Here is a 136,006-nt window from a genome sequence, read left to right on the forward strand (position 1 = left end):
TGAGCACAATACTTTGCACACACCTTCAACTAGGTGGAATTGACTTACATGCAAAGTGGCATGCCCAGCCCATAAGTGCTTGATCGGATAACATACCTAGCAACGTGTTTTTTTATAGATGTGCATGACACTAGAGCAAAAATAGTATTTAATGCTCGATTGACCATGCAAAGGATATCCGATGGGCTTAGGCTCGCCATGGACGGTGTGAATCCTTTCGAGTTACGTTCAACATCTTGGTCGACATTGCCCATAGTCTTGGTGAATTACAATATCCCACCATGGCTAACAATAAAGAAGGGACACCTCATGCTTGCACTACTTGTGCCAGGGAAGTACAAGGCCCAAAATATGGACGTGTACATGGCACCTTTGATAAAGGAGTTATAGATCTTATGGAGAGGAGTGCGGTCTTTGATATTTCCAGAGCTCCTAGACATACCAATGATATTTTGGTCAAGGGTATCTTGATGTGGACCATGCATGACTATCTAGGATATGGAGAGTGCGTAGGTACGTGGTTGTGTCTTTACATGTATAATATAGGATTATGCTTTTATGACTCTCTTTCGCACGCATGTCTTATACTAACACATTCATGCACGTGTGTAGGACTTGTTACAAGTGGGTACCATGCTTGTCCTATTTGTGGACCGAGTTTGAAATCGCTTGCATGATACTTCAAACATATGAGGAAAAAGGTTTATGAAGGTTATGCTTGATACCTTCCGCTAGACCATCTCGTGCGTGGAGGTCAGCTTGATCCACCACCACCATATTTGAAGGCAAGTGACTGGATTTATGCTTGGAGGGCGAATGGAGAGGAATCTCTTCGTGGTATGAAGAGGCTATCGATCTTTCACGAGCTATTGGGGTCAGTTACAAATCAATCATCTCTTGGATCCCATGCATATCTTCAAGAAGGTGGGGGCTACTATTTGGGCACACTTGGTTGATTCCAAAGACTCGAGAGGAGTGCGAGAAGACTTGCGTCCTATGAATAGGATGTCTCATTTGTGGCCCCAAGTGCATGCTTTGGGAAAAGTTATCCTCCCGAAAGCAACATGGATCCTCTCCACGAGAGAGGAGGCAAAGCTCAAGGTGGATATTGCCTCTTTTCAAACATCAACAGGGTACATGCATTGCTTGAAAGGAGCATTTTCAAAAGACAATAAGCTTAGTGGGCTCAAGTACCATGATTGGCATAAGGTCTTACAGGTATTCTAAGTTGTAGGATTAGTGTACCGATAATCGTGATGTGTTAGTGTAATTATAATTATGTTATATTATTGATATGACTTCTTTATTGCTTTGATAGTTCATCCTCCCAATTACAATAAAAGGATGCTTACAAGAAGATGTTAGAAATGCTATATTTAAGATCAGTGGTATTGTGAGATATGCTTACTATCAAATCGCATTGATTGCATTTTCTTCAATTTAATCTGAATAATCTGTAGACTAATTATGAATATATCTTATATGGGCATGTGAAATAGGTGGATATCTCAAAAAGAGATCTCCATACCGAGCATCAAGAAGGCTAGGGTGGAATCCATCAAAGCTGTATGCTTACTTGAGAAGCACTTTCCCTCGAGCATTATGACAACTCAAGTGCACTTGCTTATGCACATAGTTGATGAGGTGGCCATTGCAGGTACCATTCATAGTCGGTGGATGTTTTTTCTCGAGCGGTTTATGAAAACTTTGAAGGGATTTGTAAGACAAAGAGTAAGACCAGAAGCAAGCATGGCAGAGGGATGGCTTGTGCAACAGTTATTAGTATATATCACGGAGTTTCTTGTATCCACGGATCCCAATATTGCGAAAGCTTGGCATAACAAGAATGATGATCGCATCGTTGGCGAGGTTCCCCAAGGAAGAGGGATTGAAAGAAAGATGAGCAAAGAGCAAATGGAGAAATTCAATAAGTTTTGTATCCTCAATTGTAAGAAGATGCAGAAGTGGATTGAGAGATATGAAGTGGCCAAAGCAGAGAATAAATGCAAGGACGAGATTCAGAGTAATGTACAGGTGATCGCAACCATATCCATGGGATCTCGCCCTTCTCCTTAATCACATGTCACTTGATTGGCTGCAATTGGCTCTACGTAAAGCCGAACGTGATGGAGAGACAATAAACGAGCGTGAGCGAGAGTTATCATCTGGATGTGTGATGCATATAAGTTTCTTACCTCTTGACATAATTAAGTGATTATTTGTCGGCAATATACGGTATAAAATAGATGCATCTTCATTGTTTTAATGATGCTCTTTTGCATTACAAAAAGCAAAGTGCATTATGGTCATACGGATGACATTTTCATGTGGAATGCATCGATTCAAAGAGAGTCACATATGATTGTGGAGTCATGGCTAACTTCACACAAGATAGCCGAGCAAGTGCTTCGGATACCAATCTTCTCTCCTCACAGTTGGATTATTGTGGAACCATACACGAAATCTATGAAATTGATTTCAGACAATTTAGTAAGTTGTGTGGCTCCCTCGCAAAGTTTGGCCACTGATTGTCTATATGCTTCCAAGCTACACAATTTGCAGAAATCCTCAATGTGTCATCAGTGGACCGATGAGGTGCATGCCGTCATCAACTCCGCTATGGATTTGCATCGAAACATGTGCTGTATTCTTGCAATGATGGAAAAGTGTCTCAAGACCTTTACTGGTATCTGCTTACCTTGCAAGTCATCTCTATATTGTTGTATCCCACACTTCGGACAACTAGCCAAATCTCCATGCTCACGACGAAAGAGAATACAGTCATTACAGCAAGCATGGATGGTATCATAATCCATATCCACCGTTGTTAGCATCTTCTTCGCTTCATCTCTTGATGTGGGCATGGTATTTGGTATAGGCAACATCTTCTGGAGCAACCTATCACAATTCAAACATACATAGGCTTCGAATAATGATGAGTCTCAAAGCAATAAAGAAGTCATGTCACTAATCCTATAGCTTAGAATACCTGTAAGACATTGAGCATTAAGCTTAGAATCCTACAGCGTGACATTGAGCAAACATTTACAGACTCCTGCATTCTTTGAATTAGAGTGATAGAAGTCTGTATTTGTTTGCTCAATGGTAGGCTATTGAAGCTTCACGTGGAAAAAAAGAGAAGGAAAGAGAGAGGAAAAGAGAGAAATTAGAGGAGAAAAAGGAGAAAAGAGAGGAGAAAAAGGAGAAAAGAGAGGAGAAAAAAGGCCACTTACGGATGTATGGGGAGGAGCCCGAACCAGTATCCACTATTGGTGTTGCACGTGGTGATGGATCATCAGTAAGTCAATGCTATTTGAGTTCGTGATTAATATTGGATACCATTATGACATGAAACCTTGAGAGAAGATCTTATATTTACATGAAATCTTGAGACAGGATGAGGAGGGTGGCAAGGGTAATATTATTTGTTTTGAGAATCATCATTATTCGAAGCCTATGTATGTTTGATTTGTGACTCTCTTTTATCATTCTCTCTTTTATCCTCTCTTTTTGTCTCGTTTCTCCTCTCTTTTTCTCTCTTATCTCCTCTTTTCGTCTCTTTTCCTCTCTTTTCTCCTCTCTTTCCTTCTCTTTTTTCCTCTTTTAACCCCACTTTTTCTCTTTTCACTTTCTCTCTTTTACTCTCTTATCTCCTCTCTCCATGTGCTCCCAGGCGTTGGTGCATCATATGATGAGCTTCCACTCGTCCCTTCCATCTACACTTTCAAAATCACAACATGAGCTATAAGGAAATCTATTAAGATCCAAAAAATAGCCACCCATGAGCTCCTTTTCTCTCTTCTGACAAAGTGCCCTGAACCATTGGTATATAGCGACGCTTTGCCCTGTTTCATTGCTATATAGCGATGCTTTTTAGATATAACCATCGATATATAGTGACTGACCAGCATCGCTATATAGCGACACTGGGGGCTTAAACCCAAAACCCCGCGCGATGCTTTCTTTGACATCTCTATTGCGGGAAAAGAAAAAATCTCTCCTCCCACCTCATATTCGACGACCTTGCTTTCCTCCTCTCTATTCTCCACTCCTCACCCCTACCCAGCCCCTCTCCTAACACTTGTGCTCCCTCTCCACCCTTCTTCCTCTCTACTTGTATGAAAGGAAGTTTTTCAAGAAGGTGAGTCTCTTTAAGCAATGTAGGTTCATTTTTTGTGAGATTTCATTTTGTGTGTTGAAGCATGTTTCCCCTTGTATTGCTAAGGCTATGTGCTGGTTTTCATGCTTGATTTTTAGAGGTTAAGGACAAAAAACGAGATTTGGTGAAAGAAAGAAGACTCGCCTCTTCTTTTTTTGGTATTTCTCTTCCTTCTCTTTCTCCTTGTTTGTAGGCTTATGCTTTCTCCTTGTTTGTAGGCTTATGCTTGTCTCCTTAATTCAATCCCTTTGAGAAGTTGCTTCTTCAAACTCCTCCTTCCTCTAACTAATTATTTGAAAAATGGTATGTTTCCTCTCTTTTGTAGGGCCAGTCCACCCTCAGTCCACAAAACATCAAGCGAGACTATTCCAGGTAAGAAAGTGCTTCCTCTTTTTTCTCTTTGTTTTTTTTTTAATTTGCATTGTCATGCAGCTAGCACCTTAAGCGCTAGCTACAATGATGGGCGTAGGAACTCTCTCTTCCCCTCTCTTCTCTTATTCCCTCTTCTTCCCCTCTTTTCCTCTCTCTTTTCCCCCCTCTTTCCCGCATATGCTCATGCATAAGCATAAGCATAATCTTGCATAAGCTCAAGCTTATGCTTTCTCTCTTTTTCTTTTATGCTCATATGCTCATGCATAAGCATAAGCATATACTTTCTTTCTTTTTCTCTTATGCTTATGCTCTTTTTTCCTATTCCTTCTCTTATGCTTATGCTCTTTTCCTCTCTTCTTTTTCCCCTCTTCCTTCTCTTCTTTTCCCCTCTTTCAATCTCTTTTCCCCTCTTCCTTCTCTTATGCTTATGCTCTTTTTCCCCTCTTTCAATCTCTTTTTCCCTCTTCTTTTTGCCCCTCTTTCAATCTCTTAAGGGCTATGAGGAGACGGCTGGACTCCGTAGGTACTTCACACTTTGGTGCAAGCAGACGGTTGGCGTTTGAGGCAACCATGGTAAGTTTACTTCTTCTCATTTAATGTATTGTTCTATTTGTTTTACTACATATTGCATGCACTTTATCTAACTAGACTCGTAAATTGGGCCCACAGCAAGCTGCGATGGATCGCCTTCCTACAAACATAGAGACAAGAAGCGCATTTTGTGTAGGAACAAAGCCATGGTTTATTGAGCATGAGGCATTGGGAGTGACGGTCGATTGGGCTGAGGTGGCTGCTCGCATGGTATAAGTCTACTCCTACTTGTAATCTCACTTTTTAAACTGTTTTATTCTTTAAGTTCCAATCCAATTTCTAATTAATATGGTTTCACTCTTAGAATCAAAGCTCGAACGTCCCATTAGCGGAGGTGAGCGGTGATGATGAGGGATTAACACAGCTTCGACGAGGGCCAGGGATCAAGCGTAGCTCACGAGGGCCAGGTAGCAGACGCAGCTCACGAGGGCCAAGGATCAGGCCAGTAGGACGAGGACAAGGAGGACTATGATTCGGATGAGCAATAGTAGTAGTAGTAGTAGTTTGCATATACTTCACTATATATATGCTTTTGTATATTGGCTCGTTTGAGCGATTTTGTATCACCCTTTTTGAAAGGGTAATTTTGTAACAAACAATGTTGTATATCTTCGACATGTATATGCTTTTGTCGCTCGGTTCATTTGAGCAATTTTATATCACCCTTTCCACAAGGGAAATTTTGTAATAAAAAACATTCTTTTGTAATTACTAAATAAAAAACATTAGTAAGGCAAAATAGGGCTTGCTATGGCCCTATTGAGCCCCACTAATGTTTTTTTTAAGCTTCTATTAATCGTCGCTATATAGTGACGTTTACCAGTGTTGCTATATAGCAACATTTATTAGTGTCGCTATATAGCGATGGTTATATAGCGACCGTTCTTTTCTGACACTTATTGTAACATAAATAACGAACTTTAGGCCCGTCCAAAAAAAAAATAGTGTAAAAAAGGTCAGTATTTTCATTGGAAAAGAACCTATGCCTTGTAGTGATTCTCATGTAATACATAGCGTGCTAGTGGGCCATGCTACTATCAAGACCATCACACACCATAACCCCTTGCACAACACAAAACCAAAGTTTGCACATCCTATATTTTTTTTCTATTAATACCACAGATGATCCCAAGGACATTTGATTGGACACATTCTATGAATGACATGAGATGGACTGTAGAGGATGATAGAGAATTCCATGCCATTTCATAGATGCACTGGATCATGCAAGTTGTCTTTGATGAGGATATCTTGAAAGATTGGTGTCACCATCAATTAACAAGGAAGACTATCATAGGCACACAACATAGAGATTTCCCCATGCTAGAGCACATGGAGTTTGAAAGGAGGTGGAGAGGACTAAGAGCAGTGAGAGTAGCAACAAGAGGGAGGAGAGATTTGATAACAGAAATGGTCACTTCACAACCTACAAGTATCTTACTACCTAGTATCTCGTCTGTTAATGCATTTGGTTTAATGTTTTTTGTCATTAACATGCCATTGTTTTTTCCCACGAATAACTTTTGTTGATGTAGAATCGTGTGGGTGGTCATTCGCCAACCAAGGTTGAGTATGAGTATGCTACTCTTTAACAAGATTGCTTTAGAGGGAGTGATATACAATGCTCAATAAGTTTATATTCAATTGTTCATTCAAAAGATAATAATTGAGAAGACAAACTCTTTCCTTGCTTCACATTTTTCTCTTCATACAAAATGAGGGAAATTTTGCTATGATACAACAATACTATGAAATGTTCCATAGATCTAGAATAAGAAGATCAATTCTTTCCTATAACCAAGCTTTTCGAGGTTTGGCAAACAAGCCTCTTCAATCATGGTGTTGGGACCACAAAGAAAAACAGTTGTCTTAGGAGATGTAGGTGGAAAGTGCACTTTGATTATCTCCTTGTTGATGTGACCTTTGCTATACTTCCATCCAACCTCAGGGGGAGAGCTCAAGACATACCACACCTTGAATCGTGTATCCTCTTTTGCCCATCGGTCCAACTGTTCATAAAGAACTATATCCTCCTCCCTCTTGTTTGCAAATATCAAGTATACTTCTGTCATGTCCTCTGGATTTTGCAAGATTTCTCTTATCATTGGATACATAGGTGTGATGCCTGTACCACCTGCTAGCATTGCACACTTTGTCATGAAGTGGTTATTACCATCTACCACATAAAATCCTTTCCCTAAGTATTGTATGTGGCCTAGAGGACCCTTCACATCCACGGTCTCTCCAATATGAAGAGATTCCAGATGTTGAGACATCAACCCTCCTCTTGGGAAGTTTATGTTCACCCCTTTGAAGTAGATTTTCACAAGCAAGTCAAAATAGCCCTTTTCACTATCAGAACTAATAGGTGTATATGCCCGCATGCAAAGTTTCCCATCAATCTTGGCTAAGAGAAATATGTGCTTCCCAACAAGAAGCCCTAAAACTTGATCATCACATGGTAAGGCAAATCGAAACAATCGAACATCATGGCTTAGTGATTGCTTCAAAATCAATCGACACTTAATCTTTTTCCGTGGATCTAAGGCAACCGGCTTGGAAGGCAGCAATTCGCTCATGGTACACAAGGAAGAGAGAGTAGACCTTGCTTCGTTTCCTCCATGCAAAGTAATTTCCTGCTTTGACATGTTCCCATTGGTGAGTAACTCACCAATTTTGTAGTCTTCAAGCATTGCCTTAGCCTTGGAAGAGTGAATGGCATCAAATTCTTCAGTACAATCACAACCTGCATTGATCAAAATACTATCCTTCCCACCTGGGTGATCATCAAGGAACTTTGTACAATCATATATGCAATTATGCACCGCAATCCAAGGAGACTCCAAAGTATTGTGTTGCTTTAGCTTTGCCACAGTAATGAGGCAAAGACCAGGAGCGAGGGAGGGAGTTGATGGGCTTTTGGCAATAGGTAGTTTCTCAAGAGAAACATGCTCAGTCATTGAGGAAGGCAACATCCAACCACCATCTACGTTACCAGCACGGATGGGGTGATCAAATGCAAGTGCAATGGAAGCATCCTTGAGCTTACATGGTGTTATTTTGAGGCGATACCAACAATTATTCATCATGCCCTGAGAAAGGAAACGAAAAGGAAGTTAGCTTGGGTAAAGAATGCAAGAAAAATCTCTCTCTCTCTCTCTCTCTCTCTCTCTCTCTCTCTCTCTCTCTCTCTCTCTGGTTTAGCCTTAAGACATAGCCATAAACTAGTCGCGTGTATGCAAAGCTTTTCCTCTGAGATGAAATAACCTAGATGTTTATCTTGTGTGTGTGTGTGTGTGAGAGAGAGAGAGAGAGTTTTACAAAAAAAAAGTGTGTGTGTGAGATCGTTCGGCTTCAAAAGATAGCCAATAAGTCGTAGTCGTGTGTGTAGAAATAACCTGTGTGTGTGTGAGAGAGAGAGAGAGACCATCTCTATCTGTGTGTGCATGAGTGTGTGGGGTGTGTGTGTGTGTGTGTGTGAGAGAGAGAGAGAGAGAGAGAGAGAGCGCACTAATAACGATTGCGACGAATAAGAATTAGAAGAGAGAGAGAGAGAGAGAGGTGTCTGACCATAACATTCCAAGTGAGGTGGTGAGGTTGAGTGTTCATGGAAGCGTCCCAAGCACGGACCGCCAGCTCCTTGGTTTGAAGAAGTTCCATCATCTCTACTTCCACCTCCCAAAAACACCAACACCAATACTTGCCATACTTGGTCGGCTTCTCAGGGTGCCTGATCTTGCCCCACTTCCACCTCTGCCCGCCGTCTAAGCTCAACTCCACCCTAATTACTTTCCTGCCCCCCCCTGCACACCATCGCCACGTCCACCTCAGCGAATGCTAGCTAATTGGCGCCATATCCATCCATATATGATTAAGCTTACCTGAGTAGGCGTAGCCCCGCACTGTGTAAGAGGGGGAAGCAGCGTTGATGGGCACCACTTCACCGTGGGCCGGCGATGTGATGACGGAATTTATGTTGAGCTCGTTGATGATGTAGTCGGGCTTGTACCACCAGCCTGCAGCAAGCAAGAAAGTCTCACAATAAGTTAGAGCAATTGTGATGAATTCAATATAATCCCGCGAATAGTGCTAGAGATTCAATCTAATCCTGCAATGAATCGATGGTAAACATGGTCGAATTTCACGTGCAAATACTAGACATACAGCATTCTATTATACACGCAGTGGACGACAGAAACACCACTCGCCTTCCAAATTCGCCTTGTCCGCATCCACATGAGACGGAAGCACCCGATTGTCTTTGAAATGGTAGTGATTCTGCGACTCATCCTCCGTCACTTCGATGCGCGTCAGCCATTTAACCATCCGCCCTCCGATGTAGCCAGGGATGATCATTCTCACTGGAAATCCATGATCCGGCTCTAGTTGCTTGCCGTTCTGCATATACGCCACCAAAACGTCTCGACCCTCGTCCATGGCAACATCCACCGTCAGGCTTGTCCCATAGCGCGATCCTCCTGATCCTCCTCCTCCCGGAAGCTTCTCCCCCCCCTCAAAACACACGTACCTGCCCCCTTTCTTCTTGCTGTAGATGCCGCACCTCCTCAGAACATCGCATAGCCTCGTCCCTCTCCACACTGAGGTTCCCACGGCTCCCGGTCCCCAGTTGAATCCTATTGTTTGCTTCACCATGTTTTGCTCCTTCCGTCGGTTGCCTGCGCACACCAACGTAATGGGCAGCTCCCGCGGTCGGAAGTCCTCCACCAACTGCTGCATTTTGAAGATTTGAGGCCTCTTTACCAGGCCGCAGACCTCCACCTCCCAATCGTCGTACACTGCATGCGGCACGTAGCCGTGATTGCGCACATAGTGAATGGCAGTGGGGGTGAGGAAGCCGTGCTGCATCAGCCGAGATAAGGGAGGCTCGCTGTTGAAGGGATGCCTTCCGGTAAGTCTGATCAACTCGGGATGCCGCTTCACCCAGCTATCAGACGTACCTGCGTCTCTCTGATCCACACCATAGTCCTCGAGGGTATTGTGAGGAAATTGCCAATCTTCTTGTTCTATTTCCTCTTCGTCCTCTTCCTCGCTTTGCTCTAATTCCTTGATCGCTGGCTTCCTTTCCGATCCGTCTGACTTCGCACATTCAAGTTTGCCTGCGGTGTCACCGACCAAGGCGTCCTGCTCCAGAGAATCCTGACCAGTTGGGTTCTGAAGGACTTCTCGCGAGCTTTCGTCCACAGGAACATGCAGCAACCTGCATGGCTTTCCTCCTAGCCTCTTCGGCTGAGTGGAACTTATGCACTTCCAGGGACTCGGTGCCATCCTTTCTTGCCCTCTGCAGGGGACGGAATCGCATACGTGCGACTTTCATCGAGCGCCCCTTTGGACACGACAGGTCGCCAAACTAGCGGGCGCGGATTCTATGTAGAGACTCCCATATAGGAAGCTCTCACACAACCGCCCAGGACGTGGCTAAAGCGCACATAGAAATCGGAAGGCAGGTATGGATTTGGAAAGGAGCGAGTGGTTGAAGAGAGAGGTTGCTGCGTGTGTGAAGGAGGAATGAACAGGTGCTTGCGTCAAATGATAGAAAAGCGTATGGCGATGAAAACGATTGGTGGAAGGGAGCTGGGGAAGGGAATGGCGATGAGACTATTGGTGGAAAGACAGCGGGAAGAAACGATTGAGTCGGAGAAGAATTAGGGCGGGAGAGCGGGTTTGGAAGACTAATAAGTGGAAACCGCTCGTGAGAATCCTAGAAGTACTTTTGTAAGATCGAAATATCCGTCAAGATTCAGATTCCGCCTCTCTCGCAAGGAGCCAAAAGACACTTTTCATGAGCTTATTCCATTTGTCGTAGTGGCAGGCGCCGCCTCGCAAGCGGTCCCTTCTCGCTTGCCTCCCCTGAGGAGCCCCTGGGTCCCGTGCGCCGCGAGCAATACCTTCCGCCTACGTGGAGATTCGTCCCAGACACGCCACGTGCCCTTATTCGTATCCCCTTGCATGTACATCATCTCTGACGTCACTCAAAAGAACTTAGCGCAATTGACGGCTAATCGCTGACTCTCTATTGTCCTAATTCATTCATTTGTAGTTTTTAATTCGCGCTATAAGCCTATAAATATCAACGGGGTGCCGAAAGCACTCCCCCTAGAGGAAGAGTAGACCTCAAGTTGAACTTTTTAAGACTACCTCCTTTTTTTGCAAGAATCTTTTTGTGTTGGAAATTTAAATTAATTAAAGGGAAAAGGGAAATTTACAAGTCTCAAAGAGGATCATACTTCATGAAGTGTTTGATTGTGCTAGTATAGGGAGAAGAATGTTGTAGATTACATCATGCGATCATTTAATGTAGCTAAGAACTTTGATGTTTCCAAAGAAGCAAATCATGCTTTGCTTCTAAGGTTTGTGAATAGATTCAAGATTCAGACTTGCGGTTTTGTTCCTACACTAATATCATCGATCTCATTGTCGACATCACCTATCAAAATAAGTCAGAAGAAAATAGGTTGTTAGACTATAGCAACGATTCAATTTCGCATACTTGTTGCTAATCTTGTCATAGAAAGTTATTATCTGCGATGTTTTGTGAAGCGATGATTTTCTAATTACTTTGATGGCAGATATAACTTTGTATGCAATTTACATTGTCTTTCAATTAGTGACTTTATCGCTTAGGTCTTTGGCTTTTTTGTTGGAAGAGGTCGACTTCTTTCTTGTAAAACATACCAAGACTTTTTTAGTGTCATAGGAACTTTGCTAATAAAGAGAACTGCTAGCTATAGTTTAAGAAAAGTCAAGATGTAAAAGAAAAGGAAATAATCTAAGTAAGTACTGATGTGAATTAATTATGAGCATACCTGAAGGAGACCTGCAGGGATCGATTGTTTATCGAATTACTTATGAACATACCTGAAGGGATCGATTGTCCGTGTATTTAGTATTAATAGCAAGATCCTTGTGAACGATGTATTGTATGAGCTATAACTCTTTGTATTTTCTAATTACTATATTTGTGTTGTGGTGTTCTATTTATATTTGTTTCGAGAGAGGGAAGATGCATGTCCAATTATGTTGTATGCTGTCTGTATATAAGTTTGCATATCGAGCTCGTGTTTCTGCACGTATGTGTGGTTGAAGAAATTGTATCCAAATAATCGGATTATTCATATCTATTATTGTCGATGTGTAAAAATAACCATCTACTTCGTTAAGTAGTCCATCTATTGTGTCATAATTTCCTACACATAGTTCTACTAACATTGATGGCTTTGATTCTAGTGTTGTATGTAAACCAACTGTTTTGTTTAGATTATTTGGTAACATTATTTTGTTTTAAAATGATTGTTGAAAAAGTCTTTTGCTTTGAAAATGTGAATTTGGCCTTGGGTTTTTTGGAAAACGATGTTATTATGTTGGTTTGTAGTCTTCTGAGATTAGAATAAGTGTGGTATTGTCAAGTCATCTGGAGGTTCACGGAAACATGCTTCGTTTATCATATAAATTTCTTCCTATGTTTGTTTGTTTTTTTGAAATTTGTTTAGAACATTTATGAACTCAATATCAATTTACCGTGTAACCTGTGAGAGTTCATAGTATTTGAAATTTTATGTCCAGATGTTTACAGGCAGTATACCTTGTTGTGCAAATATCCACTTATCACACACAAGGAGGATTTGATATAAGTCACCAAAAAAGAAAACATGCACTCCACCAAATGGTAGATATCCAATGTGCTTAATTGCTCGTAAACACTTGTCTAGTGTTGTAAGCATTCGTGCTCCTATTAAGGATATTTCATCTACAACTATTGCTTATAGTTCTGAGTACACTTTTGTGAGTGCATCTAGTCGTTCATCTAGTATTTGTGAAATTTCTCTTTGGTTGATAGGAGTATGTAAAGATGAATGTAGTGTCATTCCATCTATATTGTATGCGGCTTTACTAGTGTATGCTAGTTTTAGGACTTTTAGTTTCAGTGGATTAGTGTATTTATTTGAATTGAATTTTCTTGTTAAGCATGCAACGAGTACCTTTAAGAGAGTTGGATCTCCTATGCTGAATGCGTATATTTGCTGTTATTCTTGGTAAGTTAACTTGAATGCAATGTCATAAAAATTTTGATGTTGATGTGGATTTAGTTGTCGTATTTGTTTGTAGTATTCATTCTGGGATTTTTTTAATACGTTTTTTTGGAGAAAAGAATGTTTTTTTTCAATTTTAAAATGCTCATGGACGTTCAAAACACATTTTTAATAATCGGTCAATGTACATTGGTTGACCGGCTAAATTATTTGTTTGTAGTATTCATTTTGGGATTTTTTTCAATTTTAAAATACTCATGGACGTTCAAAACACAAAAAAAAACATTTTTAATAATTGGTCAACGTACATTCTGGCTAAATATCACTCGGTATATCACAACACCATGTGGTATTTGGGTAAATATATAGCACAGTGTAATAAAACACGGCATGGTGAAACAAACATTGATCAGTGAACCCCATTGGAGAATGCAATTTGTAAAGCATTCTAGTAAAACAATTGTGCTTGTAACTTGGTGATTGGAGAATGCCATAAGAAGCGAGATTCTTCTAGAGGATTTTGTTTCTTTATATCCAATTGATGTATGATCCAAAAGACTGAGGGAGAGACATGAACATATCATGGATAGTGCTACCATTGAAAAATATAACCAAAGCTCCTTGTCATGTATGTAGCCTATTGCTCAACACACAGCTCTATGTATCACACTCATTACTAACTCTGTCTTTAGTGATGAATGCACTCTTGCATTATCCTTAATGAGTCTTTTGCCAACATAGCATAATGTTGGCCTAAAAGTTGGAACACCTTGAACTTGCACTGGGTATACTCTTCCTTCTACTCCACCACCCAAATATTCATGAGTTGCTTGTGGAAAGTGCATAGTAGAAGAACACAACTCAGCAAACTAAGTACATAATTCAATCTATGCCCTCCCTTCTAGCTCTGCAGCATTAGTGTTTTCCTTGGATCCACTAGCCATCTTAGTGTAATGAACAAGAGCACTAGTAGTTGCTTTCCCTATCGATCCTCTCTCTCTAATATTTTTCCCATGGATAGCAGCATGTGATTCTCTCTAGTGAAGTGTCCATAGATTCAACTATCCTCTCCATCAATAGACAAGATCAAGTGTTTTGCTTTAGTCAATATTTGTAATTGATTTGTTATATCTCTAAGTGCTCTAGGAAGAACTCAGTTCAATATCTCACAGATCTCAAGTTTTAATACTTGTCCATGCTCTTGCCAAGCAATGTAAAACTTTTCAAATATTTGCTCTTGCATTTTGTTAAGCAAATATTTAGTAGCTGTAATAGCTCTAATTTCCTCATTGCTCAATGCTACGACATATTGGATTGAAAACTCGCAAATGTGCATTTAAATCTCTAACTTCAGCTCTGTTCTTTCTCTCTCTATTAAGTTTTCATGATTGTTTATCATGAGCTATAATGCTGCCAAACAACTATGTGTAATACAACTGTCAAAATACAAAATAATATATGGGTTTAGCATTAGGACCATCAATATTAATATCATTAAACATTGAAGGAGTAGAAGCTTATAGTATTGTAATATAATATACAAGATTTACTGTTATACAAAAAAATAGAGTAGCTGAAGTTCTAAGAGATCAAGTTTGAGATCTTCTCCCCAGGCTAGGTTCTGCGCAAAGGTTAGCCGATAGATAGAACATGAGCATTCCAAATTCTTTTGGGTATGCCATAGATTTATAGTAGGTGGATTGGTTTACAAAAATTCAGGGCTAGATTTCAAAATGTGTTCTTAGTTGTATCTACATTGCACTTAAATAGGGAGAGAGTTCATTGAGCCCGGTCTTCTCATTCTTCTTTCATACGCCCTAACATGCGGGCCACAGTCCTCTCATATTTTGGCTAAGGTGGGTAGACTTCTCTGTCAGTGTGTTGGAACTCTAGCAAAGATATGAAAAGATAATGGCGAGCAATGACTTCCATACATGGAAGTTACAGAAAGAATCAAGTGATGTCACAAGAATCTATGTGAACTCCTAAATGAATGAATTTTAAACGAATCCTAAATCTTAAACGAATGAATTGTATGAAATTCATATCATATTAATAGAAGAAAACCATTGCACTGGTGGCAATTAATATCCTAGTGTGTAACTAACCACTGCATTGGCGACCACTTATCTTGTATTAGAGGGGTGGTCGACCATTTAAAAAGACCTGAGTAATATATATCCAAGATTTACTCTTATACATTTTGAATTGGTTTGACTTTGGGAAGGCCGCCTACAATTGATCCATCTTTCGAATGACAATCTCTGGTCGATGTTGTGGAAAGGCTAAGCTCCTTCTCCAATCAATCAATCTCATGTACGATAGTCTTGGGTTGTCGAGGGACCCATTGCAAAATGACTTCATCTTCTACAGGACAATAGGCTGAAGGAGCATCATTGCTACTATGGCTTTCCATCTCTGTTTCTTCATTGTTTCACCAAATAATATGTGAGCTCAGCATTAATACCATCAACATTGACATCATTAAACATCAAACGAGCTCTCTTTCGATGTTTTGGAATAGTTTTCTAGCATCTTGGGGTTTTGCATTTGGACCTTTCGGGCTAGAAAATTTACAGTTTTAGTAGGTTTCTCTCTCATCAGGATCTGAGTATAGTATTTCTATTGTAGAGAGTTTCCAAAGTTATATTTCTCTCTCTTTAGGATTATCTTTGTCTCTCTTCTGGAACATGGTATAGTTATCTCTCAATTATCTAATCTCTAATAATTGAATTAATAACTAAGCTTTCTCTCTATGCTGCTTCTTTTGCATGTCATGGGTGTAGTTAAGTGAGGGGCTTTTGAGCTTTACAGAGCTCATGGCAATCTCTTCCCTTTCTGTCAGCCACAGGGTTCAAGTAGTTATGTAATCGCTGGCCTTTTTTACGTTAATAACATGTGTTAATAACAACTTCACATCATCACATTATTAAGAGCTTGGTAACAAGTCGGTATGCAATGACCTGATATCTTGCAAAAACCTTGATGAGATTTGGCAAAATCCCACCGGGGCTCGTTGGGAAATATGTTTTTCCCGTCGGGCCCGACGGGAAAACTCAAAAGCCCACCAGGACCCACCGAGATAATCAAAAAGCCCGACAGGCTATATATTTTATATATGGTGGGCCCACGGCAGGCTCCATCACATTCATCTCCCTTCACTTTTCAGCTCAACTTTCAAGTAAATTTTAAACCTTTAGGCTTTATCATTATGTTATTTTGAATATTAATTTCGTAGTTTTGATTTGGCTCTGTGTCATTAATTCGACATAATGAGTCATCTTACTAGTTTAGGTAAATAATGTAAAAATGTTCGGCTTGATGTCATACTTTCAACATATTAGGTTGTTCAAAAATACTATAACTAGTAAAATAGTAGGCCATATATATGGTACCTAGCTGTCGGCCCTTTGCCGTTCATTTGGCAAGATGGGTCGTTCACATAGGTATGTTACTCTCCTTGGCACTTGTTTGTCTTTTCGGCCGTGTGTGTCATTGAGACGTAACACCTTCCTTTCCAACCAATATCTAGGTATAGTTCAGCACTTTGTCATTTATTCAACTGTGTGTGTCATTCTTAGAAGTGTGCACTACTGGGTAGAAGTGGACTTGGCACTTGGTCATTTAGTCGACTGTGTGTATCATTTTTGGGTAGTGGGGAGTTACGTAGGGTTTGTTTAAGTTATGTAGGATTTCGACACTTGGTCGTTTATTCAGCCATCTGCATCGATATACTTGGTTTGTCTCTACGCAAGAGCTTGGTACTTTGTCATTCATTTGGCATTTTTGTCATCTCTTCTTGCATTCTCATTCTCGTGCGTGCACTGTAGTGATGTCAGACAATGCACATTCCATCTACAATCTACATCTACACGAGCAATTTGTACTTGATGCTCACGTGCATGATGTGAAATGAACTCACTTATGTTTTCTTCTTTAAATAATGATGTGACTAACTAAATTTCTCTCTCCGCATGCTTTGTATTGTGTACATGTTTTAATTTTTATATAGTGTATGTGTACATGTTTACTATCTTATGTTTTGACATCCTTATTTTCTTGCCTACAACAATCTTGTTATCAAGAAGCATGCTCTTTGTCTCATTGTGAATTGGTCTTGTATGCAGAATGGGTGATGTCAGTTACAGGAGAGATGAGAGCTCTTAGGTTGGAGCTAGTCAATGAGATTAGTCACATGTTGCCGACTAACACCTATTTCATTAATTTTGGACTCGTGCACTGTCCAAATTCATTTTGTGAGATAATTTTGGATAAAACATTAAAAAAAAAGAGGCTCTTATAAAACAAAACATTGAGTCAAAAAGGAAGATTTTAAAAAATCAAATTAGAAAAAATGACGTGAGATGTTATTAAAACTAGAGTACATCAAAAATAGAGGACATCACATTGTTAAAAGAGACAAAAAGTAAGATTTTAAAAAATCAAATTAGAAAAAATGGAGTGACATGTTATTAAAACTAGAGTACATTTCAAAAAGAGCACATCACATTTGTACAAGAAGTAGATCATATAACTCAAAGCCATATGGTGTCAAAAAACACCTTAATACAGTCTCTCTTATCTTCTTAATCACCCAAAGTCTAGAATATCTCATCATTGGTCTCTCTTATCTTCTCAACAACCCAATCTTTCACTACCTCCACAGCTGTATCCTCAACATAATTACATGAGAAGAAGAAATTTAAGCAATCACAAATTGTTTCTTTATAATTTCTCTGAGAGGCTCTTATTGTTCTCTCAGCATCCACATCAAATCGTCCATGACGAGAGCTGCGATAACGCAAGTTACTTAAGAAGTCTAAGAGATCTTGTCGTGCTTTTATCATACGTCTTAAAAGTCTTTCACTCTCTACTATCTTGAGAGTCTCCTCCCTCTCTGCGTGCCTTTGTGCATCAAATTCCTCTCTCTCCATGTGTGTCAAAGGAGAACCTTGTCGAATTCTGGCCTCTCTCTGTGCTCCTTGGTCAGCAATCCATTCTTTGAGATTGTTAATTCTGAACTCCACATCTTCGACAATGCCAAGGACATCCATGGGTGGGGAGATGATAAAGAAAGGGAGATGGACTATGATGCAAGAAAGAAGAGAGTGTCTGTGGAAGGACTAGGATGGAAGAATACAAGTTAATGAGAAGCACTAGGATGGATGAAAGAAGAGAGTGTTTGTGGAAGAACTAGGATAGAAGAATACAAGTTATCAAGATGGATGAAAGAAGAGAGTGTTTGTGGAAGGACTAGGATAGAAGAATACAAGTTACTCAGAAGGACTAGGATGTAAGAAATAAGAGAGTGTTTGTGGAAGGACTAGGATGGAAGAATACAAGTGCACTAAGGCACGATGTGTTCACTATGATAAGGATAAGGGTTGGAATAAAGTGAGTGGAGATTGTCCAACTGAATACAATTTTGCGGAGCATTGGGAATGCTATACTTTAAGTGAGTGGAGCATTGGGAATTGATACTTGCGAGTGAAATATATTACAAGTGAGAGAGAGAGAGAGTGATATGATAAGGATAAGGGTTGGAATAAAGTGAGAGAAGCATTGGGAATGCTCTACTTTAAGTGAGTGGAGACCGTCCAACTGAATAAAATTCTCATCACACAAGGATCTATTTCCAAATAATCACATCATCACACATTCATATCATAAAATTGTGTGCATGAAGAAATATATTACAAATATTACATCATCACATATTCATATCAAAATTCTCATCACACAAGGATTTATTTCCAAATAATCACATCATCACACATTCATATCATAAAATTGTGTGCATGAAGAAATATATTACAAATATTACATCATCACATATTCATATCAAAATTCTCATCACACAACGATTTATTTCCAAATAATCACATCATCACACATTCATATCATAAAATTGTGTGCATGAAGAAATATATTACAAATATTACATCATCACATATTCATATCAAAATTCTCATCACACAACGATTTATTTCCAAATAATCACATCATCACACATTCATATCATAAAATTGTGTGCATGAAGAAATATATTACAAATATTACATCATCACATATTCATATCAAAATTCTCATCTCACAAGGATTTATTTCCAAATAATCACATCATCACACATTCATATCATAAAATTGTGTGCATGAAGAAATATATTACAAATATTACATCATCACATATTCATATCAAAATTCTCATCACACAAGGATTTATTTCCAAATAATCACATCATCACACATTCATATCATAAAATTTTGTGCATGAAATAATTATATAAATATCATCAGTAAATGCCACTTAAGTAATAAGTCACAAATTGGTGTATAATCACAAAAACTACAAACACAACATCATACATGCATCACAACTCTTCTGATGCTTCTAATGGAGACTGTGGCAACTCTTCTGATGCTTCCAATGGAGGCTGTGGTGCTCTAGATGTACACTCAGTCTCTACTTCTTCTGTAGTATGTAGTGCTTTTGGAGTAGACTTAGTATCCTCTTCCTTAAATGCAAGCGGAGGCTGTGGCAACTCTTCTGATGCTTCCAGTGGAGGCTGTGGTGCTGTAGGTGTACACTGGGTCTCTACTTCTTCTGTAGTGTGCAGTGCTTTCATAGTAGACTCAGTCTCCTCTTCCTTAAATGCAAGCTTTGATATTGCTTCAGTTGCACGTTGTATTCTAATGGCAGCAATTAGGTCTCGAATAATTTCAGCCCTAAACAATTGTATATCCTCCTCTGAATATTTGAGCTCCAGAGAGTCTTTCGATGAGATCTGTGGCTTAAGTGAGAAAATTTCATTGAAAATCAACATGCAGTTGTAAGCAACTCTCCACCACAACTATGCCCATCTTCCTGCTCTACTACTAAATGCTTTTGGAAGTCTACCGAGTCTTTGTACTATCCTATTTCTCTGATAGCAGATACCAACTTCTCAATCGACCTGCTCATCATGACATATTAAAAAAACTTAGTGTGTCTATTACATAAGGTACATAATATAGAAGTAACAACAGATTAATAGAATACTTATGTTTGCACTGAGCCATGAAAGCCTGCAATCGAGTTAACAAGCCAACAATAGTTGTCTTCAAGGTCCCAAACCACCAGACTCCAATGTTCCTTCCCTACACGAATAGTTAAGAACCATTATTATTTAACATAATGTTGCCAGTATAAGATGAAAATAAAGGTTGCCATGATACTTACATCTCATGATATGCCATAAATAGGACTCGCACGCCATGTAAATGTAAAGGCTATAACAATTTACAAACATCGGCTATTGTCTTTTTGCTATCGCTAAGTATAGGAGAAAGGAGGGAATCCAACATATACACATGGTTTTGTATGGCTCTACCAAATCGTGAGATAACTATACTGCACCAACAAATAAATGAATATTAGCTTATTAGATTCAATCAAAATATTGAATTATCAAGCAGAGAAAAAGTTTGTATCAAACCTGAGAATGGCCATCATAACGTTGTTATTGACCTCATTTGAAGCTCTAGAGAGAATTGAAATCTCCTCTCCCCCAAATTCAAGATACTGAGGTCTATGTTGAATCATAACCCTAACATTAAAAGAGCTTCCCAATTCTTCCAATGAAGCCATGTTTGTAGAGTTGAGGTCTTCTATCCTCTTTGACTCTTTGACGGCATTCATTTCGCAATCAATGATTGCTTGAATGGTACATGTTATAAATGCATAGAGATGCAAATCCGTATATGTTGACAGTGTGGTGTCATTTTGTATCTCAAAAATTTGACCAAGTACCAAAAAGCAATTGTAGCCCACCCTCCATCCACAATTATAGATGTGGCTATTCTCTTGATGTGATACCTGACATGTTATATACTCTATTTGTTGTGCCAAGTCACATTGCCGCATTACTATGTCGATAGCACCTACTAACTTTCGAGCTGATCTGCACATCAAAACATATAACAACAGTGAATATGTGCATTGCATATCAATCTACATGTCAAGAAGTGACAACAAGTGTAGTCTATACTTACTCTAACACATTCCCATGGACAGATGTCATTGAGTTGGTAAAGAAGCACTTCTTCGCAAGGATGTCCATGACTACCAGACTCCAATGTGAGCTGCATTATCAATAAAGAATAATTACTGTGTTTGAGACAATTCTAGCAATGCAATAGAAAAAACAAGTAGGGTTTGATGCTTACTTCTCATAATATGCTGTAAAAATAACTCGTGCATCATTCATAGGAACATGCTTCAACCACTTGCAAACATCCTCTATGGTTTCTTCTTTGTTGCTAAGCACTTCCGAAATACGAGGATCAAGCATATATGAAACGCTTTGTACATTTTGTGGAAATTTGCTATAACATTACTATATTAAAAAAAAAAGTATTAGCTTCTTGGGTTTAATCAAAATAAGCAAAGTATAAAGCCAAGGAAAAGGCTACATCAAACCTGAGAATGGTTGTAATGACTTTGACATTAACCTCTTTCTTAGGATTTAAGAGGATTGAAATCTCTTCTTCACCAAATTCAAAAAAATGAGGTTGTTGTCGAATTAACAACATAGCGGTGAATGAACTTCCAATCTGCTCCAATAGATTCATATTTTCATGACTCATCCTATTGAGAGAGTAGTCTACATCGTATTCTTCTTCACTTGCTATGTCCTCCACATCCTCCTTCTGCCATAAAAATATAAAAAAGTTATGCGATGTACAGATCCCAAATAAAGGCTTAAATAAGTAGATAAGGTTTTATACATGCTTTCATTAGAGTGAGTCTCTACTCCGCTTGGAGCAAAAATTTAAAAAGGTTTCATTTATGCTTTCATTAGAGTGAGTCTCTCCTCCTCTTGGAGGAAAATTTTAAAAAGTTATGAGATTTACACATCCCAAATAAAAATAATGGTTTAAATAATCATAGAAGTATAAAGATAGCATGCTTTCATTAGACTCAGTCTCTTCTCCTCTTGGAGGAAAATATAAAAAAGTTATGAGATTGACACATCCCAATTAAAGGCTTGAACAAGCATACAAGTATAAAGATAAGGTTTTATACATGCTCCAATGTAGTCATATTTTTAGGTTGTTTCCCAATGGTACTAATTAGATGCTGAATACTCTCAGCCTGAAATGCTAGTAGATCGGCTTCTGTATATGATTCCATTATGACTGGTAACTCCAAATCAAAAATCTCTCTAAGAAACAACATGCAGTTGTAGGCAACTCTCCACCCACAGCTGTGTCCATTTTTTGCTCCAGTGGCAAACGTCTTTTGAATTCTACTTGATCTTGTTGCTCCGTGGTTGTTCTGACAGCAGATACTAGCCGATATGTAGCACTGTCCATCATGACATATTAAATATATTAATATGTCATGATCATAAGATACAAAATAAGAAAGTATCAAAAATATTAAGAGAATAATTACCTTGGGGAGTTGGCATGATAGCCTTCTATTGAATTCACAAGCCATAAATAGTTGAGTTCAAGGTCCCAGAAGATCAGACTCCAATGTGAGCTACACGACCAGAATAAAAATGATTATTGTTTTACACAAACTTGCCAAAGAAATAGTAAAAATAAGGTTAGAGTTGATACTTACGCCTCATGATAAGGCATTAAGATGACTCGCACCCCATCTAAATTCAAAGGGCTTAACCAGATACAAACATCTTCTATAGTCTTTTGAGGAGAGCTAAGAATAGAAGAAAGGAGAGCATCGAGCATGTAGACACGATGCTGCACTGCACTAAGAAGCTAAGAAATAACTACACTGCACCAAGAAATAAACAAACATTAGCTCATAGAATTGATTTGCATTCTGCACTAGGAAACTGATATATAACTACACTATGAATAAATAAACAAATGTTAGCTCATTGAAGTAGCAACAAATAAACAAATGTTACCTGAGAATGGCCAAGATAACATTGTCATTAACCTCTTTTAAAGGATTCGAGAGGATTGAAACCTCCTCTCTACCAAAGCTCAAATACTGAGGTTCTCGTTTCAAAACGATCCTAACTTCAAATGAGCTCTCCATTTTATCCAATGCTGCTAAATTTGATTCTTCAATCAAATTTAGAGGTGGTTGCATTGTTGAAGTAGAAGGGAGTGCCTCCATATTGACTTCATCCATTTCTTCTCCCTCTATTGCCTGTGAACAAATATGAGAGATTAGATTCATTATCTTTAAATTTAAATCTTATTTAAAAAATTGTATTTAGTTAAGAAATAGAGAGTTCATACCGCTAAGTATTGTCGTAGTGGCCTTTTTTCATAACCCTGCGAGCCATAATTATCAAAGAAGGCATCATCATGTTTGTCTTCATCCACCAACCTCTCTGTGAACGGGTCATGTAAGTCCATCTTTTCATCATCATCAACTGGGACATTATGATCTTCAAGTGGAAGGTTTTGATGTAAGTGAAACTTTTGCACCCACAGCTAGAATGATCACTATCCGTACGGTGCTTACTATAGTTGCTCATAACAAATGCGTAGTTTTTCAAATGGATGTTAAGTCTACATTCTCGAATGGGCATCTCAAGCAGGAGGTGTATGTAGCTCATCCACCAGGTTTTGAGTTGCCCCATTCACAGAATAAAGTATGTAGGTTAAAGAAGGCATTATACGCACTGAAACAGGCCCCATGAGCATGGTACCAAAGGATAGATAATTTTTTCCTAAACTATGGTTTTCTGAGAAGTGCTTCTGATGCTAACCTCTATGTAATGAATCAAGATGGAAAACAAGTTGTTATAGTCTTATATGTGGATGATCTTGTCATCATAGGTGACCATGAGAAGATGACCTTGAGAAGATGATCTTGTCATCACACAGGTAACCATGAGAAGATGATCTAGCAAACATGCCAGATATAGAGCTTTGAATTTGAAATGACTAATTTGGGGCTCCTGCACTATTGTTTGGGGATTGAGATCTAGCAAGAGCCGAGTAAAATCTTCATCACCAACAAAAGTATGCTTAAGAGATTTTGAAGGCATTTGGCATGGCTGAGTGCAAGCATGTGGTCACACCCATGGAGGTCATTGCAAGGTTTTCCAGTGAAGATGCCTCACCATTGGTCGACATCAAGAAGTATAGAAGGCTGGTGGGAAGTCTAATTTTCCTTTGCAATACTAGGCCTGACATCAGTTTTGCAGTTGGTGTCTTAAGTAGGTTCTCAAATCATCCTCGAGAGAACCATTAGAATGCACGCATGCGAATTCTTAAGTACCTCAAAGGAACCCTTGACTATGGCATCACTTATAGATCGGGAGATTCCTTGATTGGCTAACTGCGACTTGGGTTGGGCAAGTGACGTTGACTCCAGAAAGTCAATTTCTAGATATTGCTTCTTGCTTGGATTTGGGATTGGGTAAGCAAGAAGCAACATACTGTGGCCCTCTCTTCTATAGAGGTAGAGTACAAGGCATCTTGTTTTTCTTCATGCGAGGCAATTTGGCTTCGAAAGATCTTGGCAGACATAGGAGTTCCAGTGAGAGAGCCTACAACACTAAGGTGCGACCACCAAAGTTGCATGGCCATCTCTAAGAACCCCCTGTTTCAAGCTCAGACAAAGCACATCAAGATTCAATACCACTATGTACAAGAGCTGATCCAGGATGAGATCGTTGATTTGGAGTACTATTGCACTGAGAAGTATTGTGCTGACATCTTCACCAAAGCTTTGGGGAAGGAACATTTTATTCAGCATCTTCATGAGCTTGGCATTGGCCCAAGAACCTAGTTCACCTTCAGGTGGACACTGAGAGGGGGTGTTGCTATATGTGCAATGGCCACTATTCATATGTAAACACCAATGCTCCATAGTGCCCTTTTGTAAGGCCCCCATTATGAGGAGAAGCCATGGTGTGAGCACTGGACATTGGTAGGATCCTAGTTGACACTAGATGAGGTCTCATGGTGACCAATTGATGGTTAGGAGATGGTAGAAGGATCAACGTACTCCTCGGAGGTTCGGGGACAATGCCCCCGATCTTCAGGCAACGCCCCCAATGAGGGTTCAAGGGCAGCGCCCCCATTGGGGGTGTGGGGGAAACACCCCCAACGGTAGGGTCTAAGGCCTAGCCCCGACCTGTGACGGTATGGCCTCCATTGCATGCACGTGATCATTTGCATGTGAATTTGCCCTCACGCGCATGATCGATGGTCAATGGTCAATGATCTTTGGCCGATGACGAAAGTCAAGCAAACATGTGCCACCATCCTCACACTTAGTCACACAATGTGCTAAGTCAATATGCATGTGCCACCGCCAGCCCACATATGTGGTGGAATTGGTCTACTATGAAGGACTATATAAGGAGGCCACTTCTCAAGCCTTAACATCAAATGCCAACACTCCTACCTGCAATCCTTCTCCATCCAGAGTCTGTCTAAATCGCCCCATCAAAGCTCTACTGGAGTGCGCATGGGTGGACAGCACCATCAGTTGTATCTTATATGAAATTTTTATTGTGCTGTATTGTGTCTATTCTTTGGTTATTGTACTATCATTGTTGTCAAACGATCTCTCCATTGCATTGTATTTCTACAAGAGGATGCAGTCCATTAACATTGGAAGGAGGATGGACCCTAGGAGGTTCGCATACATGCGGGGAGGTTACCATTTGGAGGAAGGATATTATTAGCAAGGAGCAATAGGAAGAGATGGGTCAAGCCTCCAGCTAGGTACAAGGACATAAACATAACACATGCCCCCCAAAAATCCAACTAGAAATTGGAACCTAGAGAAAATATGAAAATAGCAAGGGAAATACCTTAGACATGGAAGTATCCCCTTGAGAAAAAACCATATATCGGGATATATGATTACATGAAAATGTAACTATATGTCAAGATATACAACATTACACTCACGGATAAATATGGACAAATAGATTTATGAACTTATATACACACATACAAGTGTAAGTTTGGGGATATACACACACGAACATGAACATACGCAGATATACCCAATTAAAATTCACCGAAAAAATGGACACTTGTCTTGCATAGAGCAAGGTAGTAATATATACCCCCATGGGGATACATACCATGAATTACCTTGGATAGGAGCTAACATATCAAGCACACAAGGGTTTGAGAAAGGAATCCAAGGAGACACGAATTGACTCCCTAACTTAGGATGAAATGCAGCAAGTGGCAAACAAAATAAAAGGGAGATGGTATACCACATACCCTAAACTGTTGAACTGGATGAAGCATAGAGGATGTGGGCATTTAAGAGCCATTATAGGCCCATGGGTACTGAAAGCTGTGGGGCCACCTCTACCACCTACTATCTCTCTTCATTTGGCAGCGATGCTGGACTCTACTCAAGTGACTATTTTGAGCTTTCTAGTTTTTTCCTTGGTTCCTTTGAGCCTTTTGGTTTTTGGTTTCTGGTTTATGCTTTGGTTCCTTCAAGCCACCCTTCTCTTCTTTGTTGATATTTGAGTTTACATCTTGTTCTCACATCTATTGACTTCATCATTCACTACAATTGCTACTCTCCATTGGCTTCTCCAGTGCACTTGCAAACTCGCTAGAAGATCACCAAATGTTGAGGCTGAATGTGCTAACTTCAAACTCCTAAAACCGAATGTGAGATTTCAAATTGGTTGGTTTTGGCTCTTTCCCCCATAATTTTAAAATCTTGATGTAGCTAAGAAATTCGAATATATCTGATAAAGAATCAGAATGGAAAACATCGCTTATGGAGGAGATGATCACACCAATTATTTAGTCACCTACAGAAAAGGTTGATGAAGAAGAGCAAGCGAGGGGGGGGTGCGAGAGGGGTGCGAGAGGGGGGGGCTAGCGCCCGTGACCGCTAGCCCGGGGGCCGCGAAGGGGGGCGGGGAAGAGGGGGGAGGGCTGAGAGGGGGGGGCTAGGACTGGCAGCCGTGGCCGCCAAACCGAGGGCCGCGAAGGGAGGGTGGGGAAGAGGGGGGGGGGGCTGGCAGCCGCAGGGAGGGTGGGGGAGAGGGGGGGGAGGGCTGAGAGGGGGGGGGGAAGGGGGGCGGGGGGGGGAGAGGGGGCAGGGAAGGGGGGTGGGCGTGGAGGGGGGTGCGAGAGGGGGGGGGCTGGGGGACCACAAAGGGGGGGTGGGGAAGAGGGGTGCGAGAGGGGGGGGACTGGCGGCCACGGCTGCCAGCCCTCCCCCCCCTACCCCCTTCCTCCCCTACCCCTTTTTCCCCCCTACCCCCTTTCAATCCTCCCCCCCTCTTCCCCACCCCCCCTTCGCGGCCCCAGGAAGGGAAGGGGGTGTGGAGGGTTAAGGGGTTGGGACGGGGCCGGGGGAAAGGGGGTGGGACGAGGACGGGAGAGGGGGAAGGGGAGGGGGGGAGCAGGAGGGGAGGGGTCGACGGGGGGAGGGGTTTTGGCAGTGGAGGGAGGGGAGGGGAGGGGAGGGGAGGGCGGGGGGTCGAGGAAGGGAGGAGTTTTGGCAGCGGAGGGAGGGGAGGGAAGGGGAAGGGAGGGGAGGGGAAGGGGGGAGGGCAAGGGAGGGGAGGGAAAGGGGGGAGGGCGGGGGTCGAGGGATGGAGGGAGGGAGGGAGGGGAGAGGAAGGAGAGAGAGGAGAGAGAGAGGGAGAGGAGAGGAGGGAGCAGAAGGAGAGAGAGGGGAGAGGAGGATTTGACTTACTATCACGAGCAAGAGCGACAAATAAGATTTGACTTACGAGAAGAATGAAAAGGACTTACAAGAAGAATGAAAAGGACTTACAAGAAGAAAGTATCGAGAAGAATGTTGAAGAAAGTATCAAGAAGAATGTTGAACACAAATTTGAATTCAAAAAGAACGTACGAGAAGAAAGTATGAGAAGAATGTTGAACACAAATTTGAATTCAAATTTATAATGAATTCAAATTTCCCTCTCTTTTTTGAAAATTCAAATTTATGCGTAGGAGGAGTGGGCTAGTTTTTCTTATATATACTTTTCTTTCCATTCATTCATTTTAACTCTCTCCTCATTTCATTGAAGCAACCAAGAGCAGAAGAGAAAGGATAAGTGGAGCCTTACTTTTTTCACTTTTTCCAGGTACTTGCATTCTTTTTCATTCGTCTTGTAATTCTTTTTCTTTACTTACAATTCTTTTTCAATTAGTTTCTTGTTAAAGTTTTTCAGTTCTATTTCTTAAAATTCGTCTTGTGATTCTTTTTCTTTACTTATAATTCTTTTTCAATTAGTTTATTGTTAAAGTTTTTGAGGAGGGTGGTCTTTTAGAAGGCATTACAATTCTTTTTAAATTAGTTTCTTATTTGAGTTTTTGAGTTCTATTTTAATTAGTTTTTTATTTATATTTGAGTTTGTAAATTTGAGAAATGAGAGAATAGGGAGGGAGAGAAAAAGAGAGGAGAGAGGAGAGAGGGAAAGAGAGAAATTAAGAGAGAGAAGAGGCGCTCCTTAAATGAGAGAGGAGAGGGAGAGAGGGAGAGAGAGAGAGAGATTCACAGAGAGAAGAGGGGCTCCTTAAATGAGAGAGAAGAGTAGGGAGGGAAAGAAAGAGAGAGGAGAGAGGGGGAGAGAGATTAAGAGAGAGAAGAGAGTCTCTTGGGGGCCGTGGCTACTTTGAGGGAGGGAGAGAGTAGGGAGAGAGAGAGAAAGAGAGAGAGAGGGAGAGAGAGAAAGAGAGAGAGAGGGAAAGAGAGAGAGGGAGAGAGAGAAAGAGAGAGACGGAGAGAGAGGGATTAAATTAGTTTCTTATTTGAGTTTTTGAGTTCTATTTTAATTAGTTTTTTATTTATATTTGAGTTTATAAATTTGAGAAATGAGAGAATAGGGAGGGAGAGAAAGATAGAGGAGAGAGGAGAGAGGGAAAGAGAGAAATTAAGAGAGAGAAGAGGGGCTCTTGGCAGCTATGGCCGCCAAGAGAGAGGGATGTTTCTAAGTTAGCAATTGTGTGCTCTATGCTTTACAAAAAAATTAAATATTACATTTGATTAATAAATGAGTGTAATGATATGAAAATCAATAAATAAGTAATGCATCATATGCAATTTTATTAAGAGATGTAGGTAAGAGTCACAATGCAGTTGCATTCATGTGGCCCTCCATCAAGGTCTGCAATAAAAAACTATAGGGTTCCTATATGTGCTAGTTGCATGAACAATGCTAGAGAGAGAGAGATGATATGATTGTATTAAAGTCCACTGTGAGACCCTTCAGGATCTATGGGATTGGTGATCACTATCAACTAATAGTGATCCTTGTTTTGATGCTCCAATACCTCTCTCAAGTAGTTCCGTGAATTAGTTACCTCGAGGTCATGTGACTTAGTTTTGATTTTGTAGATTAAATGAGAGAGAGAGAGAGAGAGAGAGAGAGAGAGATGATATGATTTATTAAAGTCTACAAGAGACTCTATGGGATTGGCGATCACTATTAACTAATAGTGATCCCTTACATCCAATGAAAATATATCTTACAAAACTTGCCATGGAGTGAGTACTTATTGAGCTACCTTATGTGCTAGCCCTAGTACTCTATATGTGTTAGTGCTATGCACATGTACAGTATGGTCTCTCAACACCTTCCATCAAGATCAACATCATGAAGTAGACCTTCCCTCAAGATGATAATTTAGGGGAATCAAAGAAGGACTGAGCAGTACATTCCATCACACCCCTTTAATGGGAATGTCCTTCCTCTGCGTCAAACCAAGAGCTTGTCGGTGTTTCTTAAAAAGCTCTTTATCAAGTGGTTTGGTAAAGACGTCTGCAATATTCTCTTTGCTATCACAATGCTACAGTGTGATGTCACCAAGTAACACTCTTTCTTTGATGAAGTGCTCTTTGACATCAATGTGCTTTGTCTTGGAGTGATATATTGGATTCTTGGTCAATGCTTAAGCCAATTGATTATCATGGTATATTGTTGTTGGCTTTGACTCATCAAAGTAGTCTGTTTCTGACAATAGTCTTCTGAGTCACATAGCCTCACATGCACCTATAGTAAGTGCTCTATATTCTGCTTCAGTCAAAGACAAAGAAATAGTTGGTTGATTGTTTGACAACCATGATATAGCATGCTTACCAAGAAAAAATGCATATCTTAGTGTCGATGTCCTGGTCTCATGATCTCCGGCATAGTCACTATCACAGTATCCATGCAACCTTGGATGACTTCCTCTGTATTCTATCCCAAACTATCTTGTACCTCTGATGTATCTCAAGACTCTTTTGGTTGCATTTCAGTGAGACTATTTGGATTTGCCATAAACTGTACAAGTAAACTTACTGCATAACAAATATCTAGCTGTGTGATAGTCAAATATAAGAGATCCAATGAGCTACCTATAGCACTTGTCATTGACTCTAGGCTTTTCCAAATCTTTTTTAAGTTTCAAACTTTGTTCCATGGGAGTGGTTGCAATCTTGCAATCTGCCATATGAAACTTTTTCAGGAGACTATCAACATATTCCAACTGACTTATAAAGGTGTTGTCTGAATCTCTCCAAGACTCAATTCTAAGACAATAGTGTATAAGTCCAAGATCTTTCATGTCAAACTCTACAGATAAGTCTTGTTTTAATTTCTTGATGAAGCTATCCTTGCTTCCGATCACAATTAGATCATCTACATACAAAAGTGCAATAGTAATGTCTTCCCCTTGAACTTTGTAGTAGAGAGTATGGTCTACATTGGATTCCATGTATCCCAGATCAGCAAAATATTTGTCGATTCTATTGTATTAACTTTTGGGTGCTTGCTTTAAGTCGTAGACACTTTTCTTGAGATGGGAAACCTGATTCTCATTTCCTAGTTCAACATAACCTATTGGTTGTTGCATGTAGACTTCGTCATCTATGTAACCACTGAGAAATGCATTTTGACATCGAGATGATACACATTCCATCTGCTGAGTGTTGCTAGTGATATCAAGAACTATATGGAATCCATCTTTGCTATTGGAGCATAAGTCTCATCATAATCCTGACCATGTTGATGTGCAAATCCTTTTGCAACTAGTCTAGCTTTGTATCTTTTAATGCTTCCATTTGATTGTACTTCACTTTGTATACCCATTTGTTTGCTATGGCCTTCTTTCCTAATGGAAGGTCACATGATTCCCAAGTATTATTCTTATACAAACCAGCCATTTCTTCATTCATAGCACTTTGCCATTCTAGCTTTTTAACTACACGTTCGAAGTACATTGACTCTTCTATAGCCATGATAGTAGTCATGAGATCATAGTTGGTGGTTTCAACCCCTAATTTGCTTTGCCTTTCTGAGCATATGTCAATCTGGTTGGTGGTTTGTGTTGAGATATGGTGCCATGAGCACATATTAGAGGCTAAGGTATGGTATAGGAATGTATTAATGTAGCCACCCTAGGATGTGGACTACATGATGTGGAGATGTGGATCAAGGATATCCACAAGGAGAAATGTGGATCAGAGGATCCCACAAATGTTGACTATTCTAAGGGAACTCTCTATATAAGATGCCTATCATGTATTGTTGAATAGAGAAATGCACATACACTCAGGATTCTGTTTATGAGTCCAAGCTAATCTATCTTGGAACCTAATTGACTTAAGGTACATGTCATGAGCACTCTCTTCATTATGTTTCCACATAGGTTCCATCCACCTTAGAGCACTCCATAGATCCTAAGGCACTGTAGTTTTAACATGGTATTTATAGTCTCCTAGATTAGTTGTAGACTCTTCTTATTAGGATTCTTGACTTGAAAGAGAAAAAGAGAGAGAGAGAGATGTCTCTTATGAGACGATTCCATGTTGTGAGAAAGAGAGAGATACCTGGACCTATCCTTTGAGAGAGAAGAAAGATTAATGTGTACCTAGACTATCTACAAGTAGCTGGTGTTGGATGCAGCAATTTCGACACGATTTTTTACAGGATGCTGCCAATGGCTAAGGCCATGGATGGTGACACAATGACGAGATCAACCAAGCAATGATGCAAACAACATGAAACAATGAAGATTACAATAGGAGTGGGGTCAATCAATTCACAGGTCTATGCGAGCTACACAAGATGCAAAACTCTCATGTGTCACATTCTTACTGTAATCCTACTCTCAAGAGCAATAAGCACGATTGGCTATCTGTATCAAGCTCTTACATCACCAACAGAGAGCTGCAAGCTGGAGCCAGCATATCCAAATTCTGTGTGTTTCTTCCATGTTAATCCATGCTCATGAATCACTAGCCTTAAAACTTAGAATTCGTTCTCCATGATCCTCATCTTTGCCGCAAACCATAGAAGCGCACAACATTCATGTGCACTTCTTATTCTGTTGTCTTCCCTCAAACAGCAACGACCTTTGCTGCATTCCACCATACAATACAAAGGCTACATTGAGGGAGGGTCTGAAACAAATGCTTCTAAGCTCTATGTTCAGCATAACCAAATCTTGCATCGGTGGAGGAAGTAGATTCTGAAGCAACAATTGACGATGGCGTTTGGACAGCAGCAATGCTGTGGTAATTTGCGTCTCCTAAAATCTGGCTGTAATAGGGGGACGAAAGTGAGGAGAAGCCTGGCAAGAAGGATGAGAGGAAGCTGGAGATAAACGGGGGGATGAAAGAAATAAATTGTGAAGGATGAACATGAAAGTGAAGATAAGAGCTCCACATACAAACACTACATTCAAGTAAAGAGAAGCAAAAGGAGTGTGTACTATATATTATATGACTAGAAGGGATGAAGCTAGATGCCATCGCAACTCAAACAATGTTAAAGTCCAACCTCCATCGCCAACGACGCCCTACAAAGTCTTTTTTTTTTTTTCTAATGTTTAACCTTAGGACACGTGGGAGCCCCTAAGAGGTAAGATACGTGGCAGATAAGCAAGGCTAGTTAATATGACCTTGGTTAAGTCTATGGCCTTGAGTTAAGTTTCTAGTTAGATTAAGTTTACCATGGTTAGGTTTGTTTTACCTTGGGTTAACTCATTTGGGCCAAAAGATTACCACATGGCATAGGGCCACCTCAACATAGTAACCCCTTGCCAAGCACAATTTGTAACCTGCATGAGAATAGCATGTGCCACATCATCAAAGACCACCTCTTCTTCATAAAAACTTCGACAAGCCATAACCTATTGAAACATGTTTGATTTCACTGAATAAATAATCCACCGAAATTGAATTCAATATTGCATATTATAGCCAGTATAATTGCGACACAATTTTGGGTTGGATTGTAGAGTGGTGGTCAAACGACAAAACTTCTGTAAGCAAAGCAAGATAGAGAGCCACCTTCAGCAGGGTTGGGTCCCATATATCACCTGTTAAGTTAGAATCATTGTTAGCAATTAGACACTGCCATTGAAGGAAAACGAAGCTCATGGGATAAGACCTTTGCAACATATGGAAAAGCGATGCATGAATGCAAAAAGCATGCCAAAAGCACAAGTGTATGAGATGACCATAGCACAAAGCATGGCATCCGAACATAAAGCATTAAGGCACAAAGCATCATGCATCAAGCTACATCAGGCAAAGAATCGAACACCATCAACATCAAGCATTAAGAAGCAAAAACCTTGCCACCTTTAGCCCACATGTTTGTAAATCAAACCTAACCACCTGAGAGTAGCCATGTAAGCATCTAGGGGAGGATTTGATCTTGTAACTCACATCTAACCACCTTGCAGTAGCCAATGGATCATGGCACCAAGGGGAGGTGTTGAGATATGGTGAGGCTAAGGTATGGTATAGGAATGTATTAAAGTAGCCACCCTAGGATGTGGACTACATGATGTGGAGATATGGATCAAGGATATCCACAAGGAGAAATGTGGATAAGAGGATCCCATAAGTTGACTATTCTAAGGGCACTCTCTATATAAGAGGCCTATCATGTATTGTTGAATAGAGAAATGCACATACACTCAAGATTCTATATATAAGTCCAAGCTAATCTATCTTGGAACCTAATTGACTTGAGGTACATGTCATGAGTACTCTCCTCATCATTATGTATCCACATAGGTTCCATCCACCTTATAACGCTCCATAGATCCTAAGCCACTCTAGTTTTAATAGTTTGCTTTCCCTAGTAGACCGTCTTAGTTGTTGTGGTTCTTCTCAGGGTGCTTCTAGCAATTCTTGCTCTTCTTCATCAACCTTTTTTGTAGATGACTGTGAAATCGGTGTGTCTATCTCCTATGTATTAAAGGTTTTCCATTTTGATTCCTCATCAAAGATTACATCTCTGGAGATAATGACCTTGTGGTTGATGGGATCAAACAACTTATATGTTTTTCTTTCTTCACTGTAGCAACCATGATGCATTTAAGTGACTTCACATCCAATTTTTCGCGATGATCATCATGTATGTGGGCATATGCTATGCAACCAAATATGCAGAGATGCCCAATGCATGGCTTGTGTCCAGTGAATGTGTGGCTTGTGTCCAGTGAATGCTTCATAAGGTGTCATACCCTGAATCGGTTCGATAGGAAGCTAATTAAGCAAGTAGTTTGAAGTGGCTATTGCTTCTTCCCAATACTGATTTGGAAGATGCTTCTCACTAAGCATTGCTCTAGCACTATCTACTAAAGTACCATTCTTCCTTTCAGCTCTCGCATTCTGCTGAGGAGTATCTGCACAAGTGAATTGTCTCTAAATGCCGTGACTTCTACACAAGTTCATGAATGCTAAAGACATGTATTCACCTCCTCTATTTGATCTCATGACTTTGGTCTTTCTACCTGTATGGTTTACTACCATGGCTTTGAATTCTTGAAATCTGAAAAATACTTCATATTTCTCTTTCAAAAAGTAGACCCAACAATATTTGCTGTAGGCATCGATGAAAGTCAAGTAGTAAAGTGAACCATTGATGGTGTGGGCATAACCCCATACATCTGTATGTATCAAATCAAGAATACCTTGTGCTCGAGAGGTGCTTCTATTGAAGTTGGTTCGCTTTTGTTTGCCGAAGTAGCATGCTTTGCAAACTTTTCCGAGAAACTATAGCTTTGGAATCCCAATTGCCATATTTTGATTCTTGAGATTTATCAAGCTCTTGAAATTGACATGTCCATATCTCTTGTGCCATTTTGTTGATAGTGGCATCTATTGTAGTTGAGCTAACATGGCATGCAGATCTGGTACTATAGCTAGCATTCTGAATAAGTGTCCTTCCTTGACTCCTTTTCCTACTACCTAAAATCCTTTGGATTTGTCTTTGATAGTGTATTTATCTCCATCAAAGATGACTCAGTAGTTGTGTTCCATCGTTTGAGCTATTGGGCAAGAGGTTCTTATTGAGCATCATTTGAGCTACTGGCAAGAGGTTCTTGTTGAGCTTCAGAACATAGAGTACATATTTCACCATTTCTTTCGTACCAGTGAAATTATTCATAGGGACAATGCATGTCTCTTGAACTGGATTCAGTGTATTGTCTGCCGTGTAGATGACATTCTTCTGACCTTCTAATGGTATCATCTCTGCGAACCATTCCTGATGCTTTGTCATATTAGATGGCACCTCTATCGATGTATCAAGGATCTTGATTTGCTTGGTTGACTTGATAGAGCTGAAATCTTCTTTTGAATTGCAATCAATGTCTAGATACACTGTATCAGTCTTTTGCATTTCCTTGTTTGCAAGGACCATATTCCCATGTTCATTTGCATAATGACTATGACTAGAATGTCCACCACGATGATATGCTCTTTCGCGAAAATTTCCTCAATTGCTACTGGATTGACTGCCTTGGTCATACTGCTTCTTGCGGCAATCTCTTACATAGTATCCAAACTTATGACAGTAGTTACACTGGATGTTTGACACGGTGGATGCATTCCCTCGTCCTTGGAATCTTCGTCGTTTGGAATGATTTCCTCTTTGATGATTTTGATGTTGCTGAGGATGATGCTAATGTTGATTCTCACTTTGATGATAATTTTATTGCTGATGATGACCACTTTGATGGAATGACGTACCTCTGCCTCTGCCTCTGCCTTAGCTTCTATCTGAAGCTGTGAACGCTTGATCATTGGAATGACCTTTGCATGCATGTATGGCATGAGTCTTGAGTTCTTCACCAAGTAAAACCGACTGAAGTTCTTCCAGTGTCAGAATTTGCTGTTGGATGACAATATTGGACTAGATTCTCGTATCCCTCTCCTAGTCCATTCAGGATGACTTGAACCATTTCTACTGGATTCATTGTCTCTCCTACTACTGCGAGTTGATTGTTGTAGTCTTTGATCCTGAGTACGTAAGCATGATCGGTTTCACTATTGTTGTAGAAACTCTGGTTGATCTGGTTTCTCAGTGTGAGAATCTTGGATGTGTTCTTGGACTCGTAGAGAGCTGCGAACATATCCCATGCTTCTTTTGATGTCTTGACGATATTGAGCTGTCCTAACATGACATATTCCACATTCTGCTTGATCAAATGATATGCATACTTATCTTTCTTATCCCGTTCTCCCTGTGCTCAGGCAGTGGTGGTAGGATTTGCTACTACATGTGTAGAAATTGTTTGTGTAGCTGGATATCCTGTTGTAGATCCCACTGCTAGTGATGTAACAACAAGTGGAGTAGAGCTATTGCTGGCTGGATTGTCTAATGGTCTAGGTGTAGATCCATCGACATACTTCCATTTGTCTTGAAGTACAAGAATGGTCTCCATTTGGTATTTCAATGTGCCGTAATTGGAGTTGTCTAACTTAGCAGATGCCTCCACATTAAGGTTGCTAGTCGTAGAGACATGGTGCAAGAAATGTACTCTAAGTGTTTGTGAAATCACTGTATGAATCAACTGCAAACACTGACTATGGTAAGTGAAATCTGAACTATCGGTGAAAGTAGAACTACAATATATAATCCAATTTGAATTACAAGGCTTGTGGCAAATGATGCCAAAAATAGCCAAGAGGCTTTACAAGGCTACAATAAAGTGCACAATGCCGTGAAATAACCAAATAGGCTTTACAATGATGGCATGTGTGTGTCAAATCAAATCATGTGCTATCTACCCACTAATCAATCAGTCAATGCCTCTAAACATTCTGAAGTCTGCTCATCACATTGAGCTAATGAATGACAGGTTTCAGGTAATGTGATGATGTGAAACCGTATATGAGCATAGGGACAGACTCCGAGTAGAAACTAGTCTGGAATTTTAGGCATGGCTTAGATTGGCAACTTGGAGAAATTCAAATCGTCTCCTCTATGGCAATCTAGTCTACTCTGATCTAGATCTAGACCAATCATCGATCAAGGAAAAGAACAACAAATAATTTCTTTTCTTTGGTTCTTTTTATGTGCTGGGTCAGATACACCGATGTAGAGGCTGATGTGTGTGTAGGAAGTGGATTTGTCGATGAGACTCAAAAGTGAGTGATACTTGCAACGAAATGTGCATGTGATGTGATGAGCACTTAGAGTACAAAAAATTGAGCGATTTTTCTTTTTGGAGCGCGCTTAAATTCTTTGTGGATCAAGAGATACAACTTTGATCTAGGTGGAGGGGCAAAAGGAGGGCAATTGTGCTCAATGACTTGATCAGTGTGCACAGTGTGCTTGTAGAGGGGTCAGAGTGCTTGACAGGTGACTGCCACGTCACAATGATGAGGTGGTGGGTGACTTATCTAACTCCATGTGGCAAGTTGACCTAACCAAGGTTTGACTAATCAACGTTGACGTGGTAGATGATGTGGATGCTGATGTGGCATGCTAATAGTTAGCAGATGAGTCATTGATGACATGGCAGGATAAGGGTGATGTGATAGTACAGTCAACTGTGCTGATGTGGCAATCATGCCACATGTCAACTTTTGAACTTGTCTTCCTAGGGTGACGTATCAACTGGCTGAGGCAGCTGAGGTCGTGTCTATTTCTTGACTAGCCCCCTTGTGGTGACCTTGGTGATAAGGTCGTTGATATGGCCACGTGTCAAGCTGTGTGAACTGTCAGAATCTATCTGTGAGATTCCATTGATTGCTGGAGCTTTGGAGTGGTTTGACATGCGAGGCTGAGGCACCGGGTCGATGAAGGCCGACTAGAGTTGCCTTGAGTCGAGCGTAGATGCAGTGATGCTTAACGTAGTAGACTAGTCGATGAAGGTCCCTGAGCACTACTACATGGACTACGCCCAAGTTAGGGTAAGAGCAGCTACCTGCACATGAGGCTCAGGACTTGCAGTCATTAGAGATGTCACTGGCAATCACTGGCAGGAGCCCGTGGAGGTCGTCGATGGAGTTTGATTGCTGCAGAGATCTACACAAGGTAGAGGCAGTTAATGGTGTTAGTGCTGCAACCCGTTGGCTGTGTTTGTGTTTTGTCCATCGACTGGGTGTTGTGAAGGAGCATCGCTCGAGTCCGCTAGCCACAACGTTGTTGTGTGACTTGCTTTTGTGGTAGCTGGTTGATGGCACTGCAGGTAGAGCTTTTTGCAGAGCTTGTTGGAGCCATGGCTGTAGAGCTGGTTGCTACCTCGTGGAAGCTTGAGCCGCTTGTTGGGCTAAGAGCATCGGAGAGCAGTCGTGGGCTAGAGGCTGGCGATGTTCGGAGGCTAGGAGCTCACTATTTGTTGAAGGTGCTACAGAGCTCATGAAGTCACCCGGGTCGTTGATGGTTGAGGCACTGCTGTGAGCTGCCTTAGTGGAGCTTCATTGAAGTCAGCATAGAATCTAGTTGTTGATAAGAGCTGGAAGTCATTTGCTAGTCAAGCTTTGGGGTTGCGGCCTGCTACTCAGTTAGTGAAGCCTCTTCCACCTAGTGTGATGTTGGCTAAATGTTTGTGGCTTGTCGGCGGGATGCGATGCTTGAATCTTGTATTCTCTCGATTCCTTGTAGATGCAGCTCTACTCCTTTGAGGAAACCTTCTCTCAATCAACCAGAAATGTCTCTTTCGAGACTCTAACTCAAAAGCTCTCTCAAAGTCTTATCTTTCTCCTACAAATTGAAAATAAGCTATCTTCACCAAAAGACTCACAAATCTAATGAATAGAAATCTCTCTTAAATCTCTCCATAATGAAGGAGCGTGGATGGAAAACTCTAATGAAATGAATGGAATTTTCGCAAAGCAGAAAGAAAGGATATATTTCATCAATGGAATGAAAGAATGGAAACACTCAAACTCTTGATCATTCTCACCAATCACAATGCCTCAACGGAAGGCAAGGGAGCTCTCATACCATGACAAAATATGAAGAGTGGAGAGGGCACAACTAGAGAGCACACCACAAATGAATAACTCATTTAGGGTTAGGGTTAGGGCATCTAACCCTTTCCTTATAGCACTCTATATGCGTTAGTGCTATGCACGTGTAATCATATGATGTTGAGCGTGGTCTCTCAACAGGTAGACCCTTTCTTCTTTGGGGATTATGGGCCTCACCCTCCTAACCCTCTCCATCTCTAGGCATGTGAACTAGTTCTAATGTTGCATAGTAGATGCCTTTTAAATATTGATATGTCTTCCTTGAGGTATTTTTGCATGCTCTAAACGTCCATTGAGTTAATTTCCTATTTGTAGAACACATTTTTGTCCTTGGGTTTTGCCATAGTTTTTGTAGCATTTTCTTCGTGACTATCTCCCTAATTTCTCATGCATCTTTTGGTAAATCAAAGTAGCTAGTATTCCCTATAATTCGATCCATTTAATCCTCGTACTTTGTGTATCTTCCATCACCCTGTGTATTCTACTGGCATCCATCTTTTGAACTTTGTTGAGGTAAGCCATGAACTGACATAGTACTTTCCCTTCTAGAGGTAATGTACTTTAGTAGGATGGGGTAGGGTGTCCTTGCCTTAATGCCTAACTCCCCTATTAGGAAACGTTTATGAAACATTTCTATTCTTTATGAGGAGATCCTAGAGTGTTCGTGTGCCCAAACTAGGAATTTGTCAAGTATTATTCTCTACACAAGCATAGTGTATAGAAATTTTCTCATTTCTTCCATAGATGTGACTTCCATTAGTTCTCTTTTGTAGGTGACATCCACTTGTTTATTATGAGTCCCAATAACCATTATTTTTGTCTTACTATACATTCCTAAGTGCTTATAGAATTCTAACAATGCATCTAAATGTGCCTGCAAGTTCTCCTTACTCTTGGCAAAGGAAACCACATCACCTACGTAGATAAACATTAGCAAAGTGTATACTACAATTTGCATTCCTTGATATGTATCTTCATCCACTCTTCCAAGTCATCAACCAGAATTATGGCAGGCAGCCTAAAAATACATTGTGATTTGAAGCTCAAAAATATTCCAATGATCTGATTTCAATATCACAAGGCTACTAAAAAAAGAAACAATCAGATGATTTGTGTTGAGAGTTCACGCTCAACATCATGCGATCACGTGTGCATAGCACCATCATGTGATCATATGTGCATAGCACTAACCTTATAGAGTACTATAAAGGAGAGAGTTAGATCTCCTAACCCTAACCCTAAATGGGTTTGTATATATTCTATTTTTTAACTAAATCTAGTGTACAGTTCGTCATTTGTGGTGTGCTCTCTAGCTGCGCACTCTCTCCTCATCTCCACTCTTCTCCTCTCCCCTCTTCATATTTTGTCATGGTATCAGAGCTCCCCTTGCCTTCCACTAAGGCATTGCAATTTCTGAGAGTGAGATAGTGATTGAGAGATTGAGATCGAGTTTTCTCTTCCATGAGAGAAATTTCCGTCCATTTGAAAAGTTTTCGTTCATTGCTTGAGTGCTAATGATAGTTTCTCATGAGGGAGAGAGACACTTATGTTCATGAGATTTCCATGAATCTCATCCATTTCCATTCATTGTGATTTGAGACATTTCTATTGAGAGACCAATTGAGAGAGATTCACTATGTGAGATTGTGTGAAAGAGAGAGAGAGATTCATGTTCATGCCTCTCATTGAGAGATTTGTTTGCTAAACAGAGAGAACTCTCTGTGAGAGAGAATAGAGAGATTCATTTCCTCTAAACAAGCCTTAGACCCAATAGAACTCTGCACCTAAGGAGAGACCTAAGGAGATCTGGGCTCCTCCAAGCTCACCTCCTTCATGCTTCCTTCGAATGCCGACTGATTTGGATTGCAACGAACTCCTCGGCTCTTGAGCGATGACTGATCACTAGCAACAACCCTCTACTGATGATATCTCAAACTATGCTACCCAACTACTACAACTCTAAAGGCTTCCGTTGCTAGCGCAGCAGCATCCATACTTCAACGGCCTTCTAAAGCGCTGCTCCCGCTGCGCCCGAGTCTCTACAACACTTCTCTTGTAAGGCATCGACCGGTTGCATAGTCTCAACAAACGGCCTCAATTCCTCTGCATCGACTACTTTCTGCCGCTCCAAGCTTAGCAAGAACCTTTTGTTAGTAGGTCAAATGACGAAACACAATTATCGAGTCATCTTCGATGGTGATGAATGCACTATCAGAGATAAATCCATTAGATGTCGTAGCAAAAGGTGTCAAGGAAGGACACTTATATAGAATGCTAGCTACAGTACCAGATAAGCATGCCATGTCAGCTCAATTGCAACAAATGCCACTATCTACAAAATGGCACAAGAGATATGGTCATGTTAACTTCAAGTACTTGCTAGATCTCAGGAATCAAAATATGGCAATTGGGATTCCGAAGCTATAGTTTCTTGGAAAAGTTTGCGAAGCATGCTGCTTCGGCAAACAAAAGCGAACCAACTTTGGCAAAAGTACCTCTCATGCACGAGGCATTCTTGATTTGATTCATATAGATGTATGGGGTTATGCCCAAACCTGTAGCATCAATGGTTCACTTTATTACTCGACTTTCATTGATGACTACAGCAGATATTTTTGGGTCTACTTTCTAAAAGAGAAATATGAAGTGTTTCCAAGATTTCAAGAATTCAAAGCCATGGTAGAAAACCAAACAGGCAAAAAGATCAAAGTTATGAGATCAGACAGAGGAGGTGAATATGTGTTTTCAGCATTCATGAACTTTTATAGAAATCACGGCATTTGAAGACAATTCACATGTGCAGATACTCCTTAGCAGAATGCAAGAGCTGAAAGGAAGAATGGGACTTTAGCAGACACTGCTAGAGCAATGTTTAGTGAAAAGCATCTTCTGAATCAGTATTGGGCATAAGCAATAGCCACTGCAAACTATTTGCTTAATCAGCCTCCTAGCGAACTGATACAGAGTATGACTCCTTATGAAGCATTCACTGGACACAAGCCACACATTGGGCATCTCTGCATATTTGGTTGCATAGCATATGCCCACATACATGATGATCATCGCAAGAAATTGGATGCAAAGTCACACAAATGCATCATGGTTGGCTACAGTGAAGAAAGCAAAGCATACAAATTGTATGATCCCATCAACCATAAGGTCATTATCTCCAGAGATGTAATCTTTGATGAGGAATCAGAATGGAAAACCTCACCTACACAGGAGATAGAAGCATCGACTTCACAGTCGTCTACAGAATAGGTTGATGAAGAAGAGCAAGAATTGCCAGCAACACCCCAAGTAGAGCCACAACAGCTCAGACGGTCTACTAGGGAAAGCAGACCACTAGCCAGATTGACATATGCTCAGAAAGGCAAAGCAATTCAGGTGGAAACCACCAACTATGCTCTTATGACTACCATCATGAATACAGAAGAGCCAGTGTACTTCGAAGATGCAGTAGACAAGCCAGAATGGCAAACTGCTATGAATGAAGAAATTGATGCTTTGTATAAGAATAATACTTGGGAATTATGCGACCTTCCACCAAGAAAGAAGGCCATAGCAAACAAATGGGTATACAAAGTGAAGTACAATCCAGATGGCAATATTCAGAGATACAAAGCCAGACTAGTTGCAAAAGGATTTGCACAACAATATGGTCAGGACTATGATAAGACTTATGCTCTAATTGCAAAGATGGATTCCATATGGTTCTTGATATCACTAGCAACACTCAGCAGATGGAATGTGTATCAACTCGATGTCAAGGATGCATTTCTCAATGGTTATCTAGACGAGGAAGTCTACATGCAACAACCAGTAGGTTATGTTGAACCACGAAAGGAGAATAAGGTTTGCCATCTCAAGAAGAGTCTCTACGGCTTAAAGCAAGCACCCAGAAGTTGGTACAACAGAATTGACAAGTATTTTGCTAATCTGGGATACATGAAGTCCAATGCAGATCATACTCTCTACTACAAAGTTCAAGGGGAAGACATTACTATTACACTTTTATATGTAGATGATCTGATTGTGATAGGAAGCAAGGATAGCTTCATCAAAAAATTGAAACAAGACTTATCTGCAGAGTTCGACATGAAAGATCTTGGACTTATGCACTATTGTCTTGGAATTGAGTTCTGGAGAGATTCAGATAGCACATTCATGAGTCAGCTCAAGTATGTTGACAGTCTCCTGAAGAAGTTTCATATGGCAGACTACAAGATTGCAACCACTCCCATGGAACAGAGTTTGAAACTTACTAAAGATTCAGAAAAGCCTACAATCAATGACAGATACTACAGGCAGCTCATCGGATCTCTTATATATTTGACAATCACACGGCTAGATATTTGTTATGCAGTAAGCTCACTAGCACAGTTTATGACAAATCCAAAACAGTCTCACTGGAATGCAGCCAAAAGAGTCTTGAGATACATCAGAGGTACAAGACAGTTTGGGATAGAATACAGAGGAAGTCATCCATGGTTGCATGGGATACTATGACAGTGACTATGTCGGAGATCATGAGACCAGGAGATCGACATAGGGATATGCATTTTTCCTTGGTCAAGGTGCTATATCATGGTTGTCAAACAAACAGCCAACTATTTCTTTGTCTTTGACTGAAGCAAAATATAGAGCACTCACTACAGGTGCATGTGAGGCTATGTGGCTCAGAAGACTATCATCAAAAACAGATTACTTTGATGAGTCAAAGCCAACAACAATATACTATGATAATCAATCGACTCAAGCATTGGCCAAAAATCCAATATATCACTCCAGGACAAAGCGCATTGATGTCAGAGAGCACTTTATCAGAGAAAGAGTGTTACTTGGTGACATCACACTGTAGCATTGTGATAGCAAAGAGAATGTTGCAGGCATCTTTACCAAACCACTCGGTAAAGAGCTATTTGAGAAACACCGACTAGCCCTTGGTTTGACATAGAGGAAGGACATTACCATTAAAGGGGGGTGATGGAATGTAATGCTCAGTCCTTCTTCGATTCCCCAGAATCATCATCTTGAGAGAAGGCCTACTTCATGATGTTGATCTTGAGGGAGGGTGTTGAGAGTTCACGCTCAACATCATGTGATCACGTGTGCATAGCACCATCATGTGATCATATGTGCATAGCACTAACCTTATAGAGTGCTATAAAGGAAAGGGTTAGATCCCCTAACCTAACCCTATATGGATTTGTATATATTCTATTTTTCAACTAAATCTAGTGTACAGTTAGTCATTTGTGGTGTGCTCTCTAGCTGTGCCCTCTCTCCTCATCTCCACTCTTCTCCTCTCCCCTCTTCATATTTTGTCAATTTGATGATAAGCAACTTTAGGGAACTTTTGGGTACACTCCTCCACGTGGTTTTGTTGTGTGATCGACTTCTAGTGTAAAGTTCATGCGGGATGTTTGCTATTGCATGTTTGCTAGTTATACACAATGAGCCATGAGTTTTTGTTTATGTTTTTACATGGCAACAAGTGTATGTATTGATTTGTTATTCTTGCATGATCCTTATTGACTTGTTGCAATGGCTAGAGTGTTTCGCCTCTAACTTTCTAATTGATCAATCTTATTTTAAATGGCAAAGAAAGCCGATCATGTAGAGTCCTCTTATATGCAAAGTAATCAAGTTATGTTGTTACCTTCCTCTCATCTTCCCACCCTAGATCCGCTTTTAGACTAGAGTAGAAGATAATTATGCCACCAACAAAGCACAAACACTAATTTTTTTTATTAAAAAAAGATTATGCCTCTTTAAATGGCTTTTTTAGTTGCATGATGCATGGAGAAACTACCACAAATTAAATCTGTATATCATAACATCCCTTTTTATCCTTGGCATCATTCATTTATTAATCGCTACCTATATCTCATAGTCCTTGTCATGGAGCATGTAACTAGTGACTTGAAATTGCACTTGAATGCTGCCATTTAATGACATTTTTTAAAGCCAAAAAAGAATAAGTAAAAACATGGACATGAGAGACAACATAGTGTCCACTAAGACCTGATCCTCCTTGCAAATGTCAGGGGTGGTGTTTTATTTACTGACTTGGTATTGTGCAAAGATTTGTGTCTTTTGGGAATTGAAACCCAACAAATACATGAATAAGGCTATGCTCACAAGAGCTCATAATTCATCCTTGGTTGCAACCTATGTGATATTGTGACATGGGCTATAACCATATGAATTATCCTCGTTTGATCTCACATCCAACTTTGATAGCATCGATAATATGAGCGTTGCATAGCATCACAAGTAAGTGTCTTGAATGGATAAGATATTGACATATTACCTGAATGTCAATCATTGTATTCATACTACAAGTTGAGAAATCATCGTCATGCATGTACTTGCCACGTAGATTTCTTTCTCTGTTTGCAAACATGGAAAAATACATTCAAAAGAGTAAGCACATAAAATACCCTATTTATTATTTATGAACTGCGCTAAAATTTACTATTAAATTATATTTATCGATTTTAGTATTAGATCGATGTGTCATGTACAATATTATGTAGGCAAAGTATAGGGTGTGTGAGTTTACTCTCAAGCTTATTGATGTATCAATTGCGTACCTTAGCTATGATGCATTTACTGCAAGCTCATGTGATCTCTTTGCTGCATTTTTAGCAACATATTGTTCACTACCATCCACTCCCCCATAGTCATCCCTGTGAAGGTAGCACTGTAGTGCTTTTCTTCCCAAAAAGTCCTCCCCTTGCCCTATACATCTCACCACAGTGCTAACGCCTTGCATTTTCTCCTTCTTATCTTGATTATTCCATAGCTTAACCAAATCAAACATGGCTTCTGTCACTTTGAACCTAGCTGCCTCCAGCATCAATGGTATCTTTTCTCCCAATTCCTTTATGTAGAAAAATTATCCTCTACAATTGCAATAGCCTATAGCATTCTAGGTTGTATTATGGCACTTTATTCTAAGAAAATGGTAATTTAAAATGGGTAACGCTTCCAACCATCACATTAAAAAATTGCTAGAATGTTTATCCAATGTTGGTATAATGGTTGTAGAATACGTCGAACATGCTACGAAATAAAATGTATTGAGTGTGTGATCAGGCAATTTCTCTTTATCTTGAACTCGGATCTCTCAAAGACACCAAAGGTATGGTAACTTCCAGCACATACTACCTCCTCGGCACACAAAAAATATGTCTCTAGATTCATTAAAAGTAGCCATAATATTTAGCTCACTACCTTGAGAAGGCCAGGCTTCATTTTGCTATGCATAATCCTAACAACTTGTAATCTCAAAATGAAAATTTAGTTCGCAAACAGAGGATGGAAAAGGGATCTAGATGCATGATGACACCTCATATTTATAGATTGAATAGGAAAAGGGTGTGTTTTTTAAACCAAAATTTCATAGATAAGGGGTTTTACAAATAGGCCCTGAACACACGTGATGTATAATGTTTATATATAGTGACTCTCCCAAGGACTTGAGATATTGTCACTTTTTTTGGTATGGACCTGGTAGCACAATGCCTTCACAAATTGTCACTAATTAAATCCGCTTCTCATCACATCTTTCTCATCCTTGGCATTCATTCATTCATTAATCACCAACTATATTTCACAGTCTTTGGTATGTATTCATTAATTCTTCCATTGCTTACTCTATACCTCACAATCCCTTTTTTGTCATGGAGCATGTAACTACTACTAACTTGACATTAAAGATGAATCCTATCATTTATGTTTTTTTTTTAAAGGAAAAAAAGGAATAAGTAAAACTATGGACATGAAACACGATACAGATGCATTAGGACCCGATCCTCCTTACAAATGTCAAAGGTGTCGTGTCATTACTCACTTGGTGATGTGCAAAGATTTGTCCCTTTTGGGAATTAAAGCTCAACAAATACAAGAATAAGGCTATGTTGAAAAGAGCTCATAAGTCATCCTTGGTTGCGACCTATATAATATTGTGACATATTGCAACCATATTAATCATCATCCTTTGACCTTACATCCAACTTGGCTATCTCTACTGACTCCGAATGTCCCCTCGCATCATCAACATGCATCAAAAGAGAGGAATGTTGTAAGAATTTAGATTGAAATAAATAAATTTAGGGTAAAGAAAGCAATTTAATTTGATTTTATAAATAGTATCTTCCCCAAAAAATTATAATATGAGGGAACAGGCCCTTCCCTGCACATCGAAATTGAGAACATAGAGAATATTAGCATTGAGTCGCATCGTGCACAAGTCTTGTGAATGGATAAGGTAATGACATATTACCTAAATTTCAATAATTGTATTCATATTGCAACTCGAGAAATTAATATATTGGATGCACTAGGCACGTTTCTACAAAAATGCATTCAGTGATATTCAAACATGCCACCCATTATTATTGTGCAATGCTAGAATCTAAATTCGACAAAGCAGTCATAAACCCTAGCTTTTATAAATACTTTTGACATCAGTTACTAGTGGTCTTGTAACAACACCTTCTTATTTCCAGATTCCAATTCCGAGATAGGCCTTGCTAAGTATCTTGCCGGCAACTGTAAAGCTTGTGCATGTGTTTCCTATGCCTTCAAAAGCCTTTCCATTTTCTCATCAATAGTATCAATTTTTAAATATATCAAATCCAAGAGGGCCTCAATGCACTCATGATCCTCCTTGTGCTCTTATGTCATCCAATGCACCATGGATTTTGCCACCCTTTTTTGCACAACTCCCTGCATTCTTTCTCTACTTTCGACAAAGCAAGTCGATTTGTATTAGATTGTTGCACACTAGACTCAACTTTTGATTCTAGCTCTTCACATTCCCTTTTTGTGTGAAGTTGCACCTCAAATCTTGCAACTTTCCTCAATTCATGTGATCTTGCAAGATGTGTTTCCTCAGCTAGTCTTGCTTTAATTTCTCTTACTAGCCTCCTTGCAAAAGAGCCCTTTCTAATCAACTATCTACTTTATTGACCTCCTCTTTGACACCATCGCTACTCAATTGACTCTCATCACCCTCTCCCTCCTTAATATATATCAACACTTTCCTTCAACATCCCACCCCGCTACTTGATTTTGAACGATTCCTCTCTTTTTTGCCTTTGAAGCCCTTTGCCTACTAGGTCTCTCAATTTTATTGAGTCTCCTCAACTTGTAATTGGTGCCATATGCTCTCGCATCATGCCACCCTCATCCAAAGGCTCACTCGGGTTGTCGCAATTACTTTTGTGAAATTCGCTCTAGCTGCGTACTCAGAAGGCAAAGCCAATGACAAATGTCACAAATGAAGGACATGGGATAGCAAAGCACTCTTTTGAGGCTGTCGTAGAGCTGTGGCTTTTGGATATCCTAACATTCGATGACATATCCATTCTTGACACCACTGTGCTTGGAACTAAGGATATCAATCCACCTAATGCTTCGTGGAATTTATAATGAAAGGAGCCCGAATTAAGATTCTAGCTAGGAAGGGAGGGTTGTTTCTAGACTACAAAGACATAAAATCCCATTAAGCTATGCAACAAAGCAACCGAAAAAGCAAATTAATAGATCGAGAAGTGCAAGCCTCAGCCCCATGGTCACCTCTTAATCAATATTCTCTTGTACTCTAAATTTGTTTTGGTTCAACATGCATATAGTTGCTTATGTTTAATTGCCATTATGAAAATGGGGGAAAGCTTAAATCAGTCTCCTCTCTCTCTCTCTCTCTCTCTCTCTCTCTCTCTCTCTCTCTCTCTCTCTCTCTCTCTCTCTCTCTCTCTCTCTCCCCCTCCCCCCCTCCCGCTCTCTCCCCCTCCCTCTCTCTCCCTCTCCCTCTGCCCCCCCCCTCTCTCTCTCTCTCTTTCTGCCCCTCCATCTGTTTGTCCGTCCCTCCGTCTATCCGTCCGTCTGTTTGTCCCTCCCTCCCCCCCCCCCCCCTCTCTCTCTCTCTCTCTCTCTCTCTCTCTCTCTCTCTCTCTCTCTCTCTGTGCTCTCTCTCTCTCTCTCTCTCTCTCTCTCTCTCTCTCTCTCTCTCTCTCTCATTTCTCACGATCAAGAAACCACAACACTATAATCTTTGCCTGCTCAGGTCTTTGCCCCTAATTCCTAACTCCCTATCTGAATTGCCTCCCCCGCACTTGTTTTTTCCCCTACGCAATGAAGAGTTAAAGCATGAATGTTCAATACAAAATTTGGGTCTCAAATGGGACTAAAAAAATATGACAATTCTGCCTTGTGCGACCCCCGAGCTAGATCTATGCACCACAGGAATAGCAATAGTGTGTTTTCTGTTCCTATGCACCACAGGAATAGCAATAGTGTGTGTTTTCTCTTCCTGTCAAGATGACACTACCTTGCTTCTGTCCAAATTTAAGGAACTTATAAAGGCAGACCACGTTTCCAAAAATGAATAGTAGGATATGTGAAATTGGAAGTTTATCTTTATCTATTGATGATGAGAAAGGCTCACAAATGCAATCAAAGAAATATTAATTCAACATTGTACCTAGATTGGATGCTCCGTGACTTCTGGTGTTCTTGTAGCAGGAAACAAAACACCAATATCAAATCTTATTAAGGTAATTCTAACCATCTCTCAAATAATTATTGTAATCGGTGATTAATAAGTGCCTATATCCCATGTGTAATCGCCATTCTCTTCCAAAGCAAGCTCGTCCCGAGGAGTTTTTCCAAACGTCTACTAGTTCCAAAAGCTTGTATGTGTCCAATATGGAGGAATAGTGATATTGCCAATGTTGAGCTCATCGTTGGAATTTCCAATGATGACATAAAGTAATATTCCATGAATGTTGGACTAATTAAGTAGGAGCTGCATAATAATTCCTACATTCAACATTCCGAGTCCTATCATGAATACAATTAGTTTATGATTTTGAATTTCTCCAACATAATATCAGTGCCCTATCATGTCAATGGTTGGAAACTCAATTTGGGATACAAGAATTTTAGATTCAAGCAGAGGGTTTAGCTCGAAAGTGTTTGTCGCCACTAAATTGAGGTAATGTCCCTTGGCATTAAGTGCGATAACATTGGGTTGATGGTAGAGCAAGCAATGGTTTGTGTTTTCTTCCTCACTACCTTGCTTATGTCTCTAATAGCTTATATCCAAATTTAAGGCAAAGTGCTTTTTCAAAAGCCAAACGCAAATAGCATCTACACCATTGGATCTTTATGAAGATTAATGGTTTATAATAGTGACACATGGCTTAAGGAGAGATCATAAAAGTAAAACTTGCTTCTAGGCTGCCTACCATAAAAACATACCTCACTTCATGTGGGATGCTGTGGTCTTGCATGTTGCGGCCCCCAATTTGTCTTCTTTCATATGTTTCTTTGTCTCCTCCTAAAGTCTCATTCTCTAATGGGTTCTGCTAGTTTTGAAAGGCTTAATTTTTTAGCAGGGCTCCCTACATTGCATTGTGCATATTCTCAAGATCAAAAGCTTCAAAATTTATCATTTTCAATAAACAAGACAATGCATGGCAAAGAAGTATCTCTTTATCTGATTCAAGACCAGGATTTAGGGAAGTGACAAAAATACGTGCACTCAAATCAAACAACAAAGAAAACAATCCCCATCTTGACTCTTCTTTCACAAACATCACACACATAACTATCTCCAACAGCACACCTAGCTGTTGATTCATGTGTCAAATTGGCGCAAAGAATTTCCTTATTATCATAGCTGCCATCGGTCGTTGACAATTGTTGTTGACCAAAAAGCCGTCAGCAATTGCGTCGGCCTGGGGACAAGGAAGACTTGTTTGCCATGTATGAGATTCTAAGCAACGGTTTTGAAAACCTGACGTTCTTTTGTAGTATGGTGCCCAGTCATCTTGAGCAAAAAGACGAGAAATCTATCGATGCTATTTTGGACTTCACGTCTAGTTTAAAAGCTATTCGTCCACGTCTTTCTTTTGTTTCTAAACACAAAATGACCATCCAAGACAAAGACATGATAAGAACCGTCGATTGGAAAGACAGACAAGATGAGCTTATGAAACAACTAGATCCGAGAACGGTTCGATTGCAAATAGAGAAAGTCTTTCAAGCTATGAATCATAAAAAAGATCCAATTTCGTCCACAAGATATCACCAAGCATCCCTATGAAGTTCAGCATATGATTGTGATCTCGCAAGAAAACAAGAACCTTCCAGGTTGTACTTCTCAGAATTACTATTGTGCCACATGTAAAAGAAAATCTTATGGACCTTCAAGATTCACTGCTCGGCATGCTTACTCTCAATGTTGCTTGATATTCAAATCTAGTCGTAATAAAAGTTCTAATAGGTCGAGTCCCGAAAGGGAAGTTGAAGAGTAGGCTTGTCATCCTCACGTCACATGGTTTTATCTTGCATGTTACTTACTGTGATGGCTACATTGTGACACTGGCTCAACAGGAGCTCAGAAAAGGAAAACTTCCTCCTAAGATGTCTACCGTAATAAAGAGGTCCAAAAGTGTTAGTTAAAGGGGGCATCCTTGCTTCACCCTTATATCACTGCTTATGATAGCTTTTCCCTTTGAACATGATCCATCTACTAGGAGTTGTGGTAACTCTGCTAAAATTGTCTCATTGAGTCGATATGTTGCTTCTCTGAGTTCTAGAGGGACTTGAACTTTTTTCAACCTTTCTTAGAACCGCTTACATGGAACTATGTCGAAGGCTTTCTTGAATTCTACAAAGCAACAATAGACAACCTCTTTCTTATGCTAGCCTCCTTTTGTTGATGCAGCTCTTTTAGCAACCACATGATCAATCATTAAGTGTTTGGGGTGAAACTCTTCTTGGGATGGTGCTCTGACTCCCTGTTCCTCCGGTCATTTGCTGATTTTTAACTTAAGGATAGTGCCATGTAGCTTTGCCATTAGACTCCTCACTGTGATTGTCCAATAGTTCTTTGCCAACTTACTATCTCCCCAATTATGGATTGGTACAATCCTACTAAGCTGCCATTTTGGAGGAAACCCTTCTTGTAGATGAGCCTGGTAAGCATATTCTTTGTCTCCCATGGTAGCATTTCTACTACTAGCCCATGTGTGTTTGGAGGTTTCCCATTAGCTAGCTTTTTCAGCCCTTTACCCACATCCTCCTCAATTATAATTGCATTTGATGCTTTGATTGTGTAATTGTGTTTGACTTTCTCCTCTCCATCTCTTTTGTAAAGGCTTTCATCGAGTCTTCCCATTGTGCTTTCCTCTCTTGAGGTTTGTTGCCATGCAATTTATGAAAGAACTTTTTGGGATTTTGTTTCAACTCCTCAAAGCTCTTAAGCGTCTTGCTCTTGAGAAATATCCTTTTCTTATTCCTCACCATTTGTTTACATGTTTGTGCTTTGTCTTCTTTCTTTGCTGTGTCTGCGCTATTTGCGTCCTTACAATCTTAGTCATACCAATGATTACATGACATTCCCACACTCCTCCCCTTGCTTTTAGTGAAGAATTTTTGGGTTGCTAATAGCAACAGATCTATCATGTATTTGCTCATTTTGTGACATGTAGAAGGCATTTGTCCATGTTTTAGCGAGTGAGGATGGTTCCAGTCCTTGGTTTGCTCCAAGGCTTAGGTCAAAGAAGTCTGCGCTCAATGTGTGCGCGTGTGAAGAAGACTTTTTAAAGTAAGTCTCAAATTATGTTGTGAAGTAGAGAGAGATTAAGCTGGACCGATGGGCAATGGGTCCACAACTTTGGCACTCACACACACCCCAACCACAAGCTAGGACTTCATACCCAATCCACCAAGACTTGAACCCATGACCTGAGGGTTGGCAACCCAACACTCATACCACTACGCCAAAGCCTTGGAGGGCCCCTCAATAGGACCACGGGTGTGAGAGTGTTCAAAAAAAAAGAAGAAAAGAAAAGACTAAAGATTTTCCAAAAATAGAAACTGAATAGATTAGGGTTAATCGTGTTTCGTTTGCTTGTGCGTTCGTGTGGTTTTCGGTCGTCCAGGTATGTCTCTTTGTCTTCTTCTTCATCTTCTTCCGGAAGAGCAAGGTAGGGAAGCAAGGAAAGCAAATGAATCAAGTACACGATTTGGAAATTCTTGTGCTCATTCGACCTTGCAATGGAGACGTTTTTCTATAGGAGTTTTTTTGCTGTGTTACACTACAGCCCTTGTACACGTGCAGCAGTGTCTATGCTGTTTGGCTCTGCATTGGTCTTCATCGAAGTTAGAACCTGGCGTGGGAATGCTTCTGAGTCATTTCCTCTTATCCTGCAGATCGATTGCAGGACATGAATCTTGGCGAATCGCTAAATTCCCTCAGCCAGCCGCTGTCAATTCTATATTCGTCTAAAACAGGCCTAATACTGTACCGGTCAGTCGACAGGAAACTTGCCTAGGTCCCCAATCTCTCACAGCTTCTTAGTGCAAAGGGAATTGTAGACCTCATGTCTAAGTTAAAATTCAAATCTTAGAGGCACTTTTTCGGCTAGCTCTTCCTGGAATGCCTGTTACAAGATCATAATCAATTTCTATCTTTGAATATCTTTCTGGTTAGAACTTAGTCCTTTACCTTGGGTTCTTTTTTGTTTTTTACTGCATTCACTTCACCCGGCCCTTGTCCACACTTTTAATTTTCTGCTCCAATGTAGATTGTCCCTTTGATAGCTGAGCTATCTGCTGCATTGAGGTAGTTCGTTGTCGCATCAATCCTATCCTTAGATTTTGTAGCCTTGTTGAGGGTTCAGAATGGGGCAATTTAGAAGAGAATCTGCTTTTGTGTTTAGGGGAGGGGCTCCTAGATCTTTCTTTTGGCAACACATCAGAGGGATCCACGTAAAAGGACCAATTCCTTAAAACGGCTCCATATCGTATAGCGACCCTTATTTGACTTTGCCCCTTGTTTTGGGAGGTTGTAAACAATTCACAGCTTTGTGTATTCTTGCAATTTCCAGGACCTAACCTTGATCTCTCCAATAGCATCTGGCAACTGGGTCAAAAAATGATCCAAACTTTTGGAAACTTGGTACAGGACTATTCAAACTCCAATGATGAGGTTCACCGCATGAAATCATCAATTTGCCGATATGTTCGGGAGGGTTTGTAGAAGGGAGACCATTTTCAATGTATACTTACTAAAGAAAGTATAGTAATAAGATATCAAGTAGTGTGGAGGATTTGCTACGTGAGATACACTTACAGACGTTGGAAAAATACTCATGGCACATGGATACCTATGGATTGTGATGTAGTGGACACCACAGAGGTAGAGGTACATATCCCCAATGGGGATATCCAATATCTTGAGGTCATAGATAGTTGGAGCTTGAAGCACGTTCGAGAATACATAGCTGTCATCTTTGATGATAGTGCTTTTTTCCTTACACTAAATGGGAAGATAGTGAGAAGGTGACTCGAAGGAACATCAATGCTTGATCAGCTTCATGTGTAAACGATAGTGAAATCTTGATTGACAAGTTTCTTGCGAATGATGTGTACTTGCAGCAACAGGTGTCGTGTTCAGAAGCATCTACAATTCCGTTTGGATTCCTTCCTAGTTCCTGTACTTAGCAGTAAAATAGAATTCTTTTGAAGAAGCTTGACCATCTCGTCTTGCTTTTGATTAGCTTTGGGTAGAGTTTCATAGTTTGTAAATTGATCGTTGGGTAATATATTATTCAAGGTTCTCTTATCAATAATTTCGTGACGTTTTGAGGACGAGTGTACTTGCATTACAATTCTCCAAGAGAGATCTAATGGGCGTATAACGGAGCCGATATTTTGCATCTTATTTCTATATGGGAAAGATTTGCATTGTGACAAGTTTGTTTATGATATCATCACAATATCATTGTTAAAGGAAGTCATTTGCATTGCTTAGGTGGGATGAGTGGTTAATCGTCTCTCCTTACAGCTTCATGCAAAACACTGCTACCATCAACCAGTTTCAAGTCTTTAAGGGAAGGAGGTACAAGGAGCCTCATGAAACCATTCGTGTCATTTGCATCGCCTAGCTGATTAATTCTCTCTCCTTGCAACTGTATGCAACATGCTCTTACCTTCATGAGTTTCCCATTTTTTCTTAACCTTGTTAGGCATTGGGTCTTTATTTCTGAGAGTTCTAATTTTGCGATCACCTTGAAAAAGGCTTGAACTTCACTAATTCCTTGTGACCAGGGCTACGAAATTCAAGAAATCATCCCCTTACTGCATTTACCTGCAACTCCTCTGGGTGTAATTGCATTATTCTTTCCCAATGGTGAATTTCTCCTTTCTTGTAGTCTGATAATGGGGTTTGAGTTTTAAGGTTCCTTAATTAGTGCTGATTCAGCTCCTCATTTCTGCAAATTCCTCAGTGGATTGCTTCCTTGTTGGATCCAGTCTTAATCTCGGTTTATTGGATCTGTGTTTTGAGTCTTTCACACAAATTTATTTATTTATGCAAATAGTGGTCTCCTCATGCTAGTTTGCTCTGAATTCATGCTGCTTTGGAAACAGCCCCTTGTGAAGCGGACCCTTAATGACCTCTGGTTATTATAATTTTCCCTATTGTTGGAGGACCAATTAGCACAACAGAGTGAAAATTGTATGTCTAGTTTGATATTGAATTGTCAGAGCTTGCATATCTATTACCTGCAATATTGCTGCCAAAAGTCATAAGATAATTTTGCGGTAGCAGTCCTTCGTTTGTCGATAATGTTCTGCAGTAGCAAGTTCCCCTATATAGCAGTTTTATACTCGTCTAAGCCAAAAGTGCTGGAGGGCGTTCCTACTGTACTCGTAAGTTTAATACTTGTCTGAAATCAAAAGTGCTGGATTGCTTCCCTACTGTACTCGTACTCCTCTGAAGTCAAAAGTGCTGGATTGCTTCCCTACTGTACTCTTAAGTTTAATACTTGTCTGAGGTCAAAAGTGCGGGAGTGCTTCCCTACTTTACCCTTTATACAAGTTCTGTATGAAGAATGGTACTGAAGTCAAAAGTGCTGGATTGCTTCCCTACTGTACTCTTAAGTTTAATACTTGTCTGAAGTCAAAAGTGCGGGAGTGCTTCCCTACTTTACCCTTTATACGAGTTCTGTATGAAGAATGGTATCAAGGAGTGTGTCATTTTTCACGGGCAAGAAGGTTATGCTTTTCTTGCAAGGTATTGTAGCACTTGGTGGTTGCATGGTGGGAGTTAAGTTAGGTTTGGAGAAAAGTAGAATCATTCCCTTCTGCACATTTGCTGGGTAGTTTGTGCTTTCTATTGTTGTTTGGGGAAGTTTGAAGACGAGGAAGTTTCGAGCATATCTGGGAAGAGTGATTGTACTTGGACATGGGATACGCCCTGATCATTCTGTGCATCATAGTTGAGGAGCTCTTGGAGCAAGGGAGGGAGCGATGGAGCTTCAGTTGGATCAATGTTACCCTCCTTGGTTTGATTCATAGTTCCCAGTGTCTATGATAGAAGCTGCCTACTGATTTTTTGATGATTTCAAAGCGATAATGATGAACTTTTGTTTTGTATCACATTGTATGCTTTGAGTGAAGGTTATTGCTTAGAAGGAAAGGAAAACACTGCAATCATCATGAGTCGCCGTGCAAGCTGTACCATTTATGTTGGCAATCTACCTGGAGATGTACACGAGAGGGAAATCAAAGATTTATTTTATAAGGTTTGGAGCACCATTTGTTGGCACTCCTTTTCTGAGAACAATAGTTTTTTGCATCCCTTTCTCAAGGGAGGGTATGGTGATGTAAAGCTGTGCAGACAATTGGATAATATTAACATGATTTTTGAACTGCAAGTATTAATTGTGCTTGTGAGAACTTTGCTTGTGAAATTTTCAGATCTGTGATGTCCCTGAATGATTTTGCTATTTTCATGTTACAGTATGGGCCTATTGTGGATATTGATTTGAAGCTCCCTCCTCGTCCCCCTGGCTACTGTTTTGTTGAGGCAAGTGTTTGCAAATTACCAAATTGATGGTCATTCAGGTGTGATCTTTGCTGTTTCCGCATAGAAAGCTAGGGGAATTAGTAGAGCTTTTCATTTTTTAATTGCAGTTTGAAGATCCCCGAGATGCTGATGATGCCATTAGAGGACGAGATGGGTACAATTTTGATGGCCATCATCTTCGGGTAGGTTTTGGACATTGCTTTCTAGCTTAATTTTAGTATTCTAATACTTGTGTTTTGTGTTTCTTTTGTCTACAAAGTAAGGCATATAATATTGTCTGGGTTCCTATCCATGCTGTCTGTGGGTAATTAGCTTTGATTGACATCTTGGTGTACTAAAACATATATATATATGTGTGTATGTACATATACATATACATATACATATACATACATACATACATACATACATACATACATACGTACATACATACATACATATGTATGTATGTATGTATGTACACACACACACACATATATATGTATATATAAATATATAAATATAAATAAATAAATATAAATAAATAAATGTATATCTGGATTTTGTTTTATTTTATCTCGATTGCACTTGGCTGGGATTGGCTTCTCCTCAAGTTGATGCCACAAGTGGTTGATCTGTGACATTGATAACTTTCTCGAAAGAGAACTAGGAACCTCAGGGTAGGTAAAACTAGAACAAGGGAGGGAGAATCAAGGTGGAAGCAGGGAAGTGCATCAAATAGAGATTTGAAGCAGGAGAACATCAGTTTTTGGTTTCCGACTACAAAGGTGCTAAAATGCAACTTGGTGGTGTGGGAGCAGAGAGATGAATAATGACGGCTTCTGGTTTGAGCCCTTTTATCTCCTGCACACCTCAGCTTTAGCACATAAAACAGTAAAACCAATCAACTCGTTTCAACATCTCTGCCCCATGATGAACTAAAACTATACCAAGGGCCTAGTTTTTTGAGGAGAGATTGTCAGGCTTGTATCTCAATCTAGGAATATTAGATCGAGCCTAAAGTACAAGTCGAAATTCTGTGATACGTGCTAATGCTCTTAGTGAATGGTGGGTGCAGTGGTATTTTCAAAGGTTGTAAAAGTCCGGGTGGCTTCACCCGCTCTGCCTTACTTACCTGACACAAAAAACAACGTGTCACATATTCATGAATATGTTTTTTCATTTTTCGGCCAAAAGAAATCTCACTTCATGAGATCATATGTTTTCTCGGCTCCTGGATGTCCCGCACATGGGCTATCATGGCATTGTTAAATGACTCTCTGCGTGAGATCATTCTGATCAGGTACTACTATCTTGCCATTTCTTTCCAGCATACCATCTCTTATGGTATATCTTGCATAAGTTTGGTCTTTTCTGGATGCCAGGTCATCCTTTTTCCCGGGTTTGAATACATGAGCCTTAGGCCAAAGGCTCTGGACGAACTCGTCCACCATTTGAGTTTCCCTAATCTCGGTCATTAGAGCACTCTCTAATAATGTGAAACTCATATTAGGCAATGCGTGACAACGCATCAGCAACTTTATTATCCTTCCCTCTTCGGTACCGACAAATCCCAAGAATGATCGCAAAGTGGTCAAACTCTGAGGGATAGGCCAAGTGGGTATCGCAACCACTTTCTTTGGATCCATTTTTACCTCCTCATGAGTAATAATGAATCCTAAATATTCAAGTCTTACCATACATAGTATAGTTTTCTTTTTATTTACATAAAGACTGGCTTTCCTCAAAGTATTGAACACTATTCTTAAGTGTTCGTGATGCTCATCAATACTTTTGTTGAACACAAGAATATCATCAATAAAATATTCTACAAACTTTTCAATATACGGACGTAGTAAATCGTTTTTAAGCATGACGAATGTAGTTGGAGCATTGGTAAGTCCAAACGGGCATTATAAAAAACTCATAATGTCCAAACTTGCTTCTAAAAGCGGTTTTATGCACATCCTCGGCTCTAATACGGATCTGATGGTAGCCACATTTAAGATCTATCTTACTGAAAATTACGGTCCCATGTAACACATCCAGCAAATCATCGATTCGAGCCATTGGATACCTGTGCTTAATAGTGATATTATTCAGTGCTCTGTAATCTATACAGAGTCGAAAAGTATCATCTTTCTTTTTTTAAAATATCACTGGCGAAGCAAAAGGTGAGAAACTGGGTTGAATCTGCCCCAGCTTGAGGTATTCTTTCAGTTGTCTTCGTACCTCCGCTTCTTTGGTAAAACTTAACCTATAGGGAGGTCTATTTACAGGTTCTGCCCTCGGGATTAGTTGAATCTTATGCTGAACATTTCGCTCGGGAGGTAACCCATAAGGTAACTCATTCCTAAAATAATCAGAGAGCTCCTCTACTATTTGATCAGCCAGCTTGACCATCTCTCCATTTTGGGTAACATCAGTGCTAGCTGAAGGACATCAATCGGCTCTACCGATGCTGTACAAAGAAACAAAAACTCTTCTTGAGCTTTTCGAACTTCCATTACAGAAACCAACGGTCCTTGAGGTATATCTTTGTCACCTCGTAAGACATACATCACATCATTCATCTTGAATTGATAAATGTGCTTTTTTCAATCTATGGTTGGATTCTTTCTAGAATGCCAAGCCTTACCCTAGGGCTATGTTTGCGTGAGCAAGCTTTGTTATTTCAAAATCAAGCTTCTCAGCATAGTCCTGAATTCAAAGTTCCAACTGGGTAACCCTTTGGTCCCATACTTCAGTTGAACTTCCGTCTGTCATTCTGACTATATATGCATAGTCAGATGGACTAGTCTTTAATTTCAGCCTTTTTACAAGCTTGGAGTTAATTACATTGTGCGTTGACGCTGAGTCAAACAACACAATGACATCATGATTAGCTACTTGCCCCTTCATCTTAATTAACTCCGTATCGTTAAAGGTTGTATACTCCCTTGCTGCGGGCTTTGACAGGACATTATCAGGTGCACTAGTTACTAACTTAGCAACAGACACACATAACAAAATAGGTACTGACCTTTGAGAAGATCCTGCTAGTTGAGACTTCCCTCCATTTCCACGTCACATTCTGAGATCACCAGCCATCCGACGATCCTTGTTTCGTGGACAATCTTTCCACTGATGAGGCTGAAGGTATCCAAAACACAAGCCTTCTCTCCTCGCTTTTTCTCTTTGCTCTGGGTTCAAAGAAGACTTCGACCAAAGCCGGGGTTGCCATTGGTGTTACTTTTCTTTTCATTCCAATGGTGGTACTTGGTTTAGGAGTCTCAACTGGCTTCGTCTGCTTGGCTTGACCACTAGGCTATGAGGCACTCCCTTTGCTAATCCACTTCTTCTTAAACCCAGTTTTCTTCGGGTACTCATATCGAGTCCCAACCTGCACAAACCCACTTGGTTTGTTCTCTTTGGCATCTTCATAGTTCAGGGCTATGGCAATTGCTTCATCTAGCGTGTTCGCATACTTGGCTTGAACTTCCATCTTGATCCGATCATTCAGTCCAAAGATAAAATCTTTTATCTGGATTGACTGAGGTAGGGGTTCATAAACTTTCATTACACTTTCTCTGAACTTATCAGTGTATTCGGCCACTGATAAATTTCTCTGACGAAGGTTTGGATACTGATCCCAAGCTCGGGATGCTTCGTCAGGAGGTAAGAAGTATTTTTTAAATTCTTTTTTAAACCCCTCCCAAGTAGTGGATGCCACTCCATCCTTTTGTTGTTTTATCCACCACCTATCCGCTGCCTCATTAAACATATGGGTGGCCTCGTGGATTTTCTTAATATCATTCCTGATTTCACAAATGGCGAAAGCTTCGTCCCATTTGTGTAACTAGGTCTCTATGATATCGGAACTATGATAGTGTATGGCCTGCTGAGCGCGACATCTGCGGGGTCGGCCGGACTCCCGACTCTACGGGATCCACCCTAGAAGCTTCTTCTTCTACTTCCATTTAGGTCGATGGGGGGGTGTTTAAAAAAAAAAAAAAAACACACCTGAATTGTATCTACAATCGAAAGTCCAACTCCCAAAATTACAGCTAACCAGGCATATATTAAACTGCAAACCAAAACTGCTTTTCCCTATACTAGGAAAACTCTTGCAATCTCAGAGACCTCAAATCCTTTCCAAATCCGTAAATCCAAAAGCATAATCTTGCTCCCAATCGAGCTCACACACCTTGAAACTTTAGAAATTTAACCACAAAATAAAACAAAGGGAAAAAGGAAATTGAAAGTCCCTTGGTATCTCCACGTGATCAACACATGCCAGACTGGTCTCATGTGTCACCACAATGTAAATATCCTAAGTCAAAGTACAGTTGACCATTTATTTGATCATAATTAAAGAGTTTTATATGTGTTAATTATGGTCAAAGAGTTTTTTTAATGATCAAAGAATTGACTACGGTCAAAGATACTAGACTCGGGTCAAGTAAAACTGACCTCAGTCAAGGAGACTTGGTTTATTACCAAGAGGGTTAACTACGGTTAACCAGAGAACTACACAGCTGTCTACAGTCAGAGAGTGTTGACTTTGGTCAACGAGACTTGGCATGTGCCAAGAGGGTTAACCACGGTTAACCAAGATGTGCCAACTTCGGTTGGAGAGACTTGACTATAATTAAGGCGCCTCGACCCTTGGTCAAAGCCTCTTAATTATAATCAAGAGCGTTGACTCCGGTCAACCAGAGAATAAATATATATTTTTATATTTGTTATGTGTGCACATGTATTCAGTGGGGATGCCCACCGTGACTAGAATTAGTCCACTGTGTTATTTGCATGCAAAGCGCTAACAATTAATGGGTGCCATGGTGGTGCGCTTTAATTAATTGTTGCAAGTACCAGGAAGAGTTATTTTCCTAAGCGCTACGGGAGTCTAATCAGAGTCTAGGAGGCGGTTCGCGTGACCAAGTGCTTCGAAGACTCCAGAGTTGCCCTTAGTGGCATGTAATTGGGAAAGTAGTGTAGAAATTGACAAGTGGCTTGTTGCCAAGAAGGGGAGCCTTAGAGCTCACGTAATGATTCATTCTACGTTGGATTTTATGGATATGTACAGCTTCCACGCTGAACTCTTGTAACAGATTCTCTCTTCAAGAAATAAAATACCTTCGGGGGGGTTCAGCCCGACATGTTGTCCTGGGCCCTAGCTGTGTGTAGAGAGAGAGAGCTCTCTTATGAGTGTTTTTGCAGTAAATTATGAGCGTGAGGTTCCACGATAGAGCTAGCGATTGCATAAAGAAATGAGAGTGTCTTTGCTGTAATTTACAAGGGAGGGTTTCATTGGTATCAGAGCATGGCTTGCCTTCTTTTTGAAGGGGGTGACGATCTAAAGCTTAAAGGCTGTGACGACCCAGCAAGAGAGTAAAAGGATTCGACGTTAATTCATGAGATGGTAAATAGTATGCTTGGAGCTTCAAATGTGACGGGATAAGAACGCACAGTTCGAAGCCTGAGACATACGTCGTGCCCGAATATCCAGAGACCAGCAAGGAGTTTACTTCTGCCCGGTACTATCTTCTATGCACGGGGCCCTAAAGGGAATGTGCTCACAAGAATGCAACACTTTGGGAAAAATATCTCCGTCGAATGGCGAAGGGGTATCAGGGAGGTCACTAGATGGTATGCCCAAAGGAGTTCACGGAAATTTTCGATGTCCTTGTGAAGGCACAGAACAATGATCGGGCGCGGGCGTGGCACTCTGCACAGGCACGTTGACGCGATGGTGTGACGACAGACGTGACCCAAGAAATTTTTCTTTTTCGTTGTCGATTATCTGCGCTGCACATAGAAGGCTCCAGCGATGCGTGATGCCGACCAAGTCAGCCAACGTTGAGAACCTTAGGCTTACGTGGCATAGACGCTGATGTGGCCAGGTGCCATTTAGAAGTACACGTGGCACATGAGCAGCAGGCAGGTGACGTGGTGCTTACACGTGGCACACAGGTGACGTGGCAACCACATGTGCGGGCTGACATGGCAGCCAGCAGGTCCAGCTGATGTGGCAGTGACACGTGGCATGCTGACATGGCACAAGCATGTGCAGAGAGCAGACACATGGCAGCCAGCCTGGCAGGCCAGTGGTTAAGTTAACCCTGGTACAGTTAATCCTGGTTGGTTGACCCGTGGTTAAGTTAACTACAGATAGTTAACTCTGGTTAGTTGAACCAGTACCCAGTTAGTTTAACCTTGGTCCAGTTAATCTGGCCTAACCAGACCAGTCTGGTTGGTGTAACTAGACTGTGACCAGTCCAGTTAGTCTAGTTTCAGACTAACCAGACTAGAGCCAGTTAGTCTGGTTAGAGTAACCAGTCAGTTACTTCATCTGGTTACTGTTCCAAAAAAAAAAAAAGAGAGTCAGTTGTAGAGACTGTTTCTGCTTGCAATTTTCATTTATCTGAGAAAGTATCTACTGTCAGAAACAGCAGACATCAGAGGAAAAATCAGAGATTTGCCGAAAAAGAGAAAATGCATGCCTTTGTGCTCAGAAAAAGGGAATCAGATGCATTCTGAGTGCTTTCTGCAACAGCCAGAAAAGGCGCAATATAGTTGTTGATGCCTTGGCAACTTTGTGGGTATATGCCTTGAGTTGACAGCCCGGTACTGGCAGAGATTGTGAATGCAAGACACCCCTTGTTGAGGTAATTTTTCTCTTTGAAAAGCAAAGGCAGCGTGCATCAGTTGCATACACAGTGTGTGTGTGAGAAACTTGCAGATCTCAGACGAGTTGTAAGAAAATGGCTCAATCACCTATCCAGTGGGATTCACAAGATATGTACATCCAAGACAGAGAAGTGTGCAACAAACTCAGCAAGAATTTGAGCAGATGGTATGCACTCGTATACAAGAGATGGAAAATCTCAGAAAGGATCCAAGGGCTCAGCATTTGTTTCAAGCAGAAGCTATGCCTAATTCAGCATATGATGTGTCAATGCCAGAGGCACACTCTCGTGTACAGCCAGAGAAAGAGAGATCTCATAGGGGACGGTCTCATAGCAGGAAGAGATCGAGGCATCATCACCGATCTCCTAGTCCATCACCGTCTGCCTCGAGCTTGACTTCTGTATCTTCTTCTTTATCAGATAAACCATCAAGGAAAAGAAGGAAACACAAGAAGTCCAGGAAGAGTAAGTCTTCCAGAGAGACCAAGGAATTCAAAGAGGGAGGTAAATCTGTCAAGTTTATGACCTACAATGGACAGTATGGTCATACAGACAAAGCATTGCAGTTCATCAGGCAGTTTGATGCTGTATTTGGTACAGAAAAGTTTTCAGAATCCTCTCAGTTAAGAATGGTCAGTTTGCACTTGACATCGACAGCTAGTGCATGGTGGAGTGCACAGACCACAGATGGGTCAGCCCCAAAGAAGTGGAAGGACTTCAAGAAAGCCTTCTACCAGCAGTTTATGCCTAAACAGTTTAGAGATCATGTTCTTCAAGATTGGGACAGTTTGCATATGGATGCAGGAGATACAGTGGATGTGTACAACCAAAAGTTTTGGGATGCTTATTTGCAGGTTGCACCTTTTAAAAAGATCTCCAAAGGAACCCAAATGAGAAAGTACAGAGCAGGTCTCAGTCCAAGAATCCAGGCAGTAGTGAATGCTTTGGGAGCAAAGAACATTCAAGACCTTATGCATTCAGCTTCAGTAGCTAGTCTTGTGCCGTTACAAGATTCATCTACAGTACTATCCTTGCATGCAGGACGTGCTGAAAGAAAGAAAACTGATTTTTCAAAATCAGAAAAGAAAGAGTACTCCAAGGTTGAAAAGAAAGGGTTTCAGCCTCAGAAGCCGAGGGGTACTCAGTTTTCAAAGACTTATAAAGGCAAATCTCCATTCACCCCTGAACAGATAGCTGAATTCCGTAGAGATGGGAAATGCTTCAAGTGCGGCAAAGAGGGGCATGTGGCTGCCCAGTGCCCAGAAAAGCCTTCAACTTCGAAGGGAAAAGAGGCAGAGAAGCCACGGGGACCGCAAAAGCCTATGGCAGGAGGAATTCCTGACATACTGGGTCATGTTTCAAACCCAGAAGAACGAGAATTGCTGCTATCATGGGGCAAAGTCAGAGACCAGCAAGCGCTAATTTTATTTGATCCAGGGGCTACTGATAATTTCATATTAGAGGACCTAGCCCTGAGGCTGGGAATAAAGACGGAGGAGTTAGGCAGGGCTTTGAATGCCGATCAGATGTTCTGTGGGAATCTTGTGCCAGTCACTTCCTTGATAGGAAAGCTCCGTCTTCATGTACAGAGCTATGTGGATCAGGAAGACTTCTTCATTTCTCCACTGAAACATCATGACGTAGTCTTGGGAATGCCTTGGTTTCATCGCAAGGCAGTGAAGTTGACTCTTTCTGAAAGAGTGCTGGAGTTTGTGCATAGGGGGAAAAACCAGCGTTTAGTTGCCAGGAATAAAGGGGAGACTATCCCCATTGTATCTGATGTTACATGTGGTAAAGCAATAAAGTCTGCAATTTTCGTGTACATGGTTTTTGTAAAAGAAAAAGAGAATGATATGAAGGAATGGAGATAGATAGAGAGAGTGAGAGCAAGAGAGAGTGAGAGAGACGTAAGCTTGAAAGCTGTAGTTGCTCAATAGAGTGTGTAAAAGAGTACAACCCAAAGTAGTGTAGATAAGGTTTTGTCATAGTGACAAAACCTTAGTAGTCACTAACCATAGTTAGTGAACTAACTGCAGTTAGGGGGAAAAACCTCTAAAAGAGGGAAAAGTGCCCCTAACTAACTTATTATATTACATTGGTCACTGCTGAACTATAGATATAATTCCAACACCCCCCTGCAGTGCCAATGTCATGTACAAGGCTGATCAATCACCAAACGGATATAAGTTCAGGGCACTGCGAAATGCCTCGAACTTCTCACGTGGTAGTGCTTTGGTGAAGATATCTGCAACGTTGTCATGTGTGGACACAAAGATCATACTGATCTCTCCTGCATGTAACTTCTCTCTGACGTAATGATAGTGAACCTCAATGTGCTTCGTGCGAGCATGAAACACTGGATTCTTTGCCACTGCAATGGCACTCTGACTATCAGTGAGAATTGGAGAAGGACCCTCCAAAGACAGATAAAGATCAGCAAATAAACGTCTCAGCCAGACACATTCCACTGTTGCTGTGAAAGCTGCCCTGTACTCAGCTTCACATGATGAGGTAGCCACTGTAGATTGTTTCTTGCTTAGCCATGAGATGCAAGATTTTCCCAAAAAGAAACAATTGCCACTAGTGGACTGCCTAGTGTCATAATCACCAGCCCAATCTGAATCACTGTAGGCATGCATCTGCAAGTCACCCCCCCTGGGAAATAGTAAGCCAAAAGACTTGGTGCCTTGCAAATAACGGAAGATGCGCTTAACTGCCTGCCAATGCATAGTTTTAGGGCTGTGCATATACCTGCTCACCTGAGATACTGCAAACTGAATATCAGGCCTAGTATTGCAGAGATATATGAGGCATCCAACAGCTTGACTGTAAAGTGTGGCATCAACTGATTCTCCTGCATCATGCATTGTGAGTTTCAGCCCCGGTTCCATAGGAGTAGATATGGGCTTACACTCTTGCATGTTAAATCTGTCCAAAAGTTTCTGAACATACTTGGACTGAGACATAACAGTGCCACGTCTCTCATGAGAGAACTGGATCCCCAAATAAAAATGAAGCAGCCCCAAATCTGACATATCAAAGTGGGTCTGCAAATCAGTTTTGAAATCTGCAATTTTGTCGTCATTGGACCCTGTGAGCAGTAAGTCATCAACATAAAGAAGGATGACTAATATTTCCCCCCCATCCATCTTGATGTAGAGGGTGCTCTCAGTAGGACTATTGTGCAGCCCCTTGCTGGTCAAATAGGCATGTATCTTGGCATACCATGCACGAGGGGCCTGTTTCAGCCCATATAAAGCTTTATTAAGCTTGCAGACTTGAAGTGCATTTGCTGTAATTTCAAAACCCGGAGGTGGTTTGACATACACCTCTTCCAGCAAGTCCCCATTTAAGAAGGCTGTTTTGATGTCCAACTGATGAACATTCCACTGAAAATGTGCAGCCATTGCAATTACTGAGCGGATGGTGGTCATCCGGGATGTAGGAGCAAAAGTCTCCTCATAATCTATGCCCTTTTTCTGAGCATAGCCTTTAGCAACCAGCCTGGCTTTATATCTGTCAATGGAGCCATCTGGCTTCCGTTTGACTTTAAATACCCATCGTGTGCCAATAGCATGTTTACCCGGTGGCAAGTCCACAACATCCCAAGTCTGATTTTTGGCAATGGACTGCAACTCATCGTGCATGGCATTCATCCAATGCACATTACCTTGTGCCTCTTCAAATGTGGCAGGCTCCTCTTCATCAAGTAGAGTACCTGCATATGCTGATTCCACTGAATTAGCACCTTCCATGTGCCTTGCTGCACTGCGAGTCCTGCCAGGTAACGGAGCATCAAGTTTACTCTCCCGGAGAGTCTGTAACAGCCAGTTTGGGACTGTTTTTGCTGCATGTATGTCTGCAATTTCTTGCTGTACCACTTGTTCCACTTCCTGTGGAGGAGGCATGACATCCCGTGGCGAAACTGAAGCATGTGAAGGTTGCTGTAAATTCTGATTTGGATCAGAAAAATCAGCAGGGGAACCCAAAGCAATGGGTAGCAACCCTTGAAATACATCTTCTGAAGGTGAAGGCATTTGAAAATCAGCCTGAGTGTAAGCTGAATTTTCAGAAAATATCACATCTCTACTTACAATGATTTTGCGTGTAGCAGGATTGTAGAGACGATACCCCTTGCTTTCTGCACTGTATCCAACAAATATGCATTTGATGGCTTTATCTGACAATTTGTGCCTAAATTCAACTGGCACATGTGCATAGGCAAGGCATCCAAAGACTCGGAAGTGATCCACTGAAGGCTTTCTGTCATTCCAGACCTCAAAAGGAGTTTTTGTTTTTAAAGCCTTAGTGGGAGCCCTGTTCAAAATGTAATTGGCACACATCAAACCCTCTAACCAGAATTTATGAGGCATGTGTTTGCTTTTCAGCATACATCGGTCCATCTCCATGAGGGTTCTATTTTTCCTCTCAGCTTTGCCATTTTGCTGAGGGGTTAGCTTGACTGTGAGCTGATGCACAATACCCTTTTGTTTGAGGAAAGCATCAAATTCTGCAGATAGGTATTCCCCACCTCTATCCGTGCGTAATATCTGTATCTTGAGCCCGGTTTCATTTTCAACCATGGCTGAAAAGTGTTTAAATACTGTGAACACTTCAGATTTCTGTTTCAGCCCATAAACCCAAGTAAAATTGGAGTAGTCATCAATAAATGTGACAAAGTAGAGATGACCACCCAATGAAGGAGTCCTCATGGGACCACAGACATCACTGTGTATAAGCTGCAATTTGCGAACAGCTTTAACTGAACCATCCTTCTTGAAGGGAAATCTATGCATTTTACCTAAAATGCACCCTTCACAGGCATGTGGAGGAGGTATCTCAAGAGGGGGCAATGCATCAACCATTGAAAATTTTTGAAGTGTCATCAAGCTGTTGTAATTCATGTGGCCATATCTGGCATGCCATAATTCTGCATTTTGCATGGCAACTGTAGGGGAAGAAATTGCCAAAGCATGAGCTGCTCTTTTCTGAAAAATATCAAGCTGAAAAAGCCCACGCAGCAGAGTACCAGATAACATTAAGGCATAGTTAGCTTCCCTGTCCCGGACAGCACATTTGTCATCCTCAAAGATGACCTGAAATCCATCTCTGTTAAGAGTGGACACTGAAAGGAGATTTTTGGTTATGCCAGGCACATATAAAACATCAGAAAGTCTGAAAATTGAGCCATCAATTGCAGTGAGCTCAATTTCTCCTGTGCCACGTACTGAATATGAGGAGTTGTTGGCACAAGTGACTTTCTTACCAACAGGGGGTGAATGCAAGGAAGTAAAGAGACACTTCCTCGAAGTGATGTGCTTGGATGCACCGCTGTCAAAATACCATGTGTTCAGTGTTTCATCAACACTGAAAGCAGATGCATCTGAAGGAGAGTCAAAACTGCAAGTCAAAAATGCATATGTATCATCACTGCATGAAGCTGTACTATCCCGAGCATCTGGAACAGCCAACCTAGAATCAGAAATGCAAGATAAAAAGGCATAATCTTGACCAACAAAGTTGGCTGCAGCATCCCCACTGTCAGATGCACAAGGGGCTGAATCTGAAACAGCCATTCCTGAGCTGTTTTTCTTTTCCTTTGCAATCCTTTTCCTGCATTCTGCTATGTGATGGCCTGGCTTTTTGCAGTAGTGACAGAAACCCTTCTTTTTGGGCTTGCTTGCATCACTTTTAGCCTTTTGTGAAGGCTGTCCTGACCCACTGGAAGGCTGATTTGCTGCTGTTTTTGCCTGTCCCTTTGTTTTTGATTTGAATTTTGAGAGCATTGCTTGTTCACCTGCACGTGAAGCCAAATTTTTCCTGGTCTGCTCTTCCTGAAGCAGAAGTCCTATCAGCTCATGAAAAGAAAGAGGATTTGCACCCCCCCTCAATGATAAATTCAGCGAAGTATGAAAGCTGAGATAAGACTCAGGAAGAGAATTCAGAGTGGTTGTAATCATCTCTGAATCAGGAATAATTTCATCTATATTTAACAACTGCTCTTTGAGATCCTGTAGCTTAGTGAGGTGGGCTGACATGGAGTCACCCTCCTCCATATGTGTATTGCTCAACTCTCTTTTTAAAAAAGATACCCTGGCATCATTCCGTGCTGCATACATGCTTTCCAAAATATCCCACGCTGCCCTGGAGGTCTTACACGACCGGATATGCGGAATGATTGATCTTTTCACTGAAAGAGAGATGCAAGACAAGGCTAAGGCATCCCGTGAATCCCATCTCTTTTGTTCAGGAGTATTAACTGTAGCTGCACCAACAACTTGGCCTGCAGCTGCACCTTGTGCACGACCTCTTCCACCTCCTTGGTGAGGAGGGGTAGCAGGTGCAATATCTGCTGGTCGGATTTCATCCCCATTGACATAATCCCATAGATTGCGAGAAATCAGAATATTACGTACCATGAAACTCCAGAGGGAGTAGTTGGTACCATCCAATTTGTCTTCCTGAGAAAGACCACCGAACTGAAAATCATTCTGATTTTGATGGGCGATATCTGAAAAAGGAATTGAAGCAGATACAAAGCTGAATTCCCTTACTGGGAATAGAATGCACAGCTCCCAAAAACCACACCCAAGCACGGGCTGTATATGCAACTTAGATTTCTGCAGTTGAGCTGTCAAAAATCTGTCCAAGCATAAATCACTCTCCAAAATCTGCCAAAAGTGTTCCAAACACTCCAATAAAGGCAGTATATACTGAATACTCCAAAAAATGCTCTCCAAACACAAAAGCCCCAATTTGTAGCTAAAAATTGCAGCCAGAAAGGGGTAAAAATGTCAAAAGCCCCAAATCTGCAATTTTAATACAAAAGCCCCAAATTTCAGATAAATCTGCAATTTTGCTCTTGTGATAGCTTCAAAATTGCCCAATGATTGCAATGGCTTCAATCTGCAAAATGCCCCAAATGTTCTTGCAGAATACTTAGCCAAACAATGGCTGTCTGCAAACTCAGCCTGTCAAAGATCACTTGCCAAGGATCAAGCTGTACGGTACAGCACAGATTGCGATGTACGGCGCAGTACAAACTGGTACTGCGTTGTACGGCGAAGTACGACTGGTACGGCGAAGTACGACTGGTACGGAGCAGTACAAACTGGTACGGCGATGTACGGCTGCAGGTACGACGAGGTACGGAAGCTCGGAGCTGTACGGCGTACGGCGAGGTACGGCTGCAGGTACGAAAACTCAGATCTGTACGGCGTACGGCGTGGTACGGCTGGCGATAGAAATCCGTACAGTCGTACGGACTGTACGGGGCAGATTTGCTGAGGCTGAAAGTCGAGGTTGTGGTTGAAGCTTGGAGGAGCAAGGAGCACAAGACTCTTAGACCTGCTCTGATACCAAATGAAGGAATGGAGATAGATAGAGAGAGTGAGAGCAAGAGAGAGTGAGAGAGACGTAAGCTTGAAAGCTGTAGTTGCTCAATAGAGTGTGTAAAAGAGTACAACCCAAAGTAGTGTAGATAAGGTTTTGTCATAGTGACAAAACCTTAGTAGTCACTAACCATAGTTAGTGAACTAACTGCAGTTAGGGGGAAAAACCTCTAAAAGAGGGAAAAGTGCCCCTAACTAACTTATTATATTACATTGGTCACTGCTGAACTATAGATATAATTCCAACATGATATGCATGCTGAAATGAATGATGCAGACAAAGATAAGTTTCAATTTCTTGTAAACTTTAAAGATTGCTTTTCCGATGCTTTGCCAGGGGAGTTACCCCCAGAGAGACCAGTAGATCAGATAGAGTTAATGCCTAGTAGCGAGCCACCCAATAGGCCCCCATACAGAGTTAGTGCAACTCAGCGAGAGGAGATTATGGCTCAGGTACAGGACTTGTTGTCCAAGGGGTTGATTCAGCCCAGTTCTTCTCCTTTTTGTTCCCCTGTACTAGCACTTCTTTTTGTTCCCCTGTACTGCTAGTACATAAGAAAGATGGCTCATTCCGTATGTGCATCGATTACCGTGCACTGAACAAAATGACCATCAAGAATAGATTCCCTATTCCGTGCATTGATGATGTGCTGGATCAATTAAATGGAGCTTCAGTTTTCAGCAGGATAGACTTGAAGAGTGGCTATCATCAAGTCAGGATACAACCACAAGATGTGCTTTTCGCACTACACTACATTCGGGTTGTATGAATACTTAGTGATGCCTTTTGGGTTGACAAATGCTCCAGCCACATTCAATAGAATGATGGATCGCATCTTCCGAAAGTACAGGCATTTCACGGGTACTTTCTTTGATGATATCCTAGTCTTTTCAAAGACAGAAGAAGAGCACAAGGAACATCTTGCTATAGTGTTTCAAGAGCTGAGAAATCATCAGCTCTATGCAAACAGCAAGAAAAGTGAATTCTTCTTGGAAGAAATCCATTATTTGGGGCATATAATATCCAAGAATGAGATACAGATGGATCCAGCAAAGATCCGTGCCATTCAGGAATGGCCAGAGCTGAAAACTGTGCATGAAGTTCGAAGTTTCTTGGCTGTGTTCTTACTACAGAAGGTTTATCAAGCATTTTGCTGATATCGCAGCTCCATTACATGACCTTACTAAGAAAAATGCAGCCTTCACATGGGGAATATCACAGAAGAAAGCATTCAATACACTCAAGGAGAAGTTGACTACAGAGCCTATTCTTGTAGTCCCGGATCTTTATCAACCTTTTAATGTTGATTGCGATGCTTGTGGAGAGTGTGTTGGGGCTGCATTACATCAGAATGGACACGTAGTAGCCTACAAGAGCCGAAGATTGCGTGATGCAGAAAGATATCTGGGAATCTATGAGAAAGAGTTATTGGCTGTAATTCATGCCATTCATACATGGAAACACTATCTTTTGGGTGCAGATTTTACTGTTAAAACATATCACTAAAGTCTGAGATACTTTTTGACTCAGACCAAGCTTTCTGAGAAGCATATGAAATGGGCAAACATGCTGTCAATGTATCATTTTCAGATTGTCCATACTATTGCTTATCATCAGGACCTAGAAGGCATGAGGGAGCAATATGCTAGTGATGCAGATTTTGGTGAGATTTTACAGCAAATGCAAGAGGGGCAATCCACCAATCACTATTCCCTGAAAGATGGGTATCTAATGAAAGATGATTGCCTATGCATCACCCAGGAGATGAGGAAAAAGATTTTGGAGGAATGCCATGCACCTCCCTATGCTGGACACAGAGGAATTACAGCAACAACTCTAGCACCAGAGAGGTATTTCTTTTGGTCAGGGATGCGGAAAGATATACATCAGTTTGTTACTGAATGCCTTACGTGTCAGAGAGTGAAGTATGATAGACGGAAGGCACCTGGCCTACTTATGTCTCTTTCCGTGCCTCAGGCACCATGGGAAAGTATTACAATGGACTTCATTGTTGATTTGCCAAGATCAAAGTCAGGGAATGATGGGATTTGGACTATCATTGATAGATTCAGCAAGCAAGCTCATTTCATTCCGGCTCGCAAAACCATAAAGGCAGATCATATGGCTAAGCTTTTCATGGCACAGATCTTTAAGCATCATGGTATGCCTAAGTCCATTGTTAGTGATCGAGATCCCAGAATGACCAGTCTATTCTGGAGAGCTTCATTTGATAATATGGGGACAAATCTGAATTTTTCTTCTTCTCTCCATCCTCAGACAGATGGTCAAAGTGAAGTAGCAAATTCTACATCATTGGATATGCTGAAATGCTACGTGGGTGACCAAGGTTCAGACTGGGAAAAGTACCTACCATTGGTAGAGTTTGCTTACAATAATACAGTACACAACTGTACAGGGAAAGCCCCCTTTGAGGTCATTTATGGGAAGGTGATTTTGCCACCTATCCTGAGGACCAAGGATGAAATATTTGCAGCTGATCAGTTTGTGAGAGACCTCCAGACAGCTTACAGCCAAGTCCGGACAGCAATCGAAAGGTCTCAAGAGAAACATAAAAGAGCTGCAGATAAGCATAGGAGACAGTTAGATCTCAAGGAAGGGGATTGGGTACTTTTGAAGTTTGAAAAAGCTAGGCTTCGCAAGTTTAAAGGCAAACAGAAAGTGTATGCAAAGTTATCTCCCAGATACTATGGCCCTTTCAGGGTTACAAAAAGAATAAATGAGGTTGTATACAGGTTAGCATTGCCAGAGCATTGGAGGATTCACAATGCATTCCATGTGAGTCTTCTAAAGAAATTCCAGGGGCTAGAGCCTACAGAACTAGTATCAGAGGATCCACCAGAAGTGGATGAGCTGGAGGAGGTCCTTCAGCCAGAGCAGATTGTGTACCATATTATATGCAAAGGCCCTCAGGGCAAGGAGTTTTACAGGTATCTTGTAAAATTCAAGAATTATACGGCATTAGATGCCAAGTGGATGGACGAAGACATGTTATCCGATCATCCACAGCTTTTGGATGTTTACAAGGAAGCTTTTCAGTTGAGGTCAACTGAATAGAAGCCGAGGGGATGTCACCACAATGTAAATATCCTAAGTCAAAGTACAGTTGACCATTTATTTGATCATAATTAAAGAGTTTTATATGTGTTAATTATGATCAAAGAGTTTTTTTAATGGTCAAAGAATTGACTACAGTCAAAGATACTTGACTCTGGTCAAGTAAAACTGACCTCGGTCAAGGAGACTTGGTTTATTACCAAGAGGGTTAACTACGGTTAACCAGAGAACTACAGAGCTGACTATGGTCAGAGAGTGTTGACTTCGGTCAACGAGACTTGGCATGCGCCAAGAGGGTTAACCACGGTTAACCAAGATGTGCCAACTTCGGTTGGAGAGACTTGACTATAATTAAGGCGCCTTGACCCTTGGTCAACCTCTTAATTATAATCAAGAGCGTTGACTCCGGTCAACTAGAGAATAAATATATATTTTTATATTTGTTATGTATGCACATGTATTCAGTGGGGACGCCCACTGTGACTAGAATTAGTCCACAGTGTGTTATTTGCATGCAAAGCGCTAACAATTAATGGGTGCCATGGTGGTGCGCTTTAATTAATTGTTGCAAGTACCAGGAAGAGTTATTTTCCTAAGCGCTACGGGAGTCTAATCAGAGTCTAGGAGGTGGTTCGCGTGACCAAGTGCTTCGAAGACTCCAGAGTTGCCCTTAGTGGCATGTAATTGGGAAAGTAGTGTAGAAATTGACAAGTGGCTTGTTGCCAAGAAGGGGAGCCTTAGAGCTCATGTAATGATTCATTCTACGTTGGATTTTATGGATATGTACAGCTTCCACGCTGAACCCTTGTAACAGATTCTCTCTTCAAGAAATAAAATACCTTCGGGAGGGTCCAGCCCGACATGTTGTCCTGGGCCCTAGCTGTGTGTAGAGAGAGAGAGAGAGAGAGAGAGCGCTCTCTTATGAGTGTTTTTGCAGTAAATTATGAGCGTGAGGTTCCACGAGAGAGCTAGCGATTGCATAAAGAAATGAGAGTGTCTCTGCTGTAATTTACGAGGGAGGGTTTCATCATGGACATATGCTAACGGCAATCATATAGAACTCTTTACAACGATCAACTCTGCCAAGGCTTAGCGAAGTATTTTACTGGGTTCTGATTGCATTTCATACCAAAAACGATCAACTCTTAATACCAAAAACTACAAGCTCAGCCAAGACCACAATTCGACGAATACAAAACAAAGTATTTATTACTTTTATTGATGATGCCACACGCAAAGTGTGGGTCTATTTGTTGAAGCATAAGAGCGATGCCTTAGATGCTTTCAAGAAGTTTGTCGCTCAGGTTGAGAATCGGACAGGTCGCAGGCTGAAATGCCTCAGATCCGATAATGGGGGTGAGTATGTGTCACATGCTTTTGTGCAGTTTTGCGAAGCTAAGGCAAACAGGAACTCACAGCCCCCCATAATGCATCTCAAAATGGTGTAAGTGAGCGGATGAATCGAACTATTCAGGAGAAGGTTCGATGTATGTTGTCTTATGCTGCATTGCCCCATGGCTTTTGGGCAGAAGCCGTGCAAACAGCAGTTCACATTATTAACAAGTCGCCAAACAAGGCTTTGGATTTGAAAGTGCCAGAGGAGGTGTGGTCTGGCAAGCCACCCTCATATAAGCACTTACGTGTGTTTGGCTGCGAGTGCTTTGCTCATGTACGCAAAGAACTGCGCACCAAACTGGAGCCAAAGTCTTTCAGATGCATCTTCATGGGTTATGGTGACGAAGGTGAAATGGGGTACAAGTTATGGGATCCCGTTAAACGGAAGATTATACGCAGCAATGATGTCATCTTTAAAGAGGATAGTGTACACAAGGAACCCGTGCAACCTGTGGAATACAGGAGGGTTATTTATGATGATGTTGGACAGCAAAGAATGCCCATTTATATGCAGCAGCAGGCTGCTGCAGATAACCCTGTTCAAGAGGGTATACAGGCTGGAAATCAGCCAGATAATTTTGCCAATGATGCACCACTGGATATGCCAGCAGATGGGGCTGTAGAACAGCCAGATATGGTGGTACAGCCACCCGTCATGCATGACGAACAGGCTGGACAGCAGCCTAATCCGGAACATTTTGTTAGAAGGAGCACCCGTGTACAACGGCCTCCTGCCAGGTTTGTTCCAGGAGCCAATAATGTGGCTGATTTTATCATGCTAACAGATTGTGGTGAGCCTTCCAGCTTCAAGGAAGCTATGGGAAGAACAGAGAAAAGGAAGTGGGAGGAAGCCATGCAGTCAGAAATGGACCCCTTACTTCAAAATGATACATGGGACTTGGTGCAGCTACCTGCAGGCAGAAAGGTTTTGCCATGCAAGTGGGTTTACAAAGTCAAAGTGGATTCAAATGCTTTACCGAGGTATAAGGCCAGATTGGTTGCCAAGGGATTTAAGCAGGAGAAGGGCATTGACTTTAATGAGATCTTTTCCCCTGTCGTCATGATGACTACTTTGAGAGCAGTGTTAGCTCTTGTTGCTCATGAGGACATGGATTTATGTCAGATGGATGTGAAGACTGCTTTTCTTCACGGAGATCTCCATGATGAGATCTACATGAGTCAGCCAGAGGGATATGCTGTTAAAGGGAAAGAGCAGCTTGTGTGTAAGCTCAAAAGGAGCTTATATGGACTCAAGCAGGCACCAAGAGAATGGTACAAGAAGTTTGATGCCTTCATGCAGTCCCAAGGGTATCATAGGTGTGAGACCGATCATTGCTTGTACACCAAACGGGCAAAGGATGGCAGTTTGATGCTACTCATTCTATATGTGGATGACATGCTGATTGCCAGTAAATCTCAGCATGAGATTAGTGCTTTGAAGAAACAACTGCATAAGTCTTTTGACATGAAAGACTTCAAGGGTGATGCAAACCATATTCTTGGCATGCGGATTACTCGTGACAGGTCCAAGGGACTTTTGTTTTTGTCACAAAAGGAGTACATTTAGAGGTTTAAAATGGAGGGGGGGAAGTCTATTAGTACCCCGTTGCCTCCACATTTAAAACTCAGCAGTAAGGACAGCCCAGATCAGATGATGATAAGGCTGAAATGGCCAAGGTTCCGTATGCATCTGCAGTTGGTTCTTTGATGTATGCCATGGTTGCCACTCGTCCGGATATTGCTTTTGCGGTGGGAGTCATCAGTAGGTATATGGCAAATCTAGGCAAGCGGCACTGGGAAGCAGTGAAAGGTGTCTTGAGGTATCTCAAGGGTACCAAAGACTTGTGCATATGCTATGGTAGGCAGGATGCATTGGTGCATGGTTTTACAGATTCAGACTATGCAGGGAATGCAGATAACCGGAAATCTACTACCGGTTATATTTTCACATTTGCAGGAGGTGCTATATCATGGGTGTCTTGGTTGCAGAAATGCGTTGCACTGTCAACTACTGAAGCTGAATATGTTGCAGCCACTGAGGCTTGCAAGGAAGCAATATGGCTTACTCGGCTGGTGGGAGATTTGGGCATTACAGGAGATATGCCAATTTTGCATTGTGATAGTCAGAGTGCTATCATGTTGGCAAAGAATCCGGTCTTTCATCAAAAGACCAAGCACATAGATGTGAAATATCATTTCATCAGGGAGGTACTGGAAGACAAGCGACTTGAGCTTGTGAAAGTGCATACTGATGACAATCTTGCAGATTTGCTCACTAAGAGCTTGCCTACAGAGCGGTTTGCACATTGCCGCCACATCATGGGATTAGGATGAGACCACTCTTATTTTATGGTCTTGTATACAGTAACTGTATATTGCTGTAATTTTTATTCTTTTCTCCTCTTTAGGCATATTGGCCTTTAGGTGGGAGGTTGTTGGGGTAAAGGCACATTGCGACCCCTTTATTAAAGATATGACACCTATGACTGTCTTAAGACAGTCATAGGGGGAAAACCTAATCCTAATAAAACTTAAGAGTTTGTGGTGTGGCTCATCACTTCACACCCGCATCTTGAGTGTCACTCTCTCTCTCTCTCACCCTCTCCCTGTTGTTCTTCTCCCTCTTCCCTTCCCCTTTATGCTCTTCATTTACAGGGGGTATCTCTCTAGCAAAAACCATGTACGCAGAAATATAGCTTTTCATTACAGAATTAATGGCAGAAGCCGTTACAACTGGGACAGACTCCCCTTTTAATTTTGCATCAATTACATGGGTCTTCCCCTTATGTGAAACTATAATTTTTCTCTTCTTGGCTTCTATCACCGCATCCTAGCGATGCATCCATGACATACCCAACAAAATGTCACAACCTGCAAGGGGCATAATATAAAAGTCTTCGTTGTTCACGAAAGATTGAATATGCAGGCGTAACTTCCCTATGATAGGTGTGATAGGAGTGGTGAACTTCGGGTTAGTCATACCGGCTTCATAGCTCGGTCCTATCTCCTGGGCTCGAATGCCCAATCTTGCTGCCATTTGTGGAGAAATAAAGTTAGCCTTTGCACCTGGATCAAAGAAGATAAGGGCTGTTTGATCCCGAACCTTACCCCAAGCTCTACATAACTCAGTTTCTTACTCTGGGGCTGTTCACTAATCACATCAGGCATCAAAATAGCCATGGTCTTCTGTTTCTTTCCCTTCTGATCACTTTTACCTGCATCAGCCTTCTCATTTCCTTTTGGGCAATCCTGAGACACATGACCTAGTTCTTTGCATTTAAAAGATCTCTTTTCTTCATAGAGAGTTTCCAGCTCTTTTGGACTCAAATACGCAAATGCCAACATTCCGTGTAGTGCGGGATTCGAACCCCTACTGGTAGCGGTAGCTCCAATTTAGCCTCTTCCATGGTGGGGGCTCGAACGGAGTCATAATCGGTATTGTTTTGTTGCCTCCCTGCAACAAACACAGTCTTTTGACGATTAGCCTTTTGACCTATTTTGGAAAATCAGAACCCAGATCTCTTGTTTGTGCCATCCTTCTTAGATTCCTGCTTCTATCCACCTTTGAACCGAGAAGTCTTCCCCTGCATCAAAGCATATGCCGTGCTAGCATTCTCAATAAGTTGAGACATATTGGAGACTTTAGTCTTCGTGCAGTAGTCTCTCAACTCCTTAGGCAGCCCGCAGCAATATTTCTCAACTTGCTCAGCAAAAGGAACAATCGGATAGGAGCTAACAGGCAGCAAAGCCGCTCAAAACTTACTGTTATACTCCTCTAAATTACCGCAATTATTGGAATTCAGCTCATGCCAAGCAGTCATGATATCCATTTTAAAAGTCGTGGTAAGCCACGCAGCTGAAAAAACTTGTTTGAAACCTACCCACGTGTTTGGTGCGGTGTTTTGCTTAAGCATAGTGGTCCCCACTGAAGTGCATTCCTCTTTAGAAAACTTGCAGCCCGGCGTATTTTGGATGACTTTGTGAAATTCCTTCCTGTGTAGGCTGCATCAAACTGCTGCAAAAAGGTTAAGGCCTTAAGTTTATCTTGCACCCCATTGAATGTCTCAAATTTTATTGCTGCACCAGCCTCTTTAAAGTCCTTCATCTTCCCTTGAGGTGCCAAATTATCGTATATAGGTACTTGGGCAAAAGGGACAGCAGCACTCACTCTATCTCCCATAGGGAAAAGCTGTATTATTCAGACCAGCACCCATATTTTGCATATTTTCCCAAACCAAGGTTACCTGTTACTGCATTAAGCAAACCTGTTGCATCCCTGGGGCTGCTCCAACATTTGCATACATCATATTTTGTCTCATGGGATGTAAACTAGGCTGAAACCCAACTGTTTGACTAGCAGGCATACTTGAAAATTGGGCTTGTGGGCTGACCATGGCCTAAAACACTGAGCCACCACAAAAATAACGTGGTTGCACCGGGTGTGCCATAACTCCTTATCCCCATCATCGAGCTTCCTTTTCTTCGGTTGTACATCAGAATTTAGCATTTTTGGAAGCGAGGGTCCTGCATGAACTACATGAAAGCACTCATGACACTCTGCATCTGTGCTTTGAATAAATCCACATCCTCCTCATCAGTCCATCATCCTGATGCTCGGCAACATGCTGGTTCTCGTTTGTTGCACCTTGATCATCATCATGAGTCTGAGACATCCGCTTTTCCTCTTCCTCCCCAGTAAGACTCATAGATCTCTCCCTGTGAGACATATTTACTGAATAGAATGTTGTCTTCTTCGCCTAGTCTGTTGGACTTGCACCAAGCCAACCACAGGGTCTCCTCTTGAAGATGGCAATGGAACCACTGGAACCAGCCTTAACAGCGTAAAGGGTGGTAGGATCCACTTAATTACAGCATACACAGTAAATTGATAAATAATTATGCACCACAGATTAAATCACAAGGGAGCTAGAGCGCTTCTACTTAGATACAAGGACACCGAGTGGCCCCAAACGTTGGCGTCCCTTGCGGTATTTATTTAACATTCATTTGAAGCCAAGCGGTTGATTACAAAGGTCTCTAGGAAGTTGCACCACAGGCAAACCAATGCCCGCAGACCTCAGCCATTGTCTGTGCCACACCGGCAATTGCACAACCAAGTGCCCAACCTGACAGACACGGCTGAACAGCTGCAGCAAAGCCCTCAACAGCTAAACTCTGGTGCAATCAATCAACAAAGCACTTCCAGACAAGTTGCCTCAATCTATAGCCTCTTCGGCCGCTGCCCAACACATAAATCAACCTTTCTTCGCGAGGAAAGAAACCCAAATGCAATAACTAGCTAGTAACCAATCTGGAAACAGCAAAAAGCAAGCCTCCTTCTACCTAGAATCCTCAGAAGATATGTCATCGGGACTAGAAAACCCTAGATCTCGTAGAGAAAAGCTGATTCTGCTTTGGCACAGCCCCAAAAGCAGCTTAGAAGAGAATACCCATGCCAGGAAAGTTACCAAAATCAGCAGGTTGGAATCTCCTACAAAGCCTGGAAAGCCTGAAAAAGCTAGTTGTAGTTCACCCGGAGCAGCCTGGGCAGGTAGAAAAAATATGAACGCATCCTGGAACTGGTCGCAGTCACCTGAAACAGCCCGGAAGACCTGGAAATCAATTGCAATCTGCAGCAAGCACCCTGGCAGAAACACAATCTGCAGTAGGCTCTTGGATCATGTGCGATTTCTCTTGGTAGGCTCTGGAACCATTGGAACTTTGGCTGATGGCGATTTTCCTTGGCAGGCTCCGAAAACTCTCGATAAAAAATGATTTGGCTTTGGCAGCACCTGGCAGGCTCTGGCAGCTTACATATGATAATCTGGCTCCTCTGGAATTGATTTTGGCCTTCTAGATCCAAAAGGTCCCTGTGCTAAAAGTAGCAATTTTTAATTGCACCACTCTTTTGACCCCCTATTGCACACTTTGGTCCTAGGAATTAATTGCCTAGTAACTAGGGGCACATTCAAGGCCCACTCGAGAATTTCAATTTTCCCAGTCCCGCACACATGGCCGGACCCCCGTGCCCCAGAGGCTCAAGGAAGACACGCGCAAATTACAGGAGTCGCAAATTAAAAGTCCCATAATTTCACGTCCTTGTGACACCAATTATGAGAATGCGATAATTCCTCGTATCCATGGGATCTCCTGCTTTGTGTATCAGCACGATGGTAGAAGTACTCCAAGCAGGAGGGAAACCATGACATACTGCATGATTACCGCATGATTGAACATCTGTGCTAAGATGACCTCTAGCCTGTGTGCAAAGTGCTCACTCTGTAAGCCCTCATGGTCCTGTGCTCTCCAGTTATGGAGCTGACGTAATGCAGCTCTCACATTCTATGGGATGAAGAGGATGCAGGTGGGGGGCCGGGGAAGAGCAGACATATTAGGTGGTATCTGAGCGGGGACATCATAGAGGGATGTCGCATAAGTGTGCCATACCTCTTGATCTGTAATAGGTATAGGTGGTTTCCAATCTGATTAGTGCCCCCATGCAAAAGTGGGATCCCCTCCACTAAACGATCGGATCACCTCATCCATCTCATGTGAGAGAAAAGCTTGCCTCTTACGTCGCGTCAATCATCATGAGATCTGGTGTGCCTTAGATCTCGTCAATTGCCCTAATGCCTGCTCTCGTATAAGATGAGATCTCATCTCCTGGCACTCATGAACATACCAAGAATTTTGTGGCATCCTCCTAGCTGGGGGGCGGGCTGTAGATCTGGTCTTGGGGAATGATCTAGTGGCATCATCATGTATAGCAGATACTAATGCATCTCAGGTTAGGGCGAGGTTTGCATTATCTCTTACGGAGTTGCTAACTTGCGAGACATGTGGCTTGTATAAATTGCATCTAGAGCATGATCAAAGTGCACCTGAACAGGGTGGGAGTAGGTAGATCTCGTGCCATATGAGGCAGCGTAATTGAAATGGTAAAAGACAGGTAACGAGTGATTGGCACCAAGCGGGGGAGGCAGGACTATGAAGTCCTGTACTCCTGTCACAAAGGTTGGGGAGCCCATCAATTAAGTAATCCACAGTGCTACTGCCTCCTCCATCATTCCTTCCATCTGGTGTTCCTGCTGCATTAACGTAAGATCATCATCAAGGTATATCTTAGTCCCTCTCAGAGTGGCTCTCATACTCTTAAAAGTGGATCTATCCATGACAGTCCTGAACTTTATTATGAGCGGCCTCGTGGTACATTATTTCTTCCTACTCGCCATTTAGCCTTAAAGGTTATAGATTGGTGTTCATCTTAATCATGTGCTCCTTCACATCCGCTCTTACTAGCACATTAAGGGCTTTATTGCTTCGTCTTTTTCCTCTTCTAATGCATCAGAAATGAAAACCTTTTTCGGGGCTGCTGCACCTTTTTTGACCACTTCCCGCCATTCCATAATTTTCTCCCTCCCTTCTATCATTTGCTGCGTAAATTCAGCATCATATTAGCTCGCATTGCAGCCATTTCTTTCCTGAAATTTTCATTTGCGGATCTCAACTCTTCCAATGCTTTCTGTGTTTTCTCCTCTTCTCGTGCCTTGAGGGAGTTGACCTGCTCCTTGATGGTATTCAGCTCCTCATGCATGTTTTTAGCACTTCATTCTCAGCTTTAAGTGTAGCAACTTGAGCATAAATTATTTATAAGTGAGGCATATTGGCTGGTTTTTTCTTCAATCATTCGGTCATATTATTCTGCATTTGTTTCAGCTGATTATATTGAAATCCAATCTCTTATTTTGTGCATAATCCCATCTCCCTTGGTTTCTCCGACCCTTTTCTGTAGTGACTCAATCTCGGCATCTTGTATCTTGATGATATCCTTAGCTGTTGATATGCATGCCTTGGCATTTGTGTCATCAACTTTCTGGATATTTGCCCCAATGGCGCTACATTTTTGTTGCTTTTCCCCATGTGTCTTCTTATCCGGTGAGTTATCCATTTTCCAAGTTTCAAAATCTGAGGAGTCCAATTATAATTGCTGTCTATGAGAGAACCCGGCCAAGAAATAAATACAAAACTGATGCTATAGAAGCTATAGACCTCATTGGACGTACATTGGAGAGCTCTTTTTTTCAAATGAATTTTATTCTGACTGTTTGATTGGATCAGCTTCACTGTTTGTCTGCAAGTGACAGAGGTGACGTGGGCTGGATGATGAAGTGACGTGGCGATTGAGGGTGTGGCAGCAAGCTGTCGTACGTTGCTCGTGGCGGGGCTGCTGAGATGAACTGTGGTTGTTGAAATGGGCTCCCTCAACGTGCTCCCACAGCCAGGCTCCCACAACGGGTTCCCATGATGGGTTTCCACAAACAGGCTCCCACGACAGGATCCCACAACTAGGGGAGCTGAAGGCTGAAGGCGGGGGGCTATGGATCCTCCCTGAGCGCAGGAGGCTGTAGAGTACAGCCGAGAAAGGAGAGGCAGGGGCTGTAAGCTCCCCCGCGCTGCTGCTATGATGTGAAGCGGGAAGGGGGGGTGTTCTGTAGGCAGTACGGGTGTGAGACCGGGGCTGTAGACTCCCGCTGCAGGCTACTGCTACACGAGGCAATGGTGAAAGGGTACGGGGGGTTGAGCTGATGGGCTGGGCTGAGAGGTGAGGGACTGGGCTGGGCTGAGCTGAGGAGCGAGGGGCTAGGGGGGCGCGTGCGCGAGAGAGAGAGAGAGAGAGAGAGAGAGAGAGGTCCTTGGGAGGTCTCGCGGGCCTATGGGACAAAGTACATCAAGTTTCAGTGGAAGCAAAGGGCGATTGTTGAGTAACTCACTATGCTAAGCTAAAGAGCTAAAGAGCTAAAGCAAAATTCAAATATAAACTCAAAAGTCGAAAACCTGGCATCTTGGTGGCTCTCTGGTAAGCAGCAAAAATATATCGGTATTGTGCTGTCGAGCTTTCTCGCACTGTGGCGAGGGGCGTGGTCTCCTTGATCTTTGTTTCCGATGGGCCATGTCAAGAGTGGCGCCTCGTCTCAGGCGGTCTCCTCTAAGGAGGGCGGAGTTGGGCCAGACCTCGCTCTAGTCACTCTCCGTGTCATGCGTGGACTTTGAGTCCCTCACCCGGCAGTACCGCGTTGATTCTCTCTCTCTCTCTCTCTCTCTCTCTCGACTATTGATTAATTTCCATTGGAGACCTAACAAAATCGAATGTGCAAATGATGTCCGTGTATCAAGAATACATGCTGTATCTCTATTTATTTTTCATGATGTGCTCATGGCTAGTGTGACCCTACCACTTTCAAATGGGGATCCTATCATTTTTTTCTGGGACTACTTATGTTTTTCCTTGATTTGCTACTTGATTTGATAATAAGGCCAAGATATGAGAAGTGAAAGATTCTCATTCTTATCCTCAATGTCTCTAATTATTATTATACATAGTCACAAGAAACGTTTCGTCTGTTTTGATGTTTCGCAAGGTTTCGTTTCGTTTCGTTTCGTTTCGTGTTGTACGGATAGGTTTCAGAATGATAATATATATATTCAAGGCTATTGGCTACTAAGATATGTTATACTCAAGTTTAGAGCATACAAAGAGGAATATAAGTCAAGACACCCAAAAAGGATTTATAAAACACTAACACATTCTTCAAATTTATTTCAAGCTTTCAATCTTGATTCTCAAGTTTCAACTTCAGATAAATCAATCTTTGAGGATTGAAAAGCATATGTATTCTAGAATCTAGATATATGAACATTGAATCATTGAAAAAAAGGAAAAAAATTGTTTTAAAAAATATTTCAGGATTTGGGCGAAACAGCGTTTCGTCCTGTTTCGAATAGTTTCGTGACGAAACGTTTCGTCGCGTTTCGACAGGACGAAACACGTTTGCATGTGACTCTTGATAGGAATAATTTGTAAACTTTATCCTCTTTTGATACTCTCTCCCATCTATCCATTTTCACTCTAAGAGGTAGCCTTTTGAAAAGAGAGGTGTACTCGTCGAAAAACTCTTGCCTTCTGTAAACTAGAATTGGGCTGGTTTCCCTTTAGTAGAATGCCATCCGATCCTTCAGTTTGTGCCATATGTTGTTTTTTGCATTCAAGCGTTTTGCTAGCAATATCCTTTGTAAGCAGGCTTGACATGTCTATCCCCCCCAATATTTCATGAATTCACTTCATGCCTTGTACCATCTCTTGTGCTTGGTTGTTCCATTGCCTTGCGAGAAATTTTATTTATGTTCACTTTTAAAATGTTTCCATCACTTTACGAGAGTTCGTTTATGTCCATTTTTTAAAATTGTAAACGTGTTGGCAGATTTCCTTTCCAACAGAGTTTTTGCTTTAGTTGAATCTGTCCTGCACCCTCCCCATTTCTCCCAATACTCTAATTGGGCTTGGAGCCCAAGCCTGATATCCATGGAGAATCACTGTTTTAACCATTTACAAGTATGGGGGTTTTCTCATCTCCCAACTTCGGATGTGTGATTTTTTGTAGTTACTTTGAAGACTAAGAGTGATCCACTCTCCACACATGCATTCCGCTCAGTTGTTTGTAAAGAGGACTTTTGGCTTGCACATATGCATGCTTTACAAGCTCTTAATCTGCAATCACCTTCATTTGTCACCCCCTTTTTATTGTTTTTCTATATTAGGTGGAATTAGCCCACAATGGCCATGGTCCACCACCTTCTATTGAACGCTACAGCAGCAGTAGTGGACCTGCAGGGGTTTCACGGCGTTCAGAATACAGAGGTTGGTTATTATTTTGAAATTTGCTAACCAGTGATCATAGAAAACCTACATTTGCGAAAGAAAATTTTCGCTCTATTAACATGTCATTGCCGACTTTACAAATGTGTGCTACAGTAATTGTATCTGGTTTGCCTTCATCAGCTTCATGGCAGGATTTGAAGGTGAGATAAAGCAAGTCCTGACTTGTGACTCTTTGTTCAGGCTGCTGAGGATCATGAAGTTGTTCATGATGTGTTTGTGCTTTTTGTAGTATCATTAGAGTAGAGATAAAGCAAATCCTGAGTATTTGTTTAGGGTGCTGAGGACCAGCAAGTTCTTTCTGATGCAGTGCAATTTTTGTAGGACCATATGAGGAGAGCTGGTGACGTTTGCTTTGCGCAAGTATTTCGTGAGGGAAGAGGTAAAGAGAAGGCTTGCCAGGGGCTTTTGCGGGTGGTTGTGATTTTTCAAGATGAAGAGATGATGTTTTTTGTTTTTTGTTTGAGATTATGAATTTTCAACAGAGAGATTTGTATTTCTTCACAGAAGGAAGTTGGCTCTTGTGGACTGAAAAAGGGGGTTTTGGTATTTGATGGCCGAAGTGACTCTGTTTCATGCTCCTTTTCAAAGTGGAAAGCCATTTAGATGATTGGGATTTTGGATTGCAGGTACAATGGGCATAGTTGATTACACAAACTATGAAGATATGAAATATGCAGTAAGTAGGCTATTGCTTTCTTCACAGCATCACACTTTCTAATAACTGGATGGACGTTGATATACTGTGTAACACATTCTTGGCTTGTACAGATTCGAAAACTAGATGACTCTGAGTTTTGTAATCCGTTTTCGCGCTCTTACATAAGGGTAATGATATTCTGTTTCTAGTATCAAGTGAATATAGTCTTAAATGGTATTTTATATTAGACAAATTTTTTGAAAGAGCTTGACGGTACTATTTGGTATTTCTTATCGATCGGATCAGATGAATCTTCAGAGTTTATTCCATATGCCTGATGGAGACGTGGAAACGGCATTGAATATTGAAGTCTACTTAGCTAATCTTCTTTTTTGACTTTAGGTACGAGAAGACAGAGGTCAAGGCTCTTATAGAAGCTATTCACACAGTCTTAGCCGCAGGTAGAGTTGCTGGGAGTTATTCTTAATATTACTATTAATGTAAACTCGTCGTTTTGTTTTGCTCTCTGAAACAGTTTTTTCCCTGTCAAATAAGCTGATTTCTCACTTCCATGGCAATACAGTGGAGTCATGTGCTTTGTTTTTCTGCTCTTCTCTGTTTGCAGTTTAGAAGTTCTTTTGGGTGACTATGGTAAGTGGAGCTTAGTCGAGGCGAATCATTGGGGGCATAAGGAGGCTGGTGAGAGGGTTGGATTGCACGTTGGGATACTCTGAAACATTTTGCACCTAAAAACTCAGGAAATTCAGATCGAATTATGTGCAAATTCTAAATGAGAGAAATAAATAGTAGTCTTAAGTGGAGGAGTGGGGAAATTTTGCAAGATTGGCTTCTTTGGGTTGGAGCAATAATGGAGAGGTAGGGAGGGAGCTGAGAAGGATTGGACGTTATGTCAGCAGAAGCCCTACTGTTCATCAGTGACAAAAAAATTGAGTCCAATACATCTATGGAGCTGCATCGACCTTTTCACGCATCTGCATAGTGTGGGGATATCTTGGGTCCCTAGTTGGTCTTTTCCCTTATATTCAATTATTTTTCTGAAAAGTGATAAAGTAATTTTCCTGAGGTAGGGAGAGAGCTTGGAGAGCAAAGCTTGCATGTGAGAAACCCCTAGTCTTCCTCATCGACAAAGAAATCGACTCCAGTGTATATCTTGGGGAGGGGGGGTCGGGGGCGGCTTTCTTTAGGGAGCTGCATCGGCCTTTTCAAATGTGGGGAGTGTCTTGGGTCCTTAAATGCTCCCTAAAATGCTATTTGCCAATAGGAAGATGCCCTTGCAAATTATGTTCATGTTGGACATGTCTGTGTCCAACTCTAACACTGGACACTTGTACTTGCTGGCTTAAAGACATCATTCTCAAAAATAGTAATCATTTTTTTTTCAGGATGGCATTAGTACTTGCACTAGACACACAAAAGAACGGTGAAGGCCTAGTATTAGTACCTCTTAGCCTCTCCAAGAGTCTTTGGGATGCCTATTACATGCCTTCAGCCCCTCCCTCAGCCCCCTCCTCGCCCTCAGCCCCTCCCCCTCCCTCAGCCTCTCCCTTCCTCCCCTTCTCTCCCTCTCAGCCCGCCCCCTCCCCTCTTAGCCCGCTACCCCTTCCCCTCCTCTCTCTCTCTCCCTCCCTCCCTCCCTCTCTCCCTCCCTCCCTCCCTCCCCCCCCCCCGTCTGTCCCTCGTCGCTCCCCCCGTCCGTCCCTCGTCGCTCAGCCCCCGTCGCTCCCCTCGTTGCTCAGCCCCCGTCGCTCAGCCCCGTTGCTCCCCTCGTCGCTCAGCTCGTCGTTGCCCAGCCCGCCGCTCTTCACTTCCCCACTTCCTCTCCCCACTCTTGGCTGGGTTGTACCCCATGCCCAGCCATGGGGTTAGTCCAGCCAAAAGGGGGATAGTCGATATGGCCAGCCCATCCTCCCCTCATCCCCCCAAGCTTTACTCCGCCATGGTAGCCACAACCCCTGCTCCCTTCAACAGGACATACTCTAGGTATAAGCTTCAACCTCCCCCGACATTGACCAAGCCGCAAGAGCAGATTTACCATCTCCAGCAAGAAGTGCGAGACCTGAGGTCCCAACTCACCCAAGCCCTAGCTTGTATTGCAGCTTTGGAAGGCCCAGGGAAGCAGGAGATTATTGCAGCAGCCGTACAAACATGTAAAGCTGAGCCCCCAACATCACAGCTGATTTCCACGGTTAGAGAGCTCATCCAGGTGAAAGTGACAGCTGAACCCAAGGTTGACATCCAAACAGAGATCCAAGAACATCACCTTCGGAAAGAGAATGCTATGAAGATTCGAATAGGGGGAATACCCGATTGGCAGCACGAGGATGACACACACGAAAAGGTGTGTACTCCAAAGGGTATGTGCATGAAGAGGTGTGTACCCCTTGTGAAGGGTGTGACCCTTGATGAGAAGGTACATTACAATAGGAATGTCTCTTCATTAGAATGTCTCGTGTGAAGGGTTATGCCTCATTAGGAAGTGTCCCGTCGAAAGGGCAAGCGTCCCGTCGAAAGGTCATACCCTTCCACAAGTGTCCATTCATTAAACCATCCATAAGTCTAGAAAGAGAAAGGAATACGTCACAGATCGTGACATCCCCTCCCACTCAAAAGAAGACCCTGGTGGAGATAATGAACTGATGTAGAAAATATCACGGTAGATTCTGAAAATACTGCTGTAAAAGATCAGGATACTGCTGTAAGTCTTCATCAGACTGCCAAGTAGCGTCGGAGTCGTCCAGATCTCGCCAAAGAACAAGGAATTCTGTGATAAGTCGATGTCGAGTCTCTCGCTGTCGATGGTCCAGAATACGCTCAGGAATAAGGAGAACATAATCGTCTTCGATTTCTGGGACATAATCACCTGCAGGAGGAACTGCTTCATCGCCTGGAATGTACGTCTTTAGCCAAGAAATATGAAATGTTGGATGGATTTTACCCCATGATGGTGGTAATTCCAATTTGTAACTTAAAGGTGAATTTTTCTTGACGATCCGAAAAGGTCCATAGTATCTTGGTCACAACTTAGGAAACACAGACTTAACCGTCTTATAGCGATGTGGGGCTACAAATAATAGCACCATGTCACCAGTGTTAAATTCCAAGTGACGTCTATGTTTGTTGGCAGACCGTTGATACCGCTCTTGTGCTTTTCGCATATGATCTTTGACTTGCAGTAGAATGTCTTGCATTTCTTGAACCAGTTGATCAGCTAGGGCCACTCGATGTTGAAGTACAAAATTTGTTGGTACAATCGGAGTGTGTCCATAAGCTGCTTGGAATGGAGTCATGCTAATGGCACTATGGAAAGAGTTATTATAAGCAAACTCAAGGAGTGGTAGATACTCTTCCGAAGCTGCTAGGCGTGACTGAACATAATGTCGAAGCATTTCTTCCAGAACTTGGTTGACTCTTTCAGTCTGGCCATCTGATTCTGGGTGGTAAGCGGAACTGAACAGTAGAGTTGTACCCAAAGATTCGAACAGTGAAATCCAAAAGTGACTGGTAAACTTAGGATCTCTGTCAGATATTATATTCTTAGGTAATCCATGGCGTCGGAAGATGTGTTGTATAAAGAGTTTGGCTATGTCCGGGGCCTGTGCACTGCTTTTGCAAGCAACAAAGTGTGCCATTTTGGACAAGCGATCAACAATTACCATAATCTGAGTATTACCTCTGGAAGATCGTGGTAGTGTTGTAATGAAATCCATGGAAATACTTTCCCACCTTTCAGTTGGAACTGGAAGAGACTGAAGAAGTCCTGTTGGAAGTCGTCGACTTGCTTTCATTTGTTGACATGATAAGCAAGATGTAACCATTTTGATGACATCGCTTTTCATCTGAGGCCAGTAGTATGTTGCACTGAGTAACCGATAAGTCTTATTGATGCCTGGATGGGCAGCATAAGGAACTACATGATGCTCTTTTAACAAAAGACGGCGAACATCCTTGTCATGTGGTACACAGACGCGATCTTGATAATACAGAAGGTCGTCCGTATAAGAATAGGATGAGAAAATCTTTTGTTCGGAAGTCGAAGGTTGATCTTTGGAAAGAACCTGTACTGCTGTGCCGAAGTCTTTATCATTGAAATACTTTCCTTTGAATGAATTCGGAACATCCACAGATAATGTAGAGATTACCATGGCTGATGCTAGAGGTAACCTGCTGAGAGCATCTGCAACTACATTGCGTAGTCCTGGAATGTACTCAATGGTCATGTGAAAGTTGGCCAGAAACTCAACCCAGCGTGCTTGTCGAGCGTTCATGACTGGCTGAGTAAAGATGTACTTTAAAGAGTGATGGTCTGTTCTGACCACAGAGTCGGCTCCCATGAGATAATGTTTCCAAGAGCGATAAGCATGTACAACGGCAAGAAACTCCTTATCATAAACCGGATATCGGGTTTGGATATCAGAATGTTTATGGCTGTCAAAAGCAATAACTCTGCCTTCTTGCATCAAGACTGCTCCTGTAGCGATGTCGGAAGCGTCGGTCATGACCTCAAATGAAAGGTTGGGGTCAGCAATAGCCATAACTGGTGTGGTAGTGAGTGCTTGCTTGAGTTGTTGGAAACTATACTCTGTTTCGGGAAGCCACTGAAAAATTGCTGTGCTTTTCAATAATTCGGACATAGGAGCTGCGATTTCGAAAAACTGATAGACCTTTGTATGGTAGAAGTTTGCCAATCCGAGAAAAGAGCGGACATCATGAACATTCTTAGGAGTAGGCCAGTTTCGGATTACCTCGACCTTCTTGGGATCCACAGAGATACCTTGAGCTGAAATAACGTGTCCCAAATATTCAAGTTGGGTCTTGAAGAACTCACTCTTCTCAATGTTGATGTAGAGAGAATTTGCACGGAGAACTTCAAAAACTTGGTGAACATGTTGTTTGTGCTCAGGTAGGGATCTGCTGAAAACAAGGATGTCATCGAGGTAAACGATGACGAACTTATCGAGGAAAGGCCTGAAGATGTCGTTCATTAATGTCATGAATGTGGCCGGGGCATTGTTTAACCCAAAAGGCATGACCAAACATTCATAGTGTCCATACTTTGTTCGAAAAGCTGTCTTGTACTCATCGCCTTCTCGTATACGAATTTGATGATAACCTGAACGAAGATCAATCTTGGAGAAGTGTGTTGCATGTAGAAGTTGATCGAAAAGGTCATCAATGCGAGGCAATGGATACTTGTTTTTGATAGTGAGCTTATTGAGGGCTCGATAGTCGATGCAGAGGCGCATTGACTTATTCTTTTTTTCCACAAGTAGTACAGGAGATCCGAAAGGGCTGCGACTGGGCCGAATGTGACCTTTGTCGAATAGCTCGATGACCTGTCTTTGGATTTCTTCATTTTGAGTATGAGAAACCCGATAAGGAGGTTTCGACAATGGATTACTGCCGGGAATAAGTTCGATTGGGTGATCCACTGGTGGTCGAGGTGGTAACTGCTTTGGCAATTCCTGTGGAAAAAGATCCAGGTAGGGCTGGAAAAAAGGTTGGTTGAGGTATTCAGGAGGATCCTTTGTTAGTGTCTCCTCTACTGCCGTAACCAACAGAAGTGAAGTCTTTACTTGGCGTTTACGAACCCACTTCTTTACTTGTAGGGCAGAGGTAACTGGGGTTGAAGGTACAACCGAAACTGACGAAACAGCTTTGGCTTTATTTCTACGACGGAAATTAACTCTCCAAAGGCTCTCCCTCACTCCCTCTCTCTGAACATACACTAGGGCCCAGGACAAATTGTCGGGCTGGACCCCCCCGAAGGTCTTTATTCATTTCAGAAAATCTATTACAGAAATTCAGCTTCAGCTTAGAGCTATCTCGTAAGTCTCTCCCTCTGAAACATGAAAAGAATTCTTCTTTTTCAAGAGCTTCAAGCCCCATTCCAATTTGGCAACATGCCACTTGTCTAAAATCTAGACTAAATCCTATTACAAGCCACTAAGGGCCATTCTGGAGTCTTCAAAGCTCTCGGTCACACGAACCGCTTCCTGGATGCTTGTCAGGCTCCCATTTCGCTTAGGAAAAATAGTCCTTGCTAGTACCTGCAACAATTAATTAAAGCGCACCACCATGGTACCCATTAATTGTTAGCGCTTTGCATGCAAATAACACACTGTGGACTAATCCTAGTCACGGTGGGCGTCCCCACTAAACACATGTGCACATCTAAACAAATATATATATATATATAAATATAAATATATATATTTTCTCTGGTTGACCGTGGTCAACACTCTTGATTATAATTAAAGAGCTTTGACCAAGGGTCAAGGCGCCTTAATTATAGCCAAGTCTCTCCAACCGGAGTTGGCACATCTTGGTTAACCGGGGTTAACCCTTCTTGGCGCATGCCAAGTCTTGTTGACCGAAGTCAACACTCTCTGACCGCAGTCAGATTTACTTGACTGGAGTCAATACTTCGACCATTAAAATAACTCTTTGACCGTAATTAACACATATAAAAACTCTTTAATTATGATCAAACAAATGGTCAACTGTACTTTGACTTAGGATATTTACATTGTGGTGACATCCCCTCGGCTTCTATTCAGTTGACCTCAACTGAAAAGCTTCCTTGTAAACATCCAAAAGCTGTGGATGATCGGATAACATGTCTTCGTCCATCCACTTGGCATCTAATGCCGTATAATTCTTGAATTTTACAAGATACCTGCAAAATTCCTTACCTTGAGGGCCTTTACGTACAGTATGGTACACAATTTGCTCTGGCTGAAGGACTTCCTCCAGCTCATCCACTTCTGGTGGATCTTGTGATACTGGTTCTGTAGGCTCTGGTCCCTCAAATTTCTTTAGAAGACTCACATGGAATGCATTGTGAATCCTCCAATGCTCTGGCAATGCTAATCTGTATGCAACCTCATTTATTCTTTCTGTAACCCTAAAAGGGCCATAATATCTGGGAGATAACTTTGCATACACTTTCTGTTTGCCTTTAAACTTGCGGAGCCTAGCTTTTTCAAACCTTAAAAGTACCCAGTCCCCTTCCTTGAGATCCAACTGTCTCCTATGTTTATCTGCAGCTCTTTTATGTTTCTCTTGAGACCTTTCAATTGCTGTCCGGACTTGGCTGTAAGCTGTCTGGAGGTCTCTCACAAACTGATCAGCTGCAAATATTTCATCTTTAGTCCTTAATATAGGTGGCAAAATCACCTTCCCATATATGACTTCAAAAGGGGCTTTCCCTGTAGAGCTATGTACTGTATTATTGTAAGCAAACTCTACTAACGGTAGGTACTTTTCCCAGTCTGAACTTTGGTCACCCACGTAGCATTTCAGCATATCCAAAATGGTAGAATTTGCTACTTCACTTTGACCATCTGTCTGGGGATGGAAAGAAGAAGAAAAATTCAAATTGGTCCCCATGTTATCAAATAAAGCTCTCCAGAATAGACTGGTCATTCTGGGATCTCGATCACTAACAATGGACTTAGGCATACCATGATGTTTAAAGATCTGTGCCATGAACAGCTTAGCCATATGATCTGCCTTTATGGTTTTGCGAACCGCCGGAATGAAATGAGCTTGCTTGCTGAATCTATGTATGATAGTCCAAATCCCATCATTCCCTGACTTTGATCTCGGCAAATCAAAAATAAAGTCTATTGTAATACTTTCCCATGGTGCCTGAGGCACGGGAAGAGGCATAAGTAGGCCAGGTGCCTTTTGTCTATCATATTTCATTTTCTGACACGTAAGGCATTCAGTAACAAACTGATGTATATCTTTCCGCATTCCTGGCCAAAAGAAATACCTCTCTAGTGCTAGAGTTGTTGCTGTAATTCCTCTGTGTCCAGCATAGGGAGGTGCATGGCATTCTCCCAAAATCTTTTTCCTCATCTCCTGGGTGATGCATAGGCAATCATCTTTCATTAAATACCCATCTTTTAGGGAATAGTGACTGGTAGATTGCCCTTCTTGTATTTGCTGTAAAATTTCACCAAAATCAGAATCATGAGCATATTGCTCCCTCATACTTTCCAGGTCCTGATGATAAGCAATAGTTACATTATTGACCTGGGGTCTTCGGGACAAGGCATCTGCCACTCTGTTCCGAATTCCTGGGGTATGGACAATCTGAAAATGATACATTGACAGCATGTTTGCCCATTTCATATGCTTCTCTGAAAGCTTGGTCTGAGTCAAAAAGTATTTCAGACTTTGGTGATCTGTTTTGACAGTAAAATCTGCACCCAAAAGATAATGTTTCCATGTATGGATGGCATGAATTACAGCCAATAACTCTTTCTCATAGATTCCTAAATATCTTTCCGCATCCCGAAGTCGCCTGCTTTCATAGGCTACTACATGACCATTCTGATGCAACGCAGCCCCAACACATTCTCCACAAGCATCACAATCAACATCAAAAGACTGATAAAGATCCGGGACTACCAGAATAGGCTCTGTAGTCAACTTCTCCTTGAGTGTATTGAATGCTTTCTTCTGTGATAATCCCCAGGTGAAGGCTGCATTTTTCTTAGTGAGATCATGTAATGGAGCTGCGATATCAGCAAAATGTCTGATAAATCTTATGTAGTAAGAACACAAGCCTAAAATGCTTCGAACTTCATGCACAGTTTTCAACTCTGGCCATTCCTGAATGGCACGGATCTTCGCTGGATCCATTTGTATCCCATTCTTGGATATTATATGCCCCAGATAGTGGATTTCTTCCAGGAAGAATTCACTTTTCTTGCTGTTGGCATAGAGCTGATGATTTCTCAGCTCTTGAAACGCTATAGCAAGATGTTCTCTGTGGTCTTCCTCTGTCTTAGAGAAAACTAAGATATCATCAAAGAAAGTATTGGTAAAATGCCTGTACTTCCGGAAGATGCGATCCATCATTCTGTTGAATGTGGCTGGAGCATTTGTCAATCCAAAAGGCATCACTAAGTATTCATACAACCCGAATGTTGTGCGGAATGCTGTCTTATGCACATCCTGAGGCTGTATCCTCACTTGGTGGTAGCCACTCTTCAAGTCTATCCTGCTGAAAACTGAAGTTCCATTTAACTGATCCAGGACATCATCAATACGCGGAATAGGGAATCTATTCTTGATGGTCATTTTGTTTAGTGCGCGATAATCGACGCACATACGGAATGAACCATCTTTCTTCTGTACTAACAGTACAGGGGAACAAAAAGGAGACGAGCTGGGCTGAATCAACCCTTTGGACAGCAAGTCCTGTACCTGAGCCATAATCTCCTCTCTTTGAGTCGCACTGACTCTATAAGGGGGTCTGTTTGGTGGCTCACTACCAGGCATTAACTCTATCTGATGATCTTCTGGTCTCTCTGGGGGTAACTCCCCTGGCAAAACATCAGAAAAGCAATCTTTAAAGTTTACAAGAAACTGGAACTTATTTTTGTCTGCATCATTCATTTCAGCATGCATATCATTCTCTTTTTCTTTTACAAAAACCATGTACGCAGAAATTGCAGACTTTATTGCTTTACCGCACGAAACATCAGATACAATGGGGATAGTATCCCCTTTATTCCTGGCAATCAAACGCTGATTTTTCCCCCTATGCACAAACTCCAACACTCTTTCAGGAAGAGTCAACTTCACTGCCTTGCGGTGAAACCAAGGCATCCCCAAAACTACATCATAATGTTTCAGTGGAGAAATGAAGAAGTCTTCCTGATCCACATAACTCTGAATATGAAGACGGAGCTTCCCTATCAAGGGAGTAACTGGCACTGGATTCCCACAAAACATTTGATCGGCATCCAAAGCCCTGCCTAGCTCTTCCGTCTTTATTCCCAGCCTCAAGGCTAGATCCTCTGATATGAAATTATCAGTAGCCCGTGGATCAAATAAAATTAGCGCTTGCTGGTCTCTAACTTTGCCCCAAGATAGCAGCAATTCTCGTTCTTCTGGGTTCAAAGCATGACCCAGTATATCAGGAATTCCCCCCGCCATTGGCTTTTGCGGTCCTCGTGGCTTCTCTGCCTCTTTTCCCTTCGATGTTGAAGGCTTTTCTGGGCACTGGGCAGCGACATGCCCCTCTTTACCGCACCTGAAGCATTTCCCATCTCTACGGAATTCCGCTATCTGTTCAGGGGTGAATAGAGATTTGCCCTTATAGGTCTTTGAGAACTGAGTACCCCTCGGCTTCTGAGGCTGAAACCCTTTCTTTTCAGCCTTAGGGGACTCTTTCTTTTCTGATTTTTGAAAATCAGTTTTCTTTTTATCAGCACGTCCTGCATGCAAGGATGGCACTGTAGATGGATCTTGTAGCGGCACAGGACTCGCTACTGAGGCTGAATGCATAAGATCTTGAATATTCTTTGCCCCCAAAGCATTCACTACTGCCTGAATTCTTGGAGTGAGACCTGCTCTGTACTTCCTCATCTGGGTGCCTTTGGAGATCTTTTTGAACGGTGCAACCTGCAAATAAGCATCCCAAAACTTTTGGTTGTACCCATCCACTGTATCTCCTGCATCCATGTGCAAGCTATCCCAATCTTGAAGAACATGGTCTCTAAACTGTTTAGGCATGAATTGCTGGTAGAAGGCTTTCTTGAAGCCCTTCCACTTTCTTGGGGCTGACCCATCTGTGGTCAGTGCACTCCACCATGCACTAGCCGTTGCTGTTAAGTGTAGGCTGACCATTCTTAACTTGGAGGATTCTAAAAATTTCTCAGTACCGAATGCAGCATCAAACTGTCTGATAAACTGCAATGCTTTGTCTGTATGACCATACTGTCCATTGTAGGTCATAAACTTAACAGATTTTCCTCCCTCTTTAAATTCCCTGGTCGCTTTGGAAGACTTTCTCTTCCCAGACTTCTCGTGTTTCCTTCTTTTCCTGGATGGTTTATCTGATAAGGAAGAAGAAGACACAGAAGTCGAACTCGAGGTAGACGGTGATGGACTAGGAGATCGGTGATGACGCCTCGATCTCTTTTTACTATGGGACCGTCTCCTATGAGATCTATGAGATCTCTCTCTCTCAGACTGTACACGAGAGTGTGCCTCTGGCATTGGCACGTCATATACTGGATTAGGCATAGCTTCTGCGGGAAACAAATGCTGAGCCCTGGGATCCCTTTTAAGATTTTCCAGCTCTTGTATACGAGTGTGTACCATTTGTTCAAATTCTTGTTGAGTTTGTGGCACATTCCTCTGTCTTGGATGCACATCCCTATCTTGAGAATCCCACTGGATAGGTGATTGATCCATATTCTGAGATCTGCAGATTTTCTCACACTGTGCAAGTAACTAATGCACACTACCTTTGCTTTTCCAACAGAAAAAGTACCTCAACAAGAGGTGTTTTGCATTCACAATCTATGCCAGCACTGGCTGTCAGTTCAAGGCATATACCCACACAGTTGCCAAAGCATCAACAACTATATTGCCCTTTCCTGGCTGCTGCAGATGGCTTCAAAAGGCATCTGTTTTTCCCTCTTTTTACTGCTCAAAGGCATGCATACTCTTTTTTCTGCAAATCTCTGTTTTCTCTGCTTTTCTCTGGTTTTCTGCTACTTTTCTGACAGTAAAAGTCTGACAGGCAGGAGAAAATTGATAGCCAAAACTGTCTCTGCAACTGTCTTTTTTTTTTTGAAAGAACAGTAACCAGATGGAATAACTGCTAGTTAGTCTAACCAGACTAACTGGTTCTGGTCTGGTTAGTCTGTGACTGGATAGTTACTGTCTGGTCAAACTGACCAGACTGGTTCTGCTCTGGTCTGGTTTGGTTGGGCCAACTAACTGGACATCTGATCAAAGTCCAGCTAACCAGACTTACACTAACCACAGTTTTACCACCTGTCTGCCACGTGTCAGTGCTATGTCAGCATCTGAGCTGACTGCCACCTGTACTGCCACGTCAGGAATCCACACGTGTCTGCCACGTCACCTGCCACGTGTCAGATTACACACGTGTGCCACATCAGCACCTTGCAAGACCTCTGCCACGTGTCCTGCGCCACGTGTCCCGCGCCACGTCAGCGCCTGCAAACCTGCCCAAACTTTGGTCATGGTCTGTTCGTCGTTGCGCGTCGCGCCTTGGTGACCGTCAGTCTTAAGTTTGCACAGGAGCAGTGCTTCACAACTACCTCCACGCCTCTTTTCGCAACCCACGCTACAGCGCCTTCGTCACCTGCGAAAATCTCCACGGCCAAACCTTGGGTAGCCTGCGCGTCAAACTGTCTGTCGTGGAAGCGCTCCGTGAGCATTCAACTCTCAGAGCCCTTGCGCTGCTTTAAGCATGAAGACCTCTCCGTCGTTTCACCCGTGCACCCTTGTCAGGCTGGCTTGCTTTTATCACACGCAGTCGTCACTCATTTACAACCAGAAAGTCCCCTGTAGCAATTTGAGGGACGTCCAAAAACGTCTCCCGCATCTACGTTGGCTTTAAAGCTAGCCTATTTGCTCACGAATTTTTTTGATCGAGGTCGCCATAGGAGGCAATCCTTGCCTTGGCTCTGATACCAATACAACCGAAACTGACGAAACAGCTTTGGCTTTATTTCTACGACGGAAATTAACTCTCCAAAGGCTCTCCCTCACTCCCTCTCTCTGAACATACACTAGGGCCCAGGACAAATTGTCGGGCTGGACCCCCCCGAAGGTCTTTATTCATTTCAGAAAATCTATTACAGAAATTCAGCTTCAGCTTAGAGCTGTCTCGTAAGTCTCTCCCTCTGAAACATGAAAAGAATTCTTCTTTTTCAAGAGCTTCAAGCCCCATTCCAATTTGGCAACATGCCACTTGTCTAAAATCTAGACTAAATCCTATTACAAGCCACTAAGGGCCATTCTGGAGTCTTCAAAGCTCTCGGTCACACGAACCGCTTCCTGGATGCTTGTCAGGCTCCCTTTTCGCTTAGGAAAAATAGTCCTTGCTAGTACCTGCAACAAATAATTAAAGCGCACCACCATGGTACCCATTAATTGTTAGCGCTTTGCATGCAAATAACACACTGTGGACTAATCCTAGTCACGGTGGGCGTCCCCACTAAACACATGTGCACATCTAAACAAATATATATATATATATAAATATATATATATATATTTTCTCTGGTTGACCGTGGTCAACACTCTTGATTATAATTAAAGAGCTTTGACCAAGGGTCAAGGCGCCTTAATTATAGCCAAGTCTCTCCAACCGGAGTTGGCACATCTTGGTTAACCGGGGTTAACCCTTCTTGGCGCATGCCAAGTCTTGTTGACCGAAGTCAACACTCTCTGACCGCAGTCAGATTTACTTGACTGGAGTCAATACTTCGACCATTAAAATAACTCTTTGACCGTAATTAACACATATAAAAACTCTTTAATTATGATCAAACAAATGGTCAACTGTACTTTGACTTAGGATATTTACATTGTGGTGACAGAAGGAGAGTCCCTAGAACCAGTTAGCTCAATAAGTTTTCCCTGGTGGACAAACTGGATAGTATGGCTGCGAAAACTGATTGATGGATCATAGTCGTAGAGCCATTGTTGTCCGAGTATGACATCGTACCGAGAAAGAGGCATAATGTCGAAGTTCAACTTGTCTGTATAATGTTGGATGCGAAAAGACAAGTTTTTGATCCTGGTGTTGCACAAGAAAGTCGTTCCATTTGCGAGTTCAATCTGATAGTCCATGAGACTAGGATTGGTGGCCAACCGAAGTTTATCGACCACAGAACTGGCTAGGAAATTATGAGAACAGCCACTGTCGATGAGGATGGTGACCGTTGTTCCACGAATCGATCCTTGAACACAAAGTACTTGAGTGGCCAGGGAAGGTTCGGGGTTGCTGGCAAGGCTCAGGTGGATGGTATTCGCCATTCGAACAGCTTTGCCTTTCTTGTCTTGTGCTGAGGTAGCATCTTCTTTTTGGGAAGTGCTAGGTTCCATATTGGAATTTTGCTTTGGTCGCTTGGGACAATCGAACCATCTATGGTCGCCTGTACAGATGGTACAAAGTCCTTTTGTGCTGGAGCTGTTCTTCTTGTCAGTGGCCGCACGTTTATATTGGAGATGTCGGTAATGACTTTGTAAAGAAGAAGAAACACGATCCTTGGGGGAGTGCTTCTGTTGGAATCCAGCAAATGATTTCTGAGGCTTCTGGGGATCTTGAGACTGTCGCTGACCTTGATTACCGAAGTTTTTTCGAAACCTGGTGTTATCTTGAGGGCGAGCACCTTTAGCCATAGTAGAGTTCTGTGTGCGATTAGCACTCTGCTTCCCTGTATTTAGGAAATCTGTAATGCGCTCTGCGTAAGCAATAGCGCCATCTGTGGTGGTGATGTTTGCTTTAAGAACATCAATGCGTAACGAGGGATTTAGGCCTGAGATGAAAGCATGAAGGCGATCATCCTCAGTTAAACCATCAATCTCCAGCACCAATGTGGTGAACTGAGAGATATAGGAAGACAGGGAACCCGTTTGCTCCAACTGTCGGACTTTTGAACGTGCTTGGAAGTTCGCATTGGCAGGTACAAACTGCTTACGGAGCACGTGTTCAAAACGTTCCCATGTTAACACACTTTTTCCGTCCTTTAAGCGTCTTTGCCACCATAGAAATGCTGTATTCTTCAGGAGGGAGGCTGCCAAGGCGATCTTTTTGCCTTCCGTGAGGTCAACAGTGTCAAAATACATGCGCATTTTAGCGAGCCATTGGTCAACTGTTCGGCGATTGCGTTGACCAGTGTAGGCTTCCGGAAGTTTGACGTCAAGTCGTTTAGTTTTGGAAGCTTGAAGTAATCGGTAGAGAGCACGTAGTTCAATGTTTTCTACCTCTGGTGGGAAAGAGTCCGCATCGTCGTCGGGTTGCGTCACGTCATCCTCTGTATGTGCTGGACTTCGAGAATCTTGAAGTTGTTGAACTTTTTGAACCAAGTCGGAGATGCTGTCCTGAAGCTGAGATATTTGAAGTTGCAATAGAGATTCGCTTTAGACGTTGCCTTCAGGGGTCTTTTTGGGACTTGATTCTTTAATCTCTGGAGAGGCTTCACGCGAGCGGTGCGACATGTCGGAAATCCCTGTGAGAAAAGCGCGAACTTGCGCTCTAGTTTGTACCATTCCTGAAAGAGGATTCGGGCTGCTCCCTGAGGTTGCTCATATTGGAGGGGGCAGGCGAGGCAGGATGGAACCACCCGTGGAAATCTGGTAAGGGAGGTCCTGTCGGAGGTAACACTGGAGATTCTGAAAAAGGTGTTACTGCTCGTGATAAGACAGGGGTAGGTAGCAGAGTCCACGGATCTGAAAAAGGGTAAGGAACTGTTGTCGGAAGAGGAGGATATCCAGGAGAGGGAGTGCCTTCAGAATGTAAAAACTGACTTGGAGAAGATACAACCCGTAGAGGAGGATATCTGGGAGCTGAAGGAGGTGGAGAGTACCCTGGAGATGCCGAAGGTGAAGGGTAAAATTCTCTCCAAAAATGAACAGCAAACTCCTGAGGAATATCGTGTTCCGGATATCTTCGTGTCTCGTGGAACACAACCTGTACTGTGCTGAGGAAATAATGTAACTGAGGTGCCTCACGCAGAAGGTAGAGGATGTGGTCCAAGTCACTCGGAGGGCACGTGACACAGAAGACCCAAGATGCAAAGGCTCCAAAATGGGCTGGCTGTGCAATTTGAACACGATATTGTGTAGTAGCAGATGCCTGAGGTGTCCTTGAAAGGCCGGGTGAATTACCAGGGGTTTCCATGCTTTAATGTGGATTCTTTCATTTGCTGTAATTTGTTAAAGAGAATCCTTAAAAAGCAGATTGGAAAGACTCCACCTGGCAATACTTTAATCTGCCAAGTTATTGCGTAGAAGAAGGCTGCAAATCGTTGTCCGGAGGTCCATGTTGCAGTGTTTTGCGAGAAGAGAACGAGGCTTGTCTAGTCCGGGCTGTCAACAGGCTGTCTTCATCGCGCGAATAGTTGCAACTGGTGCTGATTTGGCAGGGCGAAAATGGCGAAGCAAGGAGGGGCTGCAGGCTATCGATGGTGAAGCTCGTAGCATTTTCCAGGGCTGGACTGCGCAGGAAAAGATTGGCAGGAGCGAGGCTTGGCTGGCAAGGACTGCGCAGGAAAGGAAAAAAAGGGCTGGCGAGGCCAAACGGAATGTGAAGGCCTGGTCAAGGACTGCGCAGGAGGGGGGCTGGTCGTGCAGATAGCGCAGGCTGATGCAGAGCTGCGCTGACCGTACGGCCTGTACGGTGCAGGCTGGCGGACCGTACGGCTGTACGCAAGTACCGTACGGATTGTACGGTAGATGGCGCAGGCAGAAAGAGCGAGGATGGCGCAGGCTGGTGGCTGGCCGTACGGCTGACGCAGGCTGGTACGGAAAATCCGTACGGCTCACGTAGGTGTTGCGCAGGGCTGGCCAAAAATTCGTACGTTGCAGTTTAGTGGGGAAAGGGCTGCGACGATTCGTTGGGCTGCCTAATGGGTTAGTTGCCCCGAAAAATTAATTTGGGGGTTAAGTTAACCCTAGGGTAGCTAGGGTAAACCTAGGGGTAGGGGATGGGTTTAATTTTTTTCCCTTTTTTACCCCTCTAGGTACCCTTTTGTAGGTACTTGGGGCCTAGGAGGTGTGTATTACAGATTTCTCTTTCCTAGCCGCTACTGCTGATCACGGGAGTAGCACCTCTCTTGTCCACCCAGCCAAACTGCCAAAACTTCAAGCATAAGAGAGAGAACCATTTCAAAATCACGTAAATCCCAATTCTTCATTCTCTCTCAAGCCTTGACAGACCCCAATTCCCTAGATAGATCTAGATGCCACATGTCATCCATATAGGGCCTTTCTAATGCAACATTTCACCCCTCTCTTGGGATGCATTTAATTCCTTGCCCCTAGGCAACTTCTTTGCACTAGGCCCCTGGTCTCAGATCTATCTAGTCCGGTGCTATCAGCCCTCACCTAGGACCTTGACATTAATCCCTCCCGATCATTTACATAAAGCGAAAGCACATATATTACAAAGATAGATCCTATAAGGGAAATGTCGACTGATTCTTCCGAGGTCATGCTACCTCGGCTAGAGCGTAACATTCCTTCCCTCTTCAGACATCAGCGTCCTCGATGATAAAGTCTGGGAACACTCTCCGCAACTGATATACGGACTCCCAGGTAGCTTCGGATAGAGGCTGACCATGCCATGCAACCAACACCGTGGGTATCTTCCGATTTCGTATTTGCATTGTTCCTCGGTCCAGGATTCTTGTTGGTTTGCGCCTTGCAATATCCTCTATCTCCTGAAACAAAACCACACCTTCGATTAGTGAGTCACCAGTATGTAAAAATTTTTTTAAACGTGAAACATGAAAAACCGGGTGCACCTTACACCCCTGTGGCAATTCTAATTTATAGGCTACACTGCCTATTCTCTTCAGAATTAACCACGGCCCACAGTATCGAGGTGATAACTTAGCACACTCTCCTGAAGTCAACGACTTCGAGTGCGAAGGAATTCTGAGAAAAACTTTTTCTCCTTCTTCAAATACTCTTATAGACCGATTTTCATCCGCATACACCTTGGCTCTATCCATAGCCTGGCGGATGTTAGCTCTCGCAAGTGCTAGCATCTCCCGCATCTGAACTACAAAGTTCGCGGCACTAGGCACTTTCTGAGGTACTCCAACTATAGTCGGATTGGCTGGTCTATAACCATAGTTCAACTCAAACGGACTGAACCCAGTAGATGAATGTCTCCTATCATTGTAGGCAAACTCCAACAATGGCAACCACTTGTCCCATGTATGTTGCCTCAATGACACATATGCCCTCAGCATATCCTCTAAAGTCTGGTTGACTCTCTCCGTCTGACCATCCGTCTCAGGATGATCCCCACTACTCATTCCCAACTCAGTCCTTAGTGTCTCAAATACCGCAGTCCAAAAGTGACCGGTAAACCTGACATCTCTGTCTGACACTATGGATCTAGGCAATCCATGCAGACGAAAAATATGTCTAATAAACAAATCCGCTACTTGCGGGGCACTAACAGACTCTCTAGTCGGAATGAAGTGAGCCATCTTGGTTAGACGATCAACCACCACAAGGATAGAATTATATCCTCCTTGTGTCGCAGGTAACCCTACAATAAAGTCCATGGAAATGCTCTCCCACTTACTTAGTGGTATTTCCAAGGGCTGTAAAAGTCCGGGTGGCTTCACCCGCTCGGCCTTACTTACTTGACACGAGAAACACCGTGTCACATATTCATGAATATGCTTTTTCATCTTTGGCCAAAAGAAATCTCGCTTCACGAGATCATATGTCTTCTCGACTCCTGGATGTCCCGCACACGGGCTATCATGGCATTGTCGAATGACTCTCTGCCTGAGATCATTCTGACCAGGTACTACAACCTTGCCATTTCTAACTAGCATACCATCCCTTATGGTATATCTTGCATAAGTTTGGCCTTTTCTGGATGCCAGGTCATCCTTTTCACTTTCCCCGGGTTTTAACACATGAGCCTTAGGCCATAAGCTCTGGACAAACTCGTCCACCTTCTGAATTTCTCTGATCTCGGTCATTAGAGCACTCTCTAATACCGTGAAACTCAGGTTGTGCATAATGCGAGACAACGCATCAGCTATCTTATTGTCTTTTTCTCTTCGGTACCGAATCGTTAGATTAAACTCCTGCATGAGCTCTGCCCACCTAGCTTGGCGGCCCCTCAAGTCAGGCTGTTTACAGAAATGTTTCAGAGTATCATGATCCACATCCACATAAAACTCTGAACCATACAGATAATGCCTCCATGTTTTCAAAGCATGGATAACAGCGTACAACTCCAATTCATGAGTTGGCCAATTCCTTTGAGAGGGAGAAAGCTTCTTGCTTTCAAAGGCTACTGGCCTTCCCTCTTGAAGGAGGACTGCTCCTACCGCAATGCCACTTGCATCGGTTTCTAGGAACAACGGTTTCTGGGGATCAACTATTTTTAACACCGGTCCTGAGACCACAGCTTGTTTTATGGTGTTAAAACTTTCCTGTTGATTCTGTCCCCAAATAAAAGGTACTTTATCTGAGGTCAGATCAGTCAATGGCGATACTATTCCGGAATATCCTTTGATATGCCTTCTATAAAACTGGACAAATCCCAAGAACGATCGCAACGCGGTCAGACTCTGAGGGATTGGCCAAGTTAGTATCGCAGCCACTTTCTTCGGATCCATTTCTACCCCCTGTGGAGTAATTATGAACCCTAAATACTCAAGCCTAACCATACACAGTATAGTTTTCTTTTTATTCACATAAAGACTGGCTTTCCTCAAAGTACTGAACACTATCCTTAAGTGTTCACGATGTTCAGTAAGACTTTTACTGAATATCAAAATGTCGTCAATAAAATGTACTACGAACTTTCCGATATACGGTCGTAGTAAGTCGTTCATAAGCATGACGAAGGTCGCTGGAGCATTGGTAAGTCCGAAGGGCATTACCAAAAACTCATAATGACCAAACCTGCTTCTAAAAGCGGTTTTATGCACATCCTCGGCTCTAATCCGGATCTGATGGTAGCCGCACTTAAGATCTATCTTGCTGAAAATCACGGCTCCATGTAGTGCATCTAGCAAATCATCAATCCGAGCCATCGGATACCTGTGCTTAACAGTGATATTATTCAATGCTCTATAATCTATACAGAGGCGAAACGTATCATCCTTTTTCCTCTTTAATATCACTGGTGAAGCAAAAGGTGAGAAACTTGGTTGAATCTGCCCCAACTTGAGGTATTCTTCCAGTTGCCTACGCACCTCCGCTTCTTCAGTAAAACTCATTCTATAGGGAGGTCTATTTACAGGTTCTGCCCCCGGGATCAGTTCAATCTTATGCTGAACATTCCGCTCTGGAGGTAACCCATAAGGTAGTTCATCCCTAAAGCATTCAGAGAACTCCTCTGTTATAAGATTAGCCAGCTTGGCCATCTCACCACTTTGCGTAACATCAGTGCTAGCCGAAGACTCATCCACCGGCTCTACCGATGCGGTGCAAAGGTATAAAAACTCTACTTGAGCCTTTTTGATTTCCATCACGGAAACCAACGGTCCCTGAGGTATATCTCTTTCACCTCGCAAGACATAAAGCACATCATTCATCTTGAATTGATATACGTGCTTTTTCCAATCAATGGCTGGATTCTTCCTAGAATGCCACGCCATTCCCAGGGCTATATCCGCATGAGCAAGCTTGGTCATTTCAAAATCAAGCTTCTCAGTATAGTCCTGAATCCGAAGCTCCAACTGGGTAACCCTTTGGTCCCATACTTCAGTTGAACTTCCGTCTGCCATCCTGACTGTGTACGCATAGTCAGATGGACTTGTCTTCAATTTCAGCCTCTTCACGAGCTTGGAGTTAATCACATTGTGAGTTGACGCTGAGTCAAACAACACAATGACATTATGATTGGCCACTTGCCCTTTCATTTTGATTAGCTCCGTATCATTGAAGGCTGTATACCCCGTTGCTGCGGGCTTAGATAGGATGTTATCAGGTGCACTCGTCACTAACTTAGTAACAGACACACAGAACAAACAAGGTACTAACCTCTGAGAAGATCCCGCTAGCTGAATCTGCATCTCTTCTGCTCTGGGACTTCCCTGCATCTCCACGTCGCACTCTGAGATCACCATCTCAGCCATCCGACGATCTTTATTACGTGGACAATCTCTCCACTGATGAGGTTGAAGGCAACCAAAGCATAAACCTTCTCTCCTCGCTTTTTCCCTTTGTTCCGGGTTCAAGGGAGACTTAGACCAAGCCCGGGCTGCCATTGGAGTTACTTTTCTCTTCACTCCAATGGTGGTACTTGGTTTAGGAGTTTCAGCCGGTCTCGCCTGCTTGGCTTGACCACTCGGCTGCGAACCACTCCCTTTACTAGTCCACTTCTTCTTAAACCCAGATTTCTTCGGATACCCATACTGGGTTCCGACCTGTGCAAACCCACTTGGCTTGCTGCCCTTGGCATCCTCGTAGTTCAAGGCTATAGCTATTGCATCATCTAGCGTGTTCGCGTACTTAGCCCGAACTTCCATTTTTTATTCGGTCATTCAATCCAAATATGAAATCTTTCACTTGGATTGATTGAGGCAGGGGTTCGTCAACCTTCATTACACTCTCTCGAAACTTATCAGTGTATTCTGCCACTGATAAATTTCTCTGACGCAGGTTCCTATATTGATCCCAAGCTCGGGATGCCTCGTCAGGAGGTAAGAAGTGTTTCCTGAACTCTCTTTTAAACCCCTCCCAGGTAGTGGATGCTATGCCATCCTTTTGTTGTTTAATCCACCACCGATCCGCTGCCTCACTAAACATGTGGGTGGCCTCGCGGATCTTTTTGATGTCATTTCTGATCTCACAAATGGCGAACGCCTCGTCCCATTTGTGTAGCCAGGTCTCAATGACATCGGAGCTACGGTCGTTCATCCGACCAGAATACTTTTCCGGTCTGTAATTGGCAATAATGGGCACTTTAGCCTTCCTAGGCTCGACCGTATAGACACTAGACTCCGGTTCCATTGGAGCCTTTCCCTTCTCCTCTCGAGAAGGTCTGGCAGACATACTATGTATCGCTCTCCTAAGCTCGGACTGCCCTGCATTAGCTTGTAATTGCTGCGCTAACAACTGTTGCAAGGCATCTTCCAGCAATGCAATTCTGCCAGATAAAGTGTGAGCTACTGGGCGCGATCCCTGCTGGGTCGGCCGGACTCCTGATTCACCAGGGTCCCTCCTGGAAGCCCCTTCTTCTGCTTCCATTTAGTTCAATAGGTGTTTTGTTTTGGGGTTTTTTTTTTTTTTTTTTTTTATAACACACCCCTAGAACACTGTAATCACAAGCTGACACAATTCAGGGTACTGACACTCTGAACACCATTCCCTATACTAGGGAATTCCTGCAATCCCTTATGCACACTGACCAGGCATTTGATAGATGCATAACCCAAATAGCGCTTTTCCCTATACTAGGGAATTTTCTGCAAACTGATTCTGATCGGAGCACGCATGCATACACACAAGTATAGTAACCGTAAACTCCTCTATACTAAAACAACAAACTGTATAATCAAACTGAAATTTTATAGTGAAGGAAAGTTCGATGCTCCCTGGAAACTCCACGCAATCCGAGTCCCCGAAGACTGTAGCCTCCACGAATGATCTGCTTGCACTGATACAACCTTTTTCCCTTCTGTTTGGAATGTGTCGCAGCCTGCACGTACGGCCTGCTGGCAGTTCTAACAAATCATCCCTACGCTGATGATGCTACAGCAAGAATAAATTATGCTTGAACAGGTTATGCTTTAGTCGGAGTAGTTTGCAGGGATTTCCCTACTGTATGCGCGCCAGAGAAACAGTCGACTGCTGTTACCAACTGTTCTCCACGGGTTCCCCTCCGTCAGGTCCGATCAACTATACCAAGTGCGGGAGGGCTACACTCAGACCCCTCGTCGTCACGTCATCGTAGTTCATCGCATGGAGGTAAGAATCAACGGAACCCTCCTGCGCTCTTCCTCTATTATTTCGTCGAGTCAACTGCGTATCCCATTCCAGGTCTTCCGTTGATCCGTCGTCAATCACCGACTGCCCACGTCGTTCATAGGTCAGCGCCCTTACGATGGATATCACCTATTACGTATCGCCTATTACGTAAGACGTGTCCCCATTGGACTCTCCAATTCCATTCATCGACAGCTCCGACCACTCCCCCGGACGACGTGCACACAAGTCCTTCACGAGCTCACGCGACGACCAGCCAGCCTTCAACTTTGCCGCTCACTGGCCGCTACATCAATCGAAGTCTCCCCTGGTACTTTCCGCTGACCAGCGTCACCTCTTTCTCTCAACCTTGGGCCTGTCTGCGTCGATTCACCGCAGCACGTCACCCTTCCACGTGAGCGCCGTTCATTTGCGCTGCTCCCAAGTCTTACCCCTACACAACCCGTCGCTCTGATACCAAATATTACAGATTTCTCTTTCCTAGCCGCTACTGCTGATCACGGGAGTAGCACCTCTCTTGTCCACCCAGCCAAACTGCCAAAACTTCAAGCATAAGAGAGAGAACCATTTCAAAATCACGTAAATCCCAATTCTTCATTCTCTCTCAAGCCTTGACAGACCCCAATTCCCTAGATAGATCTAGATGCCACATGTCATCCATATAGGGCCTTTCTAATGCAACATTTCACCCCTCTCTTGGGATGCATTTAATTCCTTGCCCCTAGGCAACTTCTTTGCACTAGGCCCCTGGTCTCAGATCTATCTAGTCCGGTGCTATCAGCCCTCACCTAGGACCTTGACATTAATCCCTCCCGATCATTTACATAAAGCGAAAGCACATATATTACAAAGATAGATCCTATAAGGGAAATGTCGACTGATTCTTCCGAGGTCATGCTACCTCGGCTAGAGCGTAACAGTGTGCCTATTCGAAGGGGTGTGACCCTTGGAATAGGTGCACCTGTTCATGAGGGGATATGTCCCTATTGTTAAAAGGGGTGCGACCCTGCATGAATAGGTATGTCCATTTGCCCACGATGGGGTATGTCCCATAGTGAGGAGTCGAGACTCGTCACCAAAAGGTGTGTCCCATGGTGGAAAAGGTGCGTCCCTTGGTTTTGGGACAGCCCAAGCACCTGAAAAGACACGATTTTGGTCATGTCCATTCACATCAACTTGTGATGTGAGGGAGATGGAGAGGCCAGGATGACTTTAGGCCGGGTAGGCGTTAAAAAATTTTACGCTCATCCTCTCCATCTCTTCCATGCACAATGTGCACGGATGTCCTCCTAGCGGCAAAAATGTATCAGATTAGCGCTAGAAGGTGGGGGGGCATTTCCTACAGGCAGGAGCGAATTTTTGCTCTGATACCACTGTAAGAAATCCTATATTTACTATATTTAGAAGTGTGCTAAGGAACAAAAAAGAGACTGAGATAGCAGAGAACAAGGAATAATTGTATTGCTTGAATATCTGTAGGGTGGATGTGATTGTCATCCATACAATTGGGCCTCTCTTATATAGAGAGTGAAGAGTCACACACGAAAAGGTGTGTACTCCAAAGGGTATGTGCATGAAGAGGTGTGTATCCCTTGTGAAGGGTGTGACCCTTGATGAGAGGGTACATTACAATAGGAATGTCTCTTCATTAGAATGTCTCTTGTGAAGGGTTATGCCTCATTAGGAAGTGTCCCGTCGAAAGGGCAAGCGTCCCGTCGAAAGGTCATAACCTTCCACAAGTGTCCATTCATTAAACCATCCATAAGTCTAGAAAGAGAAAGGAATACGTCACAGATCGTGACATATATAGTACCTCCTTAGCCCTTTAGACCCCTCTATCTTGCGAACACACCAAATACTAATTATCCTAACCCCCACTAACTTGACCCACTTTTGGCCTTCATTACACCGCCGGAGTGGTCTGCTGGCCTCCCATCACCCAACTGCAGCAAGCAACCCAAATATGCCAGGCAGGGATGCTAGCCAGTCTCCCACACGCTGTCCTCTGCCAAAGATACCGGGCACGCTCGTCTGTGAGGAACTGCCTCATGTGCCTCAATCTTGGTCACTGTCTGTCCAATCCGAAAGGATGGCGAGGTGGGGTCGATCGAGAACGCATGCGGGGCGCCCCCTCCGTGAGCCAAGCTGCCTCTCCGTGCGCTGCGTACTCGCCACTATCCTCAGAGCTGCTGACCAGACCCTTTGTGCTGCCAGGCATCCCCAAAGGCAGCGAGGAATCATCTCTGATGGCATCTGCCATCCACCCTCATCTGCTCCAACCAAGGGCCAATGGGTAATCCCCCGTGTGCTACCCTCCAAAAGAAGTAGGAAATCTTCCGTGGGCGCAAGCTGGACTAGAGGCGTGACCAGAACCGAGGAATAATCTCCCTGGGGACCTTGCTGCCTAGATATGGACAACTGTGACTACAAGACTCCTATGTCCTCATGGCACCTTTAAAACACAGTTAGCGTGCATGCTCTCCTAGAAGTTCAGTGGGCTGCGTAGTGATGCCCTGCAAACATGGACAGCCAATGGTAAGGCAGTGTGTGCTCCTTGAGGCTTGAACCTTGATTCCTCTGATAGTGCAGTGCATCGCTCTTACCCTTCCTGTGCCTGACTGCCACGTCACACTGCTGCAGTCTGCAACCATTTCTTGCCTGCCCCGACCTGCAGATCTGCTCCAATCTGCACCTCTCTCCTGCGCAGACATCTGTTGTCTGCAGATCGGCTCCAGCCAGCTGCCAGCTGCCTTTGCTGCTTGTTCTGTCCTGGTACCTGCCCCAAAGCTGTGGGCCCTTCTGCTCACGGTCAGGGCTAGTCAGCAGCCTGTCTTGCTGTTTATTACATGGCATCCTGCATACCCCGTGGCAGTCCCTTTCCCTGTCCATGTGACATCTGCTGGTACACCTCCCCCATTTCCTCCTCATTTGGGGGCTCACAGGCGGGGAGGCAACCCTGATAATCCCAACACACCTGACAGGCCAGCCAAACTAGCTGCCCTGCTGAACACATGTCTGCTGTTAAGCCAACAAACCAGCAGGTCAAGTCAACCTGACCAGGTCGTGTCTGGGTACAGGGTTGTCGGGTCTGTGAACAGACCAGTCGGCTGCTGATCAGGTCAATTCTGACGCTGGTGGGCTGTTCAGGTCGGCCTGAACCCTGTCCACTCCAGCCCTATAAAAAAGGGCCTATATGCTACGGTCCGCTGAAGCCCTCTTTGAGGCACGCAGAAGCCCATCTACCCCGGCCCCCATCATATGGCTGAAGTTTGCCCCACATCCGAGTTTTTTTTTTCTCCACATGTGTGGATGAATAGACTGAGGTGATTTTGGCAGCTATTGTACTGTGTTGTACATTCGGCACACCTTTATGAGTTCATCTACAGCAAACTGTTTGGGTGAAGTTCAAATCGCTTTTCTTTTCCACTGCGTACAAGTGCTACATAGCAAGCACTTATTATCTCTGACACTAGTTAATGTTGCCTACACAATTTCACCGCAAAGTCTGTCCCTACTCAACACTTCCCCAATCTAAAGCTCAGATCGCTTGCATGTCTGTTACAGACTCTAAAGTTAGAACCTAAAAGGTTACTCGTGAAAGTAAGATTGATATTAAATTCACACATTCTTTCTCTTATCCACTATTGCAAGGACATTATATATCTACAAATTGTATTAGCTATGCTATACTACGGCTAGTGCGGGTTCGTTTTCCAACACTATTTACTAGTATGGAAATGGGTACACCAACTCCCTACCTTATTAATTGTGGCCTTGGCAATCACCTGGTGCTCATAGAATACAACAAAAGGTCCCACACTGAAGTTTGCTGCGTACATCATCTCTATCCTCAATGAAGAGCTGAATCTAGTTGACTATAGAGGCCATGGCTGGTACGCTGGCTGCAGAGATGCAAGCCTGGACAGGCTGTTGTGAGGGCTGAATTGCTGAAATGGGCTAGGACTATTTGAGCCATGTACTGCATGATTCTCCTTTGAATGATCTATGTGGCTGAGGCTAGGCTGTATGGCAGCGCCCTGAGATGTTTTGACTTGGCTGAAGTATAGGCCCATGGGCCTGTAGCATGCCCATGACAACTCAAGGTTGAGATCCCAAGAACTCAATCCCAGAAACAAAATCATTTTGCCATTGACTCATGACAAGACAGAAAAAAAGGGAGGGAAGACTTTCTTCCCACTACTCCAGACCCGTAGTTGTTCACACTGACATGGAACAAGGGATCTCACAAGCTCTCCCTCACAAGATACATCAACTCAGCCCTGGACTCATCTATCAGCTTTGATACCATGTTGAGTAGTGTGGATGAACTCATACACTCACAACAGAAGAGAAAAAAACTTGCTTGCCATATAGATGGTACACCTTCTGTATTATCAACATGATACAATAAATAAGATACCTAATAGGGACGCCCTGACTCCATAAGGACATATTCACACTAGACCCTAGGTCCCATAAGAGTGCAACATGTACACATATGTGCACACATACCAAAAATAGCTCCCTTGATCATGTAGCTTGATGCGACAACTCTAATCATTGATGAATGCAGAGTATAACATGATCAAGAATGAGTAATCACAAAGGACATACGCATCATGACGCGTGCGCACAAAATTAATATTTTATGCCCATTGGTCTCCTCAACCCATAGAAAGGAATAAGATGATGAATTTTATGACGAAGCAACCGAAGGCCCATGAAGCTTGAGGCCTTTTAGAAACATAAAACTGAGGGGGGATGCATAATGCTCTTGCCCTTGGACGAACACACAACCAAGAAAATAGCAAGGGCAGTGCTCTCTCTTGTGAATGCAGCACCTGTTTCTGAAGGCAAGCGATAGAAGGCTAAACCTCTGCTGGGTATGGTTTTTCATGTTCTGCGGGGAATGTGTAAGGTTTTACTGAGGCTTATAAGATGCTCATTATCATTTTGGAGGCATGTTGAAATTAAATGTTTTCAAAGTTTGGCCTCCTCGATGTAGCCATATTTTTCTTCAAACCATGAATGAAGTTCACAAAACTGAAATTGAATAAATTTCAAAATTAGACAAGGTTTGATATGCAAGTCTTCATTCTCCTATACAAGGCCAGGTCGCATCCAAAGCCCCTTAGTCATATACATAGATGCAGCTTTGTAAGAAAATACCTTATGCTCTTCCCTTTCATCAAGCATGTCATTCCAGGGGTGATCCTCTTGACATAACTATTGAGTTCAAGGGTTGGGTAACCCAAGCTGGGGTTCGCGGGCACAGGGCTGTATTAGGTAGGGTTAGAGAAGGCACGCATCTTTTTTTATCAAGGAGGATCTCCCTTATTTTTTAGTATGTATTGGTGAAATTAGGTGCTACTTCTTGAGACCTTCTTGCTCTAGATGCCAATACTTTTTCCCATTGGCCCTTTGATATCAACAATGAGATGTTTATATATATGCTAAGAAAGAAAGAAAGAAAGAAAGTTTATTAATAACCACTGGAGACCTAAAAAGGTCTATGGGACAAAAGAGACCTGCTTATACATCAGTACAGAGACGGCCATAGGCAACCTCCCTGGGAGTATCATCAGATTCCTCCAAAAAAACAAAACACATAGAACATAAAACATAAAAGGAACTAAGTACTAGGCTATGGAGTGGCCATTACATCAGTTTAAGACTGAGGGTCTTTAGATTTTGTCTTAAATTCTCTAATCACTGCAAGACCGTCACAATATACTGCCCATTTTCCTACTTCCCTGGCTGCCCGAACCTTAGCAAGCTCGGTAGCTTTGTTCTTCAGTTGGGTTCTTGTAAGCTCCTCAACAATCCATATCTTTGTCCCCTTCAGCTTATAGGATTGTCGTAGAATCCTCTTCTTGAGTGTCTTCAAGTTAAAGGTGATGACAACGTGTCCATTCCTAGGCGATAAATAAACTCGGGAAGACTCCTCTTCATCATCATTCTTGTCATCAGTTGGGCTTGCTGACCAATCAATGGCCGGGACTGCTGCCTTGATTCTGTCGATTGCCTCCTCGAAAGTGACTCTTCACTCTCTATATAAGAGAGGCCCAATTGTATGGATGACAATCACATCCACCCTACAGATATTCAAGCAATACAATTATTCCTTGTTCTCTGCTATCTCAGTCTCTTTTCTGTTCCTTAGCACACTTCTAAATATAGTAAATCTAGGATTTCTTACAATATAGGTACCATCCTCTCATGTACAAGGATACTTTTGATGTGACATCTAATCCTATCTATGCTTCCACATCCTTCCTCCCACCTGCTCCCTCTCACCCTCTCTCTCTCTCTCTCTCTCTCTCTCTCTCTCTCTCTCTCTCTCTCTCTCTCATGCATCAATACCTAATAGAGGTGCAGCAAATGCAACCTGATAGGCTGCCTCATAAAGCATGGAATGCCAGCACAAAGCTTCAAAAGAACTACAAAAGTAAGGTCATCTGCACAGGATGGGCAACCGACATAAGAAAATGGTTCAGCAGATGGAAAGTGGAGGCATATTTGACCATGCCGCCTGAAAAGGTCAACATGCAAGAGTTTCAACTGTCTTTACTGAGCACTTTGCGGAATCACTGGTTGAGAAGTGAAAAGAGGGTAAAGCTGGAATATTACCAAGACAACATAAATCCCACATGTTGATCTACATACATGTCCATAGAGACTCGTGCTCAATCTTATATTAGCACACCTATCCCCCTTATATATCGCAGAAACATCGCCAGGTTCCGTACCAGATCTCATACATTTGCCATTGAGCATGGAGCTTGGATACACCAGCCCAGACATGCTAGTGTCTATACCCTTTGTGACATGCAGACAGTTGAGACGGAGGCACATGTAGCTCTACAGTGCCCCCGATATGCACATATCAGGGAGGACTACCAGCAGATACTGGGGGACTCCGCTCAGTTGACATCAGTTCTCTTCATTGCCTCTCCGGCAGCATTGGGATCTTTTGTCACTCGTCTTTTTACGTGTCGTCAGGAACTCAGACTCCTGACCCCTCTCCTTGAGGAGACTCTTTTTACATTGTATCGAGACGGGTCCCATGGGTCATTTTTTGGCCCCCCGAGGACGCTAATAAATTCTACTTCTACTTCTACTTCTCTCTCTCTCTCTCCTACCGCATTCTCTCACTCCTGCCCCTCCTCTTCCCCCTTTTTCCCTATCTCTCTTTCCCTTCTGCTCCTCTATCCCCTTTCTCCAAATCTGTCCCTGTCCCTTTTCTCCAGGCGGCCACTCTAGTTGCCATCTTGTAGGACATCATCTACACTCTGCATGTTGTTTGGGAGCGTGGGACTTTGGGATCTAGAGCAGCTGCTGAAAGGCGCGCGTGCTTCTGCAAGGCATGGCCTGCAGGCTCCTTCTATGTTCTCACGGAGAGAGGCATCTGCTGGTTGTATAGTCCGCCATTGTGGTTGTGAGCCCGTGTTCCAGAGACTCTCTGGGCGGTATGCTGGGAGCTCAGGAAACAGTATGGCCCCTTCAGGGCGTCTGTTTTTTCCTTTTTCCCTTGATCAGCACCTTTGGTTTTACTGATTTGTAAGGTGGTTTTTATCAAGCATTAATAGAAGTTCCTCAGATTTGTCTTATATGTCAACTGTAAATGGATGAACTTGGATGATAGTTTTTCAATGACGTTCTTGCAGTCTTCGTTCTCTTGAACCTGTGTCTCTAGTGCAGGCTGTGACCACATTTATGTCACTGTAGGGAGACATCTTGGAGATGTAACATAGATAGGCCTAACTTGTACAAGAAGTAGACAATCGAGCTGTCAGATTTACTTTTTCCAGAGAAACATGTGACACAATGCCAGACTTATGTGATGATTTGAGATAGCTGCATGGATTTAATGTAGTCAGGTAACCCTGAAATGGCTTTTTTGGAAGAGGAGCAATCACCCCCTCGGTTGGTCGCCTCTCCTTTGCTCATCAAAACGAAATTAAAAACCACTCAAAATCGGATGTCCTCTTGTTGGGAGGCGGAGGCAATCAGATTCGTCTTATATATCAAGTGCAAATGGAGGGTTAGCTAGTGTGACCTTGGTTGCTAGTTTTCCAATGATGTTCTTGCACAGTCTTAATTATATATTTTCCTTCTTGTTCTCGTCAACCTGTATCTCTTTGCTTCCCACGACTTCATTTGTGGTGGGGCATGAAGGTTAATGTATCTGCAGTGTTTTTCAACTGGGCCTATCATAATTGAATATATGGAGTAAAACCACTCAGAAGTGGGCGTCCTCTTGTTTGGGTTATATGTGAAGTGCAATTGGAGGATGTGGCTAGTGTGACTTTGATTGCTAGTTTTTCAATGATCGTGCACAGTCTTAGTTACGTTTTCTCTTCAATCGTATCTCTTTGTGGTTGGGCATATAGTTTAATGTGCTCATTCACAGTGTTTTTCAACCTGCTCCATCATAATTGAATATATGGCCTAGCAATGTTCAGTTGTCCGGTTTGATTGCGTTTACAAGGTATGCAAGCAAGGATTGCCACGCTCGAACATCTATAGAAGCAACATGGAAATATGGCTATATTTTGCGTAGTAATACGTGATCCTGATGGTTTTGTTGCAGCCGGGCCCGTAGCAGAAGTCTGTCATATTCTCGATCAAGATCTCGATCAAGGTATGCTTCTCTGTCCAGGTCTCGATCCAGATCCGAATCACAATCATGGGCAGGATCCTATGGTCGTTCTGTGTCACCGCGCTCTCGATCAAGATCCCTGTCTCCCTCTAGGTAATCTTTCAAGTATCTGTTTGCATAAAGTATAATTTTGTGTTGAATATTGGGTATTCAATTCTTGGATTGCATACCTCAAGTTTAAATTGTATGCAATAGCTTGATGAATGGAAGCATTCAATGGATTGAATGGTTCTGTATTTGTTATGCAGGTCCTTGTCAGGGTCGCCCCCTGTAAAGGTATTGAGGCTTTTTGTTTGAGTTTTAACATAATCTTGAGGTTTTGATAATTCATACCTGAAAAGTTTGGCAAGACCTTATAAGCATATGCCGGCTTTAATTCTCTGCAGCATTCAAGGCGTTACAGCCGTTCTCGGAGTCGAAGCAGGAGTTATGGCCGATCTCACTCTCCATCTAGCTCACCTTCACCGGTATGTTGGTAAAATTTATGTCTAGTGTTGGTGGTGATAGCCCTGTATGTGATATCCCCTCTGTACTTTTACAGTCTTCATGTTTTGTTTGGAATTTCAGAAAAGGAGTCCAAGTGAATCAAATTGTTGGAGTGCTAGTGCAAGACCTGAGGCTAATGTAAAGTCTAGCCTAAAAAGAATGTAATGCTATACAAAGATTAGTAATCTCTTTCCTTGATAAAAAGGCTCACACCATCTGGCGTGTTTGTGTCACGATTGCCGTGTCCCAGGGTAAAGCTGCAAGGCGGAGTTATTCTATGGCCTCAGAAGATGACTAAAGCTGGCAACGGAGGAGGAACATATCTCAGAATTGTTGAAGATGTATCTTTTACAATTAATTATACTCAGGCATAGCATTCTGTAGGCATATAGTAATGTGAGCCATGTGGTCTTGCTGCTGCTACTCTGAACTTCAGCGTTCCCTCGATTGTCGTATGCTTTTGCTTTATTTGTAGTATAAGTGGAGAGATTTAACGAGCTCATGGCGCGGGGTTATCATGCTTGTTCATTTAGATGTGATATGCTTGCGAGACAGGTTTGCTGGTCAGTATTGGAGAGTATTGGTGCTCTTTCCATATACTACTCAGAAACTGGAGCTTTTGGTGAGGATAAGCTATTGGTACGGTGTAGTCTGTACAGGGACGTATCTTGCCAGGGGTGCCATGTTAAACAGAACCATGTGTGTATGCAGGGAAGGGCGCAAATAGTTTTATATTGACTCGAAGAATTTTTGTGCTGTAGTATGAGTTATGATACCATACAAGGGAGGGTTATTTGCAGTTGGTGTATTTTGCTTCCTTGCATGGAATTCTTTCCTATCAGAGGTGTAAACTCTGCATTAAGGAAGCATTTGTCATCTGCTGGGTTCATTCTTAGCCTAGTTGGTTGGCTATCCATTGTTGTGACATACTAATCCTTAAAAATAAGTCAAAGAGTGCTTATTTTGTTGGAATAAGCATCTTTCTTGCGCCGAGTTCAATGGGTGTAAACTCAGCAGAAGTAAGCATTTTCTTGTGCTGGTTCTATTTTTAGCCTAGTCCTTTCATGCATGCTTTCTTGGTTGGCTGTGTATTGTTGAGAAATACTAAGCCTTAAAACCAGTCAAAGGGCCCACTTTTAGGTGGAAGTGCTCATCATTTATAGAACGTGAAGTTACTCCGCTAACATATGTAAAAAATGACACAGCTCACAAGGAACAAATTTCTCTATTGACTTTGCTGGTGCCATATCCTTGGTCTAATCTTTTATGTATGCTATCTCGATCAAACCTTTATTGTTGACAGAAACCTTTATTGTTGACAGGTACAAGGCTTGAAAGTTAGTCAAGTGGTCCCATTGTAGTGGTTGAAGCGCTCATCATTTTAACTAGACATTACTTTATTCCACCTGTACATGACTTAATTCCCCCTTGTAGGCACTGCTGTCCTTGTAGACGAATTTGTTGATTGTTGATTGACTTCAGTCAAAGAAAGTTGACTTTGGTAAAAGAGAATTGGGACAAGGGACTAGGATTAGTCTTAGAACTAACCTCTAATGGGTTAAAGTGTTGTAAAATGTTTATTGAGTGTGTAAGACCAAGAAGAGTGTAAAAAGGTCCAAGATTCAAGGAGCAAGTGCCAAAAAGTAGGTCCCACAAGAGCCAAAGCACAAGAATAAGTTGCACCCCACTTTATTAGAGTCAAAAGTTCATAATAGGTGCTTTTTTAAATGGAGAAAAGCAACAAAAGCTATCTTTATTAAAAAGTAGTCTATTCTAGGTTGGAAAGTAGGTCTAGCTTGTGGAAAGGCACAACTGGGCCTAGTCAATAAAGAAAGAGTCCTTGAGCTCTAAGTTGGATTGGAGAATTATACTCAGATTCATGCCCGTGTTGGTACAAAGTTATTCTTCTACAATATAACTATCAAGACTTATAATCAAAAGCTTTTGTCATCAAGACTTAGAATCAGAAGTTTTGGTCAGGTCATCTTCACATCATTCCCTTCAAGGATGTCTCAAAAAAGATTAAGCTTCAAAAGTATAGGGCCGGTTTACAAGAGGCATCTCACCAAAATGTTTCAAGAACTTTGGAATAACAAGCTTTGTATTAATGGCAAGAAGAGAGTTCTTTCTAGATGAAATTCACTATCTTGGTCATATCATCTCCAAGGAGGGGAATTGAAAGGATCCCACTGAGATTAATGCCATATAGGAATAGCTAGAAGTAGGTAGTGTCTTGGGACTTTGCTCCTACTATAGACGATTCGTTAGACACTTTGTTGATATTATAGCCCCATTATATGGTTTGACAAAAAAACTGCAACTTTCATATCGGGAGTGCAGCGATAACTTTCAACACTCTCAAAGAAGCGTTAAATGCTAAGTTGAATCCTTGTTCCAGGCTTACACAAACCTTTTGATGTGGATTGTGATGCATGCGGAGATTGTGTGAGAGCTACTCTTTACTAGGGAGATTGTGTTGTGGCCTACGAGAGTCGAAGACTCTATGATGTAGAGAGGTATATAGGTACTCATGAGAAATAGAAGTTGGTTATAGCTCATGCCCTAACTATTTGGAAGCATATTTCACAGTCAAGATGGATCACAAGAGCCTCAGGTATTTCTTGACATAGACAAAGCTCTTCGAGAAGTAGATGAGGTGGGCAAACTTCTTGTCCATGTTTTGTTTTTAGACTGTCCACACTCCAGGAGCCCAAAACAGAGTAGCGGATGTTTATGTAGAAGGCCCATGCGAGCAACATCACTATAGCTATTCCAAGGACCTCAAGAAATGAAAGATCTTTATTGATTAGATTTGAACTTCGGAGAGTTCATGAAGAACGATCAGCAAGGACAATCATCTAGCTAGTATTCACGCAGGGATGGGTACCTAATGAAAAGGTGATCACCATTTTGTGACCTAGAACATGCAAGGAAAAGTTTTGGAAGAAAGTCATGCCCCTCCATATGCAGGTCGTTGGGGTATTTCTTCTACTACCCAAGCTTTTGTGAGGTGGTTTTTTTGGTTAAGAATGCAAAAAGATATCCACAAGCTCATAGTTGAATGTCTTACATGCCAAAAGTTAAGTACGACATATAAAAGACTCTATGACTCTTAGAGCCGCTTTTGATATCGTAGAGGCCATGGGAGAGTACTGCTATGGATCTTTGATGTTTCACGATCAAAGAATGGGAATGATGTCATATGGACCATAATTGACAGGTGTAGCAAGCAAGCCCACTCAATTCCAATCAAGAAGACTATTAAAGTTGACCATATGGCCAAGTTGTTTATGGTACCTATCTTCAAGCATCATGGGACACCTAATTTGATAGTAAGTGACTGGGATCCAAGAATGACCCATACCCATTTATCATGGAGAGAATTTTTTGATGATATGGGTACAAAATTGGAGTTCTCATCTTCATTGCACCCTTCGACAAATGGACAAGGAGAGAGTGTTAATTCTCATGGTGCTAGACCTATAAAAGTGTTATGTGTCCAAGTAGTAATGTGAGTGGGAAAGTACCTTCCACTAGTGGAATTTGCAGACACCACCACCACTCACGATTGTATAGGAAAAGCCCCTTTTGAAGTAATAATATGGGAGGTGGTTCTAACCTATTATGTAGACCAAGGATGAGACCAAAATGTTTGAGACCTTGATATAGCCTTCTCTCAGGTTCGGAAAACAATCAAAAAGTCAAAGCAAAAGCAAAAGAAAGCTTGTAGATAAGCGATGAACCTCTAAGAAGGAGACTACCTACTCCTTAAAGAAATCTAGACCTAGAAGGATGAAAGGGAACGAAAAGACATACGCCAAGTCATCTCTTAGATACTATAGGCCATTCCGGGTTAGTGAGCCCATAAATGAAGTCGCATTTTGACCAGAGCTACCGGAGACTTGGAAGATTCACAATGCCTTTCACGTGAGTCTTCTAAAGAAGTACCAGGGAGTAGAACCCAATAGAACCAGTTCAAAAAGAGCCACCAGAGGTGGAAGAGATGGTGGCGATCCTCCAACCAAAACAGATGTATATCACTTATAGTGATATAAAAGAAAGGACCTAGAGGCAAGATTACTCGCAGGTACCTTGTCAAGTTCAAGAACTATTAGGCACTCGATGCCAAGTGGGTAGATGAGATTGCTTTTTGGACTATCTTCAAGTTTTACAATTGTATCAAGATACTTTTCAGTTGAGGGCAACATATTAATAGGTGACGGGATGTCACCTATTGAGACTTCTCCTAAGAAATAAAGAGGAATCTTTCTCAGATTGACTTCGCTCTTGGATTTGACTAACCTCTAATGGGTTATACAGTTGGAAAATATTTATTGAACGTGTAGGACCAAGAAGAGTGCAAAAAGGCAAAAAATTTAAGGGGCAAGTGCCAAAAAGCAGGTCCCACAAGAGCCAAAGCAGAAGAATAACTAGCGTCCCACTTTATGAAGGCTCCTAAAAGGAGCTTACTTGGAGAAAATGACTTTTTGTAATGGAGCAAAGCATTAAAAGCTAGATTTATTAAAGAGTAGCCTATTCTAGGCTAGAACGTATGTCTAGCTTTTGGAAAGCCACAAGCTAGGCCTAGTCTATAAAAGAAGAGCCCTTGATCTCTAAGTTGTATTGGATAATAATACTCAGCTTCATGCTTCTCTGTTGTACAAGGTTATTTGATTACAATTAAGAGCTTCGAGAGGGGGCTAGCCCTTCTGTCTGGTCTCTACTCTCCTCTACTAGTTAAGAAAGGTCTTTGAGGGTTATAGAACATCGCATTTTCAATAGGTTGCAATTAAAGACTTGACATTGAACTACGCCTATCACAAATAAACAAAAAGTAATTATTTCTTCTTGTTGATCCACAATCTTGGGTGGTGTACTTAGGTGCTATTTTAGCTGATGATACTAAAGCTTTTACCATAGGCACAATGGGTAATACGCCCATTACGAATGTAGTATGTTGTCTACTGTCGCTTCAACTATAAAAGGTTGTCGTTGGTACATTACAATGCTTTTGATTTGAGAGATAGCTTCTCCTCTCCTTTCTTAAGCCCCATGCTAGGACTTGGCTTGCAGAGTATCCCTTGCCTTATGCTTGGAAGGAATAAGAGATAGATGGGACCACTAAGGGTGTCGATACCTGGGCTCTCTTAAAGAGAGGTGGTTTTTGTCAATTTTTTATTATTATGCATGTTGCTTTTTCTTTTACAATGCAATCAGACAACATGATACATATTGCATGCATGTAATCCAACTATGTATACAAAAGATCCATGCAAGATGTATCATATTGCTTGCTTGTATTGCAATCAGTATGCAACACTGCATCATGTTGCATGGACTCTATATCATGTCGCATGACTTGAATTTATGCATGCATAATAGCTTGCACTCGCCCCTTCTTGAACCTTCACATAGCAAATGTCAAGAGACAAGCCACCTTGTGGTGACAGCACCTAAAGAGGAGGGAAGAGACTTATGACACGAGAGAAGGATCGTGAAGAAGAGGAGCATGCCCATGAAATTTGCAAACATTATGAGCACTTGCAAAGGATTACCACATTTTGCGGTGGTTCTGTGCTTGTCAGACATTATCCAATGCACGTCGCGGGCCAGCCAGTCTTAAGGGCTCGCAGTGGAAGGACACCAAAAGATTGGTGTTCAAGGAAGACATGTTAACCATCTAGCTCATAAATGTAGAGGAAAGCATTTTTGAAGGCGAGGAAGCCAAAAAAGGCAAAGATACTTGGGATTTGGTTCTAAACATATTGAGTGACATGGAAGATGGAAGATCAATGATTGCAGCCACTCAGAGATTCAAGCATGAACACACGATATTTTACATTGATGTATATGGCAAAGGTCTCACCACGAGGATATATCTCTATCTTTACAAAGATGTTATTTTGGACCTTTGTGAAAGGACTCCCAGTAAATTTCTCCTCATACGACAAACGTGTAAACACGCATGTTGCAATAACACAAGAGATGTTCTTAGATACATTGGTGAGAGTAGGAGAGATGGTGTAATTGAAATTGTCGAGGCTTCATAATGAAAACAAAGCACGTTTTGAGGAGAATCCGTAGTTGAATAGCAGGCAGTTTTTGATGCATGTATCGGATTCTACATTACACCTTGCAAGAAGAAGATTCTATTTCACCACTAGATCTCTAACAACATAGTGGTGAGAAAGACTATGCTTCTTACCACTGAATCCATCACTTCTTACCATTGAATCCCTCACTTCTCATAGTGGTGAGAAAGACTATGCTTCTTACCACCACTGAATCCATCACTTGAACCATGCATTGTAGAACAACCCTAAACTAAATCCCTTTAGTGAATCTATTTCATTTGTTAACACTTGAAGAGTTCAAAAATTTACTCTATTGTCATAAAATTTAATCATCAAGGCTATAAGGATCATATTCATTATCATCGTCCTCATCTTGCTTATCATCATTGTGTTTTGGAAGACCAATAAGGTCATTTTCATGCTCCTCTTTCTCATCATCCTCACTACTAGTATCGCCTTCTTCCTCGAGTTCCTCCTCAATTGTTTGGACTACAATGGCAGTTCCTCCCAATGACATCGTATCTCCATTTTGGAGCTTACTGCTCATATTCTGCATCTCTCATGGTAGCAAACATTTAATGATTTAAACAAATACATACAAGGTTCTTATCTTGAACTTCTACGAATCTATTGCTCAAAGTGCTATGGATGTAATTGTAGTGACTCTAATTCTTTTAAACACTTGAGTTGGGGCATTTATGGCACTTCATGAAAAGTGGATGTAGGAGTTCATGATGAGCACCATTTCCACATCCGGGTGTACACTCGATTAGCACTTGTACATTCGTAGATGCAAATAAGTTTTTCTTGTATGGATAAACACCTGGTAAATGTGAGATCCTATGGATAAGATGCTGAAGCTATCTTATGGAATCATTCATGACATTAGGAACCTCTTCGGATCTCATGTCCCACCACTTCACATGCAGAAGATACCAACACTGTATAGTGGACTATGAGCTTTCTCCCATCAATTCTAAAGAAACTCTATGCATAGCTCCGTCTCTACATTGAAGGGTCTTTTTGACATTTTGTTGTTTGGATGCATCGATGGATTTCTAGCAGTGATTGCTTAATCTATGCTCCAAAAGTGCATCCAGGATTTCCTAGTAGGGGCCTTTGAGTTTTGAGCTCTCAATGCAACTAGGATAGTCAATATTGTCCTCATGGAATCCTCACCATAATCATGGTGATGATATCTTAACTTTCATATCATTGCATTCTTATCTAGCTGGTCTATTCTCTAGCTTAGACAGCCATCTTTGGAAAATCTCACAATGGATGGTCTCACTCAAAAAAGTTTTATTTTTTATCAATAAATGAAATCTGTAATGACGCATGCAAAATCTTGTTCATATGGAAAGTTGCAACCATCTAGTAGACTTAATATTGTCTCGAGATGTTGATGCAATCGAATAAATTTCACAGTTTCATGCGCATCACATATAATCTCCTTGAACCATGGTACATGCTTGTACGATTCTTTGATAACTCCAAATTCAAGGTGTGAGTGTAGCATGATGATGCATACAATCAGAGAAACTCTCTTTATAGTAGTCTACTAACACAGCCCATGATAATTTGCACAAGTTTGTTTGGGCCTATGTCCCTTATGGTTTCTGCCAAAATACTTGCTATGTAAACCCTAGACTCTTTCATTTTTTGAATCTATGAACTCATAATATTCCTCCCCTCTCGGTGGTGATACAATCATCACATTCAATAATCGGCATCTTTTTTTATTTGTCGATCCATCTAAGATAATTTTCCATCCTGTGTTATGCAAGATCTAAAATATACCATGGTTGATATGATCTTTCTACTCCGCATATGTTTTGTCTAGTATAGTTGTCCACAAGGCATTGTAATTAGGAGGTTTGAAACTTGCAATGTATTGTATGATGCAATTCCATGCATCTTGTACGTCAACATTATCAACCCTACAATGCAAAGTTGATTGACCAAGGATGTATTGAGAGATCTCTAATTCTTGGGTCCAAATACTCTCTACAATTGATGGTTGCCTCATGGTCTAATTTCAAACTCCCACTATTGACTTTGGTTCTACGTGGTGTAGATGTCGGTGTTTCTTGATTCATCAATTGAGGCATGCTTACATCAACACTACTAAAACGGGCCTGAGTACTTGTACGGTTGGAGTTCGAGCTTCTATTAGAATGGTGGCAAATGCAATGTTGGAACTATTGTTCTTTTTTGCATTTTTCTATTCGACTTTCTTGTCGAGTAGCTACACTTGCCCCACCACCATGGCCAAGTCCAATAGATTTGTTAGTGGAGCCAAGTAGGTGATTCTTATGCAAAGGACTCCTTATAACTTGCATCTCCATTAAACATAGTAGCATCGATTTATTGTGAACTCCCATTTGAGTAGATGAACTTATGTTTTTCACTCCTACTATTTCCTACTCTGCTTTGTGCTCCTCAAGAAGCCTCAATAAAGGCTCTAGCTATAGCTTGATTGGAATTCTCATGACCATTATTTGGGGAGGGTGTTGTAGCCACTTGTAGTTGTGGAGCTTCATTTTGACTTGCATTAGCATTAACAACTCCAACCACATTGTGCACAACATCAAATGAGTGAGGCCCTTGCGTTTTTAATTTGATTTATATTACCTTGCCTCCAACTTGAAGCTCATTCTCTTGTGCTTCTACATCTATTGCTCCTCTCCAAACTTAAAGGCTATACTTTTTAAACAAAATTCCAAAAGCATAGACATGTATCAACAAAATTTCTCTAAATTCATTGGGTATATCACATGAATATAAAGGCAAGTTGCATTAGGCTACCAATATAAAAAGCTGGGCAAAAATAACACCTTGAAAATCTTGATATCTCACATAGTCCCCTTTGCATTAATTGGCTTATAGTTGGTTGGCACTTACCTCAAGACACTATCAAAGTAGTTGATCAATTTAGCAACCACAATGAACACACACTCTCATAGCTCAATTGTGGTCCACCTTACCCTAGCACACGGCGCAAGAGTTACGGACTACAATCTTGCAGATCAAACAACACTCGTAGCTCTTGTAGCCAGTTTATAATACTGCTGATCGATGTCCCAATATTGTTGTTATTACTATTTATGCCTGTGGTCATAACATGTATCATCATCAATATTAAAGCCCCATTGGTATGTGGACTTGTAATTTCGATATCATGGATACTACCACTAGGATAATGCGTATTATTGTTAGTAAATTTATTCAGTTCACAGATGAATTTTTAAGGTTGCCACCAATGTGATCACATGATTTTTCTGCATTTTTGGACCAAACATGACATTCCTGAATGATGAGTTAATGCAAATGTGAACATGTTACAAAATTCCATGGGCCAGAGCATGGCGATAGAGGGTTTACTGTTGCTTTGTGGATTTCTTTAAAGATTTTGACACAATGTTGAGAGCTCACTTCATTAGATGCTTGTAGTATCTAGGATACAATCAAGAGATCATCTGGGTAGTCATGGATGGCACCATATGAAACTATCCCAGGTAGGGTTCATATGGGTATAGAGTCAAAAGAGGAGATCATGCCTACCACTAGGATTAAATAGCGTTCTCCATTATCACCAACCCTATTTGGCCTTTACATATGTGAGCTTAAGACTTTCATTGGGACACTAGGGGGGGTATGTTACTCTCTTGCCAACTCCATGATTTAGATCCTCTTATATGCAAACTATGTGGTCTTACTCTCGTCTTCAATAGAGGGCATCTAACGACACTTGGATGCACTTCATACCTTCTGCGAGACACATGGCTTGAAGGTCAACCTGGTAAAACCAAGATTATGATCTTTAGCACATTTTGAGATGTTATGCATAGAGAGTAGCTCATGCTAGATGGATTATTAGTGGCAGTCATTGCATCCTATACATACTTAGGGGTCATGTTCTCTGGCCCAATTTTCATGATGTGACCAGGGATGCATGCCTAATTGAGCAAGGGATATGCCCAACTTGCTAGATTCAAGTGATAGTGTTTTCACTATCATTTTGAGGATCCTTGGCCCAAATCTCCTCTCTTTGAATCCTTGGTTTGCCCAGTGGGCATATATGGAAGTCCTTGGTGGCATTTCCTATCACATGCAAATTGGGCTCAAGTGGAGAGGATCTATGTTTTCTTGCTATCCGGATGATTTGTAGTATGTTGTCGGCCCTACATCAGATAGTTTTGGATAAGTTTGGGGCCTCTCTATTAGAGCTTGGTGCAGCATTCTAGATGTCACATACTTCCACCAAGTCAAGGAATATGGCTCTTATACCTCAAGCTAAGGTAGGTTACCATGGCAAGTCCTATCTTCATCTATGAGTTTAGTAGAGTAAGGGTGACTGGTACACATGTAGACGTAGAAAGCACATAACAACTTGCACATAGCTCAAAGTCATGAGCAATGCAAATGGTGAGCATTCAATAATCAATAGCTTCAACTGCTACTCAATCATTCCAGGATTTCTAGATTCATGATTTTTGCTCCATATGTTTTGCTTCCTATAGTCAACAATGATGTCCATTGCTTTGGTGGATCTCATGCAAGCATTCGGTCAATCCAACACAATGATGTTTTTCACCTTGATAGTGAATACAATCACTCTTTTTTAGAATTTAGATTATAGGGACCATGTGATCATGTGTAGAGGTCCTGTACTTGCCTGTGAGCATCATAACAACCAAGCAATAGGCCACTCATGGGTCTTCATGTAACTTAATACGTAACATAGAATGTGCAATCATGAGAAAAGGTATTTTAATAGAAGATTTTACACTTCTTTTACTTATTTATACTTAGAAAGTAACTTTAAAATTAAAATGTAGAAAACAAACATTCAAGTTTGTGAAGGATGAGAATAAAATTCTATGTAAAAAAGGGATATTTAAATTAAAGTTGAAGAGTGTACACTAACACCCATGGAATTGTATGAACACTCATGATATCATAAAAATTGTGTGGTTGATTAGAAGAGGTGCATCGCAAGAATACTTTACCATCAAGGTCCATAAAATAATTACAACCATGTAACTATGATGCCCATGGAGGTACCTTTATGCCCTACCTCCTGGGCAACTATTCTAGCAATAGAGCTAGTGGACTAGCTTTCTTGTAGTAGACCTATCCAATCGACCAATTTGGATTCTTTTGTGGTTATGTAGACCTCTAATGTCCTTGTAGGATATTATTGAGATTATTATGTGGACAATCCACAAAGATTCCTTCTAGCATGATATCAATATGATAACATGGCCTAAAGACATTTTTTAAAGATGGATTTATATTGGCAAGATGTATGTTAAAAAAGAGCTACCCGACATGTTGGGTGAGATGGAGCCAGTTAAGGAAGGTGATAAAAAGACAAAGATGAAGGAAACCCCATTAGAGAAGAAGAAATATTCCAAAATGATAAAGCTCCACACATAATCTCACAAGTATATTTAGGTGCGTCAAGGGAATCATTAAGGTTGACGTGAGAAAGAAAGAAAGAAAGAAAGCTTATTGAAAGCCTTCGAAATACCAAAGGGTCTATGAGGTTGCAAAAAAACGGATACCATGAGCTGAATAAGCTAAATGGGTGGAGCCTCTAAGTAGGCATCTACACCCAAGACAAATGCAACATAAACATAGAAACGTGCATATAGTAAATGTCTGAGCCCATGGAGAGGATGGAAGCTTTGGTGTGGCATGGACATGAACTGACCCTCTAGATATGAAGGAGGGTTCAAGCCCGTGGGAGATGATAATGTACAAGGCTATGGTGGAATAAAACTTGTGATAGAGTACTAGCAATGATCGGTCTGTGTGGTTTGTTGTGGTCTCCTAGCTATGGCTCTATGTCAAACAAGTGTCACTATCACACATGTCGATCACGACTCCCATCTATTGAACATGGAGGGAATATCCTTAAGCCTAATACGTGCATTGACCCTCTAGTGAGTCTTTCGTGCCTCTCACCTCTCGCCGCAGCATGATCTAGTTCTGTGCACTAAGCAAATGGTATTGATGTCATATTGCCTCATGAATTAAGGTAACCAAGCATCTCTGATCATTCGGGTATGATAGGAGACTCGAGAGAGTCCAAAACCAGACGATGGTAACAACAACCTCTAATCTCGTAGTTCACATGGCATCTGAAAGTCAAATGCTTCTCCAACTCAATCTTTTGTCAACCACATGTAGTGTAGATGTGACCCTCTCTGGATATGCCCTCGAACACCCCACTCTCAATGCATAGTCAGCGGAATGAGACATGGAGCTACACAATTGATATCCTCAAAGAATGGGGGAGGTGGATCCATGCACAACTTGGTAGGTTGAGAGAGTCGACTATAGAAGTTGACCTTGATAAGAAGCTCACGGGGGGCAAACCAAGCCTTGAATGTTTGTAGCTATAAAAGGTCCGCCTAAATAACCTGATTAACCTCACTGTAGATGAGCTTTTCATAAGGGGACTCGATGCTATATTTAAACTAATGTAATCTATCCATATGAAGCCCCAAACTCTCAAACCTTAAAATGCTTTGAGGAAGGACCAATAATAGTCTAGGCCATGTAACTTTTGTAAGTAAAAAACTTGAGGAACATGCTTTGAGGAATACTAAGACAAGAACAATACCTTGGGGGGACCTTGGGCAAGGAATCTAAATGTGGAGCTTTTCCACCAAAAGGAAGTTGCCACTGATTGGTTGAAAAATGAGATGTCTCCTCACTGGCTTAAATGAAACTAAAGCACGTCGAAAAGTGGCCAACTTTGAAAGGTATAACCTGAGTTAGAAAGCTTCAAATCCATAGCTTTCTAAACCAAAATGGAGATCAAAACTGCTCTAGAGGACAAGTTATAGACGCTCCTAAGGGATAGAAACCTACAGAGCCATGGGCTTTAATACCATGTTGAGGTAGTAGGGAGAGTGTAGAAGAGAATGTGTGCACAATTGTGATGTGAGAGAACATGAGCACATGTGAGAGTTAGTGTGAAAGAACATGAGCACATGTGAGAATTAGTGTGTAAGAAAATGAGTGCATACTCACTGTACACTACTGAATTAGGTTGACAAAATCATAAAAGTACTTACTGAGCACATACTTTCTGTACAATTAGGTTGACAAAATAATATATATACAAGTACAATTAGGGTGAGGTCCCCATGAGCTCAATATAGTCCTCCAAGGAATATATGCACATAAAATGCAACTTGCAAGCTCTATGTTTCAACATATGACATGGCGATTTTGGCTAGGCCTAATCTAATACGATCATCAATTGGGGCTAGGCTTAATCGAATATGCTCATTATAAATACACATGCATCACGTCTATTGTTTCAATTGAACTGCACAAGGGTGAATTCATCCAACAAGTTCACATTTGCATAGTTTTATTTTAAGAGGAATGAATACAACCATGCAATGGTTGGAACCTTTTTCATATTTATAAGCTAAATCTAACTACCGATTGAATAAGAATGTTGGAGTTCATGTCAAGGCCAAGTGTCAAATTGTCCAAGTTGATGATGGCATTAAGAAGATAACAAAGTATAATTTTCTTCGATTAGATGAATAAGATATGAAAGTCCATATGAAGTGATCAAAATGAAGCTGTCCATTCTCTTTAAAAGTGTTACAAGTAAAAATTATATAATTTGATGAATTGCTTTTCTAGAAGAGGAGGAGATGAAAGGTCATATGAAATGATCGAATCAAGGTGGTTTACCTTTTGATATTTTGCTTTAAAGCTGATGTAAGAGAATCAACCCAAAATTGTATTGAATTGCATGTAAGAAATTTCTAATGAAGTGATTGGTCTAGAACTCTCATATCACCAATAAAGGTGGACAATGGTGTTATAAAGGTTGATTACTTTTGATTTATGGTTGCATCAATTACTCTATGAGACTTGGTAAAGTTGAAATCTTGTTGCATGAGCCCATGTGATAGTAGTGTGGTGTGGACATGGTCTCATGCCCCCTAATCCCCCATCCCTTCTCTTTCCCAAGGACCACATGTAGTGCTGCCTTTGAAAATATGGAAGACGCCATGATTTATGCAATACTTTTGATATCCCCTACATAATTATCAATTGAAAGTCAACTAGAACCCCCAAGCTTCTTGATTGGTTTAAATATAAGTGTGAGTCATGACTACACACACACTTTATGGGCACATACCAAGTCCATGTGAGGATAGTTGGACAAATTTTGTACATTTCTCATTGATGATATTGGATCAGCTTTGGGTGGGACTTTCTGATTGGATTCCGTCCCCTCTCTCTCTCTCTCTCTCTCATGAGTAATGCTTTGGTGTATCCATAAAGTGAGAAGGCTATACCAAGGGGGCATTGGAATACCAAATGCATATGGGATAAGTCCCATGATGACACGTGGCACTCACACACATAGACTAGTACTAGATCACCTAGTACTACACACTTACACTTCACACCAACACACTCTTTGACTGTGATATCTCCAACAGTCCCTCCAAATTTCCACCTACGAGGCCTCTAAAGGTCCTCTAAATTGGTCCCTTCTCCCCCTTCATTAGAGGACCTATCTACTACAAAACTCCGTCATAGTCAATAAGCTGAGAAACACTTTCATTACCATATCTCAGCTCGAGAGTAGAGAAGAAGCGTTTATTAACTCTTCCTCTCATCTAAATCCAAAGGGACAAAGGCATACTCTGCTCTCTGATCTAAAAAAGCATGTTGTTCATCCTTTGCTAGAGCAAGATGCCTACCATGCACCATGTAATGAACAAGGGGGAGGATGGACCTCTGTTAAAGATGTTTTGGAGGGGTTGAGATGTGCTTTATGGAGGGACATGGTATTTGGCTTGATGGCACTAGATGCTAGTGGAGCTTTGAATATTTTTTGGGCAAGATGTACACATGCTAGGATTTTTCATGAGCAAAAGAGATCTTCCCAACGCTTGTAGGAGCTCCATTTAAATTGTGACTTTGGCCATTGTCAAGTGTACAAGTAGGAGCTCCTTCCTTTAAGAAGCTTCCTTCCTCCCTTCTAGCCTCTACTTCAATGCTTGGTGCGCGGCCTTCAAAGTTTCAGCAATTTCTCATTTTCCTATTCTCACACAGTGAGCCCTACTTGTAGTTAGGTTTGGAGCTTCTCACTTTGGGGATATTTCGTAGGGTTGAGGAGGTCGAATGGGAGCTAAAGTAAGCAGCGGCGGGTGATTGATGGGATTATGCCAGCTTAATCGTGGCCGGCTATTTCGGCGGCAGTTCTGGGCATGGCGAATCGCGATAGTTTAAAGGTGGAGGCGGCGACATGTGGTGGACGGGATGCGGGGAGTTAATGGCGCTAACCAAAAAAGGGCAGGGCGTTACCGGAGGAGGCGGTTTACCGGCGACGCCAAGCTGCCGGCGATCAATCCGGTCGTACAGGCGGCGGTGATGACCGGCGTTTACGGGTACACTGGGCGGCGTGAAAAAGCTGGGTAAAAGAATACCGAAAATAATTAAAAACTGCCGAAAACGCGTTGACGGATTAATAAAACCGCGTGGATGGATATTTATTATGTTCTTCAAAACAATGAAAATTAAAAAGGAAAAAGGCTGGGTAGACGTTGGGGGTGTTGATGGAGTTGACGGATGTTTGTGACGTGGTATGGCGGGGTTGACTGGAAGACCGGCAATAGCAAGTAACGTGTCGGGTAGCGTTGACCAACGAACCTTCCTGCTTATTTACGTGGCCGCACACTATCACTCTTTACTTACTGTCTCTGTCTCTTCTTCTTCTTCTTCTTCTTTCTTCATCATTATCAAGCTTCCGCTTGAGCTTCTCCTCCGCCACAGCCACTTCCTCGCCTTCCATGCTTTAGCCTCCTCCTCCTCCTCCCTCCCTTCCTCGCTTCTTTCCTCCGCCCTCCCTTCTCCTCCCCCCTCCGCCATGGGCCGCGCCCCCTGCTGTGAGAAAGTTGGGCTCAAGAAAGGCCCCTGGACCCCCGAAGAGGATAATAAGCTCATCGGCTTCATCACTGAACATGGCCACGGCAGCTGGCGCGCCCTCCCTAAGAAAGCTGGTAAGCCTCCTGCTTCTCTCGACTTCTGTGTCTGGAACCTAGTGATGATTCCGGCTCTGGGTTTGCGATGCAGCCCCACTCTGCTAGCTCCCTTTCTGTACTGATCGCCTCACTCGATCTTCCTTCCCCAGGCCTCCTCCGTTGTGGAAAAAGCTGCCGCTTGCGCTGGACCAACTATCTGAGACCCGACATCAAACGAGGGGAATTCTCTCAAAGCGAGGAGCAGACCATCATCCAGCTTCACGCCCTCCTCGGGAATCGGTGAGCTATCCTTGGTCGCCTTACTTTCGCAGGAGGATGGGGGAAGGTTCTCTCCTCTTGTCTCGCAGAAATCGCCCTGTACTGTTCATCCTTCGAAACTCTCGTGTTTTCACGATGCTCACTTCTGCTGCTTCTTCCTGACAGATGGTCCGCCATTGCCTCCCACTTGCCTAAGAGGACCGATAACGAGATAAAAAACTACTGGAATACGCACTTGAAGAAGCGGTTGCTCAAGATGGGCATTGACCCGGCGACGCACAAGCCTAAGCCGGAAAACACCAGTAGTCTCCTAGAAACAAATACTACGAGCGGGAACTCTGCTCTTAGTCACATGGCTCAGTGGGAGAGTGCGAGACTCGAAGCAGAAGCCCGGCTCGCTAGAGAATCAAACATGAGAGCCAAAGGATTGTGGGCCAGTACGGCCATGATCTCCCCTCACGTCTCGTCCTCCGCCGTAAGGTCATGGAATTCGCAAGCTCCCGATCTTTCTTCGCAATCGGATCGTAGCCCTCTGAGCTCGCTGCCCTCCAAGGCGTTCAGCGCTATGGAGCTGATGAATACTCTCCAAAACTGGGAGAAATCGTTGCAAGGGCAAGCAGGACTGATGTGGCCCGATTCATGGACTTGCACTACCGTTGCTGACGGGCAAGATTCGAGTTGCTGCAGCTCTCCTCAAACAAGTAAAATGGACCATGGTTCTCCGACGTCCACCTTGTGCTCTCTCGAAGCACATCTTCAGAATGCAGCGCATCCGGGCTCCGTAAACGATTCTTATTTTGTCCGAAAGCTCTCTTGGATGGATAATCCTGTCTCAAAGGAGATGGTGGCTCCCAAAAGTGAACCTTTCCCGTTAC

At 42.2% G+C, this 136,006-nt stretch overlaps 3 protein-coding genes across 14 annotated transcripts in view; 2 read left to right on the plus strand and 1 right to left on the minus strand.

Moving 5' to 3' along the window:
- Positions 1-6,888: 6,888 nt before the first annotated feature.
- On the minus strand, positions 6,889-10,551 carry LOC147900691 (nitrate reductase [NADH] 1-like). The gene is made up of 4 exons (XM_087375655.1): positions 9,331-10,551; positions 9,004-9,138; positions 8,693-8,925; positions 6,889-8,214 (listed from the first exon to the last, which is right to left on the minus strand). Exons 1-4 carry the CDS (start codon positions 10,406-10,408, stop codon positions 6,889-6,891), a joined length of 2,772 nt encoding a protein of 923 aa, XP_087231781.1. The 5' UTR covers positions 10,409-10,551.
- A 42,724-nt stretch (positions 10,552-53,275) lies between these two features.
- LOC147900692 (serine/arginine-rich splicing factor SR30-like) lies at positions 53,276-119,651 on the plus strand. Of its 12 annotated transcripts, none has more exons than XM_087375466.1 (15): positions 53,298-53,316; positions 53,588-53,684; positions 56,840-56,964; positions 57,183-57,248; positions 57,356-57,430; positions 86,357-86,456; positions 86,571-86,617; positions 86,799-86,856; positions 87,104-87,153; positions 87,246-87,302; positions 87,517-87,575; positions 118,208-118,369; positions 118,525-118,552; positions 118,663-118,743; positions 118,844-118,963. In XM_087375466.1, the coding sequence occupies exons 3-15, from the start codon at positions 56,878-56,880 to the stop codon at positions 118,925-118,927; spliced, it is 954 nt and encodes a 317-aa protein (XP_087231592.1). In that variant the 5' UTR covers positions 53,298-53,316; positions 53,588-53,684; positions 56,840-56,877; the 3' UTR covers positions 118,928-118,963. The 12 variants fall into 12 exon arrangements, with proteins under 12 accessions (XP_087231591.1, XP_087231592.1, XP_087231589.1 ...); XM_087375463.1 differs by lacking the exon at positions 53,588-53,684 and adding an exon at positions 56,659-56,724 and having other exon boundaries at positions 53,301-53,316; XM_087375469.1 differs by lacking the exon at positions 53,298-53,316 and adding an exon at positions 55,191-55,277 and having other exon boundaries at positions 53,515-53,684.
- Positions 119,652-134,599: 14,948 nt separating this feature from the next.
- Positions 134,600-136,006, plus strand: part of LOC147900693 (uncharacterized) — a 2,397-nt gene continuing 990 nt past the window's right edge. The window contains exons 1-3 of the mRNA XM_087375812.1: positions 134,600-134,891; positions 135,023-135,152; positions 135,297-136,006. The exon at positions 135,297-136,006 is cut by the window's right edge and continues 990 nt beyond it. Of these exons, the coding sequence (XP_087231938.1) occupies positions 134,759-134,891; positions 135,023-135,152; positions 135,297-136,006 (973 nt within the window). The 5' untranslated portion in view covers positions 134,600-134,758. The remainder of the gene's footprint in view (positions 134,892-135,022; positions 135,153-135,296) is intronic.

This window comes from Dipteris shenzhenensis, chromosome 6, assembly GCF_047967505.1.
Source record: "Dipteris shenzhenensis isolate YYH24624 ecotype China chromosome 6, Dip_SZ_1.0, whole genome shotgun sequence".
Classification (NCBI taxonomy): domain Eukaryota; kingdom Viridiplantae; phylum Streptophyta; class Polypodiopsida; order Gleicheniales; family Dipteridaceae; genus Dipteris; species Dipteris shenzhenensis.

Bases quoted from the DNA above. Each gene is read 5' to 3' on its own strand.
- LOC147900691 (XM_087375655.1), bottom strand. From the start codon at position 10,408: ATGGCACCGAGTCCCTGGAAGTGCATAAGTTCCACTCAGCCGAAGAGG. The intron at 8,926-9,003 runs GTAAGCTTAATC...GATGGTGTGCAG, and splicing joins GCGGGGCTACGCCTACTCAG to GGGGGGGCAGGAAAGTAATT. The intron at 8,215-8,692 runs GTCAGACACCTC...TTCCTTTCTCAG, and splicing joins ACCTCACTTGGAATGTTATG to GGCATGATGAATAATTGTTG.
- LOC147900692 (XM_087375457.1), top strand. From the start codon at position 56,625: ATGGGATACGCCCTGATCATTCTGTGCATCATAGTTGAGGAGCTCTTG. The intron at 86,457-86,570 runs GTTGGTTATTAT...TGTGTGCTACAG, and splicing joins ACGGCGTTCAGAATACAGAG to TAATTGTATCTGGTTTGCCT. The intron at 118,553-118,662 runs GTATTGAGGCTT...AATTCTCTGCAG, and splicing joins CAGGGTCGCCCCCTGTAAAG to CATTCAAGGCGTTACAGCCG.